The sequence below is a fragment of the Pelodiscus sinensis genome, chromosome 4 (genome assembly GCF_052426305.1).
Source record: "Pelodiscus sinensis isolate ZL-2025 chromosome 4, ASM5242630v1, whole genome shotgun sequence".
Taxonomy (NCBI): Eukaryota; Metazoa; Chordata; order Testudines; family Trionychidae; genus Pelodiscus; species Pelodiscus sinensis.
This window is the reverse complement of record NC_143055.1, coordinates 96,279,134-96,423,312: the sequence shown is the minus strand read 5'-3', so window position 1 is coordinate 96,423,312 and position 144,179 is coordinate 96,279,134. Positions and strand designations below refer to the sequence as shown.

The 144,179-nt window shown below is 40.9% G+C and overlaps 1 long non-coding RNA gene across 1 annotated transcript; it reads right to left on the bottom strand.

Annotated features, from left to right (window-relative positions):
• Positions 1–28,301: 28,301 nt before the first annotated feature.
• On the bottom strand, positions 28,302–140,382 carry LOC112547230 (uncharacterized). Its single transcript, XR_016349468.1, has 3 exons — positions 140,187–140,382; positions 30,190–30,686; positions 28,302–28,359 (listed from the first exon to the last, which is right to left on the bottom strand). It is a non-coding gene; the product is annotated as an uncharacterized LOC112547230 (long non-coding RNA).
• Positions 140,383–144,179: the final 3,797 nt, after the last annotated feature.

The window sequence follows — 144,179 nt, the reverse complement described above, 5'->3', positions numbered from 1 at the left end:
GTCAGCTGCTGCTGAAACTGATCAGCGGCTGATTCCAGGAAGCCCGGGGCAGGGGCTTCCTGTAGTCAGCCACTGGTCAGTTTCAGCAGCGGCTGACTTGAGGACGCCTGGGGCAGAGCAGGTGGGGTGCTGCTGGGTTGGTCCAGTAGCGCCGCCGCTCCTCGGCGCTACTGGACCAACCCAGCAGCACCCAAGCTGCTCTGCCCCAGGCATCCTGATTCAGCCGCTGCTGAATCTGACCAGCAGTGGCTGAATCAGGACGCCTGGGGCAGAACAGCTGGGTTCCTGCCCAGTTGGTCCCGTAGCGCCCAGAGCGGCGCTACGGGACCAACTGGCAGCGCCCCAGCTGCTGTACCACAGGTGGCTGGAGCAAAGCCACGGAGCACGGGGGCAGCGGGACAGCGCAGACGCACCGTGGCTGTCCGCTGCCCGCGTGCTCCGCGGCTTTGCTCTGCTTTGCCCCCCCCCCCTCCTGGTCTGCAGACCAGAGGGATGGGGGGGGCAAAGCAGAGCCAAGCAGAGCCAAGCCGCAGAGCGCGCGATCAGCTGACAGCCCAGACGCTCTGGGCTGTCAGCTGGCCGGGTGCTCCGCGGCTTGGCTCTGCTTTGCCCCCCCCTTCCCCCTGGTCTGCAGACCAGGGGGACGGGGGGGGGGGCAAAGCAGAGCCAAGCCTCGGAGCGCGTGGGCAGCGGACAGCCCTGTCCGCTGCCCACGTGTTCCGCCGCTTTGCTTCCTCTCCCTGGTCTGCTGGAGACCAGGGAGAGGAACCCCGTTCGTAACTGCGGATCCGACATAAGTCGGATCCGCGTAACTCGGGGACTGCCTGTATACCAAAGGATACAATTTTAAAAAATGAACACATATGAAAAGGAAAAATCAAATTTCAGAACAGAAGGGGGATGGGGGGGGGAGTAAATGTTTTCTTCCACTACTATTTTCTTCCACTACTTGATCTGAGGAAGTGGGTCTGGCCCACGAAAGCTCATCATCTAATAAACCATCTTGTTAGTCTTTAGAGTGCTACATAGTCCTGTATTTTGCTTCAGCTACACCAGACTAACAAGGCTATATTTCTATTACTTTTCTAGATGCAGTTATTTCGAAAGAAGGCTTTTCTTTCGAAATAGCCGCATATAGACAGTGTTTCTTTTTTCAAAATAGAGCTATTTCAAAATAGCACCATAACGCAAATATGCAAATGAAGCGCAGCAAATTCAAATCCGCACTTCATTTGCAATTTCTCTCAGCTGCATTTGCATCCCTCTCTCGAAAGAGGGTGCAAGTGCAGACATCCCCATACTGAGTGCTAAAAGGAGCTTGTTTGTTCCAACATGTTCATACATGGCAGTCTGTATTATTGTTGCCTTTCCCATCCTCCAGCAAAAGAAAACACTCAGTAACAAGGCAGATTGAACAAAGAAGCATATCCTAAAAACTTGAGAGGGATTTAGGCACTATAGTGAGCAGGCAGAGCTCACCCAGTCCAGTAAAGGCCAATGATGGACCACAGACATCTAGTTCCACTCTATAACTATGGCTATGTCTACACTATGGGATAAGGTCAAATAAAGATATGTAACTTCAGCTACATTAATTGCGTAGCTGAAGTCTAAGTAGCTTAATTCAACTTTTGGCACTGTCCACACTGCAGGAAGTAGAAGGGATAACACTCTCCCTTTGACTTCCCTTACTCCTCATGGAAGCAGGACTGCCGGAATTCCCCTCTTAGTTCACATTAGCTTTCTAGACCCACTAATTCAAACCCTGGAAGATCAACAGCGGCAGCTTCCATCATTATCTATAGTGTAGACATACCCAATGAGTCACCATCCCAGGAGGGGAAAGAGACTTCTAAAAAGGAGGCTTGAAAGAGATTGTCATCTAGAAACTGAGATGGTATTGTCACCCAGAAACCTCTAGGTATGTTTATGAAAATTGGATCCCCCCTCCCCCCCAAAAGTAGGAGTTATGCTTAGGTCCTGTTTAAAGTCAAAAGGTAACTTTTATTGAAAAAGGAATTTTACCTAGTCAGGAATCATAAATATGGATCTTTGTCTTCTGTATAACTTGTATATATTTGCTGTTTCTTACTATTTCATCTTTGAGTCTGTGTTTTTCTGTTGAGACTGTGTTTTTCTGTTTATTTTTACCCCAAACAGATCTCTGATGTCAGCTCACTTTGGGATACATGATTTGCACAATTGGGGGTTGGAGTCACTCTGAGGGGAGGAGCATGAATCAGAGATCAGTCAAGTGTCTGAGCTCTTCTGAAAAAATTCTTGCAAGAGCGTCCATACTGCAAAAGCGCATCAAAAAAGTGATGCACTTTTTCGAAAGATAGCATCCAAACTATCCCCGTCCACACACATCCTTTTGCAAAAGAGCTCTTAGAATAGAATGAGGATTACCAATACTGCAAAAAAGTCCTCTGTTCTTTCAATTTACTGTCAGAAGAAAATGTTTTCAGTGTGGACATAATTCAAGTTGTCAGAAAAACAACCGTTTTTCCAACAAAACTCTGTAGTTTAGTCATAGCCTAAGTGTCATATAAAAGTGTCAGTTAGGTGTCCTCTAAAAATTATAAAACCTATAAAAAAGTAAGGTAATTATAAAACCAGAGTCCATGGTCCTAACAAAACAAAAACTAGGTTTGTCTTGAGTTTGAGGAGTTAGTTATAGTTTTTAATTTACTTAACTCAGAAAAGTTTAGTCTTATTGAATTCAGGTTAATGCCTTTGGAATACATTGCATTAAAATGCAATATTGTGTATGCTATTGCACATATGTACCTCCTCTAGAAGTCTTACTAAAGCAGTCTCTGAAGAGCTCTGTGTAAGCTCAAAAGCTTCTCTCTCTCTTTCAGCAGCAGAAGGTTGCTCAATAATAAATATTACCTCACCCAGCTAGCTTGTCTAATGCAATAACTAGAAACTCTTAGGAACTTGAGAGGGCTTTTGGAACAATACCTCGGGGTGGATCCTAAGAAGTACCTGGGGAATGCAAGAATCCCATTTCAGACCTCCCTTTAAACCACACCCTCAAAAGTAAAGCCCATTTTCCACTAATTACCTGCTCCTGGAAACTCCAGATCAAAGACCCCTGAACAGTATGAACAGTGGGCTAAATATATAACGGATGTGCTTGTTCTGAGCTGAAGCTGTGATGATGAACCAGTAACCACAAGTAATTCCCTTGTTTGCTGAGAAACCTTGGCCGCAAGGAATCTCAACGGTCAGGTCCGTCCCCACACCCGCATCTATCATGGGGTTGTTGATAGCTTACTCTAAATATATGAAGACAGACCAGAATAGTAAACTAAAGGGATTTTATTAACAATGAGAATGGGATAAACAAGGTGGTTGTATCTAGACTGCATCCCTTTTCCGTAAAAGGGATGCAAATTAGACACATCGCAATTGCAAATGAAGCGGGGATTTAAATCCCCCCCGCTTCATTTGCATAAACATGGCTGCCGCTTTTTTCCAGCTCGGAGCTTTGCTGGACAAAAGCACCAGTCGAGACGGGGATCTTTCAGAAAATAAAGCCTTTTCTGAAAGATCCCTTATTCCTCTTAAAAAAAGTAATAAGGGATCTTTCAGAAAAGGCTTTATTTTCCAAAAGATCCTCGTCTAGACTGGCGCTTTTTTCCGGCAAAGCTCCGAGCCGGAAATAAGCAGCAGCCATGTTTATGCAAATGAAGCGGGGGGAATTTATATCCACGCTTCATTTGCAATTGCGATGTGTCTAATTTGCATTCCTTTTACAGAAGGAATTTGCATTCCTTTTTCCTTTGCATGTTCCCGGGTGGGCGCCATTTTTAAATGCCTGTAGTTCGAACTACCTGCCTGTGGCTACATGGGCATGGACTAGGTAGTTTGAATTAAAGCTCCTAATTCGAACTACCATTATTCCTCCTGCAAGGAGGTTTAATGGTAGTTCGAATTAGGAGCTTTAATTCGAACTACCTAGTCCATGACGCGTGTAGCCACGGGCAGGTAGTTAGAAGTATGGGCATTTAAAATGGTGCCCACCCGGGAACATGCAAATGAAGCTCGGGATATTTAAATCCCGGGCTTCATTTGCAAGTTCGAATGCCTACATTAGCCACCCTAGTTCGAACTAGGGTGGCAGTGTAGACATACCCTGAGAGACAGCAACAATACTTTGCCACTCAGGCAGGCAGCCCCAGGCTACACCAGAGGCAGCCCTATATAGCCTGCAGTTGTTGGGCAGACTTTGATGTATCCATGATTTCAGTCACTGAGCAGATTATGCCCACGTGATTGCCAAGGTTTCCCGTCACCATGTGGAAGGGCAGCAAAGGAGGAGGAAGAAGGAGCATCAATATGGATTCCAGTTGTTGTTTTGTAACCCTAAATGGCGACTATGGCTAAAATGGCAGCTGCTATCTTACACCCCGGAGTGATGATTTGAAGGGCTGTACCTTCCAGAATCCACAGTAGGTTATTTCTGGTAAGCCTATTAGAATTGTGTAGCTTATTTTATTGTTTTCAATAAGCTTTCCCTGGAAAGCTTAAGAATAAAGTAGGTTTGCTTAAGGTACTATGCCGCGTTGCCTCATAACTCTACCAATGACATGTGTTATCCATCTCTGAAGAGAAAGCAAGCAGAACCTGCTTGGGCAGCCTGTTTCTGCTGGGTTTAGCACAGTATGGGCAGGGAATTGTGCAGCCTGATTAATACCCCATCAGAAGAGAGAGGGGTGCATGTCTCTATTCTGGAAACTCAAAAGCTGGAGCGCTAGAATGGAAGCCAGATTTTGCTGTCCTTGCTGGAACACTGATGGGAAATATTAGGAGCAGTTGCCCTGGGCCATGACAGAAGAAGCAGAAGAGCAAAACACCATGCAGACAGCAGATAAAAATTGCATCTAAATGAAAAAGTCATATTTACAGGCCCTCAATAAGGAGGACCAAAGGGGCTCCCTGGGCCCAATCATTCAAAGGGGCCCAGGGCTCTCAGCTGCCTCCGCTATTAAATAAATGCTGGAGCATCGCACCACATGCTTGCATTGCTCTGAGGACTAGGGGGTCCAGTGCTGCAGTCCCAGCAGTACTGAGGATTGTCTGCTCCCACCCCTGCCCTTTCCACCTAAGGCCCTTCCCTTTGGGTGGACATGGAGCCAACACTTTGTCCGAGGGCCCACAGAAGCTGTCAGTACCCTTGCATGTTTATATTATGGATACAGTATGGGGCTAAACTCATATAGTGCCTCATCCAAAGCCCCTTTTCACTGGTGAACTCCCACTGAATTTGCTGACCTGTGAATTCGTTGGGGTTTGAATCAAGCCACAAAAAAAATCTGAGTTCTTGGGTCCAGTTTTGTCCTGATTAAGTTAGTGGTAAAATCTCATATTTACTCCACTGTGAGCAAAACTGAAGGCACATTTAAGGGAATTTTATGAAATAATTTTATCCATAATGGCCATCGTTACTTAGTGTTAATGATTGTTATTTCATTATTTGTAATATAGAAAATTAGCACTTCCTAAATGCTTGTTTTATTGTGACAAAAGTGCTGCATGAATAGCTGTACATATATAAAACTAGGTATTTAGCACTAGAACCTCTTAAAATTGTGCATGATATACAGACAAAGTGCTATTTAGTCACTATAAATTGAAAATCTACACAGATATATCCACTATCCGTTTTACAAACACAGCTTATGGGATCATGAGGAAAGTGTTCTTGGCATACCACAGTTCCTCAGTACTATTAAGACTAATGTCACTTTCTGATAGATTCTTTTTGCATATTTTTTTAAATCTGTTCATGGACTTGAAATAATAAAATACATTATTCAAAACTGATTCATGCACAGTTATTGAGGATATTTATTTCATTTCCTTGTGAGGGATACAGTGGGATCTCATTTGAGTATACTTGTGTTTGGCTAAATGAGATTTGCAGTCAGTCTGCTTAACCCTTGAGTCATAATCAGCACATATGTAAACTAAAAAAATTCAGAAACATACTCAGATACCTGATGGGTGTTAAAGAATACCTTTCTCCACAAGTAGCTCAGTTGGTGTCAGAGGCACTACTTGGAATATGTTATTCAGCACAGAGTCCAGGAATGTTTTCAGCACATTATTTTTCCTAGGAAAATGCTAATTTTCCAACCTGTGGAACATTAGCCAGAGGATGCTGTGACGGTCAAGACTATAACAGGGTTAAAAAAAAAAAGATATATTCATGGAGGATAGTCCATCAGTGGCTATTAGACAGGATGGTGTCCCTAGCTTCTGTTTGCTGAAAACTGGGAATGAGCTAGGAAGTAGGGAATGGGTCACTTGAGGATTATCAGTTCTGTTCATTCCCCCTGAGGCACCTGGCAATGGCCACTGATGAAACACAAGGTAATCTGATAAATGGATCTTTGGTCTAGCCCAGTATGGCTGTTCTTTTGTTCTTTAAAGCAAAACAGGAAGGTTTCTTGAATTAAGGATGGAATTTCTGGTCACAGAGTGACCCCTCCCTAGGCTTGATAATGAGGATGCTCATCTGGGCTGAGGGAGACACTGGTTCAACTTCCTACCCTGAATCAGTTATAGGCTGTGAGAGACCCAGGCTCAAGTCTTTCCTAAGTGAGTGTCCTAATCACTAAATTACTGGTTATTCTGGGAATGGGTCTACTTTCTCAGTTTTACCATGTGAAATGTTTAAAATTTTCATTTTCCAGAAATCATCCTGGCAGAGGTTTTCAATAGACCACCAAGTCAGGAGGAGGTGGAGCAGGAGGAGAACAACAACATTTCTTGAACCAATGCATATCTAAAACATAAAGCGTGGTAGTAAGAGGGGGAGGGAGACTTTAGCTACCCAGACCTTGATTGAGAAATAATATGGCAAACACAATCTGTCCCATAACTTCTTGTATCAGAAGCAGAGAAAATTGCTGGGAGGGGGCAACAATTTTAGATTTGATTCTGACTGAGAAGAATTAGCAGTGAATCTGAAGGAGGAAGGTAAGTAGGGTGAAAATAATCATAAAAGAATGAGTTCATGATTCTAAGGAAAGGACGGAGGGAGAGCAGAAAAATAAGGACAATGAAATTCAAAAGAGCAGACATTAAGAAACTGAGAGAACTGGTAGATAAGATCACATGGGAAGAAAATCTAAAGGTTTCTTAAAGAGACAATATGCAATGCACAATTGCAGACAACTCTAATGTGCAGGAAAGATAGGAAGAAAAGTAACAAGCCAACATAGATCTACCAGAAGCATTTACATTAGTTGGGAAAAAATTAAAAAGGAATCCTGTAAAGAATGGAAATATGGACTAATAGCTAAGGAATAATACAAAAGAAAGCCATGCATATGAGGACAAAATCTAGAAAAGATAAGACAGAATAATCATGGTGATTAACTTTAGCAGCTCATGGAGGATAGGTAAAAGCTCAGAGAACTAAAAAATAGTGAACATAATACCTAGCCTTAAAAGGGTGAACAAAAAGAATCCAGGGAATTGTTCACCAGTCAGCCAAACATGTTGTTTCATTACTTGGTTCCAGTACCTTTAGGGTACGTCTAGACTGCAAGCTTCTTTTGAAAGAAGCGTTTTCGAAAGAGCTCTTTCAAAAAAGCTTCTTTCGAAAGAGAGCATCCACACCTCAAAACCGGATCGAAAAAGCAATCTGCTTTTTCGAAAGAGAGCATCCAGACTGCAAGAATGCGCTCTCGAAAGAAAGCTCTGATTGCTATTCACAGAAAGGCCAGCAGGGCACCTGTGCTTTTTTCTATTGCCTCTCCTTTCAAAAAAATGTCCCTGTTCTGCATCTACACATGCTTTTTTTTGAAAGAGCTCTTTCGAAAAATGCATTCTTCCTTGTAATTTGAGGTTTACCAATGTCAAAAAACCCCTCTCCCTCTGTTCTTTCGATTTAATTTAGAAATAACACAATTGCAGTGTGGACGCAGGTGAAGTTTTTTCGAAGAAAGAGCAGGGTTTTTTTTTAAAAAAAAAATGTAGTTTAGACATACCCTTAGATGTATTGTGCAATTTATCAGCACCTATGGGGCAATAATAGCTATCATGGATGTGCCAAATAAATAATTCTAAAACAACTTAATTTCCATAGTTGACATGATAACTGTCCTAGTGGATTGGGGGAGGCAAACTTTTGGGATTCAATCTTAACAAGCAAATTGTGGCTGTCAGAGATAGCACATGGGCAGCCTGGCATGTTTAGCATCAGACACAGACCAGGTGTCTGAGGGACAGGAGCCAGTTACTAAGAATCAAACATGGTTTAAACACCAGGAAACTGAAATCAACACGTAACCATTCATCATCCTCACTTGGCCTGACTCCTGATTTCTGCTCTCTGGTTTAAGGATCAGGCAACATAACCAGAGGAGATGCACTTACCTAGAGTTAGGCTCTCTCAGGCTACCCAAGAAGGCAAATGGATCCCCTGATTGAATTCCAACACAGTTCTGGAACACAGACAAATCAGAGGCTACAATGTGAGACAATTGAAGTGGGTGTAGGAGTCCAATCTCTTCTTTTTTAACAAATTCCAAGAACCCCTTCCCTCATGCCATTTTCAAGGGCAGATGGGAGGTCTCTTTCTCATCCAGATGCAGCTTTCTGGTACATGATTATTTCTTTCCCTATCCCTATTATCCTCAATGAATACTACTCTATGTTTTCCCTAGGAAACAGGGTTTTCAGGGCAAATGGAATGACCTGTGTTAACTATCCTCTCGTACATATTTAAAATGTGCAAAATATGCCAGTTCAGGAAAAGAAAGGAGGCAGTTGTATAAAGATGTGAACCGTGTAAAAGGACAACTTAGAAAAAAAGGTAACCATTTAAAAACTCCAAATTAAACAAGATACAATAAACCTATGTGGTCTCATTACTTAATGTAATGTAATTGTCCTTTTTTCATTCAAACTTTTTGGCTTTATTTCACTCCCAGCTTCAATGAAAAGATAATATTTTTCTCTGTTTTATGCAGATAGTTGCTAAATTCTACAATGCAGTTATTAACTGATCTCTTTCCAGTGTCTCATTGTTTGCTGACAAATACTAACTTTTCTCAGTTTCATACAGATGAAGTGTTTAGCTCAAAACAGTTTTTTTTTTGTTTCATTTTGTTTAAATTGTCACATTTAACAGCTTATTTTCCCTGTTTTACCTTCAGATCTAGTGGCTGGTAGTTATCTTTTAATTTGTCTTTTGACTGATGTACCAGCTGAAAATTCCTATGATTTTTCATTCCAAACAATATAAAGTAGTTCCTGAATAGTGTAAAATGGCTCCATTAGTTTTTCATTCATTGAGTCCACCAATAGGAATCTGTCCTCAAATTCCACTTGAAAAGCCAAAGGACAACCAATTATTCTGAACACCTTCGCTTCATTTCCCTGGAACTTTTCTCTCTTTCTGCAGCTTCCATTCTGAGTGACATGATGCAGAGAGGATTTTTTGATGGGCAAAAATGTATGTGAAGAATAACATCAGGTGGGATGATAGTAAGATTGTCATTACAAGACGATGTGGTAATTTTCTCTTTCCTGAAGCATAAGTTTCTCTCTTCAAGGCAAAATTTTGCTTTCATCTTCCAAAGTGCAATGAGTGTGGGGTAACCAACTCCCATTCCCAATTTCTATGGGCTAATTTTCAGGCAGACTCTGAATTTGCATCCATAGTTGAGCATGTGCAAACCTACATATGCATATGCATCTGATTTATGCAAGCAAATACACAACTATTGATATCGCAGACATAATTTGGGAGACCAGATTTGAAAATGTTGTCCTATGAACTGCAAGCTTTATTTGTTCAATTTCGTCACAGAATGGATATGATAAATGCTTACTGAGTCAAATGTATCCTTGGTGACCCTCCCTTGAAAGCAAGGAAGAAACTACCCCATACAACTTGTAATGTGAGAGACAGTTCATGGGACTGTTCACTCTGTTTTAGTCAGTTGGATGTGTTTATTTAACAGGAGTATTTCTTTCTATAGTATTCCTAGTTTAAAAATCATTGCTAGCTTGTTGCAGAACTTAGTATGTAAGATTTATTTCTGCTGTTTTATTTAATTATTTTAGCATTTTATTAAAGTAAGCCCTTAAGCTCTGCATACTCTTATGGCCACTCATTTGCATGATGTATTGTCAGTGGAATGTTGTGGGCAATTCATTTTTAATTAAATGGTTTCTTTTTGTGCTGTAATTGGTGAGGTATTTTCCCATTGTCCTTTCAGTGTCTTCCATTGTACATTTTCCTCAGTGTTTCCCATTTCTTGTTCTTGCACAATGGCTTTTGTGAGCACAGGAGAGAACCATCATGAAATGCCAAGTTAAATGAGAGTGATAGGTTTGTTTATCTAGCTCAGTCTTGTTTTTCTTAATGTCTGAGTCACACAGATGTTGAATGGACTCCTGTTGGGTTATTATGGAAATATATCTCAGATATCAAGGTCATAACTTTCACTTTGGGTTTTGTGTATCACTTTTGGTCCAGATGCTGACTGGAGTAAATCTACATAGCCACATGGCAAAAAAACAGTGACTTTTATAAAGGACCTGTGCTAATTTACACCAGCTGAAAATCTGGACTCTTGAGAGTACATTAAGCATTTCTTTCCTTTAGTCTTCTCTTTCAGTTACCTATTCCTACATTCCAATGTATCCCTTTCATTGTCTTCTTCACATTCAGAACTACAGCAAAGATTATTATTTAGCCAGACTGTATTCAGCAGAGACCATGGTTTGTGTGGTCCAAGAATCTTCCTTCTTAGGAGTACATTTACACTAGTCTCTATAGGCTATCAACTTGTGGTTTTGTTTGCTGAAAAAGTAGCTTGGAATCTCAGAAATATTTTCACCAGTCTTCATAAGTTTCTGCAAATACTTCCACTATTTCCTGCCTCTGCTAATTTCCACTGGGCACTATGGGGTATTCAGAACTGAAAGAACAGACTGAAAAATCCTTCTCTATTTGTCCCTTTTTGTCTAGCCTAGTTTATTTTAGCCAAAATTTTTACTTTTTTGTTGCTTCATAAAACTCCTTGAACATACATTTTAGAGGAGAAAAACAGCCTTGTGGTTACATCATATATGTGCGAGTCAGAAGATTCATAGACTTTATGGCTAGAAGGGACCGTCATGATCATCTACTTTCACTACTATACAGACCATAGAAATTCACCCTGAAATTTCTGCATCAACCCCTTAGCTTCTGTTTTGGCTACTGCATATCTTTTGGAAAGACTTTTAATCTTCATTTAAAGACTTCAAATGAAGGAGAATTCACCACAACTCTGTGTAGCTTCTATTCAGAGATGTCTCTATTCTACTGTATAACTTTTGCAAGTTATAAAGCCATCTTCTTAAGTTCACCAGCTGTAAAATGGGGATAAGTATAATTTGTGGTTTCTCCCTAATAACAAAAGTTATTAAAATCCATTCTGATGTGCACTAAAATTAAAGCCTCACAGAGTAGGCTTTAATTATTATCTGATTCTGGTACCTCTGCATCCAGAGCAGACGAAAATCAACTGCAACTTCCATATTTAGTTTTAATCGCAGCATGTGGAATGAAGTATATTATATCTAGAAGAAGGAAAGGAAGAGAGTCTCCTTTCTCTTAATGGGAAACAATACCAAATACTGGTGATCATTAACAATCTCCAAAGATGATAAAATCACTGCAATACTGGTATAGAACTGTTGTGACATGTCATTCATTAATGAATGTAAAAGTGCTTGACAAGTTCAATTAGAAGGTGTTCCACAAGTGAAAAGTAGGAATCTGAATGTATTTTGCAAATTAATACATATCTTTCTTATTCACTGTGGGAGGGGGGAGGTAAGTCTGCTTAAATTCCTTCAAAACCAGTACTGCTTTTTTAAGCTGGAATATTTTCTGTTACTTTAGCCTTTGAATAATATATTATTTCTGTTTTCTCCAGAATGTTGTCTATTGCAGCCTCTCTTGTACAATACAGGAGGTTAAAATTATATCACTTATTATGAGATTGAAGCTGAACAAGGTGCTTTCTTATCAGACTTTTAAATACACACAAACTCACATCACATCTTCCCCACAACTGTCAACTGCCTTCACTCTCTACAGATACACATGGCTTGTACAAGCTGGTGTCTGCTTTCAGGATGCAACATGACTCTAATGTAATTCTCATCTTGGCTGCATCTAGACTGGCAATTTTTTCCACAAAAGCAGCTGCTTTTGCGGAAAAACTTGCCAGCTGTCTACACTGACCGCTTGAATTTCTGCAAGAACACTGATGATCTCATGTAAGATTGTGAGTGTTCTTGCGGAAATGCTATGCTGCTCCCATTTGGGCAAAAGCCCTCTTGCACAAATGCTTCTGCGCAAGAGGGCCAGTGTAGGCAACACGGTATTGTTTTGTGCAAAAAAGCCCCGATCGCGAAAATGGCAATCGGGGCTTTCTTGCGCAAAACCACGTCTAGATTGTCACGGACGCTTTTCTGCAAAAGCACGTCCGTGCCAATCTAGACGCTCTTTTCCGCAAATGCTTTAAACAGAAAAACTTTTCCGTTAAAAGCATTTGCGGAAAATCATGCCAGTCTAGACGTAGCCTCTGTGTTTTCTCTGCTGTTTTCAGACACTTCTAGACTAAGTAGAATGAGTATAGGCAGGATATCTGGGAATCTCTTCTATTTACTTTCTGAGTGTCCTTGAACAAGTCACATAATATTTCTATTACTCTTTCTTATCTAGTAAACAGCATTCTAATATTTACCTTCATCACCAGCATGCTGTAATTAATTACTGTTTGTAAAGCATTTAAAGACAAAGGGTTGCCTTAAGGTTAGGACACTAGACTAGAACGTAGAAGATTTGGTTTCAAGTTCTGGCTCTACCACAGACTTTCTGTGTGCTGCTGAGCAGGTTATTTATGGTCTGTGCCTCTTTCCCCATCTGTCAGGTGGAGTGAATGCTTTATATTCCCATTTTATAGATGTGGGAAACTGAGGCCCAGAGAGAATAACTGACTTGCCCAAAGCTAAAAGGGTGTCATAAGGAGGAAGGAGAAAATTTGTTCCTCTTGGTTTCTGAGGACAGGACAAGGAGTAATGGGCTTAAAGTGCAGCAGGGGAGGTTTAGATTGGACATTAGGAAAAAATTCCTAACTGTCAGGGTGGTCAAATATTGGAATAAATTGCCAAGGGAGGTGGTGGAATCTCCCTCTCTGGAGATATTTAAGAACAGGTTAGATAGACATCTGTCAGGGATGGTGTAGACGGAACTTGATCCTGCCTTGAGGGTGGGGGGCTGGACTCGATGACCTCTCAAGGTCCCTTCCAGTCCTATTATTCTATGATTCTATGATTTAAACACAGGTAACATTTTCCAGAGCTTGGATCAGAAGAGAAGCGTTCTTAGACTCCAGCCCCATGCTTAGTTCTCTGGTCTTCATAATGCATTACAACCCCCCCAAAACTAAAAATTACAAGCTATTTACAAGTGATGTATATATTTCTTGATGCTAAATTCTACCCACACCTCAGAGTTGGAGGCAAAGTGCAGACATACTGCCCCAGAGAGCTCTTGTTTAGCTAAGGCTCTATCCTTTCCATACAGAGAAAAGGTAGAAACTGTATTATTTTCCTTGCTTTTCAAAATAGAGCTCTGATAATCCTCATAGCATATGTGCAACATGCCTCAAGTGGGATTCAGGGACCAGGAATCATCACCAAATTAGCTCCAAAGATACAGGCATTTTGTCATAATTGACACATAAGACAGTAATTTCTGCTGTGAGTGTAATGGGTGTATTTCATATTATTTATGAAAATATGCTTATAAATAAGCCTATCTTGAATATACTTTATGTAAAATATTGCATGCATCCTATCATTGGAGAGCTTGTAATCCCCTGAATGTGTGTATTCTATTTGTGTCATTCCCGAAGTTAGAAATATGAAGCATAACCCTGTTTACTGGTCTAGACATACTAAGTGAGGACCAATAGCGGTATTTAAGGAACTTAATGGCCTGGTATTTGGGACCATGATCTGTGAATAATCTTACTTTTTCCTGTAAGTCTAACCTATGGTTGTCCTACAAAGACATGTGACCATGTCACCTTGTGCTGGAATCCTTCTTGAATTTTGTACTTTTCCACAAGGGTGTGGGGAATTGAACAAGTACTTCCTGCTCTAAGGAAATTCTGTATAAGGCAAGGGAAGTAAACAATTATTGCCTTAGCTGACTTTTCAGACTGCCTCCCCACCCTAAGAGAATACAAGAAAACATCTGGAAACAAAAGAACTTTAATGACCAGGGGGGCGGGGAGGAGAATTGCTGGACCCAGGTCAGAAAAGAATTGCTGGACCCAGACCAGAAAAGACATCTCTGGCCTGAGAGGGATTTTATCTGCAATAAGAACAAAGGTGAGAAAGTATTATTTGTAAAAACTGTGTTTAGTGAATTAGGCTTAGCTGGCATGTTTTATTTTATTTTGCTTAGTAATTTTCTTTGACCTGTCTGCTATAACTTGCAACTACTGATACCCTCCTTTTTATACTTAATAAAATAATTTTTGTTTGTTAACAATTATTTACCCTGGATTTATTATCTGGGAAGGAATGGCTGTGGATATCTATCTTTCATTGATTAAAGGGGCAAACAACCTCTGAGCTTACTCTGTATAAACCTTATGCATAGTGAGAGGGACTCTTCTAGGGTTTTGGTCCCACTGAGGCTGTGCACCTGAGTGTTGTGTCAGGTCTCTTTGATTGAGCTTTCTCAGAACTGAGTGGATCTCAGTGTCCATGTTGCTCTGCTGTGGGCTCTGACTCCCAACTCTGTGCCATTGCTGGGGGAGACCAGAGGTTCAGGCCCTGCAGGACAGGATGGTGGGATACCCAGAAGACAGGTAATGAAGCTCAGGGGTCATTCAATACATCAAGTGACAGTCTCAAGGGGATCTCTGTGACAAAATCCATCACAGTAAGTATAGAAGTACTTTCTGGATCAGTAACTTCAAGGCTACAGTAGAATTCAAATTCTGTCAAGTACAGGCCTTAGAAAAAAATATAATGCTATTGACTCCTTCCTTTAAGTTTCTACTTAAAGTGGTTCTGAATATTAGTAGGTCTTTTTTTTTTTTTTGCCATGCTGTTGCTGCTGCTGCTAAAGAAACTCATGAATATGTATCTTTCATTTTGACATATTTGTAGTTTCCCGGGTACAGGAACATTTGTTGCAGCTGCATTCTGAGAAGAGTCTAAACTGAGGCACATTCTCTGTTAATAATATGTCAGGTTAGAAAAAAAATCGCTTGTCATGGTCTAGATTTTCTCACAGCTGCTGATGGTCAAAGTCAGCTGTGTGAATTCTGAAAGTCAGTTTGAAGGTTTTATGTGCTGAAGTCTGACCAGTGCCTAAAGACTTATGTGCTTGAGCACTAAAGGCCTGGAGTGCAGCTGCTGCCACCTCCTGTTGACCCAGCTGTCTTTGGGGATCCCAGTTGACTGACAATAAACTCGGGAGTCAGTTAGTAGCCTTTGAAGTCTGGACTCAAGATCCTTAGGCCTTGAGCCCAGACTCTAAAGACTATTGGCCAGCTTCCCTGATTATCCAAACATCTGATTATCCTGGGGTTTCTCATGATTTTTCAATAATTGGGGTTCTACTGAATATTTTCCTTAATTTTGAATGGCACTTAAGACATTGCTCAAATATAGGGTCAAATTCTGCTCCCTTTACACCCATGTAACTAGATATTAAGTTCACTGAGCTCAGTAGCGTTATTCTGGATTTAATGATATTACTAAGAGCAGATCTACTTACTCCATCAAATTTCTTTTAAACAGCATGAAAATAGAGGTTAGATTGGAGATATTCACATAGGAATGTCAATAAAATGTCCATAGTTCTATGTCAACTTGGCAAGGTAGCAGCAGTAGCTTAGGTTCTCTGATTGCGTCAATGCAACTCAGAGAACATATCCTTGGCTTGAGTTTATTTGTGCACTTAACTCAATCCAATTGGTTAAAAGGGCTGGTTCCTATAGAGTCCTTGTCACATTACTGGATTTTAAAGGGAGCAGCCAAATCATTGCTGCACCCATGCTGGGGTGTTTGCCCCCAAAGACTGTACAAAGGGGACCATGTGAGGTGTCAAATGAAAGCTTATGTTGTACTGATTCTGTATATGCTATTCATGTACTTGATGATTTCTGTATGTGGAGTTATGAATATGGACTCTGTGCTGAAACTGGTTTGGACTGCCTGTTGTGAAGAATAATTGTTCAGTTTGGCTATGCTAATTAGTGAGGCTCCAGGGACAATGGCTCTGAGGGTGCCCAATACACACCTGAGGAATGTGTCTGGGAAACTGCAAATCAGACAGGGCATAATGGCTGCCAGCATGTGAAACAGCGATAGGTCACTCAACCATGTGACCTGCTGTGGCCAGGAGGACTTCAGGAGAGTTATATAAGGCCACGAGGCAGACTCCATCTTGCCTTAAATTCTGCTACTGATCCCAGCTGTAGCCTAGCAAGGGACAGAGAGCCGGGAAGAATCGTTGGCCCGTCCTGACATAGGATGTACACCAGAGACTTTTAAGATAGCAGTTTATAACATCTCTGCTGAGAGCCTGCATCTAGAACTTGGTGATTTGATGCATGTAATGTATTCTCCTCTACAACCTTACTCCCATGCTTTTCTTTCTTTTATTAATGAACCTTTAGATTTTAGATGCTAAAGGACTGGCCCAGCGTGATCTTGTGGGTAAGATCCAAAGTGTAAATTTACTGGGTATTTGTGGCTGGTTCTTTAGGACCTGAAAGACCCATTTGAGTTAGGTGAAATTGGGTTCTATAACCCCTCACCTGTGTGAAGACCCGGGCTGATTGTGGCACAGGGAGAGCTGGGGTGTCAGAGGGGTTTTGCTCGTGAGGCTTCCTGCTGGACAGATTGGCAGCCAAAGCACTCGGTGTGACTGGTTTGTGGCCTATTTGAGATCGGTCTCCAGTCAGGGGCTGTAAGGAGCCCTGAGTTTGAGCAATTTGCCCTGAGCGGATGCCCTCAGTGGTACCCAGTCATCAGTCACAGTCATCAAGTAATAATATATAACTTTCTGATTAAGGTGCTTTTGTGAAATAGGAATTTTTTATCTAGAGGGCAGTGGCTATATTAGTAGGCTCTCACTTCATCTCACTTAAGGTGCTTGATTGCACAAGGCTTCTCTTATTCCCTTGTCTGTAATGGAGATTCAATCTCTCCTCCCCATTATATATGTTAACTTAAAAAAAAAACCACACAAGCTGTATAGAATCTTCATTGTGGCCAAAGGAATAAGGTCAGAGGCTATGTGGCTTCAAACACTTGAAGGGCTACAAAACATTATTTAATATGTCTGTTGGAATAGTACCTTCAGGCCTTAATCATAAATAAGACCCCATTGTGGTAGGTACTGTTCAAACACAGATGCAGAAACAATCCATATCCCAAAGCATTTGTAATCTAAGAAAAATACTTGAAGGATTATGCAATAATTTGTCTGCATTTTAGAGGGTGAAAAAAGTATTTTTACTATAACAAAATGCCCTTTAGGATGCAGATTGTATCTTTAGGTGTATTAAAGAGGCTGCAATTTCTAATTTTAAACATGGTTTGTTATCATTTGCATTTGGAGCTGGGGATGAGATTCCCAGACAGAGTTGTGCTGATTCCGATCATGGTAGTGTTCTAAAAATAGTTGCCCTGATAGTACTGTTAGCTGCGAGCAGTGGCACAGGTTAGACTCCCCAAATATGAAAATGATTAGGCCTCATGGGTTCTGTTGAAATTAGGCCTCATGGGTGCAATTGCTCAGGGCAGCTGGCCTGTGCCAGCCTAGGAGAGAGTGTTTTTTAAAGGGCTGGCACAATAGGTGCTATCATGGGTAAATTTATTTAAGCCGGAAATCACATCCCCAGATCCAAGTGTTAGTGTAGCCTGAGTTATAAAACTGCAGCAGGAGAGGCAGTGGAGCTTTCCTAGAAGTTGTTGCTTCCCTTCCTAAGGAGGAAGAGGCTTTGAGATCTGCAATCTCCTAAAGATCTATGACTTGTTCTACTGTTCGTCTTTAAATGTATGAGGATGGCAGCCAGAGAGAGTGATGTGGCTCACAAGTTGTGCTGAATTACTTTTTCTATAAGTTCTGCTCACCTGAGGAAGGGGAAAGGGAGATATTTCAAGGTAAAATGGCAGCAAGTCCCCTATTTAAACACAGGTCATTCTCAGTAGGACACAGCAGATGACAGAGATGCCTCCATCATCCTCCACTTTACTCCATACATCAGCAGCATTTTGTAAATTCTCATTGCATGGTGAAATGCCTCATGAGAACACTACTACTTATTCTTAATGTACCACCATGTCGAGTAAATGGGCACCGAGGTCAATATAGACTTCTGCAATGGTTAGTAGGAGCAGTCTCAGAATGCCCTACAGGTGGCATTAGACTCTTCAATTCTTCTGTGTCAATGCTACTCCTGCACCCCAGGCTGAGTTTGGCTAATCATGTATCCATCCGGCATGACTCTCTTCCCTCTCCAACCCATCTTTGCCTTACCACAAACCTCACCATTCGCCCACATTACAGGCAGAGGGAAACTAGCTATAGAGTCAAAGTCATCATTCTTTAATGTGGTACAGCACCTTACATGAGTGCAGGGGATGGGCACTATTTGCCCCACTGGTAAAATCTCAGCAAATCCTGAAAGCTATTTACAACTTCTATAAGGGTATGTCTACACTAGCCCCCTAGATCAATCTAGAGAGGCTAATGAGGGTGACCGGAATTGCAAATCAAGCCTGGGATTTAAATATCCCGCGCTTGATTTGCATGTTCCCGGCTGGTCGCCATTTTAGAAATTGACTAGCCCGAAGTAACTGCCTGCGTCTACACGCAGCAGTGAAATGGGATTCCGATGTAAAGCCCTAACTCGAATTAGCTGGTATTCCTCCTGCAATGAGGTTTACCAGCTATTTTGAATTAGGGGCTTTAAATCGGAATCCCGTTTCACTTTTGCGCAAGAGAGCATCCACACTGCATGGACACTCTTACGAAAGAAAGCTCTGATGGCCATTCACAGAGCACCTGTGCTTTTCCGATAAGTGTTTCTTGCGCAAAAACCCCTCCAGAGCATCCACACCTGTTTTTTTGTGCCAAAGCCGTAGCACAGCTTGTGAGGAGAAGAATAACTCTGCCGGTAAAAGCCCTCTGTTCTGTCGATTTTCTTGCACAAAAATGCGCCTGAAGTGTGGACACTCCACCAGTTTTTGCCCCAAAACCTTGTAGTATAGATTAAGTTCTTCTCTGTAGTCACCGGGAGTTTCCTGTGACTCCTGAAAACTATGCTCCTGTAAGGATGATATCAGAAAGGCTGTGTCTCTTCTGGCCAAAGATCCTGAATGGAATGGCTTTCAGCCACACTTCCTTCTTCTCTATTACTTCTTAGAGTTCATAGACTGTTTCATTTCTGTGGGTTAGGCTGACTGTGTGACATTCCCAAACTACAGTCCAGATGTACTTCAGAAGTAATTTTAAAAATGGCTACGTCTATACAGAAAAAAAAAACATGTTAACTGAAAGAAACAGAATTGAAAAAAATCCAGTCTTAAACTCAATACAATCTAATCTAGGTACAATTTGTGCACGTGTCCTTCAGGTTACTAAGGCAGGTTCTAGTTGCACAGGTATGAACTCCCAACTGTACCCATTCTTCCAATTGCTTTCCCTTTGCCAACAAGCATCACTGCTTTCTTATCCAGGTTGAATCAAGCTGCTCACACTCACCTAGAAGACCGTTATCTTTGTTAGACACCAGAGACTAAATTCTGTCTTAGCATAGTATAAAGACAAAAAGCTAATCCCCGCAGAAAATGTCTGAAGCTCATTAGACCTGAGTCCTGGTGGACTCTCAAGGTCAGCAAATTCCTGAGATATGGGAGACCTTCAAATGTGAAAATTCTGCACTCTACCCTGGAGTACCCAATCAGAATTTGACCTTTATGTAGGAGAATCTGGCACTGATGAAGATGTAGACCTGACTGTCATCATGAAATTACTATTAGGGTGCATCTAGACTGGCAAGATTTTGCACAAAAGCAACCGTTTTTGCGCAAAAACTTTCCAGCTGTCTACACTGTCCGCCTGAATCTGCTCAAGAGCACTGACTTTGTAATGTACAAAATCATTGCTTCTTGTGCAAATACTTTCACACTCCCGCTCGGGAAAAAGCCCTCTTGCACAAGAATACTTGCTCAAGAGGACCAGTGTAGACAGGGAAGAACTGTTTTGGGCAAAAAAGCCCCGATGGCTAAAATGGCGATCGGGGCTTTCTTGTGCAAAATCGCATCCAGGCTGGCCACGGATGCTTTTGCACAAAAGCACTTTTTGTGCAAAAGCATCAGTGCCAATCTAGACGCGCTTTTGCGGAAATACTTTTAACGGAAAATCTTTTTTCCATTAAAAGTATTTCCGCAAAATCATGCCAGTCTAGATGCAGCCCCACAGTGTAAAGGCATGTCTGCTCTTCCACGTTCCATTCAGATCAGACTACAGGGTATGACCAATATTGTGCACCCAAGTGCTGCATTGCAACTCCCCCATGTGGATACTGCCGGTCTGAATGAAAAAGTTCCTATGTTCCCTTAATGTGAGGCTGTTTGAAGAGGACTATGTTCATATGAAAGTTTTCAGACTCATAGTCACCTGGGTATCTAGTTCAGAATATTTACACTTCCATTAATCACAGATTCCCAGCAGGACCACCATAGTCCTTCATACTATTAATCTAAATACATTGAGAATTATGCTGTTTATTCTGTCTTGTCTGTGGAAGAACTGTGAACTGTACAAAATACAACACCTTCCTCTATTTTCTTCAGAAAAATGCTGACTGACAACCTGCAGTAGGTTGATAGGTGTGACATACATTTAATAAAAGAGATCTATAAATAAATGATTATTTTTGTAAGCAACTAAAGTGCATTTAGCTATGAACTTATGCCCTATTTGCACCGTATTTTTACACATCAGAGAAATCTGCAGCAATCTTTTAAGAATCCCTCCGTATGCAAACATCTATTTTGACAAACCAAATTATTGCAACCTACTCATCAGAGACATTCATGCTGTTGTCTCAAATGGAGATGATACTTTGATTGTTTCTTCATGCTGTCTTCCAGTCTAAAGAGACTTCCCATTAAGGAAGTATATGGGTGCTCTTTCTGTATGGAAAACATAACAGCAACCAACTGATTGCAAAGTAATTAATTGGTAAGGAAATATCTGTGCTTTGTCTATTATAACAAATCTAAATTCAGGTAAATATACATGGCCAAGAAAACAAATAATTATGCATACGTTCTTCATAAACAAATGGAGACACAGACAAAAATGTAACTATTCAAACCACAGTATTCATGGGGGGAGGCCTAGAGCACTTTGATGGGGTTTCACCACATCAGTTCTCCCACAGAGCTATGATACAAATAAAAATCCATCCACAGCTTTCATGATTCTTTTCTGTGCCCTGTAATTGCAGCCTTGGGATCACAAGACTCATGGAAGAGGCAGCAGCAAATATGTTAGTTAATCAGAGAACACATAGACAGCAATGAAGTGTTCTGTGATATATTCTGTCTAAATATTTTCAGATAAAACCATTTTAAGCTAGTAACCAGTCACTGCTAGATGATGCAATTTCCAGTAAAAGTGGGCCCTTACTCTAGTCAAATCTATTAAAGAAAACCCTACAGTGGTTTCAATTTAAAGTCTTGAAAGACAAGCACTGGTCCGTGTTTACAATTGAGAACTGTTGACTTTTGCAATCCACACCAAGGAGCTAAGCACCAGGAGGAGTTTCCCTGTATGTTATGTTATTGCCATCTAGTGGATGCATTCTTCAGAGCTTGGCTGTAACACCACACAATGAGAGTACTTTTGTTTTATTTTATCAAGCTGATAAAGACATATTAATGTACAGAGATTTTTCTAACCTTGTAATTTGGGAGAAAAGGCATGATTAGTCATTGCACAGATTTTCCCCCAGTGATCATATATTTATTTTGAATAATTGTAATATCTAATTCTGCAATCATCTGGAGCACAAGGGAAAGTTTTCTGAGAGACCTTTTTCTGTAGAAAGTTCAAAGTTGTGTCTGTTATAAAATCAGACATTAGTAATAGTCAAACATTAGTAATAGTCAAATAATCATTATTTACCTGACACTGTTTCATCGAATAAGTTTCAATGGGTTATCCAGACACTTTTGTTGTGATTTCTTCCAGTTCCACTAACAATGGTAAGCTTTCTGGAGCAGAGGCTAGAAAATGTGAACATAAGAACACTAAGGGTGTGTCTACACAGCAGGGCTTAACTCTAAATAAGCGACAGAAATTGAGCTACATCAATTGCATAGCTTATTTCAAAATTGGGAGTGTCCACATAGCATTTAATTCGAAACGGAGCACTCTTCCTCTGACTTCCCTTACTCCTTGTGCAATGAGGGTCACAGGAATCAGAGTAAGAAGTCCTCCAGCTTGACAGTATTTCAACATTTTCTCAAAATAACTGCTTGCTGTGTAGACATGGACTACGTTATTTCAAAATAACACTAGTTATTTCAAACTAATGTTGCTATGTAGATGTATCCTAATTTAGGAAATTTAGGGTGCATCCACACAGCACCCTAAACTCAAAATAAGATATGCAATTTGTACTATGCAAATGTGTATCTTATTCCTATTCTATTTTGAAATGCCTTATTTTGAAATTTGGTGCATTTACATGGCACCAAATTTCAAAATAACACACTCTTTTGAGACATCCCTTAACCCTCATGGAACAAGGGTTACAGGGATGCCAACGTAGCGTACCCGTTATTTCAAAAAATATTTTGCATTAATGGGCGGCTTGTTAAGACACGAGTTAACTATTTTGGGATACTTCTGGTATCCCAAATAGCTGTGCAGTGTAGACATACCCTTAGAAAACAAGGCATGTCAGCAAAGCAACTGAACGAGCCAGGATTTGTGAAGTAGCAATTATATTTACAGGAGCAATATGCATGAAAGACAGAGACAAACAGGTGAAGGTGCCTGATAACATAAAGGAGCAAAGTAAAAGGAATAACTACAGCCTAATACAAAAGCACGTGTCTCCAACTTCGTTTCTTTTATGCTTTGGGTTTCTGGTATTTCATAGTCTAATGTATAGCTGAAGGTAATTTAAAAGCCTGTGTTGATGGCCAAAAATCAAGTAAATCTATATAAGACAGTGTTCCTACCACGGAACTTCATAAAGGTATATTGAAAAATGTCACTCAGAACACTGCAGGGCCCCTTCTTTGAGGCAGTCATAGGAATTAAATAGTGCATGGATACTGGGGAGTAACCTGCCTCACCGCAGTCATCCATTCAGCTGGTTAAACAATACTGAGTTAGCAAATGTCCTTGGGAAATACTGCTATCTCCTCCTCAGCTCAAATCTAACTCTATGGCTCGTAGGGAAGTCCTGCCTTCCCCTGTAAGAGCATTTCACGTGAAGTCATTCACATTTCCTCTGAATGTTAACTTGGTTCATTTTAATATTCGTTGCTTCCTTCCTTTTGCCTGTTGTTGCTGTCTTCAGTATGGCAGTGAAACAAGGGGATGTACGCACTGCACACTCAGAGATTGTTCTGATAATCTTGTTCAGGAAAAAGCAAGTGGACTTTACATAAATTAGTTCATATTGAAAAACAATATGTCTTCTACCTAATATTAATTTGATTCCCCTCCTTCAAATAGATGTTTTCTACTCAAACACAAAAACCTTCCCCACAAAATCAAGAGACTGGCAATTAGAATATTCACAGTAATCATAGCATCCCTACTTTCTTCAGATCATGCACTTTCAATGCAAGTCCACTTAACTCCTGGTAATGTTATTTTGCATATAAATATTAGAAAATAGGTGGCCTTATATACTGTAATATACACAAATTCAAATATTGTTCACCTTAACTCTTTGGAGTAGGCTTCTGAAAATCAAAAGGCTGTTACATACCATTGATCAGAAGCAGAAGTTTCTATTGATACCATTAAAATCTTTGTTTATCCACAGGACTTTTCTTCAAGATTCATCTTAGTAGCAGGAATTCAGAGAATTAATCCTGGGAAGAAACACCTACCTTTGTAGTTATCCATTTCAGATAACACACTGTTCAAATCTGGGTTAGTAAAATATCATTGAGAAATACATCTTGACTGTAGTTCCAGAAGTATAAGGAGAGATTTTTATTTAAAAATTGGTATCATACTAAGAACATAAGAACGGCCATGCTGGGTCAGAACAAAGGTCCATCTAACCCAGTAGCCTGTTTTCCAAAAGTGGCCAGTGCCAGATGCCCCAGAGGGGCAGAACATGCACAAGGTCATGTGCTCCATTACTGAGCTGAGGGAGGAGCACATGGCCTCATGCTGTCTCAACAGCTGGTCATAGGTTGCCTTCCACTGCGCCGTCAGTGGCCTACTCCTGGGGCTCATTGTCAAGCCTCTGGACAAGGAACTGGAGGCGGGCCATCTGCTTCCACAGCAGGTCCTCGCGTGTTCTCATTCTCTGGCAGATCCCACAGAGTTGGGAGGATGGTGTGGGAAGTGGTGGAAAAACAACACTCACAGTTGGCCCGGCTGTGATGAAAAAGTTACGTGGGCAGTCATCTCAGGAGACTCTGTGCATGAAGCCTAGCCCTAATCTCTGAGCTGACACAAAAGGTCTCAGTTCAGACAATGGCAATTTGCTTTGAGCAAGGCCGTCTGTTGCCTAGACAGTGGGCACTTTCCAGCTGGTCATAGTAGCAGCACATGTGCAGTGCCACCCTAGAGCATTCTCTCTACTCCCTGGCCTTATTGTAAGCCTTCCTGAATGCTTTAATTTTCATGCAGACCTAGTCAAGTGTCCATGTGTGTACCTTCTCAGTCACGTTGGTAACCATCCAACCACAGACATCGTCATTGTGCCTTCTGGTGCAGAGATCCAGGAGGTCTCCTTGCTGCAAATCTTGATGAAATTCAGGGTCTTCACACCAGTCCAGGATGGAACCAAGAGCAAAGTTTCAAGAGGGTGGGGGAGAGGGGGCAGAAGCCACGTCATCTTGGATGCAGTTTGATTTTATCGTGTTCCCCAGAGGGAGCTCACAAGCCATGTGTGAGAGGCATTCACGGCATGCAAGTACTTTTCCCTCAGTCCGTGATAATCCAGGGAACGGGATGAAAAGCAAGCCACATCCCAGAGCGCATGGCTGCTGCTCACACCTACCCCCCTGAAAACTCTGCCCTTGGCCAGTGCTCCTCTGTGTCCTTGGCCGGGGCATGCCAAGGGTGCTGCGGGAGTGCTGACAGCCATGTGGGTTTCAGAGGGAGCACTGAGGTCGGCCATGGCTCTTGTACTGATACAGTGTGGCACAGGGCCGGCAGAGGTCTGCATGTGTCACAAACTCTCTTCCTGCAGACTGTTGCTTTAAGGTGAGCAGTGAAGACGGCAGGTTGGCCAGAGTGTCTACAAGTACAGCTATGAGAGGCTTCTGAAGGCCAATTATTCTGAATTAGCAGCAGCTTAGCATCCACACTCATGCTATTTTGAAATAACAGTTTATAAATAAGTGTTGTTCCTCACAGAAAGCAGGAGTTATTACTTCAAAATAACCAGCCCATTATTTCAAAATAATGGGCTTGGTAGAGTGGACACTCCACTTGTTATTTCAAAATAAGGGGAATTACCGTATTTCAAAATAGGATCCTAGTGTAGACCAGGGCTAAGGTGCCACAAGACTACTCGTTCACAGAAAAAAATTCATTCAACTATATAATTCCTTTAAGCTAATTTTAGATTCATAATGTGGAGAAAGAGTCAGAGAGTATGTCTATACTACCCCACTAGTTCGAACTAGCGGGGTAATGTAGGCATACCGCAATTGTAAATGAAGCCCGGGATTTCAATTTCCCGGGCTTCATTTGCATAAGCGGGGCGCTGCCATTTTTAAATCCCCGCTTGTTCGAACCCCGTGCCGCGCGGCTACACGCGGCACGAACTAGGTAGTTCAAACTAGGCTTCCTCGAGGAGTAACGGTAGGAAGCCTTGTTCGAACTACCTAGTTCATGCTGCGTGTAGCCGCGTGGCACGGGGTTCGAACGAGCGGGGATTTAAAAATGGCGGAGCCCCGCTTATGCAAATGAAGCCCGGGAAATTCAAATCCTGGGCTTCATTTGCAATTGTGGTATGCCTACATTACCCCGCTAGTTCGAACTAGCGGGGTAGTGTAGACATACCCTTAGAGTGTATTTTGGTTTTAATTTTTTCCCAATCATTCTTTTTTGCTTTGTTTTGTGTACTTATTTGCACGCATGACTTTTGTGTTTCTATGATGTTCCCTTAAAGTGCAATGTTATACCTCATAATAATCAGTCTTACCTTTCTTCCCTCTGAATAGTGATCACTTTGAAAGTAGAGATTTATACTGCAGAGTCTTCATTTAAACCTTATGTAAAGAAATAAAACCTTTATGTCCACACATTTTTGATCTCCTACCTTCATACATTTATAATGTGTTACATTTCCCAGCTTTCCCATATTTAATGTTTTACAGCCTGCTCTCCAGATTCAGGCAGTAAAAGATTGGAAGGCAGAATAAAACCAGAAAGCAGGGGCTACAGCTCTAAGTTTTAATAAGAAGTGGACCAGGACAGAAATTGCCAACCTGTTTAACTACACAAGTGTACCACTAATACCTCCCCTCCTCCTCTGGAAAATGAGTAACGTGACCCATCACTTCCAGTAAAATGGATGGTTCAATGGCAACTAAACTTGAGGAACTTACCCTAAAAATGAATCTCTATGGGTTGGGCAAAGTATTATTCCATTAGTCTTTGGCAATAATGCCATAGCAAGAAGAGGAATAAAGAAATGGAACCATAAGCAGGGCACATAAAAGGAAAGAAATGAAAAAATAAAAGAAGTCCTGCATTTTATGTACACCACATTCTTACCATCCTAGTCCTGTTAAAGTCACGTGGCATGTTTCAGAGGTGATGGCCGAAACATATACACGTCTAACAGCTGCACAAATCTGACACTTGTGTTTCAGCTTGCAGCTAAAAGGAATTAGGAGAGTGGCTGTTCGCAAAAAAAAAAGGAGTTGTCAGATAGCTTATTTGAAACATTATGCCACTCATTATCACTTTACCAGGATGCAGGGGGTATGACAATGGTTGGAATAAGAGTTATACCTAATGGCTAGAGAAGTGCCATGCAGCAGAACCAGTGCTGTGGTCAGGAAACAAAAATCAGTGGTCCCAGCCACAAATGAGAATAGAATAGAACCAGAGTGGTAAGTGGGATGCAAGCCAGCAGTCAGAGCCAGAAGGTTCAGAGGGAGGTAGATACCTGGGCTGAATCTGGAAAAGGAGTGGGCTGGACTGAGAAATGGTACAAGAAGCAACTCTGGTGCTATGGTAGCAGACATTGAGCAGGTACTGTGCTGCTGTTGCTACTAGGCTTAATAGATTACCTTCTGGTTCTTCTGTCCAATCAGGAAGCATGGTAATGATGAGAGTTTATTGGACACAGCAAACCTCACTGAATTTCCATCTGACTGCACCAGGAGCCAAATGAGTTCCTGATTGGTTGTGTTGCTACTTCAAAACTCATGGGATATGTCTGTACTGTGGTAATGAAACCCATGGCACTAAGTCTCAGAGCCCAAACTTGGGCTTGTAGGACAAAGAAAAATGCAGTGTAGACATTTGAGCCTTGGCTGGAGCTCAGGCTCTGGGGCCATCCTCTTTTGTGGGGTCAGAGAGACTAGGCCCCAGCCTGAGCCTAAATGTTTATACTCTAGGGGTATGTCTAGACTACATGGCTCCTTGTGAAACGAGGCTTACAGGATCGGTCAGCAAAGGCTTCCCCAGCCGACAGATCCGCGTCTACACTGCCGCACTGTGCCGGATCAGCTGATCATCCATACAGTGCAGTGACTGTTTATTTTAACGAAGGGGGGATTATTTAAATTCCCACTTCTTTGTCTATGCCGGGTAAACTAGTTTACATGGCTCCGTCGACGGAGCTATGTAGTCTAGACATACCCTAAATGTATAATTCCACATGCCAGGAGCCACAAGACTGAGTTACCTGATCTAGGACACCCACAGCCATGCTGATGATCTTGTTTCGGTGTAGAGCTTATGCCTATCTCTCTGGTGTTCTGGCAAGTTTTCATGGTGTTGAGTTCCCTCACTGCATTGTCATTACTAGGAAGCCATGAGAGCAAGCAGGAAGGAGGAGACTGTGCCACCATGGGAGAAAAGATCAAAAATTACAATGACAAAGTTGCTTTTTGTAGCTTGTGAACTGAAATTAAATCTTAGTACAATGTGTTTAGAAAATAAGAACTAAAAGGCTAGCATAATACTTAGCATTTCTGTAGAATCTTTAAAATTTTCAAACATTAGACTTCAAGGATTTTACTGTGGGGAAAACTGAGTTATGCAGATATGTAAAGTAACTTCCCCAAAGTCAGACAACATGTCAATGCTAGAATCAGGCATCCAGAATAGATCACGGGGCTTTCGGTGTCATTGTTACATCACTAATGCTGTGTGAAGAATCAGTCAGAATACAACATCCAAAACACAGGTCTATTTTAGTTAATCCCACTTCCCCAAAACAACAAGAGAAAATAAAATAACGAATATAAGTATTGAAATAATTCATTGACCAACATGCAGAAAGCACTGATAGAGCTATTTGCTTATGACTGCATTGTGTTTTGCAGTGTAGTATATGTAGACACACAATACTCAGTATACAGCCAAAAATACCAACACAACATGACCAGCTCAGAAGACTCTGACATTTTTTAAATAAAAACCACTGTTACACATTTTACTTCAGTTTTCCCCCTTCCCTCCCTGACTGCAGTCTGCAAGATGTAGAAAGATGGAATAGAAGGGATTTTATTTGGCGCTATGAACACAATACTGCACGGGTATCTCACAGAGCCAGGATAAAGGGCTGCTAAAGTGAAATAGAGAAATTAAGTCAGTAGCTTGTATGAGAAGGATTATTCATTTGCAGAAGCTAAAAAACTTTATATGGGGCCTTGATCTTGCAAGTTACTCCCCGTGAGCAGGCCTACACAGAGCTCCATTCACTTCAGTGGGGCCCTGCTGCGCAGAATAATTTGTTGGGCTAGGACATAGTATGTATTTGTCAAATGGTAAGCCTAAGTCAAAAAGGAATTAAAGGATGTAAGTGATAAGTTGATTTACTGCTTTATTTTTTAGTTTTAGCACGTACAAGTGCTTCATGCTCCCTGACTGGTGCCAGACAGCTATTATAGCTAGGTGGTAGCTAAATACTGCTTTCATCTTCTCTCATGTTTTTGTTGCCCTAATTATTTCCCCAAAATGTTAAGGTCAATCTCCAACCCTGTTCTTTTGACAGAGGAGGCCACTTGGTATCTAACCTTTGAAAGATGGAACTGATCAGTCCTACATATTGACGACAAGTGCACAGAAGTTAAATAATTTATTTTAAAAATAAAATATACAGTGAAAAGGTGCCTTACTTGGCAATTCAAGCAGATTCTAAACTGATACATTGCCTACTTTCTTTTATATTACTTAGTGAAGGGTACAGCAAGACAGAAAAATGCTTCAAATATAAAGGGGCAGCAGGCAATTGAGCAGAGAACTTAACCCAACACCTCCAAAGATGATTTTTCCTTCCCTGCCACTGGCTCTTCACCAGAACATCTAGCCATCAGTGTGAAGACTAGCATCCAATTTCCAAGGACTTGTTTGAGGTAGCTTACAAGACAGATTTCACTCTCAGTTACACAGGTATAAATCTACAGTAACTCTACTGACTGGTCTTTCGTCTCTTGAACTTTTATAAAAGCTCTTCTGAGGCTCACTCACCATGTTAACTTCTTTCAGACCCACAAGCTGCACCTATCATGCTTGACTTTAAAAAAAGAGGGGGACCATGGAGGCACAGAATCATGTTTAGAGTATGTGGCATCCTGTTTTGCACACATTTTCCCCTTGTGCTGCATTGCAAGTGTAGAAAACAATAAAAAGTTTTAAAGCTGTTTCCAGGCATGGAGTATTACCTGGCTTGCAAAAGAAGACTGTCTGCACAACAGCTTGACCCAGCTCAAGTGTAGCTTGGAACAAACTGACAGAGTAAGCAGTAGAGGCCAGAACTGAAAGGTTTCCTGTTCCAGCGGTGAAGCTCCAAATTCACTGCTGTATAGAGCAGCCTTGCAAAGATACAGGAGTTGCTGCCTGTGAAGAGTAGTGACGAGATGAGTTTGGGCATTTTTCATTGCAAGCTGTTCAGTGAATTAATCATGCATTAGCATTCCTCTCTCCTGAATAGAACTGCAAAAGAATGGTTTGCCTCTTGTTGGAGATTAGAACAGGGAGAACTTCCTTTTTGGAAGCTCTGCTGCTTTGGGGAGTCTGATGGGAAAATTGTCTTTGACCAATCCCATAACAGTCCAAGGAGACTGGAGCTTAGTGGCCTGTCTGTCCGGATGATTCCTGAGTGGTGCAAAGCTCTTCCAGGGATATGCAGAGAGCCAGCTGTTTGTCCTTGGGCAGTGATCTGTAAACCACAGCAAGGGTTTGATTTTTATTGTGCACTATTTTCCCAAAATCAGTTTCCAACAGCATTTCAGACTTCAGTTAAAACAACCCAAGAGGATATAAACTCACACAACGTGTTGTGCTAGCCCACCTAATGAAATCTCTGTCTCTTGCCACTTGATAGGCTATTTAAGACATACCATTAGAAACAATAAGGGACTGGGAACCAATGAAGTGCTGTTTTAGTTTACAAATTTGGCCATGTTGCCCTTATTCATCAGTATTTTAATGTATTTTAATGTTAAATGTAAAAAATGTAACCAAATTCACCCCTCAAATTTGTACGTCTTACCTACAGTAGTCTCCTTAGTTACAAAATTAAATGTCAATTGCAAGTTCTGAATTAAGGATAAACATTTTTCAGACTATATCTACTAGCTGCAGATAAACAAACAAACAAACAAAAAACCTGCCAGATTCTCAATGTCATCAAACAAAATTGTGTTTCTAAGCAGTATGTACACAAACAGTGAAAAGTAAAAAAATGCCTTTTTTCATGAAAATGATCATACTCCTGAAAATGTGTACATCATCCAGAATGACACTGTTGTCTCAGAGCATCACTGTATGCACCATTGGTACCTCCTTGTTGCTGGCTATGGCAGGCAGCTTTTTCCTCATTAAACATCCCCTGCTAAAGACTACTCCCTCTCTCCAGCAGCCTGCCTCATCCTGAGACTTGTCTCTCTGGCCAGGTCAGTTTAAATCGCTCTCCTTCTGGGGAACTCCAGGACCAAAAGGCATTCCCGCAAATAAACTGAATTTATAGGAAATAGGGAATGACTTCCTTTCAGGGTGTGTCAGAATCTGGACTTTCCTTCCTTTACAGAGTGGCTTTCGGACAGCAGTCATCTGGGAAGATCTTTCCTTCAGTCAATACCTTCCTCAGAAGATGAAGGTCTGTTCTTTTCTTTGGTCTGCAAGTGAGCTGGTCTGCTCTCCTTTTAAACTCATCCTCCAGCCTATACAAGTGTGGCAAGTGTGGTAGGATGAGACTGACTGACACCAGAGCAGTTCTTTATCCCCTTATTCTTCAGTGTGGCATTTATATAACCCATCACAGTACACGCGCACACACACACACACCTCTACTGTAAGCTCTTGCTCTAAAAGCCAGAACAGGATATAGTATGTAATGTTTTAATCAGTTGTATGAATGATCAAGCAGTGTTGAGTGCAATAAATAGGAATGATATGTCCTGGTCATCAGTAGAGCTGATCAAATATGTGTCAAATCAAATTTGGACAAAAATCAGGAAAAAAATGTTCATCCCCCACTCCTTTGTTGTGTCACATAGCAAAAAAATTATCAGGTGTTCAAATACAATGGAGCTATACATTATAGAAATACCTAGATAGATCTGCCTTCATGTGGACACACAATGCATTGTTTATCACCCATTCTATGCTACAAAAAACGAATACCCAACCAGCCATAATCTAATGATATGGGCCAAAAACTGCTCCCATTATACTGGAGTCACTCCATGTTGCAGTTGCACTGATGTAGCTGAGATCAGCATTTTGTCCTCCTGACACAGATCTCACACAATGAATAGGTTATGTAGTCTTCGCTACAGGAAATATAAAAATCATTTACAGATAAATAACAACAAATAAGGTAATGGTTGAAGTCAGTGAAGTTTTGCCATTGACATCAATAGAGTCAAGATTTCGCTAAACGCGTATGTAAAGATCATTAGAATCTGATATTATTAAGACACTTATTAGGGATATAAAGTAATTCCTGTGAAAATCTACAGAATTATCACAACCAAACACTTGTCTCTGTTTTTAAAATCATCTTCTAGAATTCTAGGACAGGCAGACAAACCTTTATTCAATGTTATAGGATGTTCAAAAATCATGCAGAAAGGTTACAATCTTCTATTAAATAATACAGCACCTTTCCATAAAGGAATGTAAAGGAATAATAAACCTTTCTTTCTGTTAATGTCTTGGTTGAGGTCGAAGAACATGGTATACAGCCAAGTCTCTGTTATTTGCTTTGGATGGCCAGTTTTGCAGCTGAGCCCATACGATTTCTCCTTATAGTTTTTAGACATTTGAATTTTCAGTGGTGGATGGACAATTTCATTTGTCAAAACTTTCCTTACACATAATAACAAAACTGCATGGATGGCAAACTTGTTATATGACCCTTCAAATTAAATAGCCCTATATCATATCAGTTCTTTAGCTGAAATAACCTGCTGGGCAGTGCATATGCAAAGACCCTGTGGGGGGAGGAGGAGAAGAGAGATAGAGAGAGAGAGAGAGAGAGAGAGAGAGAGAGAGAAAACATATAACTATCGAGACTGTCCAGCATAGAAAATTTGCCTTGGTGCATGTTATAGGCTCAGAAAAGAAAATAATCATCAGCAGAAAAAACTCTGCTTTTTAAAAATAAACAGACATTGAAAACTTCCTCTATTATCTTTTTTTCTCATTTAACTTTTGTGTGTGATGATTTTTTAAATTAAATTCAGTTTACATGGTCAACAGCATGAAGTAACTGTCTCATTGCTGTCAGAAAATTTCATAGAAGCTCAGATAATATCATTCTGATTTTGACCATATTTTACATTTTCATTAACTTTTAACCTTCAGTGTTCTACTTTGTGTTTTTGTCCTGACATTTTCTACAACTTTCTCTTCTATTCCATGTACCACGGATACCAGAGAAAAATGTATTTCATATAGACAGAGAACAATAATGTTACAGCACGGACAAAATAAACACTCTGATGAACTCTAACCAAAGAAATTATGTCTCCATATTAGCACTCTTTCTTGCATTGGTAAAGCCTGTTTCTTTGTGCTGCATATAATAATTATCAATAGAATAGAGCTGTGAAGACAAATAGGATGCTTGTTCTCCCTATTTGCATGTCTATTTCCTCAAGGCTGTTCCAAAATATAACTGTTTATTAAAGTTACTTTAGTTCTGGGAACAAAAACATGGTTTATGTCTGCTGGTGTGCATCTTCTCTACACTGAGCTGTGGAAGAAGGAACTGACGATGGTTTTCCTTAACTTAAGCCTTTTGTTTCTTTCTAAACGCACAGTCATACCTCAACACCACCAATCACCACAGTCTTTTCTAAGGAGAAGCAGGAGAGTATTCCGAAGTCAATGAATTAGTCATATCAGGTGGCCAGTCTGACCCCATCATAAGTCTCCTTGCAATGAACAGGGACGATTATGGGAGGAGTATCAGAAAATGTGTGTTAAATGAGATGCAAATATGAGCAACTTTTTATGCACGAATAGTCTCCTACAGGTCAGTTGAAATACTCACATGCATAAAGTTACTCATATGTTAACAGGGTTGTGTCCTTTGTCTGTCATGTTCTTTCAGCAGCTGCCAGGCTTCATTTATATCTATTTGTCTCTACATGATTTTAATCAGCAGATTAAATTGAATTGTGCAGTTAAATTAGTTTACCTTATTTTCATAGGTTTAAACTATCAGGAAATTTAAGAGAGAAGAAGAGATATTTTTCTCAATGTTATTTTCTTGTGTGATTAGTAGAAAAAGGTTCCTTAATTATGCTTTCATTCTATATTTTTAAAGTAACCAGATATTCTAACTCTAAACCTATGCTAAGCAAACATATTCTATTATTTTTAGAAAAAGGTGACAGAGTCACATGAATGGAAATTGAAGTTATATAACTATCCACTGAACAGCTATGGTCCTAAAGTGCAATTGAAATCCTCCATATGTCTCCCACCCAATGCTCCTCAACTATGATTTGAAAGAACCATTCCTAAGGGTAAGTTCGGAATTCAGTCTCCACACTCTTATTTCTTGGCCTTTTTGTTGAAATTATCCACACTTGTAATGCAGTGGCCTGAAATCGGTGTAGCTCCATTGTTTTCTGTGGTTTCTTCTTATTTATACTCATGTATGTGAGATCAGGATTGCTAGTAGGTCAGCAACAGTATTGTAAAGGTCATCAAAAAGTTGACAAATGGTCAAATACTTTTGGCCATTACTAACCACAGCTGGATTTAAAGCAGTTGCCCAGAGATAAATGGCCCATGCCCAACTCTTCTGAAATAGTCAGTCTCTCAGACAATATAGTCATAGAAGTACTCTATTAATTTACATTAAAATTACACCAAAGAAATCCACCTTTTATAAAGAAATAAGCAAAGGTTGGCATTTTGCCAGTTTTAAGAATTGGTAATTCTGCAAGTATATGCCAAAAGCAAAAATTTGAAAGATTACATTGACATTTGCAATATGACTGCATATTTGATTTACCATTTAAAATAAATTTTGAAGGATGAAAGCAGCCCAGTGTCAAGGGAACTCCTAAAAACAGCTGCTGGGTCATATGCTAGATAGAGGTATTTTCCTATAGTTAGAGTGGAATTCTCGTACACACTGTTTCAGTAGTGCGTCTCACAAAAGCCAAGATTTATTCAAAATGGTAAATCATGTTTATATTTACAACTGATTTACTATGCTGAATAGGTATTTATAGATAAAAGATGTCTGGCCCTGTAGGAATAAGTGCTTGAAGCAACATCCTCTGAGCCATGTGGGATCGCTCATCTATTTAAGGGTATGTGCAAGTTTTGCATTTTTAGATGGAATCCAGACGTCCTGTAGATCTTATTCGTCATGAACTTGACCTTGCAAGGTGGTGAACAATGGGAGGAGAGGTTTAGAATTGCTGAGCACCATTGCTCAGCAACACACAGTGGAGGCTCAGAAGCTGCCCACGGTGTAATGGGGAGGGGAGGGCTATATTTGTGACAGGTCTACTCTACCTCACTTCTGCTCAGAAATAAGCATTTGCCTGGATACAGTTCAGGAAAGGCTAGTAGATCTGTACTTGTGTGTGATCCCATCCATTTAAATTAGGTGTTCAGCATTGCTCTATAAGATAACATATCTCACACCCTTAAGCACTTCTAGTTAGGATGTGGGGACAGGCAGGAATTCACTATTTTAAAACATAGCACAAAAGCCAGCTGAAAGAAAGCCTAGCCATAGTCCAAGACCAGCTGGTAGAGGAAGCCAATTATTATCTTTTAAAACACATACATATTGGCGGACAAGGTTGCCCATCACCATTTTAAGCTGTATACCTTGCACACTTGGCAGCGGGGTTGGGGGGGCAATGGACTTGCTGGGCCCCTGAGCAAAGGGGTGGGGCTCAGCTCCATAGTCACAGAAGGGGTTAGGCCTTGGGTGGAAAGGGCAGGGCCGAGGAAGTCATCCCTCAGCACTGCTCAGAATGCATTGCGCGCCCACCCCCTTTGGTAATCCCTAGTTCTTATATTATGGGAACAAGTAAATAACTTTTTTAATTCACTTTCTCCATATCTGTCATGAAATTATAGACCTCTATAATATCCCCCCTTAGTGTCCTTTTTTCTAAGATGGAAAATCCCTGTCTTTTTAATTTCTCTTCATATGGCACCTGTTCCAAACCCCTATACATTTTGTTGACCTTTTCTGAACTGTTTCCAATGTCAAAATATCTTTTTTGAGATGAGTTGACTACATTTGTATGCATTTTTCAAGATGTGGGCGTACCATGGATTTATACTGAGGCAATAAAATATCCTCTGTCTTATTCTCTATCCCGTTCTTAATGATTCCTAAAATTCTGTTTGCTTTTTTGAAAATGAGGCATGGTGATGAATATCGCAGTGCCTCATTTGCGTACTTAATGAGACGCCATTTTGTGCAATAGCCCCCTCTTGCGCAAGAGCCGTTCTGCCGCTTATTTCAGTCTACACTGCTGTTTCTTGCGCAAAAATGGTGGCTCATTAAGTATGCAAATGAGGCGTGGTGATATTCCTCGCCACACCTCATTTACATATCTTCTTGCACAATGTAGACATAGCCTCTAGGTTTTGCTAAGTCTTTCACCACAAGGAAACAATATTTTGGGAAGACTGCAAATATACTTCCCATAGAAGAAGCTCTGACTTTCTCTTTTTATAACTCTGATTTCAAATGAAACATCTCTTTGTGGAAAGTTGAGAAGGGCTGGTTCAGGGAACAGTTTTGTTCCATGCAAATCAGTTATTATACGTACAATGATAAATGCCAGTTAAGAACTATTTGTAACTTAGCCTTACTGCTAGAATTGGCATTTGGGCTTTGTTAGCACCCCATATTTTGCAGATGGAATTATCAGAATTATTGTGAACCCACAGTTTTATCTAGGGGAAATCGATTGAAATGTGTATTCACTACCTGCTTACAGGCAAGGAACATTGATTACCAAGTGGCTAGTTAGACCTTTGGGGTACTACTTCAATAAGGGGAGATTCTTCAAAAGCTTAGAGGGTAATTAACTCCTAGTTGTGGGTAGCCCAGTGGGCGGAAAAGCATGGAATGGACTAACGTCTAAGGTGTCTCTTTGAAAAGCTCCCCTTTAGTAATCATTAATTGCACTCAGAGATAACATCAGAACTGTTCCATTAATTACCTCCACAAAGTGGGGACCAGGCCCTCGATCATTAACTTGATATCATAGACATGGGGCCAATGTAATTATCACAATATGTAAATATGTGCTGACAGATTTTTCGAATACTTTGAACTCCCACCTTCCAATCCCTTACATTATGCATGCATGCTAAGTTGGCAAATTCCTTATAAAGCTAAATCGTTCAGAACTCCAGGACTGTGATCATGCATATGCAACCACCTCTTTCCTGAAGAAAATTACCATAGTTCTGTTCATGTTTTCCAAAAACAACTATTTGATACAGACTATGGAGTAGTCTGCAGAATTTCACCCTACAACAAATATGCTTTTTGTCTAAGATCTTATACAGTCCTCCAAGTTTTAACTTGAGTGAAATTTTTAGGCTGAAGAACCAGAAAGCTGGAAACCTTTCAGGTTAAGGGAGGGGAGGAGAGAAAAGGATTATAAATTAAATGGCTTGCACAATCTAAACTATAGTGTCATGATCAGAGATGCTATAATATTATTGCTGTGGGTTTATATGATCCTTTATACAATCTTTTTTTCTCCACAGCATACTGTTTTCAACAAACAAAATGGTTTAATTTGAATTGCAAATCCTGTCACATATATAGTTCTAGTCTTTTGGATCAGGATGAGTGACAGTGCTATATTAGAGTTAACAAACCTTATCCAGTTTTAAATACATTTCTGGTATTGAAAGCTAACAGAGCTGAAAACTGAATGGGTAAAGGCTCTGCTCTTGTATTCATTCCTTTATGGGAGTCCTGAAAGGACCGTATGGAGGGAACCTGATAGAAATTTCTTGCCGTTGCTAAATAGAACTCAATCCAAGGTAGAAAAATAAAAGGTTAGCTATGCTGTCTTTTATGTCATTTCATTAGTGGTGGCCAACTCTTTCAAAACTAGAGCCAGGAGCTGTGCAGACTGTTTGATTCAGCTGGGCACCCAGCTCAATGGAGCACAGGCCTCAAGAATCATTGAACCAAACCTTTGAAAGGTTCTGTGTTTCATGAGCACAGCTCCCTGACAGTGGGTGGCACCAACAGAAAGAAAATTAGCAGTTTTCATTAGGCAATACTGTCCTCCCTTACTCAAACACCTCCTCAATCAAGTTTGAAGCTGGTATGGAAGGTCACCATCATATGACCCACATGCAATGATTTGCTTTGTGTCAGTCTATATTTCCTTCCCACCTAAGTTTTCAAAAGCTTTATTTGTAGTTCTGATCACAGGTCATGTACCAGTGGGAAACTACTATCTTTCCTATTTCAGATGTTAAATCAGGATATGGCAGCCCAGTGGCTGGATTAAGTTGAGAAAAAAATGAGGAGGAGTTTAGCGTAGACAAGCAAGACAGATGTAAAGTTCTGACTAATTTAGCTGGTAGCATTGTTTTCAACTGACTATTCATGGGTGTCACCTGTTCCAGCTCGGGGGGCTGGTGTCGGGCTCCTGGGGCCGGGGTCGTACCTCCCCCCAGAAGTCCCTTCCTACCCCAAGTCCGAGCCCACCGGCTCTTGTCCTCCCACGTCCCACGGGGTAAGTCCTCCAGGCGGCCGTGCCTTGCCTCTGGCTTGCCGTCCACCCCGATCTCAGCGGCCACTGGCTCTGGCCTACATCCCGGTCACGGCTCGTCCGTCCCTGTCGGCCTCTCGCCCCGTTCCTGGCCTCCGGCCCCGCTCGGGTCGTCTCGTGGCCTCGGTGCCGCCAACTCCTGCAGGGGGAAGGGGAACTGCCCGCCGGCCGACCGCCCCGGCCCGTGCTCCCGGTCTCCTGTCCCCCCCCTTCTGGCCTCCATAGGCCGCCTTTTAAACTCCCCGCCCAGCGGGGATTGCCGGCTTCCGCCAGGCCTGCCTCACTCCCCCGGCTCCGGGGTCCTCCTGCCCGCCGGGTTGCCTGCTACCCTCCGCCACTTCCGCGCAGCGGCAGACGGCGTTTCCCAACCCCGGCTGTGGGAAGAGGTTTCCCGGCTCTTGTCTCCCCCTCCCGGGGGGCTGGCTGCCCTTCCCTGTGCCGGGGTCGAGTGCAGGGTCGGATTCCCCGTCACAATGGGAGAAAATAAAGGTTAGGGGGAAACCGACATTTGTTTGTTTGTGGTAAGGGGAAATGAAAATATACTCTAGAGTATACACATTCCTTAGAGAAGAATGTTACACGGCTTCAGGACATGGTTGAGGTGCATTAAGAGTTATCTGAGGGAACTCTGCACCAAATTTAGACTAAAACTAGTATTATACAGCCTACCATTCAATGCATTTCTCGAAGTTGAGAGATAGAATTAGAAGAAATATTGGCTTTAAACATCAGCTCTGAAACTGTAATCTCCACACATTCTCTGGATTGGCAGGACACTCGGAATGGGAAACTTCTGAATTTGTGCCAATTCTGGAGTTGATTCCCTGTGTACCTTTACTAAGTCACATAATTTTTCACTGCTTCAGTTTTCTAATTGTGAAGCAAAGTTAAAATCCCTGCCCCACAATTCAGAAAGTTCAGTTACTTAATATTTGTGCAGTCCTTTGTAAACAAAGCGCTGAGGACTGTAATTACTGATTAATTCTTATGTTACCTGTTAAAAAAGTTTGGCACCTACATTGAGGATCCCAAAATCTCCCTCATAAGCTCCCACAAACTGTGCTGTGACTGCCTTGCAGAATGCAGAGGGTACTACCAATAATTATTAATTATAATGATTAATTATTTAAATTTTTAACTACTCCATCAATTCTCAAAGAATTCATGATTAAACAAATCACAGAGCATTCCAGTTGGACATGAAAGGGATCTAATTGTACCTTTATAAAGGTGTTTAATGTGCCTTCAGAATTAACCTTTTTTTAAAAAAAGTACTTGTGATTTACTGAAAGTGCTCTAATGATGGATGCAGCATTGGGGATTGAGCAAAGCAAAAGGCCTTTTTAGAGCCACAAGATGCCCAATATGCCTATATCAATTTGAACTTCCTAAGTCATTCTGGGGTTTGAGATTCAGTGTTCAACAATTGTGAAATTTGTGGGGGAAAAAAGTAAAATTCCTATAATTGAGAAAATCTTACTTCTAAAGAAAAGTCACATGCAGTGACAATCACTAATTTAATTAAGGCAATCAGCCTCAACGTCACTAGATAGAGGTAAATCTGATCACTTTCAAGATCAGGAGTATCAGCTTCAGTGGGATCAAGAATTAGCCCTACACAAACAAAGTCTTAACAACCTCCCTCGTACTTACTGTTTCTGAAAGGCTGGTCACCTTTAACTTTCTTGCTCCTAACTCTTAATAAGGGTCAGCCCTGCAATAAGATATTGAACTAACACTCATCCCTGGCCTTGTTAGTACTCTCATCCACTCTAAAAACATACGCTAGGGATGGATTAGCAGAATATCAAATTGGGCAAAATAGCCCAAATATCAGCCATATAGTATTTAACAAGCCACATGTGACAATCAGACTGGCCATTATGTGCATCAATATGCATTTAGTTTGCCAGCCACCATACAAATCACTGCTCTGGAAATACATCTTCCAAAGAGGAGACCATGTCATTTCTACAATGCAATTAAAAACCCTAGACAGGCCAGTGCCAGCTGACTCAGGCTCACAGGGCCCTTTAATTGCAGTGTAGACATTCTTGCTTGGGCTGGAACGTGGGTCCTAGGGCCATGAGAGGAGGGAAGGTACCAGAGGTTGGGCTCCATCCTGCACACATACATCACAATTAAGCAACCAGAATAATAATAGAGAGATAGCCATGTTAGTTTGATCTTGGAAAAACAAAAGAAAAAATATGTAGCACTTTAAAAACTAACAAGATAGTTTATTAGGTGATGAGCTTTTGTGGGCCAGACCCATTTCTTCAGATCATATTCTGAAAAAGAATTGGCATTAAGCAACCTGTGAGCCCAAGACTACATCAGCTGGTACAGGCCAGCTACAGGTATCTAATTGCAGTGTAAACATCCCAAGAAACAAGCAGCTGCCTAACCTAATATTCTCTGCTTCACCAATGAGTTTCCAAGGCAAGACATCTGTTTTAGTCTCTGCCTTCAGGGCTACTTCCCAGGTAGATTTCTGTGCTTCCCAACTATGGGCTTTTGGGAGGGAAAGTGATCCCAACCAGAGGCAGGTGAAGTGACTTTCTTTACCCACACAGAGTTAGAACCAGGTGGAAAATCATTAATAGTGTTGTTTTGCTAATAAAATTCTGCAAGGAGAGTAGGCTTGCCCATATCACTTCTTTTATACATTGTCTCAATTTTGTAGTTTGCGGCTTTCTGGGAGATGAATGACATATGTAGCAAGCCATTTCAGCTGCCAAAATAAATGTTGGTCATTCTAGTCATTGTTCAATAGCCTTGACTAAGCAGATCCAGGATGTTTGTACAAGGTGAAATTCTGCCCTCATAATGTACTTATGGTTTGCAACATCTCTGTGAAGGAACACTCAGAGAAAACTGGATAGACTAAAAAATCTGTGCTTTTTAAGGAATGCAAAGGCCTATTTCAGTGAAATTTGTAGAAGAAAGTTGTCTTCATTGTATGCCACTCACATTTTTCTATTCTTCAACTCGCCTTTAATCCCTAGTTGCACCTTTAATAATGTCATCTCACCCCTTGGTGTTTAGAGTCTTCAGATAGCTGCAATCTTTTCTGTTCTATCCATTTCTCATTACAAACCCATTTATAAATACTTTGTTCTATATATAACACCATCTATTAATTAGGGGACTAATTGTGAGTTTTCCACAAGCCCTGCGCGGGAATTTTCTCTACTTTCTGGATACTCTCAGCTATGAATCCAAGAGGATTATGCTTCCTACTCCTGCATGTAACTACCACCCAACCCTCAGCATAACTAAGGAATATTCTCACAGTGGTCATGTAATTTTAATTGAGTAATCAAAATGTTCATACCTCTACACTGAATAGCAGAGAGCTCTTCTTTCTCTACTCTTCAATTTCTTTTTTTCATTCCTTCAGTTATGAAGTTGTATCTAAAATGGAATTTGAAAATCTTTGGGGGAAAAAGCCATAGGTTTAATAGTGCCATTAAAATATTAACAAAATGCCCATTAATTTCAATGAGACCAAGTTTTCCCTATGTCTATTTGTTGTGCTAAATACATAACACATTTTTCATGTTGTAAAAATAACAATAATTATATGTAAACATACTAAAGTGCTGGGTTCCCCTGCTACTGAGCTCTAGAACAGCTAGCTTTCCTTTTTTTTTAACAGTGATCTTTATTAGAACCCACTGTTTTTTAAAAAACTTATTTTTCTTCACCCAGAATCTATACCGAGAGTAATTGGCTTTAGTGACAACTTTCTTCTTACAAAGCTGCTGCTGCTATTTTCAGTAGAAAATGATCCACTTCAGAGGTAGGTTCAGATTTTTAAAATAACACTGCTCGCCCTCCCTTTAATATGGAATAATCCTCCATCATGTAGCTGACAGAAGTTAAAACTTATTCCAAGTTTTAAGTCTTTCTTATAATTAACATTTTACCTCTCCCATTTGACCTGTCTTACATGACAAATTAAAAATGGCTTCACTTGAATGAACATGTCCATATTATAACAGAAGTCTACAACCTATCTTTTTTTGATAAAGTGAAATAGTAACTAGCTTCCTCCATGGAAAAGCAAACTGAAATATAGAGAAGGGAAAATTTTAGTTCAGTGGAAGTGAAAAGAAATAAATCTTATGTGGGAAAAGAGAGGGTTTGTTTTTAAAGTAGTGTAGCATGAATGGGCAAGGCCACTGTTCTAAAAATGGAAAAACCCTTCATGAATTAGAGTGGCTCTTCGTGAATGTCTTCAGCTAAGGATCTCATAGAAGTCCCAGTGTGAAGCAGGATTTGGATCCAGAAAAAACAAACAATAGAAAGAGTAAGTGATGCACCTAGACAAGGAGGTAGAAATTCATCCCTGGGCTGGGAAAGAGTGGAAATGGATTGAAATAGAAACAAAAATGAGAACTATAGCAAGTCATTCTCCAGAGACTCAAAATAAATGAACCACTCACATGACCCATAACAAATCATTCATTTTATGTCACATGAAATTCAGTATTCTCTTTTCTGCACCTACTAGATTCCAGTTTTCTATACTATTCACACTAAAGGCCCCCATTCAGAGGCTTAACCATCTTTATTAAACTGACTGAAGTGTAATGTAATCAGTCAGCACAACATGTTGGACCAGGTCCTCAGCTCATGTAAACCTGCAAAGCTCTATCACTTTCAGTGGAACTACCTACAGCAATATACACCATCTGAGGAACTGGTTCATTGGATTAATTAACCCAAAATGCAGAGAGCTAAGGAGAATGTTAGAGACTCTGTAACCTACAGCCCTGTGTTAGGATACAGCTCTTCTCTCAGGGCCAGGCTCCCTGGGTTCTGCCACTTCCCTGTCTAATGCACAGAGGAGGGACTACAGACTTCCTCTTTGCAGCCATTTCTGTTGCAAGCTTCCTGTCTTTATTTTAGCCCAGCACACACCCAGCTTCAACCTACAATCAGGCTTCTCCAGCCTAAATTGCTCATAAGTGACCTCTTTCATTAGGATAGTGATAGAGATGTAGCCGTGTTAGTCTGGTGTAGCTGAAACAAAATACAGGACTATGTAGCACTTTAAAGACTAACAAGATGGTTTATTAAGCTCATCATCTAATAAACCATCTTGTTAGTCTTTAAAGTGCTACATAGTCCTGTATTTTGTCTCTTTCATTAGCTGGCCCTTTCTCAACTTTCAGAACGCTGACAGGGCTTCAATAAAAAAAAATCCCTTTGTAGTCATTGCAAATGTATTTTGTCTCATCTCTCCCATGAGGACCAGTAATGATTTCTATGTCAAGTGAAAGGATATTGGAAAACTTCTGCCTCATTTCTTTGCAGTCTCCCAAGGTGACTTGGACAGACAGACAAGCTCAGCAGAACTGTGAAGAATTTTCTAGACAAAACTTTTTTTGTTGCAGAATGCAGACTGGTAACACTGTCAACAACTGGAGAATTCAAATTGGTTTCGTCAAATTGCTTTAGAATGGAAAAAATCCCCAAATCTGAAAAACATTTAATTTTGCAATTTTCCAAGTGGAATGTTTTTTCTGTCTGAAACATCATTTTGTTACAAAATGCGTTTGTCTTTATTTTAAAAATTAAAAAATGTAAAACAAATCAAAATCAAAACAAAACTCTTCAGTCAACCAGGAACTATTTTTATTCAACTTTTCAAAGTTGTCTTTCATCTAAAATATCTACTATTTGATATAGTGAGCAGTGCAGTAAACACTAACTGCCACTAAAGCAGGAGGTGAGATTGCAGCTGGTTCTGTCTGGCAATTCATATCTGTTTTCTCAATCTGTGGCTTCAATTAAAAGCTATACAAATGTTAAACGCCAGAATATGATGAAAAAGAAGCTAGAGGATAAAACAAGAGCATTATCAGTTTCTTTGCAGAGTGTCTTAAATCTTCCTTGAGCCAAAAAGCATACTCCATAATGACTATTAAACAACATTTTCCATTATACTATCCCTAAATGAATAATGAATATATACTATTACAGTAACATTTTGGTGACGGTTATTGGTGAATGATTAATAATGCTGTGTGATAAAGCTTTGAAATGGACTGAAAACCAGTGCTGTGGGGATTCATCTTACATACTAGTGCATTTGCAAACAGTAAAAAGAGAAAAAGAAATGTTTCTAATAAAAAGAGTTAGTCCAAATTTATTTTCATGGTTATTGTTTATTTGTTATTTATGTAGTACTGAACGGGTATGTGGTCCTTTGCAGATGAACAGCACCACCCTTAGAACCTTCTGGTCTTAGGACCTGATCGTATGAGGCACTGACTATCTTTTATGATGTTGAGAGCTCTGAATATCTTTTATGATGTTGGAACTGACTGAGGATACTCAGTAACAGAGCTGTGAAAATAACAAATGTTTTGGTTTGCTGACTGTCCTGGAAAATTGAAAAAAAAAAAAAAAGCTTCAGGTTGAACCAAAAGCACTTCAAAATTATTGATTAATTGAAAAGTTAAAACAATTGGTTTTGGTCAAACTAAACATTTTGTTCAATCCAAAAATGAAACATTTCATTTCAACTTTGAGCACTTAAATAAGCTGTTTACAGAGAATAACACGATGGCCCTGACCCAAAAAGCTTACAATATACAGACCGTCACTTCTTTTCTTCACAGAATTGTACATTAAGGACTGGTAAAATATTTAGTGAATGGTTCAAACATAACTCTTAAAAGATCTTAAATGTAGCCATTGTGTGCAGTGTTGTGGATGAGATAATCCTAGAATATTAGAGAACAACAGAAATTGGTCCAGTAAAAAGATGTTATTTCACCCACCTTGTCTGTCTTAGCTGTCAAGTGAAACTCTTACTGAAGACCGTCCAGACCTAAGAATACTTTTATCCCATAGCTATATGTATAGCTATATGAATAAACCCTTCTTTTCAAAACTCCTGCAACAGAGGCATAATACTGTGCGCCGTTCACAAATATATTAGTAATCCATTATGGATGGCTGCCTGGATCAATTAAAATTCAGTCTCATTTTTCACTACTGCTCTCTAATCCAACTTTTGAAATCGAAGGGGTGCAGGCGGGTAAACTGCCTCTTGGCAGGTGACTGCAGAAGGCAAATCTATGTTTAGGACACTGGAAAAATTGTGAAAAAATTACATGTTTAAAACCACTAACCACAGGATATTACCATGTGCCAAGGGGATAATACAAATTTTTAAATAACTAGGGCATGAAAAAAATCATTTCTGCTTGCCAAATACTATCTCATTTTATTTAACATTCTGTAGCTTATGGAAAATAAATGCTGGTTTTGAGACCTTAATGCTATTCTATGCATTACATGGGTATATATATATGTATATATACATACATATATATATGTATGTATTCACACACACACATAGGCATGACACACCAAAATAATGACAATGATTAGCAAATATGCTTGCTTATGTTTGCTTTATATTTTCTAGTTTAGCAAAATGAAGGTTTTCAGTATTTCCATGCATATTACAGTGATGCTCTCCTCATATTATGGAGTAATACTGTAAACAGAAGACTCAAAAATCTCCTAGAAAAATATTTGTGAGGAATGAGATATAACCTCAGGAAGTGAGACTGACACCCATGGAATGCAGAGATCAAGGGTCTATTTTCACTATTTTTGTTATAAACTAAAGAGACCAATACAATTGCAGGGCCATGTCTAGACTGCAAGCCTCTTTCGAAAAAGAGCGTCTAGACTGCAAGCGGAACTTTCAAAAAGCAATCCGCTTTTTCGAAAGAAAGCGAGTGAGTCTGGATGCTCTCTTTCTAAAAAGCCCTGTTGGCATTCAAGAACGCCTTTTTTCGAAAGAGCACTTTCGAAAAAAGGCATTCTTCCTCATGAAATGAGGTTTACCTCCATCGAAAAGCCGCGTTCTTTCGATTTAATTTCGAAAGAATGCGGCTGTAGTCTAGACGCAGATGAAGTTTTTTCGAAAAAAGGCTACTTTTTTCGAAAAAACCCCTGAGTCTGGACACAGCCTAGAGGCTAAGAGAAGGGACAGGGACAGTCAGAGGGCTTTAAAAAAATCACAGATTACTTGATAGCTTTTAGTATAATCTCCTTGTACTATTCCCATCTCCCTGACAAATAAAATACCTCAGACTTCTCAACCAGGAACTAATCTTGTGTCTCAGAACATTGTAAACTGTGAAGAGTGGTAAAAAAATTCCTTACATGAAGTAAAATGAGTATTTCTAAACATTTCCTGAAAAAAAAGATCAGAAAAAAGATGAAATAATAAAACGATCTGGGTTCCATGCCAAAGCAAACCAACAGGGAACTGTTTCATCTTAAACATTTAGAGCCACATTCATATCCAGTATATGGAGATAAGACATTTACACCTCCACATGAGAGCTCATTCAAACTATTTCTTCTATACACCCCATATTGGGAGATCACAGCAGCCACTGAGACTATTTCACTTGATTTGATTCCTTCCCCATTCGCTATGGCTCATTTACCATGTCCGCACAAAGATATTAATGTCCCTAGGGGGAATATTTATACTCACAAAACTAATGCCAGATAACACAAAGTGCATCCATTACCGCCACAATAGGAATTCCTTCACAGCACTCCACAAATGATCTCATCAAGACTATCTTGTATGGCAAGGAGATGAAGCAATTTTCCATGCCACCTTTCCCATATCTCTAAACCTGACAAATGACATATGCTGGATAAGGACCACTATATAAACGATACAGACAAATAGTTGCTGAGACATGTATAAAAGTCAATGAGTTAATAGTTTTAGTACACATGACAGTTTATAACCTCAACTTTCTGGACACCATATTTGTGATTGTTTGATTTACAATATTAAAAAGTTTTTAAAAAATCAGTGTTTGTGGAAAAAAATTACATCTAGGAAATTACATTTAGGTGCGTCCCTCACTATGAATTGGGATTTATGATCTTTCCTGGGCACAATGTTACAATATATGAACAATCATGAAAAAGTAGTTTTGCTTTTCAGATATTGTGAACACATGGATAAAACACCAAAATAATGTCAATTTTTAGCAAAAATCATCACATTGGAGAGATATAAAAGTTGCTTCCTCAATCTTTGATTATAGTAAATGTTCTTAAGCCATATAATGGAGCACTCTTTTGCAAATAATTCGTAATTCAGAGGTGTCATATCAGTCTATTATTTAGCTAGTGTCCGAAACCGCAGTACCTGAGCACCTCACCTATATTAACTTGTAGATTACCACTGCAGTATTTAATTTGTAAATACAATAGTTTTACTTGTGCATGTATGGTGTGATCTGTACATGAGCCATCACATTTCACAGATAAAACACCAAGCTGAGACATAGGCTACGTCTAGACTACATGCCTCTGACAACAGAGGCATGTAGACGAGGCTACCAGGCATAGGAAAATGAAGCGGCGATTTAAATAATCGCCGCTTCATTTACATTTTCATGGCTGCTGCGCTGAGCTGACAAACAGCTGATCAGTTGTTTGTCGGCTCAGCGCTGTAGTCTGGACGCACGGGTGTCGACATCAAAGGCATTTGTCGACCACCTAGGTATGCCTCCTGGGATGAGCCATAGTATCTTTTATTAGACCATCTTCTGCTGGTGGAAGAGATAAGTTCTTGAGAACTTGATCTGTGTAACTCAAAGGCTTGTTTGTCTGACTATTCTGAGTGAAGGAGAGGTATTTGATATGTGTAATCAAGCCACAATTTAATTAGTAATATCTGGGACTACCCAACAGATAGCATGTACAGTGTAGGTAATCCTCCCGTGTTTTCTCCTGTAATTTACTGTGGGAGTGTAGTGCCTTGACTAGCTCCCATCTCACCCCCTTTTCCACACAAGTCCCTGCAGCACTGAGACAAACTCTTGAGCTTTCAAGAGCCCTATGTAGCTCAAAGGCTTGTTTCTTTCACCCTCTTCTCTCTCTTCCACCTTGTTGCTCTGATATAGAAGGGCCAACATGACTATAACAACACTGTAAACAAGTTAAGAAATGAATAGTTCATCCTTTGAAGAAGGCTATCTAATTAATTTAAATATTTACAGTGAACTCACTTTAGAAGTCCATTCCATCTCCTGTGACATTTCCTATATTTAAAACCGGGGATGTGGTTACTATCTAGAGAAAATGAATTTTTGTGCCCACTGTACAGAAAGCCAAGTATTTGAAAGAAGTAATATGAATAAAAACATCCATATTACAAAAAAGGCTCTACTTTTAAGCAGTCAATATATAATAGACACAGCCGTTATTTCGAATTAACTTTACTAGTGTCTACACAGCCAAACCGCTATTTCAAAATAAATTCGATATAGTGGAGCACTTATTTCGATTTGGTAAACTTCATTCTATAAGTAATCACGCCAAATTCGAAATAGCTAATTCGAAATAAGTGCTGTGTAGACACTTATTTCAAAATAGGGGGCCTCCAGCCTTCCCAAGGTGCCCTGGTGGCCACTCCAGCCTCAAACAACAACATTCCTCTCCCTCCCCTTCCTCTCTGGAGCCCTTAAAGGGGTTGACTCTGTCCACAGTGCCTGTGCCAGGTCCAAGTCTGCTGTTCCAGAGCCGGAAGTCACTGCCGCTGACCCAGTGGCCTCAAAACATGAGCCAGCAAGCAACTGGCAGCCAGCCAGCCATCCATAGCTCCCCAGGAGCAGTCTGCCAGCTCCCAGGAGCCTGCCAGAGCCTGGAGAAGGCAGGCACCTTCCTGGTCCAGGGCAGAGATCAGGGTGGACCTTACTCAGATTTGGGGGGGATGTCCCCAACATCCATGATCTCTGCACTAGATGGAGGAACACGGCCATCTATGGCAGGATAGCTGCCAGCCTGGCCACCAAAGGCCACATGCGAACCCAGGAGCAGGTTCACATGAAAATCAAGTTGGTCCGGAAAGACCTCCAACCCTGAGCCCTGAGCTTTCCCTCCCCCTTCTTCCCCTTGCTTCTCCCTTCCACCTGTCTCCTCCCAGGTTTCCCCCTCCCCTCTCCCACCCTCTTTCCACCCCTCTCCCACCTCCTTTCTCCAGTCTCACCTGTTTCATCCCCCCCCCCCAGTTTTGTTAAATTAAGAGAGTTTGTGTTCATGAAAATACGTGTATTTTATTTGACATCAGGAAGGGGGGCTGGTATGGTAAGTGGAATGATGTGGGGGAGGAATGAGGCCCAAGCCCCCAGTGGGGCAGACCAGGGAGGCTCTAAGTGCTCTTCCGGGTGGAAGCTCTCCCGCAGGGCCTCCTGAATACTGACAGCCCCCTGATGGACCTCCTGGATGGCAGCCTGAAGAAAGTGCAGCCAGGCTCACAGCAATGCATTCACGAGAAGCACCAGAGTGCCCAGGAGCCGCTCTGGCTCCATGTTGCAGAGTGCTGTGGTGTTCCGAGTGAGGGCAAACAGTGTATACAGAGACACAAATGCTTTGCTGTCCCTCAGCTATGTAGGCAAGCAAGCAGGGGAAGCTGAGAACCGGCTGCCAGGGTTGGGGGTCCCTTTAAGCACAAGCCTCAGATAGCCTCAGGCAGCAGCCACACAAATAAACTCCTGACCTGATGCCCTGCTGGTTCTGGTTACAGCCAGCCTTTAATGCAATTCAGTGTTCACTCAGGGTATGTCTACACTACAGCGCTAATTCGAACTAACTTAGTTCGAATTAGTTAATTCGAACTAAGCTAATTCGAACTAACGCAGCTAGACCTAAAAACTAGTTCGAATTAGCATTTTGCTAATTCGAACTAGCGCGTCCACATTGTTGGACGCAGGGGCGCATTTAAGGGCAGCTGAAACCGGTTCTGGCAGGGCATCAGGTCAGTAGTTGCTTTGTGTGGCTTCTGTCTGAGGCTATCTGTGGCTCGTGCTTAAAGGGACCCCCCTGGACAGCCGGTCCTCAGCTTTTCCTGCTTGCTTGCCAACCTCGCTGAGGGACAGCAAAGTGTTGGTCTCTGTGCCCGTCTGTGTCAGTGCTTCCCTTCGGGGATGCCGCCGCAGGTGGCAACATGGAGCCAGAGCTCGCCCTGCACCTTCTGGTGCACTTTCTGGACTTGCTGCTGCAAGCCTGCCAGGAATGGCTGGAGGCTGCCTGGCACCACCTGGTGCACGTCAGCTCCCTGCCTCTCCACCTGGCCGCCCTGGGGGCTGTGGAGGAGCTGTGGAGGCGCCCTGACGCCGGCGTGCCCCGCCGCATCTGGCGTCTGGACACCAGCAGTGACTGATGTCACCGCATCGTCCTGGAGCGCTGGGAAGACTGACAGTGGACCCAGAATTTCAGGATGAGGAGGGACACCTTCCTGGAGCTCTGCGAGTGGCTCGCCCCTGCCCTGCGCAGAAGGGTCACTCGCATGAGGCCTGCCATCCCCCTACAGAAGCGGGTGGCCATCGCCCTCTGGAAGCTTTCCACACCGGACAGCTACCGATCCGTCAGAAACCAGTTCGGCATGGGGAGATCCACCGTCGGAGCAGTGCTCATGCAGGTACGGCACTCATCGGCCACTGGACCGGGGAGGGAGGGGGGCTGCAAGGAGGGGATGGGCTGCCCCAGGGGAAAAGGGGGGGTGGGAGGAGGCGAAAGTGCCCCGCATCGGTCTCTCCCAGCTATACTACACGCCACCCGCGAGGGGTTGCTTCCGGGAGTGGGGCACGGGGCACTGCCAGGGCACGAACACTGCCAGCCACCCGGGCGCCCCACTGATTCGCGCTTTGCTGTGTCTCTCCGCAGGTGGTCAAGGCCATCAACTGGGTGCTGGGTGGTCCGCCTCGCCAACCCGGACGCCGTCATCCGGGGCTTCGGCGCCCTGGGCTTCCCCAACTGCGGGGGGGCCATCGACGGGACTCATCCCCATCCGTGCCCCGGAACACCAGGCCTCCCGGTACGTCAACCGCAAGGGGTACTTCTCCGTGATCCTGCAGGCCGTGTGTGACCACCGGGGACAGTTCATGGACATTAATGTGGGCTGGTCTGGCAAGGCACACGACGCACGGGTGTACCGCAACTCCTCCGTGTGCCAGACTCTGGTCTGCAGGCCGGGACCTTCTTCCCCAACCGCCACATCAGGGTCGGGGACGTGGACATGCCCGTCTGCCTGGTGGGGGATGCCGCCTACTCCCTACAGCCGTGGCTGATGAAGCCCTACACGGGGCACCTCAATCCCTCCCACCAGGCCTTCAATGCCAGGCTCACCAGGGCCTGCATCGTGGTGGAGGGGGCCGAAAGCCCGCGTTCAATACCTCCTCACCCATCTGGACCTCGCCGAGCACAATATACCTCCTGTAGTAGCAGCATGTTCTGTGCTGCACAATTTGTGTGAGAGAAAGGGGAAGGCTTTCCTGCCAGCCTGGATGGCTGAGGCTGACCGCATGGCTGGCCACTACGCTCAGTCCCGCACCGCCGCTGTCCAGGAAGCCCACTGGGGGGCTGTCCGGATCCGGGAAGCCCTGCGGGAGAGCTTCCTGGTGGAGGAGGATGAGGACTGAACTCTCCCTGCATGCCCCACTGGGGCCTTCTTCCACCCTCCCCACCTTCCCCTTTCCCCTTCCTAACCCCCCTTCCTAATGTCAAATAAAGACACCTGTTTTGCCAACAAAAATCTCTTTTTATTTAACATAAGTGGGGTGGGAGGACAGAGGAGTGAGGGTGGGAGAGGGGAGGGGGAAACCTGGGAGGAGGGAGCTGGAAGGGGGTGGAAGGGAGGAAGGGAATGGAAAGCTCAGGGGTGGAGGTCCGGCTGCCTCTCCCGTCTTGCAGCACTGCGGGTGCGGGGTCCTCGGGGGGGGAATGGGTGTGGAGGTTGGGGCAGAAGGGATGGGGGCTGCGGAGGAAGCAGGAGCAGGGGGAGCAGGGGGAGCAGGAGCAGGAGGAAGCGGGAACCGGTCAAGGAGGCTCTGGAGGTGGCCTCTGAGGGCACGGCCCTGCTCCTCCAGTGCCTCCAAGCTCCGCTGGCGCAGCCGAAGGTCTTCCTGGACCCAGTGGTCCTGGGTGTGAAGCTGGTGATCCAGGAAGCGGAGGTGCCGCCGCTAGTACTCCTCCTGGTTCCTGGCTCTCCTGCTGGCCCGGGTGCGGGTGGCTGCTGCAGGCGGGATGGTGTGCCCTGCAGGCCCAGGTGCTGCGGCTGTGGTGAAACAAGAGCAGTGGTCAATTCTCCCTGGGGCCCAGGTGGATGAAACCCAGCCCCCCTCTGCAAGGCCAGGGCCCCTGCATGACACCCAGCTGCTGCTCCGTGGTGGGCAAGGCCCAGGCGCACGGTCCCTGGGCTCCCTCTCCCCCCAGCCCTCCGTACACATAAGGGGAGCATGATGGTACTCACATGTGGACGCCTCCCCGGCCTCGGATGACACAGGCGAGTGGCTCTGTGGGGTGCCTCGGGAGTTCTGGGTCCTGGGCAGGCTACCGCCAGGCTCCTGGCTCTCGGTGTCCCACCCAGACGCGCAGTGGTCCCGCCACCGTGTCCTCCGGGGCGAGAAAAGCTGCTCCGGGTGTCCCTGGTCTGCTGGGGGGGGGCTGCCCCAGCAGACCAGGGACACCCCCAGCAAAGCCGCAGAGGCGGTGGGGTCCCGCGCCTCCAAGGCTTTGCTCCGGAGCAAAGCCTTGGAGGCGCGGGACCCCGCCGCCTCTGCAGCTTTGCTCGGGGTGTCCCATGTCTGCTGGGGACCCCCCCAGCGGACCAGGGACACCCGGAGCAAAACCTTGGAGGCGCGGGACCCCGCTGCCTCTGCGGCTTTGCTCCGGGTCTCCCTGGTTTGCTGGGGGGGGGGGCGCAGCTAGTGCGCCTCCCCCCAGCAGAGCAGGCTTTTGTTGTGGACGCCTGGGGTAGAGCAGCTGGGGTGCTGCCAGGTTGGTCCTGGGGGGACCTACCCGGCAGCGCCCCAGCTGTTCTGTCCCAGGCTCCAGATTCAGCCGCTGTTGAAACTGATCAGTGGCTGATTCCAGGAAGCTGGGGGCAGAGCAACTCTGCCTCGGACTTCCTGTAGTCAGCCCCTGTTCAGTTTCAGCAGCAGCGGCTGAATCTGGAGCCAGTTCCGAGTTACGTACAAATTCAAATTAAGAACAAACCTATAGTTCCTATCTTGTACGTAACCCGGGGACTGCCTGTACTCTTTTTTTGGAAGAGGCTTTTCTGAAATTTGGCCCATCTACACTGAGCCAAATTTCAGAAAAGCCTCCTCTTTTGGAAGAGCCCTTCTTCCTCATGAAATGAGGAAGACAGGGCTTCCAAAAGAGCACATCTGTTCTTCCGCAAAAAATGTTGGAAGAGCAGACATGTTCTCTGGACGTGGCAGAGTTTTTCCGGGAGACCTACCTCTGGAGCAAGAGGTGCAGGGTTCCAGCCTCGGCCCCCAGAGACAGCCACCACCAGCTTTGTGATGGATGGACCTGGCACCCTAGGAACAAAGGACACGAAAGGTGCCCAGAATGTAGAGGGCTCCTTCAGTGGTGCAGTTGATAAAGTATTCTGGAAAACACCCATAGTGTAGACCTAACCTGGGTGACCAGGCAACAAAATGGCAGATAAAATTCAGTGTTGATAAACACAAAATAATGCACATTAGAAAACATAATATGAATTATACATACAAAAGGAGGGGGTTTAAATTAAAAATTAACACTCTAATGAGATTGGTCATTGTAGATATGTCTCTGAAAACATCCCCTTAATGTACAGCAACTGTCAAAAAAGCTAGCAGAATGTTGGGAATCATTAGGAAAGAGAGAATGAGACAGAAAATTTATTTCTTCCACAAAAATTCACGGTAAATCTCATCTTGCATGCATATGTGGTCACCCCATGTAGAAAAGTATAGTACTGAAAAAGGTACAAAAAAGAACAACAAAAATGGTTAGGGAGTACGAAACATCTTCCATATGAAGATGGATTGGGACTTTTCATTTTGGAAAAGAGATGACTAAGGGTTGGGGGACATGTATAAAATCATGACTGGTGTGGAGTAAGTAAATAAAAAACTGTTATTATTCCATCCCCTAGCAAAAGGACTAGCGGTCACCAAATGAAATTAATTGGCAGCATGTTTAAAACAAACAAAAGAAAGTATTTCTTCACACAATGCATAGTCAACCTGTGGAACTCTGCCGAGAATGTTGTGAAGGCCAAGACTGTAACAGGGTTGGAAAAAAAGAAGTAGGCAAAGTCTACACTGGTGCTTTGCTTCACTATGGCTCAAGGGTGTGAAAACACCCCTCCCCTCCTCCAAGTGCAGCAAGATACAGTGATGTAAAGCACGAGTGTAAAACTAGGCTCCAAATGCTGAAAGCTGTTAGCAACTCTGCTTGTGGAGGTGGTTTATATAGAGTCATCTGGCTCCATGTAAACTCCCAATGCTTCTGCCAAGGCCACACTTTAACTTTAGCGCTGCTGAGGCTGTACTTTAATTTTACAATTGTAGACAAAGCACTAGATAAGTTAAGATAGGATAGGTCCATCAAGGGCAGTTAGCCAGGATGGGCAGGGATGGTCTGACCTGGTATGGACAACCTCACCATGGTGGTGTAGACCATATCATATTGGTGTTTTAAAGGAATCTAAAACATTCAATGACATCATAAAGAGAAAATTATTATTAATTATTATTATTATTATTATTATTATTATATGGATGCTCTATACTCCTTATGAATAATACAGTAAAATACATAATTATGATTAGGACTGTGAACTGTGAGATTAAAGTAATCCAGTTTAGTTAGTGGAAATGTACTTTGTTAGTGGAAATGTACTTTATTCTTGAGGAAAAAATGGTGAAGAAAGGAGTTTTCCACTGTGTTCTTTAGGCTATCTTTGACCATGAATGCTTTTATATAAAAAACACTAAATATTTCATTTTTTTAAACCATCTATTTTTAAAATTAAAATATCTCACAAAAATCTAGTGGACAATCAAGTGTTCACTTTAAAGAGCAAGAACATCAGCTTCAATTTCTTGTTATTTTAGAGTTTATTTTCTAAATACTTTGTTTTTTTCACTCATGGTATTAGTATTTTCTTCGGTTGGTCTTTGCACTGTATCACAATAACTATGGAACAAAACATGGACTTTTCATTATTCATATAGCCTGTAGCTGTCCCTTCAGCTTACCCTTTAACTATTCTTAGAACTGAAACGGATGCTTCAAAACCATTCTCTCTCACACCTTACTTTTATAGTAACTAATTTGTCAGTTCCATGCCAATATAAATGGATCTTCAAAGAAAAATCTAATACATGTTTGAAATGTCATTTTTAGCTACAGGTCTGTAATAAAGGACTCAAGAATTTACATTGTGGCTCATTGTTCCAATCTCTTGTGCAGGTCAGAATGTGCTATCAACATTATATATTTTTCCATAGAGAAGAGAAAAAAAGAGTCTAAAATGAGAACAGTCAAATGTTACTAATTAATTTCAACAGTAATTTACCATCTTAAGTCTGAGACTCTCAACATATTTAACAACCATTAATTTGTCTTTGAATCCAAACTTCCCAGTGCATTAAATAACTGTTGTATTCGTTTACAGATGCACATCTGGATTATCAGATAAATTAAAAGGCCTTCCCTCTGTACAAATGTGCTTACCTAGGAATGGAAACCAAAAGTCCTTTACTCTACGGTTATGCCTACACACTATAAGGTTTTTGGCATAAATGGCTGTTTTTGCTAAAAAACCTGCAGAGCATCCATATCTCTAGCGCGTTTTTGCATAAGAAAATCTACAGTCAACTGACAGAACAGAGGGCTTTTTGCGGTGTAGGTGTACCTCCTTCTATGAGGGTTAACTCCTTTTTGTGCTACATCTCTTGAGCAAAAAAGCATGTGTGGATGCTCCACAGGGGTTTCTTGCACAAAAAGAGCCTATCCGAAAAAGCACAGGTGCTCTGATGGCCATTGTGATTGCTTTCTTGTGCAAGAGCATCCATGCAGTGTGGATGCTCTCTTGCACAAAAGCACATCACAAAGGCGATGTGCTTTGAGGTGTGGATGTGCTTTTGCGCAAGACGTTTTTGCGCAAGAACTCTTCTGCAAAAGACTTCTTGAGCAAAAACCCTGGGCTACGTCTAGACTGGCATGATTTTCCGGAAATGCTTTTAACGGAAAAGTTTTCCATTAAAAGCATTTTCAGAACAGAGCATCTAGATTGGCACGGACGCTTTTCCACAAAAGCACTTTTTGTGGAAAAGCGTCCATGCCAATCTAGATGTACTTTTCCACAAAAAAGCCTCGATCGCCATTTTCGCGATCGGGGCTTTTTTGAGGAAAACAAATCTCTGCTGTCTACACTGGCCCTTTTGTGCAAAACTTTTGCGCAAAAGGACTTTTGCCCCAATGGGAACAGCATAGTATTTCTGCAAGAATACTGACAATCTTACATGAGATCGTCAGTGCTTTTGCGGAAATTCAAGCGGCCAATGTAGACAGCTGGCAAGTTTTTCCGAAAAAGTGGCCAGTCTAGACTCGGCCCTGCAGTGTAGATGTAGCCTCACTCCTAGATATCACTTCCACTACCACATAAGTCACACTGAAATGCAACCTAAACCATGTGTAATGTCCATGTTCTTTATTTTATGTAACTTAGAAATTTTGGCACATACGCACAAAATACTTGGTTGAATTTTACTGAGGAAACACCTAAATATAAACTCTCTGTACTTAACCCAAAACCAGAACAAAGTATAGCTCAAAGAATGACTTTGGGGTGGGGGAGGCAGGGTTGTGTGTGCATTGCTATTTTTATTTTAGATTTTTTAATTTGCACATGAATGTTTCACTACTCAAATGGGATTCAGGAAAAGATAAAGATTCATTAAATTGAATTCATCTTAAAAAATCTTCCAGATGGATGATTATTCCTCAAGCTTGCACAAATTCTTCTGTTTGGGATTAATTTTAAAAAATTGATCAGATTACTGATGTGAGAAAGATTAAAAAGAAAGTATGCTGCATAGAAAGTCAACATTTAAATTTAAGCTTTCATTTCAAATTGTGTTTATGAAACTGATACTAGGCTGATAAATTGGAATGTTAGAGTGGGAGTGCATTAATATGGAGATAGCCTGAGGGCTACATTTGGTGTTTGCTATATTATTTTAAGTAGCATGACTGATAAAGAAGTTGCCTGGTGATTGTCGGGCTTTGAAATACCATATGAGCATAGCTTCTACCATTTCCTATGAGTAGCAAAGTGCCAAAGATTGAATGAAATAATAATAATATATGGAGATATATTATAATGATAATAATATATGGAGATATCTCATAGAATTCTAAGGGACCGTGAGAGGTCATCGAGTCCAGTCCCCTGCCCTCATGGCAAAACCAATAAAGGAAAATTACAATTCCAAGGGAGTCTAGAAAGGAACAGTGCACACTAAGGAGGCTGGTTTGTTTTCCAGCAGCCATTTTTGTACGTTCTCGACAGAAGGGTTACTAGATTCTTCTGTCTCCATTTTGAAAAGTGCATGCCAGAGTATAGTTAGCTATATCTCCAACATTGCTATGACCATTCTGCTCCCTCCTCCCCCAATTATTTTCATTTTTGTAATTGGAGAATTCTAAAAGCAGTGTTGTAGGTAGTAGAATTTTAAAAACAATGGATTTATTTACACAGAAGGGCTACTGAGTTATTTCTTTAACCGAACTAGCTAAGACTTTCTGAAACAAAAGACAGAACTATGTAGTGCTTTAAAGACTAACAAGATGGTCTTGTTATGTACAAGCCTCCAGCTTCCATCCAGGACACACCATACGATCCATCGTCTATAGCCAAGCCCTTAGATACAATCGCATCTGCTCTAATCCCACTGTCAGAGACCAGAAACTTCAGGATCTCTACCAAGCATTTATAAACCTCAATTACCTACCCGGAGAAATAAAAAAAAATTGAAAGAGCCATACGAATACCCAGAAACCATCTACTTCAAGACAGACCCAAGAAAACCAACAATAGAACACCACTTGTCATCACCGATAGCCCCCAACTTAAACCCGTCCAACGCATTATCAATAAACTACAACCTATACAGTAACAGGATATTACCCTCCGAGAAGCTCTGGGAGACAGACCCATAGTCTCCTATAGACAACCATCTAACCTCAGGATGATTCTTGCCAACAACTACAGGACATACCACACTAATACCAACCCTGGAACTTTCCCTTGCAATAAACCCTGGTTCCAGCTTTGTCCACATATTTACTCTGCTGACACCATTATTGGACCTAACTATGCCAGTTACAAGATCAAGAACACATATTCCTGTTCATCCAGAAATATAATTTATGCCATCATGTGCCTAAAGTGTCTGTCTGCTATGTACATTGGACAAACTTCTCAGACACTTCACCAAAGAATCAATGCACACAAAACAGACATAAGACTCTCTCACAGAGAGAAAGCTGTTGCTAGCCATTTCAGCCAGACTGACCATTCCCTCAATGACCTTAAAACATGCATATTACTTCACAGAGATTTTATCTCCAGACTTCAAAGAGAAGCTTCAGAATTGTCATTCATGCTTAAATTTGACACTTTATGTATGGGTCTCAACAAAGACTCTAATTATCTCACCCATTACAAAGATAGCTTCCCCAATTATCACCTCTAATGTCATTACCTCACAGAAACTTCCCCTATTATCACCCCAATGTCATTACCTCACAGACACTAACCTTCCCTCCTCACCCCCACTCTGTTCTAAAATGTGATTTGTCAATTTCATATGTGTTCATTTTTTTGATTGTATCACTTTGGTATACATGGTTGTGCCAATTTTCTTCCACATATTGATCTGAGGAAGTGGGTCTGGCCCACGAAAGCTCATCACCTAATAAACCATCTTGTTAGTCTTTAAAGTGCTACATAGTTCTGTCTTTTGTTTCAGCTAGACCAGACTAACACGGCTGCATCTCTATCACTAGCTAAGACTATATTATGTTTCCTCCTTTGTAGCTATACTGTAGCAAAAGCATAGGGAACCTTTCTCCACAGATACACACATTCAAGAGCCTTGAATTTGGGAGAGATTTTTGAACACACATATGGGAATTGGGTGTTCCACTCCCATTAAAAGTCAATGTTAGGTGCCTACCTCCTACCTGTGCCTTAAAAGTCTCCTTTATAACATGGATATAAGTAGTGGCCAGTGCCAGGTAAGCTGCTAGTAATATGTTTCTGGGTTGAATGAAGAAAGGCCAAAGTGCCACCCCCTTTTGCACTGGGATGAGTGCTGGGTCTTGCTTCTGAAGATAATTAAGCCTGCAAAGGCATAATAGCTCCAAGAACCACTGTCATCTATCTGCCAGTTTCTCACTACAAAGAAGTTTAAGATTAATTGCACCCTTTTCCTTTCTGATAAGCCTAGTCTATACTACTTGGGAAGGTCAAAGTAAGATACATATCTCCAGCAATGTAAATTACACTACATGGGAACATCTACATGGCGGAGCTAAAGTCGAATTAAGCTAGCTTAAGTCAAAATAGTTTAATTCAGCTTTTGGCACTGTCTACACAGCAGGACGTCAAAGGAAGAACATTCTTCCTTTGACTTCCCTTACTCCTTGTGAAATGAGGGTTACCATGAGTTGGAGTAAGAAGTCCTCCAGCTCGACATTATTTCAAAATAAAGGTGTGTAGTGGAGACAAGCCACTGTTATTATTTCCCTTCAGGACCAATGTGTTTGATGTGCACTCAAAGGACAGCAGAACTAATAATAAATGTTAAAATTTTAACTGCAATTTCTTTAGACACTTAAAACTATATTGAAAGTATTTAGAAGTGTATTACTTAACATTGATGTACTGTATATCGCTTAACCCTGAAAAAGATAACAAGGCAAACATTTTCCAACGTGGCACCTCAATGAAAGTTACTTCATTTTCAGGGGTATGCACTGTCCCATTGATATCTAGATTCCCAATTTTTTTACATTTAGCACAGTATTGGTAGTATGGTTAAAAATGTGGAAGTGCCACATGCCCTAATTATGGGTAAGTTTCTGTAATATTTAACACGTATTAAGGTGCCAGGCTGGTTGGAGAGAAAGTATGGTGTTTTATTAATAGTACAATCATTCCACTTAATCAGATTCTTGTCAGGCCATCCTCAGAGGCTTACCACAAGCACAGTACTACAATGGCATTTCTATAGCAAGCACTAGGTCCTGGAACTAGCATACTCAGTCAATCATACTTTGATACCTAACCTTTTATCCCCGTTATTAACTACTTTAACTTTTCTAAGTCAATAGGATCTGGTTTTTCATTTGACTTTCTGAATTTATTAATCTGATGTATGAATATCACACTTGGTCAGAATGTAATTAGGCAGCTAAAATAGCTTATGTTGGTTATTCCAACTAGCTACTAGTGTAATATGTATGTAAAAGCATATGTGTGTCTGACTGTGGAAGATATCACACTCCAGAGACATACATATTCTATTATGCTTTCCCCCTGCCAACCTCTTTGACAACATGAGCATCTGAATTATTGAAATGGTTGACTAAAGCCTCCCCTATTCTATGAAGGATGGATGTTACATTTAAGTCACTGCACTGGGACACAACTGATTTCAGGTTAAACCCTGGCTGTAAACAACTTCAGTGATTCCCCTCCCATTCTCAAGTCTAGAAATATTTAAGATTATCACAGACTTTCATGAAAGTCAAGCAAAATTCAATCTTTAATGAAAGCAATACATAAATTAACTGAAAAACTGAATAGTACTTCTTGAAATATATCCAACTATGCATATTAGCCAAACAATTACTTCTCCACAAGAGGTTTGAAATAAAATCTAAAAAGCCCACCAAAACACATTCCAACCATGTATTCCTCCAGAATAAATTCCTCTGAATTCAGATTAAATCTCATGATTATCATTATTTTTCTACTATTTCAAATTGAAAATTAAATCATGAGCCTGTATCATACAATCTCCTTTACTTTTATTCTGAAATGCACTTGGATTGACTTAAAAGAGAACTACAACATATGGTCTATTGGATTAAATGGGGAGAAAGTGAAGAATAAATTACTACTGAAAATAATGTATTTCCCTTTGTATTGGCTGTACTGTACATTAGTTGAGTAATAAATAAACAGCATTGCAGGGTTTAATTGCTAATTATACTTTAATATTAAAGGACAAAGTGGAACGAAGTGTGAAGAAGGGATTGTTAGGATAAACAGGGAATGAAAATGTGAGCAAAAATTGAGGGGGAGAGAGTGCTAGGAAGTTCTTGAAATGTATTTGAAATATAGAACTGATGCTATTAGCTAAATTGTTTGTTACCAGAGGAATTATATTTCAAAGACAAATTAGGATTTCAGATTCTGACTATTCTTATAACCAGCATTAATACAAAGTATAGGTGTGGCATTTTCGAAATGGTTGATACAAATCAAGATCAATTTGGTCTTTGGTTAGGTAGAATAGATTTTTTTTAGTCAAGATAAGAAGAATAGAATTTAGCTAATGATCATTTGCTATATTTTATTTCTAGGTGTGAAAAGAAAAGAAAAGAAAAGAAAAGAAAAGAAAAGAAAAGAAAAGAAAAGAAAAGAAAAGAAAAGAAAAGAAAAGAAAAGAAAAGAAAAGAAAAGAAAAGAACCACAGATATACTTGTACCCCTTCAAAAATTTCCCTGAAAGGTGTTGATTTCTAGAGGAAACAAAGATACGTTTCAGAGAAACAAAACAGTTTAACAATGTGTTTACTGTGACAGAGCTGATGTACCAAAAAGGACTGGAAATTCAAATGGAAAATGAGAACATCCAGTTACATTTGATAGATTTTTAGAAATGGGAAGGGCAATAAACCCGCCTGCCACAAGGCATAAACTAAACTCTGACTAAAGGAGATAAAGAAATAACTCTCTATGGCACGTTATTCCATTATGGGGTTTTTCTGTACTTTTTTTCCCTTGAAGCATCTCTCCAGGTGGAGAAAGGACATTGGATTAGACCGTCCTCATGCCAATTCCTATGTTCTGAGATGTCTGAAAAAAATAATCTTAAATAATTACCGTGGTAAATAAAATAACAATATAAAATTGTGGAGGGAAAAGGTTTATTTTCTAAATAGAAATGAAACTTCGGGAAGTGCCTTTGCCAGTCCAAGTAAGTCTTTGACAGTAATATGTAACCCCTGTCCTTGACTCAATACGTCTAAACTGTGCTTTAATTGGTCTGTCTACAGAGCTATGAAAAATCTCTTATTGTGTACTGTAAAATCAAATGTATATATTTCATACAGCTGGGAAACAGAATATCTGCTATTCAGGGCCGCTGGCAGCACAACAGAGCATTTGTCTTGTTAAACCCCATGAAGCCATCCTTTTTTTTTCTTTTCTTTTCCAGTGCTGTATTTAGGTGCACTAAAGAAGCCAAATATATCAAAGTAAACAAGAGGGGAACGTAATCACTGGAAAACTAGATAGACATAAATCATTCTCAGCAGAAGTGTAATGTGAAATAATGCTAAACTGTCAGGTTTGGATTTTTTTTTTTAACCAAAAACTGACCAATCTGACTGAACTAAGATTTAGAAATAAATCCCCCCTTTTCCTCCCTTGGCTTGCAGATTAAATGGACTTTCTCAATTGATTTGTAATTACAACTTTACTACCATTACAAAGCCCTATTCATATGCTAATATAGTTATATTATCAAAGGGTATGTCTACACTACCCCGCTAGTTCGAACTAGTGGGGTAATGTAGGCATACCGCACTTGCAAATGAAGCCCGGGATTTGAATTTCCCGGGCTTCATTTGCATAAACCGGGCGCCGCCATTTTTAAATCCCGGCTAGTTCGAACCCCGTGCCGTGCGGCTACACGCGGCATGGAGTAGCTAGTTCGGATTAGGCTTCCTAATCCGAACTAGCTGTACTCCTCATTCCATGATCATGAGGAAGCCTAATCCGAACTAGCTACTCCGTGCCGCGTGTAGCCGCGCGGCACGGGGTTCGAACTAGCCGGGATTTAAAAATGGCGGTGCCCGGAAATTCAAATCCCGGGCTTCATTTGCAAGTGCGGTATGCCTACATTACCCCACTAGTTCGAACTAGCGGGGTAGTGTAGACATACCCAAATATATACTCAAACATCAAGGAAATTATATGGGAAAATATCCTAAATGATTAATCCTCAATTCATACCACTTCCCCACTCAATGTGACAGTCAATGCATTTCCATGAATGGAACAAGAAAAATTTTCACCTATGAAATGTTGCTAATATTCTTTAGATGTGAAACTGCTTTTTTCCTACTTATAATTCAAAGTTGCTTGACAGTAGAAAGCAGAATAATAAAGAGTCTCAGAGAACACTGTTATCTCAGATGTTCAAGCTGGAAGTAGGAATGTTGGAGGTGTTCCCATACCCCCTGACTTGAAGTAGCAATAACAAACAGTAACCACGGAAACCATGTATTTGGTATCATCAACACCCCCACTACAAAAATCGATCCAGTGTGCTGATCTGAGGACTCTCCCAAAGCAAACTGAGGGAATTTTTGACACAAGCCTGATTACCACATTTAAGTTACTACACAGAACTCAAGTAGCAATGGGGGTGATAAAAATATGAGGCTTACCATGCTCTTTCTCATACAGAACTCAGCACTACGTGGGAATACCATAGAATTATAGTGAGAATGGGACAGGCGATAATGTAAACCATCCAAGTAATTTTATCTGGAACTCATTTCTCACTGTCAAATATGCAGGTGTAATCCACTGATATTAATGCACTGTGAAATGAAACATTTTGGTCCAAGTTGATATACCTGTATTATATTAATTAGTTACATGATTCAGAAAAAAATGATCTTGAAAACTAATTTGAAAACTTGAAGTACAAACTACATTTGCTTTGGAGCATCAAATACAAAGCCAGATGTTATTGCCAGATGTCAATGGATTATTTTTCATAAGCCTTGATTTACAGTTATGTACTCTCCTTTTATCACCTCAGATGGAACGCTTAATTTGACAGCTTTGGTTAACAGCCAGTTCCAATATTAGTAACTGGTTTTTTTTAAAATTTGATGTACAATTATATGCTAGAACTGCCTCTATTGAAAATAGTTTACACTTTTACATCTCAGCATTTACAAACAATGTTTTATGTCTGTATGTAAGTTTCATATATTTTGTAACACAAATTTAAATATATCTGTATATATGTATGTGTATACATAAAATTTGTCTCTCAATAGATAGCCTACATATAGTTTCTTGTATTGCAAAACACTGATCTTACAGCTGCTGAATATATGAGGCCTGAACCTGAATTCTTGTACACCTTTAAATATTTTCAGTAAATATTTTTAATGCAGGAGCAATGCAGGGTCAGGCTGAGCTATTATTACTGTGTGTCTCATATAAACCAATTATTTCAAACCCAGAACTCACATTTTTTAGTAAGTTCTAAATACAACCGAACAAGTTCTCTCATCCTGAGCAGTGGTTCTGAGAGTCTTTGAGACAAACTGTAAACCTTGTGCATGATAGAAATTACGACAAACTAGCATTCTTATTTCCAGTACCTATAAACTTCAGTACAGGCAGTCCCCGAGTTACGCAGATCAGACTTACGTCGGATCCGCACTTACGAACGGGGCTTTCTCGCCCCGGAGCTCGCAGGCGGCGGGACAGCCCAGAGCGCAGCGGTCCCGCCACCTCGACCTCCGGGGTGAGAAAAGCTGCTCCGGGTGCCCCTGGTCTGCTGGGAACCGTCTCCAGCAGACCAGGGACACCTGGAGCAAAGCCGGGGAGACGGAGGGGTCCCATGCCTCTGAGGCTTTGCTCTGGCAAAGCCTCAGAGGCGCGGGACTCCGCCGCTGCTGCGGCTTTGCTCCCGTTGTCCCTGGTCTGCTGGAGACGGTCCCCAGCAGACCAGAGGCACCGGGAGCAAAGCCGCAGCGGCGGCGGGGTCCTGCGCCTCCCTGGCTTTGCCACAGCAAAGCCTCAGAGGCGCGGGACCCCTCCACCTCCCCGGCTTTGCTCCCCATGTCCCTGGTCTGCTGGGGACCGTCTCCAGCAGACCAGGGACACCCAGAGCAAAGCCGGGAAGGCGCGGGACCCCGCTGCCTCTGCGGCTTTGCTCCCCGTGTCCCTGGTCTGCTGGGGGAGGGGGCGTGCAGCTAGTGCATCCCCCCCATCCCCAGCAGACCAGGCTTTTGTTGTGGACCCTGGGGTAGAGCAACTGGGGTGCTGCCGGGTTGGTCCTGCAGGGACCTACCTGGTAGCCCAGCTGTTCTGTCCCAGGCTCTAGATTCAGCCGCTGTTGAAACTGATCAGTGGCTGATTCCAGGAAGCTGGGGGCAGAGCAATTCTGCCTCCATCTTCCTGTAGTCAGCCCCTGTTCAGTTTCAGCAGCAGCGGCTGAATCTGGAGCCAGTTCCGACTTACATACAAATTCAACTTAAGAACAAACCTATAGTCCCTATCTTGTATGTAACCCGGGGACTGCCTGTACATCAGTTTCCTTTTGAGTTAAAGAAAAAAATCTAGATCTTCAGCTGGTGTAAACTGGCACATATCCATTGACTTCAAAACTCATTAAAAACTAATAGTTCTGGAGTAGTGGATGTTATTCAGTCCTGAGTTGAGCCACAAACTTCTAATTATTCCAGTGCAAGATTTTCTTTGAGCAGTAATCAATAATCATGTCACACAATGTGACAAAAGTGTGTAATAAAACCAATTTCCTTTTGAAAGTGATACATAAGCCAAAATTTGATCCAACAGATAGCATAGGAACAGCAAGTACAGTATTTCTACTATCACGTTTCAGGTTTGAATTATCTTATCCAGACTGCAAAACATATTTTTGGCTAGATATCACACAACTCCAGATCCAGAGGTTAATTTTAGAACACAGTAGACAGAAAAGAAAGAAGTTAGTACAGCATATTATTCTACCACAAATATATGCTTGCACCTAGAATACTATAATGTCTGTACTTGTAAAAACTTGATTTTTAACAATTTCTCATTGCAAGATGAAAGAACTGTATAGCAACTTAGTATGAAAAGAGAATGAAAAGACCAAGGATAATTATCTATTGTTCACCTGCTACATCAAGGGACAGGAAAAGGTGAACTCTATATACGGCTGCACACAGCTTTCCTCTCCCGGAAATGGAGCAACTCTGTATGCTTTCTCAGCTTTCCACCAATGTGTCTCACTCTCAGATCATTTCTGGTTGACGACACTATCTCTGCCACTCATTTGCCCACAGACTTAAGCAAATAACGTGCCAGAAGTAGAGCTTTTGGGAATTTTCTATCTAATTCAGTGTTTCTCAAAATGAGCCACAGACTAGCTTTGGGAAAGCTTCTAGCAGGCATATGCCACTTTGTTTACCTAAAGGCTCCCATTGGCTCCAGTTTGCTGTCTCCCGCAGCTCCCCTTGGCTGGTAATGGCAAACTGGAGTCAATGGGGACTAGGAGGCTCCGTGGCCATGGACCCCTTAGGTAAACAAAGCAGCACAGGCCTACTTGTGGCTTTCCCAAAGCAGGTCTGCGGTCCACTTTGAGAAACACTGGTCTAATTGGGCTTTGTTGGAACATGTGGATCTGTAAAATCAAAATATTGCCTGGGAAAATTTAGATTTTTGCCAAAATATTTTATTTTTCCTGATGGATAATTGAAATATTTTATGTCAGATCAGGTAGTGCATAATCAAAATTTTGAGTCAGTTTAACATTAATCTTTGCCTCTTTGACTTCCAAACTGTAGTTCAGACATATTATGTCCCCTCCTCTCATACATGCATGTTCCCTAACAAGACTCTATCAACCCATGATGCATAGTTATCTGCCCTTTAGATGAAACTCCATGATATACCATGGTAGTCCCATGTCTTTGGGTGAATCATAAAAGAGATAGTCCAGCTGGGGATCCCAGCCTGAATAGGCGAGTGGAAGCATAAGTTAACAAAACTACAACTCCTATGAGACACTCTGAACAATAGTTCAATGTCAAACTGCGCCACAAGTAAATGCTTTGATTTGAGAACAATTGAACTGTCAAAAAATTTTGTTCCAAGAAAAATGTCAATATTTTGACTTCTGATTACAGTTCAGGACAAAAAAAAATGTTGAAATAGCAGAATATCCCACGGGATGAAAATTCTCATTTTCAACCGTGTCTAGCCACAACTTAGTAGACTGCTTTTTTGGCAAATGCCAGATCTCTATTAAATTGAAAGAGGTTTTCTGTCATTCATTAGCATATCGACACACACTGAAAAGAGATCACACTGCAGTATTACATTTTTGTGGATATGCTCTGAATAGCGTTCCGACATCATGTTGCCCAAAGGATGAAGCCTTTTTACATTAAATAGAATTTTTGGCTTCAGTTGTTCTGGTCTGGGGAAAGTGCTCTTATATCTGGCGAGACTATTGGAGCAACATATCCAGCTTTAATTACCATTCTAACAAATACATGCAGAGCAAATGAGGTAACCAAGAGTAATTGCCCCTCTTTTCATAAATATTTCTTGGGTTCAACAGCCTGGCTGTGTCTACACTGGCATCGCTTCCGGAAAAGGGATGCTAATGTAGCACTTTGGAATAGGCAAATCCATGGGGGATTTAAATATCCCCCGCGGTATTTGCATTAACATGGCTGCCGCTTTTTTCCAGCTTGCAGATAAGCCGGAGAAAAGCGCCAGTCTAGACGTGATTCTCCGGAAAATAAAGCCTTTTCCGGAGGATCTCTTATTCCTACTTGAAAATAAAGCCTTTTCCGGAGGATCTCTTATTCCTACTTGAAAATAAAGCCTTTTCCAGAAGATCTCTTATTCCTACTCTCAAGAGAGAGAGATATTAAATTACAAAGTTATGGGTAGTTGGAATGGATTAAACAGCCATTCTGAGCCATCATAATTTTGGAGTTAAACTGTAAAACTACATTTACAGGCCACTGATACACAGAATCTGACCAATGAGATGAGCTGATACTGGTGCAAATCTAATGGCCTCTGCTGTTTGCTTTACAGATTATATGTGAAAGAAAGATACATTTTCTCTGCCTCAAGTTAAAGAATAGCCAGATAAAGAGTACGATCAGTTTACAGTGACCTGCACAACAGCTTAATAAGAATACCTATTTATATAGTGCTTTAGATGTTGAAAACACTGCAAAGCTATTACCCATTTATCCTCACAACACTCCTGTCAGGTAGATGAGTAAGGGTTGTTTACTTTTGGGGAAACTGTAAAAATGACTCTGATGGTTTCTCCTCAATATTCAAAGAGAAAAAGGAAAAATCACCTGTGGAAGGCTTCATAGGAATGGTTTTAACTCTAAACCCTTCTCTGTAACGTGAAGACTTTAAATCAAAGTTTGAAGACTTCAGTAACTCAGCCAGAGGTTATGGGTCTATTGCAGGAGTTGGTGAGTGAGATTCTGCAGCTTGCAATGTGCAGACTTGCAATGTGATCATGATGATCCCTTCTGACACTAGAGCAGGCTAACACAACACTCAGTCCGTGAAACACATGCACCCCACAGCCCATTTCTTTGCAGCCTATGGTGCCATATGGGTTTACGTGGGGCTCAACATGTGGCCAGCAGATGGGATCTTTTGAACATGGCCTGCATTGGGAATACGCTCCACAACCGCAAAGCATCTCCCAGACAGGATGAGCATTGAAAGTTGCAAGCGGATGGGCTGTCTGAAATAGACAGGTACGGGGTGTCGGCATTTCTAACCCCTAGGGAGGAGGTGCCAGGAGCACCAGGGCATTGTGGGAAGTGCTGGCTGCTTAGCCTTGTGGGCTGTGCCTCAGAGGTGCTGACTGACTCACTCACAGTGGCCGGCTGCGTCTAGACTGGGATGATTTTGCGGAAATACTTTTACCGGAAAAGTTTTTCCGGTAAAAGTATTTCTGCAAAAGCACATCTAGATTGGCACGGATGCTTTTGCGCAAAAAGTGCTTTTGCACAAAAGCATCCGTGACCAGTCTAGACGTGATTTTGTGCAAGAAAGCACCAATCGCCATTTTAGCCATCGGGGCTTTTTTGCACAAAACAGTTCTTCCCTGTCTACACTATACAAGTATTCTTGCGCAAAAGGGCTTTTTCCTGAGCGGGAGCTTGAAAGTATTTGTGCAAGAAGCACTGATTTTGTACATTACAAAGTCAGTGCTCTTGCACAAATTCAAGCGGCCAGTGTAGACAGCTGGCAAGTTTTTGTGCAAAAGTGGCTGCTTTTGTGCAAAATCTTGCCAATCTAGATGCACCCGTCATGTTTGGGTCCAGCACCATGGCCAGGCAGCCCTGCTTCCATCCTGCATGGAGCAACGGACTCCTGCATGGGGACATCAGCCCTGTGGAAAGCCAGGATGGGGCTCCTAGGCACCTGTCCTTTTTTGCCTCTCGTGTCTGGCCTGACTTGCCCAGCTCCCCACTCACCGCAGGTTGGAGCATTCTGACTTGGAAACTTTTCTTTTTACATTAAAATCACTCCACGAAATGAACAACCCAAAGCTTCAAGCTAACCACCCAAAACACTGATATACAATTTTATTTTTAATAAGAAGCATTAAAAATGGCAACAAAGAAGAGACACTTGTTAGATGAACACAGAGTTTTCAACCCTGTTTGGGAGATGGAATTCATTTTTGCAGAGATAAATGGAAATGGAGATAAGTTTGAAAGATATTATTTGCACATATTTGTGTGTATATTTACATGTATTTGCAACCACACTTAAGTTGCAGCCCTCAGCATATGTTGTGAGTATCATTGTAGACTCCAGGATTTCCAAAGTTGAGTAGCCCTGCACTAGAGTCTAGGAGTCCATGCATAGCTTTTCCATTATGTGTCAAACTGGAGAAGTTTGAATTGGCAACTAAATCTACAAAAATGAGGGTAGCTGGAGGAAAGTTTCAAGCTCTACTCTTAGACTGGCAACTTTGTGTTGGCAGCACACATGCCAACAGAAGTTTGCCTTGTTGACTCATAACCCACACACTTCTCTATAAAACTGGTATTATTAATATCTAGGGTGCCTTTATTGTATCAAACACCAGAAGATTTTAGGGGGGGCAAAATAATTTTGAAAAGCTAATGTAAGTTTAACATGAATATCTTTTCCAACCTGATTAATAGGAACAATAAGTACATATTTCTGGGATTAACGCTGAACAGTTTTTTTCTGTTTGCAATTCACCTTTCATGGATCCAAAATGATAAACACATTTTTTCCCATAAGTCATGCATGCATGTCTTAAAAGTGCATGTTCTTAGAACTTACAATAAAAATGATATATTAGATATAGCAATTAATCAAAAGATAAAATATAGATAAGCAATGAAGCTTATCTGAAGTGTAAATACAAACGTGGGAAATCATGCTTTTAGTTTGTTTATATGCCTAGCTTGCATTGCACAAGGAAACTTGTTGTATTCACCAGTCCTTAATTCAAGGATATGAAAAAGATATTATTGTTTCACTAATGATGGACACATGTTATCAACAGCTATTTGTGGAGTTATGTTATTTAATGAAATGGAATGAGTATTATTTATAGTTCCCTTTCATAAAAGAACTATAGATTGTATTGATTAAAACTGTTTTGATAGTGAAAGACACGTGTTACCCTCAGTGTTTAGCAGAATTTTGAGTGATAGAAATTGTTCACTTTTGTTTATGTGTATCTTTCATGAAAGGGTACCCATCAAATCCTGTTGGAGAAAAAATCATTGTGACACTTCAGCAATGAAAGTGAAGATAAAAGTGGGAATAGTGAAGGGCTTAAATTCTGTATAATCCTTCTCCCCTCATTACATTTCATCACAGATTATTCCCCAAACTGCACTGATAAGAAATGATCCTTTATACCCTTTTTATTACACTGCAGAAAATCCAGAAATGTCACCTTTTCAGGCATAACACATAAAACTGTATTGTACAGTTCCAGGTTAGCAACAAAAGATGTTAGTCCATTATTAACTATTTCTCAGAAGGAAGTTGGGAATATTAACACACAGAGGGCATGCCTACACTACATTGAAGATCAAAGTTGCTGCAGTAAAGCTTCCAGGGTTCGATTTAGCGGGTGTAGCATAGACCTGCTAGATTGAACTCAAAGGGCACCCCCATCAGCACCGATTCTCCTACTCCTCATGAGGTGTAAGGGAAGCCAACAAGATGGTTTGAACCCATTGATCTCCTGCTGTGTGGAAAGGGATTTAAGATACATCAACTCCAGCTACATAATTTACATACCTGTAGCTGGATTTGCGTATCTTACTTTGACTTTCTTATGTAGTATAGAACAAGCAATAGAAAAGGAATGGGATATGCTGACCCAAAATCAATCTTTTCCATATCTAGAGATAAAAAAGCAGTGAGATTATTGGAAGTGAGCCAGCCTCTCTATGTTGAAAATAGACTAGATCCTGAAAGATAAAGGTAGGGATTCCAGTTTTTGTGGTCACTGATCAAATAAAATGATAATGGATAAATAAGTTAGTCTCAGTTTTTAATTTTCTCAGGACATTGTTCTAGGGCAAAGTGAAGTTGGTTTAGGTACCTTGCTGAAGAAGTCACAGTGAAGTCTGCTTTACCTGGGTTTTTAATATTTGTTTGGATTATTTTATTTTAAACTTTAAAGTTCTTGTAAAATAGCATGTCCTATAGCTGTCACCAGCCCTAACATCAGCTTAATAGTATTTATGTGTGTGGAGGGTTGTACTGGGTAAATTATAAGTCTCAGAGGGAGATAATTATTAGCCATGTTAGTGTCTAAGGTGATGCAGAACTATTCATTGTTTTTAAAGTTTTTTTCAGTTACAGACTAACAAAAATGTAGATGGTATCATGAGCTTTTATAAGCACAAAAGCTCATGATACCATCTACATTTTTTGTTAGTCTCTAAAGTGCTGCAACTATTTGTTGATTTTGGGGTAAATTGTACAGCAGTAAGAACTTTCACATTCAATGTTGCTATGAAACTAGTAAAGTTTTGCTTTCCATTAGTTCCTTAAAAAGAAAAAAAATCCTTTCAGTCCCCAATCCAACAACATTCTTAAGTGTACATATAACTTAAAGCATAGGAATAATTAGTTACATTGAAACGAACTGCTTACATGCCTTTAAGCATTTTTAACTGCTTTGGTGGTTCAGGGCTCTAACAAACATTTAAGAGTAGACACATGCACAACTAGGTTGACGCAAGGTTCTTATGTCAATCTCATTTTGTAGTGAAGACCAGGTCACAGGACCTCAAGACTTTACTGATGGCAATCTAGGTAGCAGCTGAGTGGTGGCTTTGTTAATGCCCGGGGTGCCTAAATGCTGAATGCCCCCAAGTTCCCTTGGGACTACAGACTTTACAAACACAAAAGATGTAGTTCTAATGTATTCAATCATCCTCCCCTAAAATATCTCTTTCTTTCTTGGCCTTTCCAAAACATAAAATTTTCAGGATGCTTGAACAGCTGCCAAAGAAAACAGAGGGAAAATCTCAATCCTCATAGGAACTATATAACAATTAGCACTGACTGAAAATGTTTTTGAAAGTCACCAAAAAGATAAAGGCTACTTTTTAATAGTCATTTGATTTTGTAAATAAACCTGTGTTAAGTAGGACTGTACTAGACATCAGATATTTTATGAAATATTTGCTCAAGCTGCATGGTACATTTAATAAAAATGTCTAATGATTATAATACTTTTACAGTAGGTCATGGTAAATCTATGTCTAAACAGTGCTGTAAGTAACTAACAAATGAGTATCGAAAGATCATCAGAAGCTGAATCATTCAAAATGCTTGGAGTTTATTTCACAATGTTTTCAGGCAAAAATGAAAACCTTTTTTAAAAATATCATAACTCCAAAAATGTTCCAAGTTTTGGCAATAATTTGTATCAATTAGCCACATTTTTGTTTTTGTGAAATGAAATAGTTTTTTGTTGTTGGTTGAATGGTTGAGAGTTTTGTTGTTATTGTTGATGATGATGATGATGATGATTTTTAATACAGACAGCTTTTACTTGAGGGTATTGAGCCACATTTATCTTTAGTTTAAGCTAACTGAGAAGAGGGCAGAGCTACCAGATCCCTACCTCTTCCACAAACATGACCACTCTAACACTTTCTCACTTGTGAACACGTTAGTTATAGCATCTCAATCCCTCCACAAATATGATACAATAATTGATTATTTTTAGTATTTATTTGATGATTTAATTCATTTGATTATTTCATTCTAATGTAATGTTGAAACTAACATAATGATTTGACCTTTATGTGATATCAATTTGATAGCTGTAATGGTTTCATCTTATTATTAACAGCTTAGTTTGGTGCTCTTTTCTTAGTTTTATTTGTATTTTAATTAGTTAATACAATTTATAAAAGGGATATTGGGTTCTATTTCTTTCAACACACAATGTGAGGTCAGGAACTTTAAGGATTTGGGTGGATATAAAAGTCTGACCAGCTGCATCAAAGTAGCCTTTGGTTCTCAGAAGGTGCAAAACATGCAGAGGAAAAATGTGCCCATAAAATGCAGACAAACTTTTCAGGTATAAGATGGAAAATGAAGCCCTTAGAATTCTTGGAAACTTTTAAAGCTACATAAATAGGGCAAGGCTCAAAGGAGTTGGTAATCAGATACATTCTGTAAAACCTTTTATCTCTAGCCCACAAAGTCAAATCTAGTCAAATCTATTTGCATTTAGTTCATGATGCAAATAGTTACCATCTAATGTCTACTTAATTAATTATGTGGCTTCAGTCCAGTTCCTACTGGAAAAATGTCCACCAAAAATTGCCCTCTTCCCCCGATTAGCTCCCTTTCTGGCAATCTCATCAGAAAAGCCAAAAGAGTGATCTATTCTCACAAATTCCATAGGGGTCCTTCTAAGTTCAGAATTCAGACATGACAATGAACTACCACAACTAGTTTGTACTCTTTTTGCTCAATGGACCTTTTTAGTGGTTAAGCAGAGGATTCAAGTCTCCACAGTCATCAATCCAGCAATTTTCATAAATATTCAAATCACATAAGTGTTTTATGTACCTGTGTCTTTAAAACGACATACTTTGCTACATTGCCAGCTATAAGAAATTGAAACAGGCCCTCCTTCCGCACTTTAATGACACTGTACTTTCAGTACACTCTCCTGACCTTTTCCTGACTCTCCTGCAACCCTTTATGAACCCCACTGTCTATGAGACCTCTCCACATTGGATGAGAGCTGTACCATTTTTAAAAGCCTCAGTAGCTATATCTAAAACGGGGTTGGGCAAAAGCCTCTTAGCGGGCCAAATCTGACCCTCCTTGGGCTTTAATCCAGCTCACGAGGCAAATATTGGCTCTGCCCCATAACCGGCATGTGCCACTGGGGAAGGAGCTCAGCCCTCCCCTTCCACCTCCTTGCAGCCTCTGGAGAGAAGGCAGCACTGGGTCTGAGGCTCCTCAACAGGGTCAGCCCTGGAGGGGCTGCTACCATGCCCAGGCAGCCCAGGGCTGGCCCCAGAGGCCTGCTATGACAGCCATGTGGTCTGGGGCCAGCCCAGGAGGCTGGATGCACTGCTACCACGGCACCTCTGCGACCGGTCCCAGGCCACGTGGGCACAGAAGCGGCACCTTCGGGGCTGGCCCCAGGCCACCTGGCCACAGTACTGGTGCCTCTGCGGACAGCTCCAGGCCATAGTAGCAGCTATAATTTCACCTGCAGTTGATCAAGCCAAATGGTTACATCAATAGGTACAGATTTTATTGCAATAATGCCTCCTTCATTTTTATAAATTGGGCACTAGGTAGTGATATGTTCAATAGTATGTTATTGGGAACCACACTGGCAAACCAAGAAGTCCTGATTTTCCATGTATGAATTAGATATCCACAACTACCCTAGTTGGTTAGTATTCAGTTCAGAGTTGACAATAATGTCTGTGGAAGGTCAAACCCAGGACTGTTCTACATGCAATCTGGATCAAGGTTCTTTTTTTTTTTTTTTTTAAGTCTTGTTTAGTTTAGGAGAATTTGCTTTCCAAGCCTTCTTCTGTTCATAACCTGATTCCATGAGGATGAACAAACATTCTCAAAAAGGCCTGCAGGACAAAAGACATTGTGGAAGGAGATGGACCTGTCAAGATTTTGGTGAACAAGAAGACATCTGTTTTCCTGGATTCATTGAGCTTTGAAGAATGTTGCAGCAATTTGGTGTCTCAGGGAGGGAGCGATGCTAAACAGGACAAGTAGACATGATGTTGGAGTCAACTTGAGAATTTCTGTGTGCACAGCTTATCACTAGATTCAGCTGGGTATCCACAAGTTGTGTTTGCCTGCATCTGCATTTTGGTATTCCTATTACCAAGCCAAAATGATTTAAATATTGTTTTTCCAGGGTTTCATATTTTGTTGGTCCTCACCTCAATTAATGCTTTCTCACTGTCATGGAGGGGTTGATACTTGAATTATCATGGCAAGATAATCTGCATATCCATGCTGTGGAATGGCAAAGATGGCAGCCTGTATGGGGCCAACTATGTTAAGTGACAATTAATTCACAACAAATGCCATTAACTTGGTGATCAAACATCACTCAGTCCTAAGAACAGCAAGCTCAATAAATCCTTTTTGCATTAACACTTATGATAGTGTGGTAACTAATGATTCGGCCAAGAATGACCTTGAGCAGGTTACTGCAGATTACATAGAGTTGGAAAGAAGGATCAAAGTATTCGGAGCACAAGTGGTATTCTTGTCCATCCTGCCTGTTGAAGGGAATGGACTGGGTAGGGATCGTCAAATTGAGGAAGTAAATGCGTGCTTGTGCAGGGTGGTATTGCAGAGAGGGCTTTGGTTTCTTCGACCATGGGACTCTGTTCCAGGCACAAGGATTGTTAGGAAGAGATGGGATCCACCTAACAAAGAGAGGAAGGAGCATCTTCGCGGGCAGGCTTTCAAACCTAGTGAGGAGAGCTTTAAACTAGGTTCGTTAGGGGACGGTGACCAAAACCCAGAGAAGGGGGGAGGTAGGATACCAGGAAGAAATGCAAAGAGGAACCAGCAACAAAGGTGGACACCTGATTCAAATGCAGAAGGTAGGGTGATCAACTGATTATCTAAGGTGTTTGTACACCAATGCGAGAAACCTGGGTAACAAACAGGAAGAATTGGAGTCTCTGGCCCAGTCCAAGAACTACAATTTGATTGGCATAACGGAGACTTGGTGGGATGACTCGCATGACTGAAGCACTGTCATGGAAGAGTATAAACTGTTCGGGAAGAACAGGTCGGGGAGAAAAGGAGGAGGAGTTGCACTGTAAGTAAGAGAGCACTATGATTGCTCAGAACGCAGGTATATAGAGGGAGAAAAGTCTATGGGTCAACTTAGAGGTGTAAGCAACAGCAGTGATGTTGTGGTTGGTGTCTGTTACAGGCTGCCGAATCAGGTGGATGAGGTAGATGAGGCTTACTTCAGACAACTGAGAGAAGTTTCCAGATTACAGGCCCTGGTTCTCATGGGGGACTTTAATCACCCTGACATCTGTTAGGAGACCAATACGGCAGCACACAGACAATCCAGGACATTTTTGGAGAATGTTGGGGATAACTTCTTGGTACAAGTGCTGCAGGATCCGACCAGAGGCTGTGCGCAGCTTGACCTGCTCCTCACAAACAGGGAGGAGCTAATAGAGGTAGTGGAGGTGGGTGACAACCTGAGAAGCAATGATCATGAGATGGTAGATTTCAGTATCCTGACCAAAGGAAGAAAAGCGAGTAGTAAAATACATACTTTGGACTTCAGCAAAGCAGATTTTGACTCCCTCAGGCTGTGTCCAGACTCAGGGTTTTTTTCGAAAAAAGTAGCCTTTTTTCGAAAAAACTTCACCTGCATCTAGACTGCAGCCGCATTCTTTCGAAATTAAATCGAAAGAATGCGGCTTTTCTTTCGACGGCGGTAAACCTCATTTCACGAGGAAGAACACCTTTTTTTGAAAGTGCTCTTTCGAAAAAAGGTGTTCTTGAATGCCAACAGGGCTTTTTAGAAAGAGAGCATCCACTCACTCGCTGCTTTCTTTCAAAAAAACGGCTTGCTTTTTCGAAAGTACTGCTTGCGGTCTAGACGCTCTTTTTCAAAAGAGGCTTGCAGTCTAGACATAGCCTCAGATACCTGATGGGCAGAATCCCCTGGTATGCTAACATGAAGAGGAAAGGAGCCCAGGAGAGCTGGCAGTATTTTAAAGAAGCCTTATTGAAGGCACAGAAAGAAACCATTCCAATGCGTAGCAAGAGAAGCAAATACGATAGGAGACCGGATTGGCTTACCAGGGAAATCCTTGGTGAACTTAAACACAAAAAGGGAGCTTACAAAAAGTGGAAACTTGGACAGATGACTAGGGAGGGGTATAAATGTATAGCTCGAGAATGCAGAGGAGTTACCAGGAAGGTGAAAGCGCAATTGGAATTGCGACTTGCAAGGGATGTGAAGGATAACAAGAAAGCTTTCTACAGGCATGTTAGCAAGAAGAAGGTGATCAGAGGGGGTGTAGGGCCCCTACTGGATGAGAGCGGTAACCTAGTGACAGATGATGTGGGGAAAGCTGAAGTACTCAATGCTTTCTTTGACTCTGTCTTCACAGACAAGGTCAGCTCCCAGACTAATGCGCTAAGTGATGCAATTTGGGATGAAGGTAGAAAGCCCTTGGGGGAAAGAACAGATTAAGAACTATTTAGAAAACCTAAAAGTACATAAATCCATGGGTCCGGACTTAATGCAGCTGAGGGTACTGAGGGAGTTGGCAAATGTCATTGAGGAGCCTTTGGCCATTATCTTTAAAAAGTTGTGGAGATCAGGAGAGATCCCGGGTGATTGGAAAAAGGCAAATGTAGTGCCCATCTTTAAGAAATTGAAGAATGACGATCCTGGGAACTACAGGTCGATCAGTCTTACCTCAGTCCCTGGAAAAATCATGGAGGGGATCCTCAAGGAATCCATTTTAAAGCTCTTGGAAGAGGGGAAGGTGATCAAGAATAGTCAGCATGGATTCATGAAGGGCAAGTCGTGCCTGGTCAATCTGATTAGCTTCTATGATGAGGTAACTGGCTCTGTGAATATGGGGAAGTCAGTGGATGTGATATACCTTGACTTTATCAAGGCTTTTGATATGGTCTCCCACAATATTCTCACCAGCAAGTTAAGGGAATGTGGATTGGATAAATGGACGGTAAGATGGATAGAAAGCTGGCTGAAAGGTTGGGCCTAGAGGGTAGTGATCAATGGCTCGATGTCAGGATGGTGGTCAGTTTCTAGCGGAGCGCCCCAAGATTCAGTTCTAGGACCTGTTTTGTTCAGCATCTTTATTAATGACCTGAATGAAGGGATGGATTGCACCCTCAGCAAGTTTGTGGATGACACTAAGCTAGGGGGAGAGGTAGATATGCTGGAGGGAAACGTGAATCCAGAGTAACTTAGACAAATTGGAGGATTGGGCCACAAGAAATCTGATGAGGTTCAACAAAGACAATTGTAGAGTCCTGCACTTGGGACAGAAGAATCCCAAGCATTGTTACAGGCTGGGGACCAACTGGCTAAGTAGCAGTTCTGTAGAAAAGGACCGGGGATTACAGTGGATGAGAAGCTAGATATGAGTCAACAGTGTGCCCTTGTAGCCAAGAAGGCTAATGGTATATTAGATTGCATTAAGAGGAGCATTGCCAGTCAATCCATGGGGCTACGTCTACACTGGCCCCTCTTCCGTAAGGGGCATGTAAATTTCAAGAGTCGTCGTAGGGAAATCCGCGGGGGATTTAAATATCCCCCGCGGCATTTAAATAAAAATGGCCGCCGCTTTTTTCCGGCTTTTAAAAAAGCCGGAAAAGAGCGTCTAGACTGGCCCCGATCCTCCGGAAAAAGCGCCCTTTTCCGGAGGGTCTTATTCTTACTTTGAAGTAAGAATAAGACCCTCCGGAAAAGGGTGCTTTTTCCGGAGGATCGGGGCCAGTCTAGACGCTCTTTTCCGGCTTTTTTAAAAGCCGGAAAAAAGCGGCGGCCATTTTTATTTAAATGCCGCGGGGGATATTTAAATCCCCCGCGGATTTCCCTACGACGACTCTTGAAATTTACATGCCCCTTACGGAAGAGGGGCCAGTGTAGACGTAGCCTGGCTGTGTCTACATTCCGGAAAAGGGATGCTAATGAGACACTTCGGAATTGCAAATCCGCAGGGGATTTAAATATCCCCCGTGGCATTTGCATTTACATGGCTGCTACATCTAGACGCGATTCTCTGGAAAATAAGCTCTTTTCCAGAGGATTTCTTATTCCTACTTGAAATCCTCCAGGAAAGGGCTTATTTTCCGGAGAATCGCATCTAGACTGGTGCTTTTCTCCGGCTTATCCCCAAGCCGGAAAAAAACGGCAGCCATGTAAATGCAAATGCCACGGGGGATATTTAAATCCCCCACGGATTTGCAATTCCGAAGTGTCTAATCTGCATCCCTTTTCCGGAAAGGGGTGCAGTGTAGACACAGCCCATTTGTACCTAGAAGAATAAATTACATTTTTCCTGCCTGCATAAATTTTAGTGCACTGACTTCATCTTTGAAGAGCACATAATAGCTACAGTTCAGTAAATGTGGTCAACATGTCCTCTTTTATTTTATTTAAGGTAAACTAACTTTCCTGTTCCAGTTTAGTCTAAATTGTAATAGCTATGTAATACCTATATTAGAGCTTAACATTAGTGATCAACCTATTTCCTGCACTTACTGATTTTCCTAAATGATAAACTTAACAGCCTTTAGTGACAGCGTTTAGTGACAGCAGCTGAGGAGTTTAGGGTAAGGAGGTTCATATCAAGCAGCAGCCTAAAACATTATAGCAGTTTAATAACATCAATAAGAGGCAGATCTACTGTAAGTTTCCTGTGGTGGCAATTATTCTACTTTGTTTACTTTGGCTACAAATACCATGGAGGAGAATCTATTACGCTTACTAAGCACTGCCTCTTCTTTTCCGGTCATTCATATCCCATGTCTGGCAAGGGAGAGGAATAATTCGCAAAAAAAAAAAAAAAGTAAAACACACAGGACAGATACTACGGTACCTGGCACAGACCATATTTCTTTAGAGTATAGACATTCATTCTGCTTTTGCGGCAGGATGCATTAGTATTAGTATTTGATGAGCTGCATGTAAAAAAATAACATCTGAAAAGACATTACCTCACAAGAAAAATTTTTGCACTATATTAATTTTTCAAGATTGGATTAAGCCTGTTTGGGTTAAATGTGAATATCAGCACTTTTGAAACCCAAATCTGGTGCATATGGCACTCTTTATTGTCGTAGAGATTCAATCAGTGGATACTTAAAATCTTTCTTCTGGCAGTAAAAATCACTGATGAGGTTTACATGTAATTTATCAAGGGGTGCCTGGTTCCAAAAGCCATTCCTTCTCATACTCTCGGGATGTGTGGCTGCTAGAGCAACTTTGCAGTTATTCTACCTGCTAAAATGTCCTGAAAAAAATCAAGGAAATATTTAAATTAGAGAGGACATTTTGGTTACTTTTTATGTGCTTAAAGTTCAAACAGCCTCATGTTTATTCAGTTGATAACTGTCTCTGTGTTTCATGCTATTCTTTAAAAAACTGTGTGAAAAAAAGCAAAGATTTCTTTTAACCAAAACTATTCAATAAGTGGCTGTCCTCACCCTTCTGTGTTTTCTCATTCCCAGCTCTTAGCCCTGTGAAAAATAAGCACGGCTCTCATTGCACTGAGCCAAGTAAGGCCAAAGTTGGAGCTGTGTGAGGTACTATATTGTTGAGATGAGTGAAGTTACTGAACATCCATGGAACTGAAAATATTAGGCAGCTGGTTTGATCCATATCCAGGCATCCTGTGGTCTCCTGCCTTGGGCCTTTAAAGAAATAAAGCCTGCGTTTGTAGAGAAAGACCAGAGCTCCTTGTCCTGATACCATTGTGTTTCTTTACCAGGCAAGCTCAACTAACTTTGCCAGGATTATTTTCCCTTTCTGTGCCAAATGCAAACATACCCAGAGTGTCCATACTTTTTCTCTGATAAGTTGTTCTGTATATTGTACATGTGTGTGGCATTATTTTGACTTTCAATAAGCACCTATTTATGGACAGGTAAAACATTTGGGATGGAAAAGGAACTCACACAAACATGGCAATTTTTCAACTGCTGGATCAAATTCTGCATTCATAAAGGTTCCTCCCAGCAGCTAATATATTCTGACCTTGGTAATAAAAATCAGTAGCTTCCCACCATAGACGCTATATATTTTGGTTAGTTAAAGTTAAGCCCTAGCTGCCCAAGAAATCATTATCCAGATATCAGAGCCTTGCTGTCCTCTAGTATTTACATGTGACTGAGGTCATATATATTGAATCCTTATTATCCACCTGTCCTTCTGTCTTCTGAAATCGCACTTGAGCTTGATTTTGCCTCTCAGGATTTTCTTGCTTGTTTACTATATATTACACATTATAGAATTACTAATTAAAATATACTAATCACCAGAGCTCGCTGAACCGCGACGAGCCCTGCTCGCCAGCCATGCTGTCCAGTAATCTGCGCATGCGCAGATTGTTCTGCGCATGCGCAGATCGCCTGAACCCAGCTCTTCCAGGTTACAATCTACTCGCCACAGGTGAGTAGATTGTATAATTTGTCAAGCTCTGCCAATCACCATATGCACATATTGAGCAACTAAAACTTATTATTAACTATTTATTGAGAAATAAATGAGAGATTAAGTTACCAAAGAACAGAAGTGTTAGCAGCTATGGAACCTACAAGAGAAGTATTTATAGATTACATATTGTGCATGTGATGTGTGTGTACCCATCTTGCTCCTTATCATAAATTAAAATGGCCAGAATAGTTTCATTGACTTTTGTGTTCAAAAGTAGCTTGTGTTTTATATTAGACATTCATAGCTTTTGTATCTTGTTTCTTCTGGAAGACTAGAAATGATTGGAGAGTTAAGTGTAATGGAGTTTGGAAGATATCTATTATTATTATATTTCTTATTAATATTATGTGTGACTTGGTTTTCATATTCAATTTTGAATTGCTACCTAATTGAAGTCAAAGGGATTAAATCAGACAGTACTTGAGAACTGGCCTAAGCAGGAAACAAAAGAAGGACTAAGAGATCAAATATTTTGAGGGGTACACACCTTCAAAGCAGCTAAGAAAAGAAAGAGAGTATGAATGGGAGATGCTACTTTCAGACTCCAACAAAATTAATAGTTTTGTACATTAGGCTCATAAACTCTAAAAGACCAAAAGACTTACACCAGTTAGGAAAGTGTCTCTGGAAGAAAGACTGAGGCTCGGAAGCCCTGGCATGCAAGTGAAAAAATTGACAGACTGAAAAAACGCACTCAGGGTACATCTATATTGCAGCTGGGAGCATGCTTTCCATCTTTCCTGCTTGTAGTACATGAAAAATAGCAGTGTGGGTAGGGGTAGCATGGCTGGCAGCTTAGGCCTCCTGGCCTTCTAGGGATAAACTCAAGCAGCTAGACTGTGATGCCTGCCATACATCTACAACTACATTGCTATTTTTAAGAAGCTCCTCCATGCAAATCTAGTGCACGTCTGCTTACACAGTCTGGAAGGCACACACCTCACTCCAGTATGAACATACCCTTAGAGACTAAGGCTACGTCTACACTGTGGCGCTATTTCGGGATACTGGAAGTAAAAAGATTTCAAAATAACGGGCAGCTTTTTCTGACATCCTGGTAACTCTCATTCCACAAGGGTTAAGGGGAATTTTGGAATTGCGAGTTATTTTGAAATTTGGCACTGTATAGACAGCTCCAAATGACAAAATAAGCTATTTCAAAATAGCATTGAAATAAGCTATGCAATTTGTGTAGCGTAACTTGCATAGCTTATTTCAATTTAAGGGTGCTGTGTAGATGCACCCTAAAGGTATTTCTACACTGCACAGTTATTTCGGAATAAGCTATTCTGGAATAGTTATTCTGAAATAGTTTATTTCGAAATAGCATGTCTACACTGCAGGGAAGCCTCAAAATTAGTCAGAGGCAGGCTTCCCTAATGTAAGCATCCTATCTCGATTTAGCGCCCCAGGAGGAATGACTTAGAATGGCCATGATGATGGGTTATTTCGAAGTAGCAGAAGTGGAGCATCTACACAAGCCTTATTTTGAAATAGCTATTTCATAATAGGTGTTATTCTTCATAGAATGGGGTTTACAGAAGTTGGAATAAGCCATCCGTTGTTTCGAAATTATTTCGAAGTAATGGAATTGCTGTGTAGACGCTTTCATAGTTCTCATATATATAGTAGCCCAATGTCTGTGAGTCTGTAATGCTGAAATGCTGGCTGTTCCGTCCGGGCGGCGCTGTTGCCTGAAATGATGGCTGTTCTCTCTGGGCGGCGCTGTTGCTGAAATACTGGCTGTTCCCTCTGGACGGCCCATGCTGCATGGAGAGTGCAGGGCCCAAACGGCTGCTTGCGCTGCTTGCTCCCCTGCGGCGGCCCGGCTGAGCAGCGCAGAAGTCAGCCAAGCACCATGGCAGGAGGCGAAGGGGGGCGGGGCGGTGACGTGCAGTGTGACAGCAGCTCCAGGCCCCACCCCCTGGCCGTGAACGTCACCACCCCACCCCCCTTCGCCTCCATCCATGGCACTTGGCATTTGGGCTCTGCGGTCCCCCAAGTGAAAGGCAGGAGGAGGAGGAGAGAGAGCGAGAGATGGAGTGAGAGACGGAGCGAGAGACGGAGCGAGAGACCAGAAGCTCAGGAGAGAAGATCGACGTGGAGGAGAGACCTGAAAATGTCGTCTTATGAAGGGCTAATTGGCTAGTTTCAGAATAACAGCCATTAGTCTGAAATAACTTTTCTGTATCGACACACGATAAGAGAGCAATGAGTCAACTCAGAAGTGGGAAATAAACCAAATGTTCTTGAGTCAGAGGTAGAAAGGTTAAGTTCAGGGGAGGACATATGTGTATTGAGCTCTCTGTTATTTTGCATTTTGGGTCAAATTCATCCTGATTTGGTTTGAAGATGCTATTTCTGTATCACAGAAAATAGATGCTAGTACAGGCTCCTCAAGGTGCCATATCCTTTGGGTCTGCTAAATAACATGGTTCGCAACCAGGAGGATGCAGCCCACCAACCCAGTCACAGAGTGGTTGAATTGCAATATCTTAGCCTAAAAGAAATGAAATATGGGCCTGCCACTTGAAATGGTTGCACATGACAGACAGGTTTCTGCTAGAAAGGGCTACCTTGAGACTGTGAGGTTATGTCTAAACTAACGAGTTTTTCCAGGTTAAAAACTCTGCTGTGTCCAGGAAACATGTCTACTCTTCCAATATTTTTTGCGGAATAGCACACACGCTCTTTGGCCTAGTGTAAATGGGCTAAATTTTGGAAAAGCCTCTTCTGAAAAAACAATTGGAAAAAGGTACGCAAATTGCAGGGCGCAATTTGCATACCTTTTTCCAACAAAAAGCAGCAGTCTAGACATAGCCTCAGAGTAGCAAGTAAATTAAACCTGATCAATTGAGAGGTGAAGAAGTTAGACTGCTTAAATTGTTTGGGCCAGATCCTGTGCTATACCAGAGCAGTGCTAGACTCAACTGAGGAGTAGCAGGGGTTAGAAGGTGATTTTTAGGTACCTTTGTGGCTCAGCATTCTCAGGGACATTCTGTGCTGGCTGAAATGATCACAGTAAAACAGAGCAGTCCTATGGCTATTCTATATTACTTCTTCTGTCATATGTCTACAGGAACCAGTCTGCAAGGCAGATATTCCACATGGGCAGAGATATTCCAATCTCATGCTCTTTAATCCGATTCCTGGCCACCACAGTGGCACCTGCTAGAATAGTTCCACATGGAGAGTATGTTCAAGGCAGGTTTAATTTTGCTTCTGAGGTTAAAGGAGCAAAAAGCAGACCAGCCCTTTGTCTCCTGTGTACCATGGCAACAGTACAGGGGTATGGCTAAGCACCACTGAGCTCTGGACATTCTTTTCGTGTAGGCCCTCACCTAAAAGAGAAGTCTTGTCAGCTCCTGGCCTGCCTCAAAATACAGGAGGACACAAAGGTGCCATACATCTATCTTTCCACTCCAACTCAATTGAGTTCATACAGAACTAAAAAAACGGATCCCACCTCTCTCAGTGGGAGGAAAATGTGGGTGGTTGAAAAAGGAAGATTTGAAATTGCTTTCCAAGCCAGTGCCAAAATTGCTGCAGCCAGCTGGGTGCAGTATGTCTGTATGTAGACATGTTAGATAAAATAGTCCTTCAGGACAGGAATGTGAGTGATAGCTGCAGGCAAATTCAAAGTGATTGAGCACTGATTGTGCTGTTTGGGTTCATCTGTTATAAATGAGCAAAAGAACCAGCAGCAGCTGAAACGTTGTAGCAGAAGAGAATTGGATATGGAGGGGGCACATATTCTACTTTTTCTGAAAACAAATGGCTATTTTCTTTTTTGAAGTCTCAGGCTCTTTGGGCCTAATTAAATTTGAACATGGAAATGAGGAGTAAGCAAAATTCTTGGACAAAAGGCTATGTTTTTCATCCCTACTGGGAACATAAGCAATGCATGAAAGGCAGTGTCAGGTGTTAAAGCAAAACAGTGGATGTTTTAGTAACAGTGAAAATTTTGAGCAACAGGATGCAAATATTTCCGGAATGTAATTTTTATGAAAAACATACTGTTTATGTGCTTCTGCTAATTCTGTTCAATGTTGCTTTGTGGTTCACTGTGGTGGGCAACTGCCCCACACAGGTGACACTGGGTTAAAACAGCTTTTTGAGAGGCTCTGCAGGACCCTAGCCAATGCAAAGAATGCTTTTAGAGCCAGCCAATGGGAAGTAGACTTGCTGAAACAACCCTATAAAAAGAGATGCTGGATAAGGGGCCATTTCAGATTATTGGAGGAGGCAGATTTTTGTAGATTCCATCCCAGAAGCTACTTAGACACCAGAAAACTCCTGGATATTTTTTTCAGGTGAAAAGTACCAATTAAAGGCATATTTTAAGTGTTTGTAAATTTAGAACAATGAACATCAAGACACTTCCAATCACAAATTTTGAGATGTCAGTTTTGGACCCTTAACACAAGTTTGGTACTTTGTACACTATCTTTAGTAGAGATAAATCTGCTTAGCTTTGCAATTGCTCTTTTTAAATGTCTTATGGTACACATTGTGAAGAGGAAAATGAGATGAAACATTCTTGGAAGAAATTAACAAAAAGTAAATAAATTACTGAAAAACAAACTCTCCAAAGTGGAAGGAGGTTCCTAGTGTGTTCCTGTAAGAACTTGAGAGTGTAAACATCACCCCCATGACCTTCCCTACAATTACTCAAGCTTGAGAGATTTTGCCACCCTCAAAAATATTAAAGAATAAGTAAAAGGAGCTAAGATGACTTATCAGTTGGAAGAGAAGGAAATTCAGAACAGCAGACACATGGCTATAAAATGGCTGGCTGCTTAGGGCAACATTTGTTTGTATCTGCACCTGTAAGAAAACTAGCATCTCCTTCAAACGTGTTCTGGGGAAAAGTCCTAGAATTAAAAAAATGCAATTACAACACTGATTGAGGAATCAACATTTGTGTGTAACAGTCCGTAAGGACCCAACCAGGTAACCCAACCCAAAGCCCATTGTAATCAAAGGAAAGACTCTCACAGCCAAGAAAGACTAACTGGAAGAATACATGGCCATCTGGGGGTATTGCCATTCCTCTAAGTGACAGCATCAGCCCCACACTGGCCCTTTAAGGGTTAAAACCCAGCCCTGGGAGAGGGCTGCAGTGGTGGAGCGAGCAGCTGAGGCAGAGATGACAATTAGGGTCCATCAGGGGCTGTATAAATAAAGGCTCCTGGAGCGGTGGAGACAAGATCATTCTTGCTCTAGCCGTGGAGCAGGAGGGACCTAGCTGCCAGGGAAGCTAGGGACCAGGCCGGGCCGGGCCGGGCAGGGCAAGGAAGTTCCCAGGCTGCAGGGCCTGATACAAGGTTTGAGAGTGCTAGGGCTGCAGGGAAGGTAGCCAGAACAGCAGAAGGCAGCAGGTCCATATCCCCTTGCCAATGATAAGTGGCTATTTCAGACTGCAGTTTGCCCCTGTAGCAGGTGCTAGATGATGACTGGTAGTAGGGTCACTGAGGAAAGGTGGGCATAGGGAGTTGGGGGTTCTCTGAGGGGGAGAACCCCGGAGTGTGGGGCACTGTGGTAGGCAGTGCTCAGGGAAGGACACCGTGGTCTGGGAGGGATGTGGCTCTTAACACGAAGTGGTGAAGAATAACAGTTAATGCCAGGTGTGACACTGAGCAGACGAGGGTAGTCCAGCACTAAAGAGCTAATTCCTGAGAAACCAGCAGGAGGCACTGGGGCAGTGAGTTGCACTGTTACACCCCAGAATTAGAGAGTTGGAAAAAATGGGAACATTTAAGTATAATTTAAGCAATGTTTGTGGCATGAAAGCTCCCAGGTGGTCATTCTTTGGCTCTACTGCTCTTGCAGTGAAGCACAAAAACATCCAAAGGTTGGCTAACTTGAATGTGCAGAGGCAGCAACCCCACTCCCCTGTTTGAACATCCCCATGCCTGGTGGAGCCTGGAGGGGCTTATATTGGCTGGGAGAAACATAGTAACCTATGAGGAGGAGGGCAGATCATGATGAAATCTGCAACAATTATCTTCTGAGCTGCCTTCCCTAACCTCCACTCCCTGAGCCTGCTTGTTTCAATTAATTTCAAAAAAGGGCTGTAGACGCTCCCAGCCCTGTTATTGGATCTGCCACATATACCTCTACAGTCCTGTTGGTAGAGCAAAGAATAGCCAGAGGCGTGAAACTAGCTTTTCAATCAGCTGAGGGGGTGTGTGGAAGGGGGAACAGCAGCTGCACTTCTGTTCTTGCCAAGAATGGAACCCGTAGCTCTGATTCTCAGCCAGCTGATTTCAACCAGGAGCCATGCAGCAGTTTGCATGGGCTGGGCCTTTTGTTGTGCTTGATCACTCTGTATTGGTGAGGGAAGGAGAGGAGTAAACAAAGAAAATGCATCACTCTCACTCCTGTCTAGAAGGGAGGCAGGAGAAAGTGTCCTGCTATGGTATGAAATTTGGAGGGAGGGGGCTGCACCCTCCTGGTTCCACTAAATGGTGCCCTTGCTGGTGGAGGGCAATGGAAGAGGGCTGGCTGCTTAGGGCACTGCTGGGCAGAGTCGGAGGAGCAAGAGGAGCTCCAGCTTCCTAATTGCCATGCTGGGGTCCTGATGCTAGGGCAGAGAGTATGCTGGGACTATGAGGAAGTAGCCCAGGGAAACAGATGGCAGAAGGTTCAGGGAGTTGTAGTATGTAGCTGACACCTACAGGGTCCCTGAGTCGGGACCTGAAGTAGCTCTCCCCCCTCCCTCCCACATCTCCTTTTTGTCCCATTTGCCACTGAGGGCAGTGGCCAGTATAAGAACTGCAGCCTGCCACTGAAGAGAGTGGCTAGGCTAGAAACTGCTGTTTTCTGCCAACACATGTGCATGAACTAGGATTGCTGGTCCCCCAGAAGGCAGCAAAGAACTGAACGGGGAACAGCCAGAAGGTTATGCCCTAAAGAGGATGCTGCGAACTGGAAAGCATGGTGGGTTCCAGAGGTGGAGTGCAAGTGACGGCCTGTGAGACCACACAAGAGAAAGGTGCACTGTTTGAAAAGATAACTCTCAGGCTGTGTCCAGACTCAGGGTTTTTTTCGAAAAAAGTAGCCTTTTTTCGAAAAAACCTCACCTGCGTCCAGACTCAAGCCGCGTTCTTTCAAAATTAAATCGAAAGAACGCGGATTTTCTTTCGATGGCGGTAAACCTCATTTCACGAGGAAGAACGCCTTCTTTCGAAAGTTCCTCTTTCGAAAGAAGGCGTTCTTCAATGTAAATAGGGCTTCTTCGAAAGAGAGCATCCAGACTCACTGGATGCTTTCTTTTGAAAAAGCAAGCCGCTTTTTCGAAAGTTCAACATGCAGTCTAGACGCTCTCTTTCGAAAGAGGCTCTTTCGAAAGTATCTTTCGAAAGAGCCTCTTTCGAAAGAGGCTTGCAGTCTAGACATAGCCTCAGGGTGACCAGCAGGAAGTGCTGCAGTAGTGAGTCACACCTTTACATTCATGCCTTGTCAGTCTTGCAAAAGAGATGATATATAATTTCCACTGAGATTCTTAATATTTGGTTCATACTATGTCCTAGTATTCTTAATGGTTATACAAATAAGGGCAAAATCATAGCTTCTATTACAGTGCCCAGGCAAAGGATTAAGGAGATGAACCCTTACTATCTTCTGTGAATTGCATCTAAACACTGGTCATAGAACACAGGAGGAGAGGAATATATGTCCCCCTCAAAGCATGGGGCAGGCATAAATGGGGTGTTTGAGGGCAATCACATGGTCCATGATAGAAACAAATCACTTTGTTCCTGGAGCAAGGAGGAAACCAAAGACTGAATTCTGATTCTCTGTGTCACAATTTGTCCCCTGGCATGCTACAAGGGCAGTGTAAACACATACCACCCCTATGTGGGGCTGACGGTAAACCAACAAGCTAGCTCTAAATTATGGCACACCATCTGATCCCACAAATTAATATTCTATTAGATATAAACTTGCTAGAGAATTATGCTATGTGTTTTACAGGTTTCACATTAGTTTTGAACAGATGAAAGATAATTTAGCTAACGCCGTTAGCATGCTTTTGGCAAGGGCTAATGCAGAAACATTCAAGGCTTTTTGTAAGTGCTCTCCAGAACCTGTCAGCCATTAGTTGTACCTCTCTGTCCAGTCATCCCAAGCCCACCATCAGGGTAAGAGAGTCTAGTGTGGACTTCATTACATTTGTACTAAGAACAACAATGGAGAGGTGCCAAGCTTGGTTTTTCTGTGGATGCTTGAAATGGGTTCCAGCTATGTCACTCCAAACACAAACTGACAAATTATACTCTCAGTTACACTGCTCCTGAGCGGAGAATTTAGACCAGGATGAACAGTTTGTAGCAGCTGAAATGGAATTTGGAAAATGAGGAGGAAAGGCTGTGACAGCTTGAATCACTGATTAAACTTTATAATCCCACTTCTACAAAGCTGAGAGAAAGAAATGGGCTTTATGGCTAAACCTCCTGATACTGCAATTTGAAGTCATTCTCATCTCTTGAGGAACCCATTGCTATGTTCCATCTACCAGAAAGATCAGTCCCTAGCTTTCAAATATCTGAATAGTTCCTAACTGTCAGGGTAGTCAAACACTGGAATAAATTGCCCAGGGAGGTTGTGGAATCTCCATCTCTGGAGATATTTAAGAGTAAGTTAGATAAATGTCTATCAGGGATGGTCTAGACAGTACTGGGTCCTGCCTTGAAGGCAGGAGACTGGACTCAATGACCTCTCGAGGTCCCTTCCAGTCCTAGTATTCTATGATTCTATGAATCTTGCCACAGACAGCACCAATCCTCCTGGGAAACACAACAGATGTGGAAGATCCTGGTTGTCAAGTGGGAGGCAGGTGCTCCTAGATAACTCAGACCCAAAAACATTGAGACTTTGAAGATTATTATCAGGAATGCAAACATCATGAGGTATTGAAAGAGAGCCACCACGGACATCAAAGTAACCGAGTCTTCTGCTGTGCTGCCACTGGCTGAATCAGAGTATTTTCAGGACTTGCTTATTTGTTCTCAGTGATATTGCACAAATCAAACCTAATAGTACAAGATCCTTGTATATGTAGAGTAAGGTATCTGGAAGCCATTTCAAGCATTTGCTGAAAAAAAAGTCAGCCTGGCACCTTTCTGTTGTTCTTGATAAAAAGTTAATGAAGTCTGAACAAGGCAGACTTATCCTAAAGATGAGTTTTGGATGAATGGACAGAGAGTGTAGCAATAAAGGTAGGTAGGTTCTAGAGGATGCTTACAAAACTCATTGAACGTTTCTGCATTAGACCTTGCCAAAAGCATGCTCAAGTTATAGCTCAATCTTTTTCTCTCATCTGTTTAAAATGAATGTAAAACCTACAAAACATATACAAGTATCAGTGACCCACTCCCACCAGCATGACATCACATGTATAATGCGAGGTCACACTGTTCTGGGTGCATCATTTCGTTTCTGCATAAGTGCTGGAATGTATTCTGGCCCCACGACATTAGTGCATATATTGGCATAGCACTAGAGCTGTCGAACAATTAAAAACATAATGGTGATTAATCGTGTGATTAAAAAAGTGTTGAATCATGCAGTTGTTAATAGAATGCCAATATCATCTGCTATGGACTTAATTTAAGACTTGAATTTCAGTCTTAATAGTCTTCAGTAACTATTTTATCTGTTCCCATGTTTGTAACCAATACACATTTTAGCTATAATTTAATGTATGGAAGAAAAATACATATTTTTTCTCTCACTCTCACACATATATACTTTAGACTTGTTTTTGCACCTGTAGAGCTAGCTAAACTCTGTGTTTATGCCCTCTCTCAATAACCCCCCCCCACACACACACACACACACACACACACTCAGAGTTTATCTAGCTCTACAGGTGCAAAAACAAATCTAAAGTACATGTATCTGGTTTAAAACAAAGTCCTTTACTGAAAAGATTTTTAATTTGTAGGAAACAGTATATTAAAACATATCTGATGGTAGAAAAGGAGTGTGGCATTATTCACTATAACTAAAAATGCACTACTGGTCCTTTAATGACATGTATATTTTTAGTACAGGGTGCCTAGTGTCAATATATTTCAATAGCTAAACTTTTAAAATAACTTATCATTCATATGAAGAAAGTTATTCTCATCTGAAACTTGACATCTAAATGAATAAAATATGTTTTTATTTATAAAAATACAGAGGTTTTAAAACTCAAGGTAACAACTTATAAGGGCAAGTTGCTAGTTGGCTGTGAGACCCTTTGTTTACCTGCGCCTCTGCAGGTATGGGTGATTGCAACTCCCGTTGGCTGCAAATCGTTATTCCTGGCCGATGGGAGCTGCAGGAAGTGGTGTGGACCAGACATCACTTCCTGCAGTTCCCACTGGCTGGGAATGGTGATCCGCAGTCAACAGGAGCTGCGATGACCTTTACCAGAAGAGGCACAGGTAAACAGAGTCTCTCAGCCAGCTAGCAGCTTGCCCTTACATGCTGCAACCCAGAGTTTGAAAACCCCTGCTCTGAGGTATAAACTCTGGGCTCCATAGAAAAAAAATTAAAAGCCAACAAGGCCTCAAAAATTAAAAAAGCAAAATTAGCATAAAAAACTGAACACAAATACAGAGAGAGAGAGAGATCCCTAGCCCTCCAAAATGAAAACTAAAAAAAGAAATAGCTTCAGCCATCAGCTTGACTATTTTTAACTAGCAAAGATGTAAAAGCTAACTTTTACTGTTCAAGTTTTATAAAGGCTGTATTTAAAACTATCCCCTTCTTCAGACACTAATGCCACCCTCTGCTTAGCAGATGCAGAAATTTTTGGCCTAGTAGGTCAGTTTCCCAGGGGACAAAAATCAGTGAAAAAGAATCTAGGTGTAATTCGCTTTATTTGCACACATAATCCACTCCTGGAGCAGAGGCATTGACAAACATCATAGAGGCAAGCCCTTATTCCATAAATCACAGCCCATACACCAGTCATGGTTCCTAAGATGCTATAGAGCTGGAGATATGCTTCCAAATGTTGCAACTAAGCAGCAAGCAAACTCTCTGACTGCATCTAGACTGGCATGATTTTGCGCAAAAGCGGCTGCTTTTTCACAAAACCTTGCCGCCTGTCTACACTGGCCACGAGTATTTGTGCAAGAACACTGACTTTGTAATGTACAAAAACAGTGGTTCTTGCGCAAATATTCCGACGCTCCTGCTCAGGGATAATCCCTCTTGCACAAGTATTCTTGCACAAGAGGACCAGTGTAGACAGCAATGTTAATTTCTTGCACAAGAAAGCCCGATGGCTAAAATGGCCTTCGGAGTTTTCTTGCACAAGAGAGCATCTACACTGGCACGGATGCTTTTGCACAAAAGCAAATCTTTTGCGCACAGGCACATGCTAGTATAGACGCTCTCTTGCGCAAATACTTTTAACAGAAAAACTTTTCCGTTAAAATATTTGCGCAAAATCATGGAAGTCTAGACGCAGCCTCTATCTCTCAAAAGACGACGTCTAACAAATTAATAATACAGTAATTCTTCATAAACTAAAAATTTGATTTCATATTAAAGAAAACAGCTTGCAAGATTATGTGTAATAGCACCATCTAGTGCTACTGTCATAACAGTATTATTGTGTCAGTGCTGACAGCTGATATCATGTTACTAAAGTACCTATGTATTTAGCCTAAGATCTTTCAGGAAAGTGAACTATTTCAGCCTCCAAATGAGAGGCAGAAAGACCACTTCCTTCACCTATTTCTTGGATCTTCTAGTCCTAACTGTCTAAAGAGGTCTTAATTTTTAGTAGTTACAAACGCAATTAAAAGTCAACCAAATGAATGTAGAAAATGGATCAACTGACACCTTAGGAACTATACTAATAGACTTTAATATAATAGAAAGGATTAGTCTGTCCTCCATAAAAAGGTTTTCAAACAAACTAGAAAACTTGGATTTTGTTTAGGGACCCATATTCAGAAGTAGACATAGTTTTTCCCAGTTCTAAGTAGTTTACTTATGACAAATCAGATTCTGTGGTGAAAAAAAACGTAGAATACAGTTCTAAAATGAAAATGTATCCCTTCCCAGAAAAGAATAATCCTGATTATATAATAATATTCTGATGAATTTCATGCCATACCATTGCTAATCAAAATAAGATTTTATTATCATAAGTCCATCATGATTACCTTAGCTTATAAAATTCAATATGTTTTCTATTTCCATACATCATCACAGACAACAGCCAGATAATGGAAAACGTTTCAAATCCCCAATGATTGTTTTGCATGTGAGCCGTAGGAAAATATCAAAGAGAAAGACAACTAAAGTTTCTAAATGTAGAGAAATATGCAGGGTAACAAGGAAAATGTATATTGTTTTGACTAGATGAGGTTTTTTTCTAAAGCAAGTTTCATTTTACTGGAGTTTGAGAGATGCATGGTTTCTAATCATCTTTACAAGAATAATCCTGGGCTTTATTCTTAATGAGGGAGATTCTGTTTTCTATAATTGTGTGCATGTGATTCTCATTAACATTAATAAGCTTTAGGGAGACACACATAGCTTTAATGTAACCAAATAACTTTGGAAGGTTACACCAGGACTGAATATAGCCCATGATTTCTGATTAAAGAGAATTCTGAGCATGCAAGGAATTCAAATTTGTTCCCTAGTGGTGCATCAAGGCCAGAACTAATTCCTAATGGGGGCAAATCCAAAGAAAACTGCAATCACTCAAACATTCTCAAAATACAGTGCAATTATGATAATGGCTCTTGCTCTAATTTCTGTAAAGTCCAGTCCTATAATCAGAGTGAGAAAACACTTATTGAAATCTACTGAAGTGTTAGGAGTAAAGATTCAGATGTATAGAATTTGTTATCTTAAACACTGCACAGTCAATCAAGTCAGGAAGTTTTTTAAACAAATTTGATGATTAAAAAGCCAGTTATTCAGGATATTTCTGCTATTTGTATTTTCATCAATTTTCGTTTTATTTTATGGCAATGATTTTAAACAACCGTGATGTGCAGCAAAATCCCAGTGTACTGAATATTTGCAAGATAATTCATTATTTTTTAAAATGATTTATTGCTGGAAATTTCCAAACCACTGAAGAGCTGCATTTCATTTAAAATAGAGAGGTTTCAGTTAAATATATGCTGAAGCCTAATTATTCACCCTGACATGGCAAGCTCAAAGTGACAGATATGTTCTTGTACATCACCAATGGGCCTGAGCAGTAAAATTCAGAATGGGATTTTGAACAATATTAATCTTAAAGGTATGGGAATCTGGGATTTTGGTTTGACCCATTATAGTGAACAAAGCTAGATATAAAATTTAGCTCCAGATCCAGTTTCAAACTTCAAATCTTCTTAGAGTTCATGAGTTTTTAGGGCTTTAGTTCAGCCAAACATTGTTTAACTTCAATAAGTCTGTAACAAAAAGGCTATTTTGTGTTAAAAGAATATTTTTTCCTAAGATCATGGGAGTTTTCCATTATTTTTTTGTTATATTTTATTGTTTAAATCATATGTATCTATTATTCTTTGTGGGTTTGTTTTCTCACTTTCTATCTTTCCTCTATGGTCCCTCCCCCCGCATAACTTTTCTGGTGGATTTTTGTTAAATGATTTCACCATACAGATCAATCAATGGAGTATAAAAGTTGTACTTGTGTAGATTTCAAGTTCAGAAGGGACCGCTGTGATCATCTAGTTTGAGTTCCTGTATTACACAGCTGATAAATATTCCCCAAAATTGTTCCCATAGCATTTTTTTGTTGGAAAAAAATCAAAAATAAAAACTATATAAAAATAGGTGGAAATAGAGAATCAGCCATCAGTGCCACCACCAAACTGTCCCAGTGGTTAATTACCATCACACTGAAAAAGGAATGCCTTATCTTCAGGCTGAATATATCTAGATTTCCACTTCCAGCCATTGGGTTATGTTATACCTGTCTATGACACACTGAATAGCCCAAATATTCATTCCCTAGGTAGGTACTTAAAAACTATAATCAAGTCATACCTTAACCCCTTCTTTGTTAAGCTAAATCAATTGAGCTCTTGGTATCTTTATGTGTATGTCTACACTACAATTAGACACTTTGGCTGGCCTGTGCCACTGAGCTTGGGCTCATGGGACTCAAGTTAAGGGCTTGTTTAATTATGCTGTAGATACTCGGGTTTAGGCTGCAGCCAGAATTCTGGGACACTCCCACCTCTCAGGGTCTGAAGAGTCTGGGCTTCAGCCCAAACCCAAATGTTTAAACATAGTTAAACAGCCATTTTGTTCAAGCCCCGCCACCTGTAGTCAGCTGACACAGGCCAGCTGCAGGTTTTCAAACTGCAGTATAGACTAAAGAGTGTTCTCTAATCATTTAATTATTCTCTGAATGTCCTCCAATTTATCAAGAGCCTTCTTGAATTGTACACACAAGAACTGCATATGCTATTCCAGCTGTGAGCTCACCAGTGCAAAATACAGGGATAAATTCACCTCTCTGCTCCTACCTGAGATTCCCTGGGTTATATATCTCAGGTTCACCAATAGCTATTTTGGCCACAGCATCACAGTGGGAGCTCTTGTTCAGCTGATTATCCACCTCCAAATCTTTTCTTCAGCATCACTGCTTCCCAGCATGGAACCCTCCACCCCCCTTCTGGAAGTCTGGCCTATATCCTTTGTTCCTAGAGGGATACATTTAACTTTAGCCATATTAAACCACATAGTGTTTGCTTGCACCTAGCTTAGCTTACCAAGCAATCCAGATTGCTCTGCATCAGTGACGGAACCACCTCATTATTGACCACCTTCCCCAATTTGTATGTCATCTGCAAACTTTGTCAGTGATGATTTCATGTTTTCTTCCAGATCATTGATAAAAATGTTAAACAGAATATTGCCAAGAACAGATCTCTGCGGGACCCCACAGTTTTCTAACTTCCATGTGAATTTTAATAGTGTAATAGTTTCCATTTTTAGAAAGCCATTTTCTGAACCATTATTAAGATTTGAATCATCTGTAGATAAATATGCTTTTAGCTTGGCATCAGTTATTTTCTCTGTATCACCCGACTTTGTTCTTACCCTAATAGCTTCTCAGTCGTAATTTTTCCCAGATTCTGATCATACTAAATTTGGATTACAACAGATTGTTTTTATTATATTCACTAGCATCTTTTCACCACAGCTGCTACCTTATTTTAGCCCATACGACATAGCAATGGAGCTAGCTTGGATAGGATGGTTTGTGTCTAGAGGACTGATAGCTTTTTTTTTAAGTGGGTATGATTGGATGGTTATCAAAACTGAACTTTAACCTTCAGAGCTTTCTCCATCTGAATACCTCCATTTGTGCATAAGGCCACATGAACAGCATCTGGATTTTGGTTTGTGTTCTTTTATATGTGTAATGTTATTGCAAGACCGATGTTGGCTTCTCTCTACACAGTTTTTTGTGCACCAGCCAATTCACACACCTTACTTCCTTATCAGCAGTAACCTCGATGATTCCATCAGTTATAGTATCGCAGTTCTTAAAATCAGGTTTATTTTATGCTTACAAGTTCCTCTGATGACTCACTGTCTGTAGAGCACACTAGCAAAAATATTGTAAGATTGAGCATATTTAACAATCCCATTGATTTTTTAAAATATTTTGGTAACATATTGATAAGATTTTTAAAATGTTAAACAATTATAAAGATCATTTTACACCTAAAATATTTGATGGTGCTGCTTTAAGTAAAAATTTACCTCACAGAAGATATTGCAATTTTTATATTACATAGAGATTTTTCCATTATTCACCATTCCCTTGCGGTGTGTCTAGACTACAGGGTTTGTTTTTTTTAAATTGCCTTTTTTTTAAAACTTTCCCTGGATTTACATTGCCACCGCATTCTTTTGAAATTAAATGGAAAGAACGCAGAGGTTTTTTCGACCTCGGTAAACCTCATTTTATGAGAAAGAATGCCTTTTTTCGAAAGTGCTCTTTCGAAAAAAGGCATTCTTGAATGCAAACTGGGCTTCTTTGAAAGAGAGCATCCAGACTGCCTGGGTGCTCTCTTTTGAAAAAGCGGCTCACTTTCTCAAAAGACGTAGTTGCAGTCTAGACGCTCTTTTTCGAAAGAGGCTTTTTCGAAAGATTCTTTTGAAAAAAGCCTCTTTTGAAAGAGGCTTCCAGTCTAGACATAGCCTTGGAAATCTTCCAGGCCTCCAGTCTTCTCATATATTTTCACTCTGGGAGTAAAATATTTAAAGGAAAATAGTGAATAGCATATTAAATTATTTGTATCTCTAAAACATGCAGTTTTATTCTTGTGAATGATAAACCCTACCTTACTGGATAAAGTGCATAACATGGGTGTTTCTTTACAAATAATGAGCAGTGAATGTCACAGACTGCATTACTTATCTCTAGTCTGGTGCCTCCTCCTGGTCCTTTGGGGATGAGCTCTCAAATACAATACCCCCAACACCATCACACCATGTATGCAATTCCTCTTGTCCCATGAACAGCAATGTCTTTTTCATGATAGGAACCTTCAGCTAGGTCACTATTTGTGTTTGCCCCTTCTGGGATATATCAAAGTCTTTCTTTCAGAGTCCTAGGCAGTGTTTCCATGCAGTACCTCTAGGGCCACTTCTTCAGTGGCTAGTAGGAGAACCTGGGCCCAACCTCTACTCCAAGTGCCAGTTCACAATCCTTTAATTCAGCAGTTCTGGGCTTTTTCCTCGCAGTCCTCACCAATCCTTCCCTGGATTGCTTCCTATTACTCTGGCTCTTCTCCTCTCTATGTGTACCAGATCCCAACTCCCATCCCTCTTCTCAAGGAAATACTGCTGTTTCCTAACAGTGGCAGTTGTCTGTTGCCAGCTTCTTGGCTTTATAGGCCTCACCTTTATAGGCCTCATCTTCTTGGCTTTATAGGCCTCACCTTCCCAGCAGAACCTGCTTGGTGTCAATTTCTGCTTCTTGGAGTGCCTTCCAGATGCACCCTGTGTAGTTAAATGTAGAGCCCTGCGCAGATACCAATGTCTACCCGCAGATGCACGTATCCACAGATAGACACTGGTATCTGTTGACCCACAGGGCTCTAATCCCAAGAATTCTGCAGCCAATGGAAAGGAGTATGGTCTTATCACTCTCGGCAGCTAGCACTCCACAGGTAGAGCTCCTCAAAGCAGTGCAAATGTACCATCCCCCTTAGCACTATTTCTACCTGAGATCATACAGCACTGCTGGCGGCGGGGCTGGGTGGGTACAGCCACACTTCTAGAAGGAGCTGTCCACATGGGGCATTGGATCTTGGGAGCAATGGGACTATGCTCCTCTCTATTGGCTCCAGCATCTCTTGGTAGTAGAGCCCTGAGGATCAGTAGATACGGATGTCCCTATGTGGATATCTGCTCCCATGGGTAGATATTTGTTTCCATGCAGGACTCTGGATAAAAGGCCTACTTGGTCATTTTACCCCTTCCAGTCCTACATGGGGTGGAGACTGCATTACAATGGAAATATTCAGTGATGTTGACCTTTTTAAAATTGAACTTCTTTGAAGCACTAATCATGACAATGCCTCAGAGAGATTTAGTCATGAGAGCTCATCTTTTTTAGTGAAATTGGCTACTTATAAATGTTTTTTCCTATCGTGATATGATAATAATCAGATTGGTGCCTACACGCTACATTGAGAGATTAGTTTCCCAGGATTTATGTTGGACATACCTTTAGGATATATAGTTACTCTTTGAATCTGATCACCAACTGATGTCATGTTTGGTGTTCCATAACAGTAGTTCTCTGTCAATGCTCAATGATAACAGCACTCAGTCATATAATCCATTCCAATAAGCTATGCTGTCCGGTAAAACATTTGATGTTTCTTTTCTCTTGACTATGTACATGACATAATCAGCCTAGTGACTGTAGGCTCCCTCTGTTTCTGCATAGTAAGTAAATGTTTTATTCCAATAATTCTCAACCCATGGAAAGCTAAATGAAAGAGTACAAACCCAGTTGCTTGATAGACACTATAAATCTTGCTTTTTCTTTTCTTTTGCCAATATTCTCATCAGCATGGTTTTGATCAGCCCTAACTCGTGACACTTTTATGATTTTTCCTGAGCTGGTTTATTTCCACCATAATTAATCTTTCTTCCTCTTTGAGGTTCTCAACTCCCACCATTCAGTAAAATTGATGGCATCCACACTTCTTGCAAACTGATATCGATCTCAAAGATTCTCATTTACTTTCCAGATGTTTTTCACCAAATTACTACCTAATCAGGTAATGTTTTTATAGCCAACCAAACATTTTCTTTCAAGGGGAGTCATTTCAACAAGAAACATTGGCAGATACTTCACAATTTCTATTTTTGTATGTAGTCTGTAGTGTGCTAGTCAAAATAATAAAACAATGACTCCCTTATAGCAGTAGTTTTTCAGCTTTTGACCTTGAGGTGTCTACAGAGGTAAAAGCTTAGAAGCATTATCCTAGAGTTTTATTTCTTGGCTTCTGCTAGGCTTTACAAAAACTCTTGAACCTGGTGTCTATGATATTTCAGAGTGTTCAGCTAGTTGCAGGAGGTGCATAGATTTTGCTCCCCTCCTGCCCCCCAGGATCTGCACATGGGGTGGTCTCCTATAGAGACCTCTCCTCAAAGTACAAGCATCTGTGCAAAATGCAAGAATGGTGACTGTGAAGGCAAGGACATCCTGATGGGGATTTCTTCCCCTGAGCTTCATCCCAAGAAGGGTTTTATTACAGGAAAGGATGATCTGGACCTGGATCATATCCTTAGGAATGACCAGTCCTTTGTAAGAAAGGGTTTACACGGCCTGTATGGAACACACACACACGCGCGCACACACACGCGCGCGCACACACACACACACACACACACACAAAAGCTGTTTCACAAAGGGAGCAGACGTGTGCATTCTTGATTTATGAGTATAAGTCTTCTCTCTTCTTCAGAGAAGTGATAAGATTCATATTAACCACCATAGATATCTTCATGTAACTTTTTAACAAATAACTTAATATTCATCCTGCTCAGGCCTAAGGCCGTCATCATTTTTTAACACCCCAGGAAATTCTGCCTTTCAGAGTTATGAACACAAATAAGTTTTTCTTTGCTTATGGAAGCATTCCACACACATGCACGTACTTCCGTGGGTACACCAATGCAATGATTTGAGTTTTCGGTCTCAAGCATTCTATACAGATAAACCCAAGTAAAATACCAAGGTTAACAAGATCTAATAGTATTAATATGATTGTAGATCTAAAAACTCTCCATGATTCATTTAGCGACAAAAATTCTCTAGTTACTTGCATCAGGTCAAGATCTCGGAATCTAAACTAATATCTACAGAATCCTGCAATCTCAAATGATAGGAAAGTTTGAAATTGAGCGTTATTGAGCATCAGCAGAGTGCCACTCCCTTTACATACAGATGCCTTTCTGGAGATGAAGTCGATCCTCATAGCTAAACTATTCCACAATACAAAGAATTAACCTCCTGCATGGCCCATAATATAAATAATTGGGGATTCAGCCACCGAGACAATTTCTGCCATAATTTATACTCCCACATCACCAAAGTGCAAAAATAGATTAGAGGAACCAGTTTTTCCCTCTTTACCCCACTTACACCAAGAGGTCCTTACCAGCCATCTCATGGCTGTAAGTTCTATAAAGCTCTTGCTGCTCATACTTTTTCTTTTTAAAGATGGACGGGGGGAAGGCTGAGGTATGCTTTTGTTGTTCTTAACCTGAGTACTTTGGCCCCACTAGAGCACTGAGGTCAAAGGTATTCTGCCCACAGAAGTTAACAGTCATCTGTTGATATAAATCTGGCTCTCTAAGGGTATGTCTAGACTGCAGGCTTCTTTTGAAAGAAGCTTTTTTGGAAGAGATCTTCCAAAAAAAACTTCTTTCAAAAGAGAGCATCCACACAGCAAAAGCGGATTGAAAAAGTGATCTTCTTTTTTGAAAGAGAGCATCCACTCTGAATGGACATTATCTCACATTTAAGCTGTGATTACTACAGACCAAGTGGCCACTAGGGCACCGGTGCTATTTCCTGGAGGCCTCTTTCAAAAAAATTCCTTCTTCCACGTCCACACATGCCTCTTTTTGAAAGTGCTCTTTTGAAAGCGTTCTGCCTCGTAGAATGTTGGAAAAACCCCGGCTTTCTTTCGATTTTCTTTCGAAAGAATGCAATAGCAGCGTAGATATAAGTGAAGGTTTTTTTGGAAAAACTACTGTTTTTCTGCAAAAAACTTTGTAGTCTAGACTCACCCTAAATGTTAAACTTAAAAGAGTTGATTTAAAGCCCAAAAGGGATCAGAAGTCTTTCTAAGTCAGTGAGCTTTGGATCAGGCCCTATTGAACATTCTGTCTCAACCCAAACAATTAACTTCTGAAAGGTAACATACAAAATAGGGATGGGGTGGGAAAAGGCTATGTTCTAAGCATGCTTTATTTACTTCCAATCGCTACTTACAGGTTGGAAGATGGAAGCTGGTCGGACAAATGAAACACTAAATCTACATTTGGTTCTGGCTTATCCTCTGGTAGTTAACTCAGATTGGAGGCAGCTAAAATGACTGCTGCCTTTGTAATCTGTAAGAAGTTTGGTTCAGAGTAATTGGAGGGATTTTTATTCCTGTTCCATAAAACGTCACATTAGACATTCTGAAAACTGTGCTTTAAAAGATTTTATTTAATTGTGCTTCTGCCATCTTAAAAATGGCATGCTATTTTATGAGCAGGCATCATGCCATTGTAGCAGATTGCTTAACAACTTGTAGTCATATCAGAAAGTTTATTCTTCCACTTTTGTTATTAAAAGTTATTCCCTTCTAAAGATACAATTTTCTACAACCACATTAAAGTGGTTATGACTCTATAAATTCAGCTCTGTGTTGAGCTGTATTTTAGAACTAATAATAATAAAGACAAAGCTCTCACAAAACATACCATATCTTCTGGAATGCAGCAAATCAGGAATTATAGTTGTAAGGGAAGAAGAGATGTATTTTAAATGAATATTCTACTCTCAAGCTACTGTGCAATGAAAGACACCTACCTAGTTCTCCTAGGGCCCTGCTGACTTTTCTTCTGAATAACCAGCAGGGCTCATGGTATGATGCAAGACCCCATACATCTTTTCCTTAGGTACTAAGTGTGATACTAAAAAGAAATCTTAAACATACATTATCAAGAACTGTATTAGAGTGTATCTGAAAAATTATCGGTCTATAGCAAATAATGCTATTTCAATGTACTGCTGGTCATCTGAAAATGTCATATTTTTGAATACCATTTCAGTAACCATAATCATTAACTCCCTGATTTATGCTATGTGTACAGAGAACATCTAACAGATTATATACCAGTTTTCCCTGTAAACTGGGCACTTGTGCAGCCACTCAGGGGAGATTCAAATGCCTCCCACATGATAAGCAGAGCACCCACAGGTAGGTTTTTGTTTCTACTAGTAGTGCACATGCACATGCCTTGGCACACATACAAATTATTCCACACACAAATGGAAAAAAATCCACACACAGCTGGAAAAGATGAGAGGGGAAATTATATATTATATTATTTCTGGGAACTTAGAAGGGTGCTAAAGCGAGTCAAAGTTAGGGTGGGCAAATTCCAGCCCACAGACTGGATCTGGTCTACAGAGTTAGTCACTGGCAGGTCCCCACTTCTTTATTTACCTGTGCCTCCACAGGTATCAAGCGATCACAGCTCTCATTGGCCATGGATCACCATTCGTGGCCAATGGGAGCAGCAGGAAACAGTGTCCTGGTCCACACTGTTTCTCGCCACTCCAATTGGCCATGAAGGCCAATCCGCAGCCAACGAGAGCTGCAATTGCCTGATACCTCTGAAGTCACAGGAAAATATAGCAATGGCAGCCCGCCAGACACTAACACTGGCTGGCTGATGTTTTTTTATTGTCCACAACAGGTCTAAGTGATCTTCTCAGAGATTCTTCCTGCCCCAAAAGTAAAGGAAGATAGAAAGTAGAAAACTGTTAAAGTGAACAACTGACTAGGATAATATAAAGAGCTTTGGTTTTATGAAACATTGGACATTTTCTAGGGGGCAAGAGGTCTGCATAGTTTGGATGGCCTCCATTTCAGCAAAAGGAGAACTAATCTTTTCAGAGACAGGCTGGCTAGAGCAGTCAGGAAGGCACCAAATTAATAACAGAATGGGAGGGTGAAAAGAGAGAACAAATGAGCATTCACTTAGCACAAACTTGAAATACCTAAAAAGAAAAGGTATGAAACTAAAGGACGTGAAAAGAAGAAATTATTGATTTGCCCATACACAAATGTTAATAGCTAAAGTAACGAAGAAATTGAACTGTTCATTTATGAGCATAAATTCAATATATTTCATATTCTGGAAACCTGGAGGGATGACTTCTATGACTGGACTGATCAAAGACCTAAAAATTAGTGGGAATTTAGGCACAAGTGATTGCAACTTTATCACATTTGTTACATGTAAATAGAATCAAGTCCAAAGTAGTAATCCTTGGTGCTTTAAAAAGCTCAATTTCACAAAGCTGAAAACAATTATGACTCAAATTGGTTGGCAGAAAGAATTTAAACAGAAAAACATGAAATATATTATTGGAAATTGTTTAAGAACATTTTACTAGATGACCAAATAGTCACAACCCCATATTCAAGAAAGAAATTTGTACTGGTTTAAAAACAAACAAACCAACCAAGGCTTAGAGGCAAGTGCTGCTATAATATAATAGAACAAGTGGAAGAAAGGAGACATCTATAGTAATGAATGTAATCAGAAGCTATGAATAATAGAAAATTTACAATGAAAATAACAGATCACCTGAAGAAATCTATGCAGTTAATGAAAATAACATTTTTACATATATTAGAAACAAAAGCAAGGGCCACTAAAAAGAGTGGATTTGTCCATAATAATGTAGAAAATGTAGTAGTTCAATAAATATTTTTGTTCTGGAAAAGCCATATATGATGATGAAACACTATTCTTTCTTATACTAATTTAGGAAAATGTGAAATAGCAACTACTAATGGTAGACATTTTAAAATCAGCAGGTCCAGATAATTTGCATCGAAGAGTTTGAAAAGAGATGGGCCAAACGACTCACTTGATTGCTGATGTTGATTTTCAATAAATCTTTGAATACTGGGTAAATTTCAGAGGACTGTAAAAATGCTAATCTTCTGAGGCTGACTTAGGTTAGTATAGTTATGTTAGCCTGACATCATTCTGGGACAAGATAATTGAGCAGCTCATCTGGGACATGATTAATAAAAAATTAGATCTTGTCCAACCAACTTCATATATTTTCTATGAGATAACTAGTTTGGCTGATGAAAGTACTAGTGCTAATCTAATATACCTAGATTTCTGTAAGGCATTTGACTTGCTGCCACACAACATTTTCATGAAAGTAGAACAATATAAAATTAACATGACACCCATTATATTGGTTAAAAGCTGGCTTACTGACAGGTCTCAGAATAAATGGGGAATCATTACTGTTTCTAGTGAGGTCATTCAGAGATCAGTTCTTCATCCTATGGCACTTAATATTTTTATCAGTGTTAACAAAATCATCACTGATAAAGATTACAGATGACACAATGATGGGGGAATGTTAGAGTGATCTGGACAAATTCATAAACTGGGCACAACCAAACAAATATGTTATTTTAATGCAGATGAATGCAAAGTTATATTTGTAGGAACAAAGAACGAAGGCCATACTTTATCTCGGGAAGCAGTGACTTGAAAAAAGTTAGGGGGTCATAGTAGATTAAACCCAAATACATTGTGTGTAGCAGCCACAGGAACATTCAAATATTTACTATTTTGGGGTCTTTCTGGCATAATGTCAATATGGCTGCAGCGTTTGCATTAGGAAGAAGAGAGTTAAGCTGAGAAACAAGCTCTAGTGTAGTTGTGAGCAGCCTGGAATTTTCTCTTTTGTGCAAATAAAAACTATAGGGTCTAGGAAATTCTGGAAGTTCTAGTTTACTGAATTGCCTCCTAATTATCATAATGGCTGGATGGCGGGAGGTGGCAGGGGAATAGAACATGATTTGCTCCTTACATGGAATGGGGAATGACTTTGCTAAAACTTTATCAGTAACTTGGAAACCTGTTCTAATCAGAAATCCATCTTGACCCAAGAAACACCATAAAGCATAGATGTTCCTTGACTCTACACAACACCAGCCAGGGTCTCAGTGTACCTACTATGGAGAATTGCAGTGAGGGGGCCTCAGTGCTTTCTTGATGGCCACTGCTCTCCCCCAACTGCTTTTTTCAGGTGTTTCCTGCATGTTTTGCTTCCCTACACACATAGGAACATCTGCTTAAGGGATTCAGGGAGGATATAAAAAAGTATGGAGAGGATCAGAAAGGGGGAGAGAGAAAAATTCAGGTTCCAAATATATAGCATTTGTTGAGATGAACAGTAAATCTAGAACAAAATTAATTATAATAGACCAGCCTAGACGTTAAAAAGCAAGGATTATATAACTTCAAATATAAAAAAACATAAAAACTGAACTCTGAGAAATATAATTGAGAAGAAAAATATTTTGACTAACGCGGGCTATGACTTCCACATCTCTAGCAGATAATGCAGGTTGTATTGCCTCTACAGATTTAATTTGCCCCTGAAAGGGTAAATGATTTTTAAACTTTGGTGTTTGATTGAGTCTTCAATTTCCTGATGGAAATTTAGACCTGTAATTCACCGCTGGCACAGCCACATCATTGACAGCTGGCACAGAACCCTGCCCCAGGATTAGATGACTTGGCACCTAAACCTTATTTATACAACAGCTTTCCCCATTGCTACCGCCAATGGCATTACACTAGTGGCAAATTACAGGTCCATTTTTGCCAGCATAGACATCGCTTTACGTGGCACAGTAGTGAGAAAACTGTGGAGAACTGTGAAATATTTGTTTATTTTTCTAAATATTCTATGCCCCGTACCATATCTGTATTATTACCACCACTTAAATACCTAGGTAGATGAGAGGATGTTTTTAAAGAAACCTGGCAGGAAAAGTTTCTTTAAAAACATGAGGGCTACGTCTAGGCTGGCATGATTTTCCGCAAATGCTTTTAACGGAAAAGTTTTTCCGTTAAAAGCATTTGCGGAAAAGAGCATCTAGATTGGCAGGGACACTTTTGCGCAAAAGCACTTTTTTCAGAAAAGCGTCCGTGCCAATCTAGACGCGGTTTTGCGCAAGAAAGCCCCGATCGCCATTTTCGCCATCGGGGATTTTTTGCGCAAAACAGGTTTTAGCTGTCTACACTGGCCCTCTTGCGCAAATATATTTGCCCAAGAGGGCTTTTTCCTGAACGGGAGCATAGTATTTGCAGAAGAACACTGACAATCTTACAGCTGGCAAGTTTTTCCACAAAAGCGGCAGCTCCTTAGCCAGCCAAGTTTATAGACAGCAGTGTTTGACTAGGCAGAGACTATGGAGATGATAAGACACTAATCTATTAAAGGCTCTGCCCTACAGAGTGGGAAGGGGAAACTGTAAACAGCTGCAGATTGATACAGAGATTAACTGGGAGTGAGAGGTATGCTGCAGGCAAGTGATAATTTGGTGCCTTGAGTGAAAGGAGAGGCATTGGGGGGCTCAGTCAAGTCTACCAAAAGTCTTGAAGAAGGCATATCTTGAATGAAGATATACTTGCAATGCTTGCTGCTATTTGAAATCCACTTCTCTAAGTGCTATATATCTTTGGGTAAAACAAACCATACTCTGTCTGGAAGGAGCTGCATACTGTTAGGGTTTGTCTAGACTACATGGCTCCGTCGACAGAGCCATGTAGATGAGTTTACTAGACATAGCAAAATGAAGCGGCGATTTAAATAATCGCCACTTCATTTACATCCAAATGGCCGCCGCGCTGTGCCAATCAGCTGATTGTTGGCACAGCACGGTAGTCTAGACAGGGATCAGCTGACCCCAGAACCCTTTGTCGTCAGATCTTGTAAGTCTTGTTTCACGAGGCATAAAGGATCTGATGACAAAGGGCTCTGAGGTCAGCTGATCCCCATCTAGACTACTGCGCTGTGCCGACAATCAGCTGATCGGCACAGCTTGGTGGCCATTTCGATGTAAATGAAGCGGCGATTATTTAAATCGCCGCTTCATTTTGCTATGTCCAGTAAACTCATCTACATGGCTCCATCGACGGAGCCATGTAGTCTAGACACACCCTTACTGTTCACTGGTTCCAGGAGGAAAGCTCTTGCAGGTGCCACCCGCAATGAGCCTACTAAGTAACGTGGCTGACAACCAGGAGAGTTAAACCCAAAGAGAACTGTGTTCACAGGCCAGCCACTTGGAAGAGAAGCACTTGGGAAACTGGGAAAAGATCTCAACGGAGGCAGCTATCAAGGGAGCATTAGTATGCATTAGTCCCTTTTAGTAAATTAAGCTGGCCTCTTCTCTTTTTGGCTTCAGGAGATACTGCCATCAGTCAGTGGCTTTCACTTTGTGGCCATATTTCTGTTATTTCATTCAATATCTTTTTTCAGATTAGTTCTTATACAGTCATGCTGTATGCAAACCACCTTGTTTCCTTTTTATCTCAGTATATCAATTCTTATGTCCCCATTTAAGTAAAAATCATTTAGGGAGGGTCTGAATGCAGAATCATTTTTTTCCTCTGATTTCAAACAGTGTAATTAAGGGGTAAAGCATAAACAGTCTTGAAGGTATTTTTATAGGGAGAAGATTAATAAAACACAACATTAAAGGATGGAAATAGAATATTCCTAAGCTTTGGATCTCACGGGTATTTTTCAATTAAGAATTAGTTTGCATGTGTTATTTAAAAACAGCAAAGCCCTCAAGTTAGAAGAGAGTTCTACTAGAACCATGCCCAGGGCCGGATTAAGACATTTAGAGGTCCTAAGCACTGAAAAGATTATGGTACCTTCCCAGATGTAATTCAAAATAAAAACAATACTATATCGTAAAGTCTTTCTTTTTTTTTTTTGTGCCCTTGCTTTGCTGGTGCCCTAAGCACATGCTTAGTCTGTCTTTTGGGTACTCCAGCCCTGACCATGCCCAAAGAAAGAAAACAACTGAATGCTAGTCACAAAATATAGTCTTACTTAAAAATCATTAATAAGAAATCTTGTGAAAAGGGGATCTCTCTACAGAATGCCTAGAAACAGAGCATTTTCATAAAGTACTATTTTTTTCACATAAGTAAACAAACTGAAATGGGAAAAATATTCATAAGCTAAAGCAGCTGCAGTCAAAATTAGCAAAAATAACTTAATTGTACCTCCCATAAATTTGTATTTATGTTAATAGTCTTCACCTACAATGTAAAATGATCCCCTAAAGAAAAACAACCCCACAGTCTGGTACATGAAGTGCCTGTTGAAACATGCATGTAATAACATTATGAAATTACATTATCTGACAAATTTCAAAAGCTTATTGAGGTAAGTCCTCAGAATCTTCAGGGAAATGAAGACAGGAGGACTTTTAAGTCAGGCTGACAGAACATTTCACTAGTGAAATTCCATAGCAGTTTACTGGGCACTGAAAGAAATGTCAGCAGTAAAACAAGTGTCAACAAACTTCATGTTGCGGTGGAGAAAACTGCAGTTACATCAATAAGGTAACATCAGCTTATTACAAATAAGCCATGCGATAGTCTCAAAAGGAGTTTATTGTATCAATATGTGCACTCTAAATAGCTAAGGCACCTTTTTTTGCAGTCCAGAAATGATAAAACAAGGTTTTTACCACATGCTGTGTGAAATATGCCTGTCAGATACAACTGCCAATATACACACTTTGAAGGAAACCACCAAAATCTTCCATATATGATGGAACAAGCAGACAACAAAAATGTCTAAGTGCCAGAGCTTTTTGTAGAAGAAATTAATATTCATCAACACATCTTAATTCAGTCATCAACTCAGGCACTGGAATGAAGCATGTCATTCAGTCTTGAAGAACTCTAGTCCAAATAAAACAAACTAGGAGGGAATGTCTGGTTACAGCACGAGCTCTTGTTAGAAAGCCTAACAAATTATTTCAATGTCCGAAAAACACTTTTTTATGTGATTAAGACCCAATTCTTGTGCAAATCAATTCAAATCAGATAACACAATGTGAGTGAATTTAATAGCAAGAAGCAATCGAAGTGGAATGAGGACTTTGTACCCATGCTGCAGCAGATATGGATCAAAAACTGATGTGATGCTTGAGTTAATGGCAGTCACATTAACAAATAAAATAATGCCTTTCAAAATGCACCATATCACTCCCTTTTTCATACTGTAGCATCAGATTTCCTACTCTTAATTGCTTAATACCAGCCCAAACATGCTATCATTTCACTCCGAAAAGTACTAATGAATACAACAGAAGTTTTAGGTCACAAGGAACTTCTGATCATACACTAAATGCTAAATGTTTTAAAATTGGGATGAGGTTGGAAAAACACAACTAAAGTAATGGTAAGCACAATTTCTTCCTAATATTTCTGAAGTATTCTTCCATGTTGCCTCAAATGTATTGGGTGTCCCTCCTACAACTGGGTAGAACATTTTATATTAAATAATAATTTGCTGAAATATGCTGTTTTATCAAAATTGAGATGCTTTGCAGAGATGTAGATGTTTTGGTTACATTTATGTGAGGAGAGTTTTGAGAGAGAGACTCTCACTCTTCTCTGCATAGGGCCCTGGATAGGGAGATGAGAAATGCAGGATCAAGTCTGTTCACTGCCTGATTAAATAAGTGTGGATTGTTTTAGTGTGTGTATATATATATATACACACACAGTCTGAATTAAACAGACAAGGGACTTGAGCTTAGGTTTGTCATGCCCAGATGATGGCCCTAACCACTAGGTTACATCTATGCACATATGGGGACAACCTTCCCAACTGAAAAACTGCGGTTTCCATTTGAAACAATTCCATTTATGTGGAAAGACTGAAAAGGTTATTGTTCGTTGCTACAAAATTTAAAACACAAATTTCAAAATTTGAAAGTTGCTGTTTAGCAAAATTGCCCTCTCCTGGCCAACTCAAATAAATAAATAAGAAGATGAAATTTTCAAAAAATTATTTCCAATATGCCAGTTGTTTTTGTAACTGTAGTTGGAAGGGCATATGTTAACAATCACAAAACAAGAATAAGTCAATTTATGTAAGTGTAACAAATTAGGATTCTGAAGCAAAAGTAATTATATTTTGCTTAGCCCATTCCTTTCCTCAGGCTTTGTCTACACTGTGGGGTTTTTCTGGGAAGTATCCTGGAAAAACTCTACTGCATCCAGGGAACATGTCTGCTCTTCTGCTTCTTTGTGTGTGTGTGTGTGTGTGTGTGTGTCATGGCAGACATGGTCTTTTGGAAGCCCTTTCTTCCTCCTTCCATGAGGAAGGAGGGCTCTTCTGAAAGAGGAGGCTTTTTCGAAATTTGGCCCAGTGTAGATGGGCAAATTTCGGAAAAGCCTTTTCAGAAAAAAACGCAATTTCTGTACCTTTTTCCAATATATCAGTGTAGTCTAGACATAGCCTCAGTAGCCTCCAAGCCCCATATCTTGGCTAAGAACCAAAACAGTATTTGATTATTTCACTATGAGGGTGGTGAAGCACTGGAATGGGTTACATAGGGAGGTGATGGAAATTCCATCCCTAGAGGTACTTAAGCCCCATCATGACAAAGCCCTGGCTGGGATGTTTTAGTTGGGATTCATCCTGATTTGAACAGGGGGTTGGACTACATGATCTCCCAGGGTCTCTTCTAACCCTAAACTTCTATGATTTTCCAATCAGTAATAAGATCTGCCAAATGAAAGATAATGGTGTACAAATGCCATATCTGCCACTGCCTCTTGCACTTTTCCCTTCAAAATCATTGTAGCTAGTTAAATTACCTTGCTGTTAGACAGTGGTCATTCTCTACTTGCTGCCATTCTTCTGTTCCACGTGCTTCTGTTTTTGTTTTTTTGTTTGTTCATTTTTGATTTCCATCTCTTTGAACATTCCTTCTTTCAGACAAACACAAAAGTACAATCCAACCAACAAGCTGTACCACAATAAACAGGCATTTTCACTCTTTTTAAAAAGGATATTTATTTCGGAACAAATGGAAGAAATGTGCATTTACTAAAAAGCAAAGAACAAACTCTGTAGCGGACCTTTTTAGATTTTGTTACCTGTATGTCGAACAGAATAAGGAAATGTCAAGGGTGTTTAAGGACATTTCCCAGAGAGATAATTTAATATCCCGACCAATCTGCTTGGGGATGGTATTTGAGGATGGGACCCTCTTTCCCGTATCTAATCACCCGTTAGTGTGTTTGTGGCGTGTTGAAATGACAGCTTGAGTCTGGATTTTAAACTGATAACCACAAGACTATATTATACAAAGTTAAATTTACAAGCAATACCTCCATTTAACATCGGGGGCAGTCCCCATTTACACTACAAATAGACCAGAAGGGGCAGTCCCTTAAGGTCCCTATACCTACATCGTCTTTCGATGATGGACGGTTGGAGCTGGCGACCTACTAGCCTCTGGCTGGTTTAGAACCTCGGGCGAGGAACAGCCAGGCGATCCCTCGTCGGCTGGTCCGGTGCTGGCGACCTGCTAGCCTCTGGCTGGTTTAGAGCCTCGGGCGAGGAACAGCCAGGCGATCCCTCGACGCTGGAGTTGGGTTTGGCGACCGACGATTCGCCTTGCGCTGAATCTCTTCTCGCCGGCTTCCCTTCTCGCGCTTCGGTAGCGACCGGAACAGACGATGGACAACTCTGTGCCCTACCTATTCTTAACCCTATCCTAAAAATAAAACCCTACACTAATCCCGACGCACCCGACGAACATACTCGACGACGGCCGACATGCGTGGACCGACGCGACCTGCCGCACAGACACGATGACGAGATCTAACTATCTAATACTACCTAACTAACTAAAAACCCTAAGTAGGAGAACTGACCTTCCGTCAGACTCCTTGAAGGAAAAGGTAACTAGAGTACCATTACAAACTATACATGACCTCTTCCGCTCTCTTTCGCTCCAATCTAAGCCTATTCCTAAGACCCGACGGACAAGCGATGCCCTGATCCCGGGTTAAGCCCGACGACCAGAACAAACCATCGTTCGATCAGAACATTTATAGCCTGATCTCATGCATATTCATCACCTTGATATGTTTAAACTGATTGGATATTACAAGGATGCACTTTACACAAGGTTCAAAGTAATTGGCTGGTAGGAATGCTACTGAATATTCATGGATTATGCAAATTGCAACTGGCAGGTGAATGATGTTTTAAATCTCAACAGTCACCTGTGGACGTGACAGAACCTATGGCTGATATGGATGGTATCAGAAGCTTCTAAATCCAAGATGGAGTTTCAGACTCCATCTTGAAATATGGCAAATCTTGGCATATTCTAAACATACAGACATTTATGATAAAATTCACATTGACAAATATATTATACAGTCCTTTTGCACTGTTCACATATTTTACATGGTAATAAACATTTACATTCAAATAAATCTACATTTTGACATTTCTGCCTTACAATTTCTAAGAGAGCATCACAGACATAGTCAGTAAAATATCAGACTGAAGGACAGATATCAGTTGCCCCACAAGAAGTGGATAGAAGGGGTGGTGGAACAATTTGTATAGTCTGGTTACTGAGAGTCACTGAACCAAACTGTCAACCCTGTATATGATAGAAATCACGTCAAGCCAGCACTCTTACTGGCAACAGCCCTAGTTCTGGTACCTATGGAGGATAGATGGGATGGAACAAGTCAACTTTGCCCATTCTGCTGTGCACAGAGAGAAAACACATTATAGCTTCTGTGTTCCCAGAGTTCAAGAGTTAAAGTGCTTCCAGCAGACTCAGGTAACACAGCAATATCACAGCCTATGACTCTGCTCTCTTCTTCACCAGCCAACGGAAGGGGAGAGTGCATGCTAAAAGAGGAGATCAGTGGCCACTGGCTACTCTGGTACCTGCTATTGCATCAGAGCCCCTGCATGTCATCAAAAGCCAAAATCAGGCTCAAACTGGAGAACAGTAGCTGAAGCTGCTTTAATGTTGGAATAAACAAATCAAATATGAAGCCTCACTACCCAATAATAGTTTGCAATTGTTTTTGAAGGTCACTATTTCCATACAATAAAATGAAACACCCTATGGTATGTTCTGCACTGGAGCTGCAGGTGTAAATTCCTTTGGAGTTGGAGATACCTGGGCTAGCTTTGATTGAGCTAGCATGCAAAAAAATGGCAATGAAACTTCAGTGGTGCAGGTGATGGGAAGGACTTCCAGATAGGATTAGTAGCAACTGGCATTTCAGACAGGCTTGTCCTTGCTCCTGTCATTTGTAACATGCAAGCTCAATCAGAAGCAATGCACGTGCATCTACCCAAGCTAGAAATCAAACTTCAAGCTCAAGGGTAGACATACCCTATGACAGAAATGCACAAATTTCAGTCTCAATAACAGTCCGCTTCCAAACTTGCTCCTGCAGAAGCAGGTAGAAGTCACACTGAGGTGAGACCACTAAAATCTTTCCTTAGCACCATCATATTTCCTTTACTGGGATCCAGTGAAATTAATGTGAGAGAAGAACCAGAATAAGAGAATAAGTAAGGATATTGAAAAAAAGAACATTTTGGACTCTGTGGAATGAGGGTGAAAAGAATTTGCCTTTGGACACAAATATTGCCAATTAAACAGCAACATTTGATTGTTCTGTAGCTATTAGTAAATAAATGCCTAAATAAATAAATATCAGTCAATAAATACATAACTAAGCCTGGAATATTTTGTTTATCATGTTTTCCATATTCAAATATGAGATATTTATTAGAATATACCTGAAATGATGTGTGCCAACTGCGGAAACCTCTGTATGGAAAAAGGCTTTCATTTTGTGGCAATATGCCATATGGCATCGACACCAGAAAGAAAAAGTACCATCCTGCATCACCTTTTCCTTGGCATTCATTTTTATTTTCCTATAAAAGTGATGACAAAAAGGCTAAATATGAACTATTATGCAATTCAGCAAGAACAGTAGGAACTTTGGAAAAAAGAAACATGTAACATGCCAAGTAACTCCCATTTATTTTTAAACACTCTCCCCAAGTGCACCAACTTTGGATAAGCTTAATTGTATTCATGGAGAAATTAAAGGAAAGGAGAAAACTTTGAGATCAAGAACTGAGACTGTAATTTAATATTATTATAAGATGAATGATCAAAATATATACACAGTGATTAAAGATTTTAAAAATATTGTGAACAACAATTTATAGTGCAGTGTCTGCTGCTGAAATTAGCCAACACTAATCTTCTGTTATTTAGAAGACCAGGAATCTGTAATTTAGGGATTTAGTTGATACATCACGATCATAACACCTGAACAGCTACCTTGATTGTAAGTACAGGTAGTTAATCTGACAGAAGAGAAGCAGGAGAAGGTCCACAGAGCTAGAAGTTTCAAATTGACACCACATCCTTAACGTGAAAGCTATGGAATATACCTCTCAGGATTCAGCAGGTAAAAGGGAACAGAGGACACACATCTTGATGGTAACTTAGACCAACCTGTCAGAAAAATCAAGCTTATTCATAAAGCATTCTTTAACCATGCAAGTAAGATGATCCTTGATGGAGATTCAATACACAGAAATCAACACAACATGCTGCAAGTGACAGGTGTACAACAGGACAATATGCTGCCTTCACAGAACCAATACATGAGAAATCAATCTAAAATTGGAATAAGCTTCTGAAGTCTTTGGGCAAGGATTCACTGGTCATGGCTTGTTTTTGGCACTAATGACATTCCTTTGCAGGATATCTTGCAGGTAGTAAGGATCTCACAAGTGTGCTGAAGAAGAAGAATGTCCAAGAAATTGCTCTGTCCAACAAGCAAATGAAGATAGAAGGCAGAGGATTCCAAAAGTGAACTGCTGGCTAGGTCAGTAGTAGAAGATGCAGGGCTTCAATTGTGTAGCACACTGGTCCACCTGCTATGTAGTGAGGAGGCTGAACATTTTAGCTGGCCTTCATCTCAGTCGAAGGTGGACCTATCTCTTTGAGACAGACTGGCTAGAGTAGTCAGGGGGGGATTCAACTAATAGCAAAAAGGAAAAGGAAAAAGAGGAAATGTTGGTGTTACTGAAATATGGGATGAGTCATACTACTGCAATGTTGAAATCAATGGTGATAACCTGTTTAGTCAGGATCAAGTGGGGAAAAGGGGAGAGCAAATGGCACTCTGCTGAAAATTTCAATACCTGTCACTGATAAAGAAAAAATATCTTGAATGCTTACAAATCCAGGTCCTAACAGATAAAACACAAGATGCAGCACTAGTTAATATCTGCTACAGGCACCCAATGACACCAGGAAACAGAATCACTGTATCTTTAAGCACCTATAATATGTAGAGGGGGAAGTCTACGTCCTTATAGGGCACTTCAGTTTGAGTAGCATATGCTGGAGATCTCATACAGCCAGTACTAAAACATACTAAGAATTTCTAAATTGTGTAGAATAGTGATAGAAATGTAGCCGTGTTAGTCTGGGGTAGCTGAAGCAAAATGCAGGACAATGTAGCACTTTAATATTTGTTCATTTTTTTTAATTGTATCCTTTGGTATATATGGTTGTGACTACTTTCTTCCACTATTTGATCTGAGGAAGTGGGTCTGGCCCACGAAAGCTCATCATCTAATAAACCATCTTGTTAGTCTTTAAAGTCCTGCATTTTGCTAAATTGTGTAGATGACAGTTTTCTAACTCAAATAGTGTTGCTGCCAACAAGGGAATTCTGTGTTGGACCATGTCCTAATAAATAAACAGCAACTAAGCACAGAACTAAAAGTTAATGGCAGCATAGTTACAAGTGATCCTAACTAGATCTGATAATTAATGTGCAAGCAGACTAAAGTCCAGACCAGTGATATATATCTATTTCTATCTATATATATAGCTTTATATATAGCTTTATTAAGGCCAATAAAAGGAAGTTAAAATTATTATAAGCTTAATCATCCAGGAGGAGAATTTAATAAAAAAATGGAATGATAATTGGAAATCATTTAAGAACATTTTACTGAATGCCCTAAGAGCCACAGTTGAGGAAGAAAGCTGTGCTTGTTAGAAAACCCACCTAGTTTGGAGGGGAAGTGAATGCTGCAAAAAAAGTCAAAATATCAACAATATATTACAAATGGATAAAAGAAGAAGTTGCTAATCAGTAAGGAACTTTGTTTTTAATTACATTAGGAACAAAAAGAATCCCGATAATGGGACTAGTCTATTATTAGATAAAACTGGTAGAATTATCACTGATAATTCTGAAAATATTTTTGTTCTATATTGTAGAAAAGACAGATTAGTCTCAACAAATGGTGATAAGCTGTCCTTTCCAAAAATATATCTTGGGGACGTTAAACAAAAGGTGGTAAAGTTAGACATCAGGTCAAGATAACTTGCATTAAAGAGCTTTAAAAGAGCTGGCTAAGAAGTTAACGGAACCATTAATTCTGATTGTCAATAGGGCTTGGAACAAAGGGAAAGTTCCAAAACACTGGAAAAAAAGGAAATGTGCCAGTTTTTTAAAAAGTTAAACAATATGACCCTGATAATTATAAGCCTGTCAGCCAGACACCAATCTGAGGCATGATAAATGGAATGACTCATACAGGACTCAGTTAATAAAGAATTAAATTCAGCCGGGTTTATGGAAAATATATCCTATCAACTTAACTTGCTATCTGTTTTATAAGATTACAAGTCTGATTCATAAAGATAATAGTGATGATATAATACACTTGGACTTCTATAAGGTATTTGATTTTGTACTGCATGACATTTTGATTAAGAAAACTTAACAGTAGTAAATCATAACAAATATTAACTACATTAAAAACTGGCTAATTCATGGATCTCAAAATGTCTAATGATACAATAAATGGTCATTGAGCTAGCCTGTTACCACTGAGGTCTGGCTGGAAATTAGTTCTTGGCCCTAGACTATTTACTATTTTTATCAATGGCCTGGAAGAAAACATATAATAAATCGCAGATAAAGTTTGCCGATGAAACAAAAATTGGGGAAGTGATAAATAAAGAGGACAGGACACTGATTCAGGGCGATCTAGATTGCTTGGTAAACTGACACAAGCAAACACTATGTGTTCTAATAGACTAATTGTAAAGGTATACATCTCAGAACAAAGAAGGCAGAGGATAGGGGACTCTATCCTGGAAAGCAGTGACTCTGAAAAATATCTATGAGGTTGTGCTGGATATTCAGCTGAACAAGAACTCCTAGTGTGGTGATGTGCTCAAAAATACTAATTTGATACAGGGATATATAAATGGGAATATCAATTAGGAATAGAGCACCTGTTTTATCTCTATAGTTGGCACTGTTGTGACAACTGCTGGAGTAGTATGTCCAGTTCTAATGCCTACAATCCCAGAGGAATGTAATAGAAGAGGGTTTAGAGAAGAGCCACATGACTTAGAGGCTGTGTCCAGACTCAGGGGTTTTTTCGGGAAAAGTAGCCTTTTTCCGAAAAAACTTCACCTGCGTCTAGACTGCAGCCGCGTTCTTTCGAAATTAAATCGAAAGAACGCAGCTTTTCTTTCGACGGCGGTAAACCTCATTTCACGAGGAAGAACGCCTTCTTTCGAAAGTGCTTCTTTCGAAAGAAGGCGTTCTTGAATGTAAATAGGGCTTCTTCGAAAGAGAGCATCCAGACTCACTGGGTGCTTTCTTTCGAAAAAGCGGCTTGCTCTTTCGAAAGTTCCGCGTGCAGTCTAGACGCTCTCTTTCGAAAGAGGCTCTTTCGAAAGTATCTTTCGAAAGAGCCTCTTTCGAAAGAGGCTTGCAGTCTAGACATAGCCATAGTGATGAACTCAAGGACTCAACTGAGTTGAACAAAGAGAAGGTTAAGAGGTGACTTGATTCCATTCTGTAAGTACCTACATGTTGAACAAAAGTTTAATAATGGGGTCTTCAATTGAGTAGAGAAAGGCAAAACTGAATCCAGTGGCTGGAAGCTGAAGCCGGACACATTCAGACAGGAAATAAGGCATACATTTTTAATGGTGAAAGTTATTGGCAATTAAAAATATTACTAGAGGCTGTAGATTCTCCATCACTGTCCATTTTTAAACCAAAATTGGATGTTTTATCTAAAAGATATGCTATACTAGGAATTATTTTGGGGAAGTTCTACTGCCTGCATTATACAGGAGGCCAGATCATGTGATCACAATGAGCCTTAGAATCTATGACTCTATAAAAAGGTTAGGGCCTAATCCTAATCAAATCCAATAGGATAATATTAGGACTTAAAATTAAAATTATACACCTATATTCTTTTAAGTTAGTTCTCAATTAAATTTAACAGGACAGCCAGAAATGTCAATGACTGTTATAATATAAATATCACAGTTTAGTCTACACCCACTTCTCCACCTACATGAGCATCCCTGATCAAAAAAAAGCAAGGAGTATTCTAAAATTTTCCAGTCCTGCTTTCTATTATGGAACCAAGTTATGGGAAATCTGCAGACTGTGTAAAGCAAATGGAAGAGTTGCTAGATTCTGCAGCATTGGAACATGCCATAGTCTTTTTAGGAAAATGTGCATTTTTCCCATTTTGTTTCTCCAAAATGCTCCCATAATCCAATTAATTTTAAAGATAGTTGCCAATTTTTCTCCCCAGTGCTCTATATTTCTAGTTTTCAAGTACTTTCAGGTGTCCACTGTTTCTTTCAGCTATAATTTTAAGATGAAACATTAGGCAATGATCCTATAATCTCCATTCAATATTACATTATCAGGTATATCTACATTGCAGCTCAGAGCAAGCCTCTAACAGCCTGGGGAACAGATCCACATTAGCAGTGTTTAAACTTGAATGCTAAAAACAGCCGTGTGGAGATTGCAGCTCAGGTTGGAGCTTAGTCTTTCAAGCCCAGCCAACTCTGCAAATGGGATTGGAGTGCAAGCACTCAAGCCTACAATGTCTATACTCCAGTCACTCCACAGATACAGTCTAGACACATCCAAGAAGACTGATTTGCTTTAAGAGTCTGCCCATACAGAGAAGCTTATAGAATTTAAACCTTCATGTGCTAAGAGAAAGTACCAGTTTTCACCCGGACAGTCTGGTAATTGAGTTTTCTGTCCAGTAAAAAACCCCCGAAAATACTGGACATGCAAAATGTTCAGTATTTTCTGTTTTACTCAGACGGAAGGTCGGCGGGAACATTTTTCCCCTGCCGCATCTGGCAGAAGAGGGAGCAAGGTGTCCCTGGGGCCACTTTAAATGCTTCCCCCAGGCCGCACTGCAAGATGCTTGTGGTTTCTCTCCTGCACCTGGGTTGCACAGGAGATCTGGCTGGAGGGAGAAGCTCCATGTGCTGAAGCCCTGCTGCATTTCAGCCAGGCGGCAGTGAAGGAGGCTGCAGCAAAACTCCTTTTGCTGTGAGCAGGATGAGAGGAGAGGGGAGGGAGGGGATCCACTCCAGAGTGGGAGGGAAGGAAATCCCTTGAGCCCCTTCCCTGTATGGGGCACCTTTTGGAACTAAGGGGAAGCCACAGCAGGGCCAGCTTCTCTCCTTCACCCCCCCACCCTCACCTTCCCTGAATAGGTTGGCTAGCCTCAGGCAGACTGGAGCCTTAACAGTTAAGGAGGCATTCAGGACTTGAGGGAAGGTGGGAGGGGAGATACCTTGCAGGTGTGAGAAGGAAGAGGATCATCCCCAGTCCCTTCCCCGGGATGGGGTGCATTTAGGGAGGAAAGGGAGACCACATCTGGGCAAGCCCCAGAACTCCTTCCCTGCTATAGTGATAGAGATGTAGCCGTGTTAGTCTGGGGTAGCTGAAGCAAAATGCAGGACAATGTAGCACTTTAAAGACTAACAAGATGGTTTATTAGATGATGAGCTTTCGTGGGCCAGACCCACTTCCTCAGATCAAAGGAAGTGGGTCTGGCCCATGAAAGCTCATCATCTAATAAACCATCTTGTTAGTCTTTAAAGTGCTACATTGTCCTGCATTTTGCTTTCCCTGCTATAGGCTGGCTGCAGCAAGGAGCAGTGTCTTCTAGCCCTAGCTAGCCCTATGCTGGCCACAGTGCCTCTTTAGCAGTTAAGGAGGCATGTGGAACCTGAGGGAAAGGCTGCGGGGCAGAGGGGGGGAAAGGAAGCCCTCCCACGCCTTCCCTGCACTGGGTTAAGGTTGCCAAGTGTGTGGTTTTCGCCTGGACAGTCCGGCAATTGTGTCTTCTATCTGTTTAAAAAAAAACCCAGAAAATACCGGTATTTTCTGTTTTTCTCGGATGGAAGGCCGATGGGGACAATTTTTTCCCTGGTGTTTCTGGAGGGGTTTTTTGGTTTTGTTTTTTTTCTTTTTTGCTCAACCAATTTTTTTCCTGCCATGCTCGGTATTTTTCTGGCAACCCTAAGAGAAAGATATACATCAACAGGGCCTACCTTCACAGTCTTTGAAATATATCTTTCTACCACCAGTGGTTCCTAATAACATTTCTCACTCAAACATTTATCAGAATAATACTGCAGTCTTTCAAATTCCAATGTTGCTATGTAAAGGAAATTTTCAGTGTTTTTCTATTTTATTTCCAGGCATAAAAAACCATGTTATTATTCCAAATTGACTGAGAACCCAAAACAAACTTAGAGTGGTAGTAAGCTTTTTTCCCCAGTAATATCTTTAACCAAACTTTCCATTTCCTTTGTTTACAAGTTCCCTCTAATTTACTGTTGCCAGTTTTTGAGAGCACCAGTCATAAAGAAAATTAGCCTTAAATGCCATTGATCACTGTTCTCTATGCTTTCTCCCATAACTATTATGTAGATATCTAAACAAGTGACAGTGACAAAATAAATGAGAAATTTGGTTCACTTTTTTTTTGTATTCTGCACTAAAGTCTGAATTTTCCCCTTCTTTACAAATGCTTTCTGTAAGAAAAACTGATTTATAAATTGCAATTAAAATTATAAATTAAAATTAAACAATAAAATTACAAATATTTCCTTTAAAAATCAATATAAATTGTTTGTGAACAAGGCTAGAATGGCAGAAATAGAAAATAAAGTGATATGTTTATCCACTGACGTCATTTGTTAGCTGTCAAATGGTAGACCCTGTTAGACCCTCTCAGGCAGACTTCTTTATGGAACACTCTACTGAGACAGCATTTGTTGCTTTGAAGGATATCCTTGTGACCATAGGCAGGAGAAGCAAATCTATATTCATCTTGCTGGACTTCATACCTGATACAATCAACCACCAAATATTCCTGATTCACCTCAAAGGAAGGTCAGGGATGAACAGAATATGGTCCTGAAATGGCTCGTGGCCTCCCTCTCAGAATGGCTGAGCAGGCCCAAATGTGAGCTTCACCCTTTTAAGAGGTGCATAAACTTAATTTTCCCCTGGAAAAGGAAGGCAAAATGTGAGGGTATGTCTACACTACCCCCCTAGTTCGAACTAGGGGCGGTAGTGTAGTCATACGGAGTTGCAAATGAAGCCCGGGATTTGAATTTCCCAGGCTTCATTTGCATAAAGCCGGCCAGCGCCATTTTTAAATGCCGGCTAGTTGTGACCCCGTGCCGCGTGTAGCCGCGCGGCATGGGGTCCGAACTAGCCGGCATTTAAAAATGGCGCCGGCTGGCTTTATGCAAATGAAGCCCGGGAAATTCAAATCCCGGGCTTCATTTGCAACTCCGTATGACTACATTACCCCCCTAGTTCGAACTGGGGGGTAGTGTAGACATACCCTGAGGGATTATGCTGCAAAGCAATATCTTGATGATACAATCCTCCAGGTGCCTCTGAATTCCCCTGTTGATGCACAGTACTTTCCCTGCTGTCATCCTGTACCAGAGCAGATGCTAAAGACCTATGCTAATGCTAAGTGGGGACAGAAGAAACATAGGTATAAATAGTACTTGTGAATGCCAGTCGTTTTCCTGAATTGAACAGCTTCACTTGAAATGGAGAGAGACTATAAAATGTATATACATAAAGTTAAGGAAGCCATGAAGCTACCACAAATTCTTCAAAGCAAAGGCTGTCTTATTACCATAGCCGCCCTTCACTTATATATATCCTCACTAGTTCCTTCAAATTATACCCTGTTGAGCATCTTTTTTACCAAACCAATAAATAATTATATGTAACCAAAAGAAATATCAAAAGCTGATTTTTTTTTTTTACTGATGATATGACAAAATATAAGAGGGGACATGATTATAGCCTATAAATATCCAATCTGAATCTTGCTAATCTTGGCAATTAGTTCTCAGTCTATCTTATCTAAAGGTGTTTTTTTCTGTCACTTTTGATTTTCCCATGTTTTAATTTAATATCCCTTCGCTCTGCTATTCTGATGCAGGGAAAATAGAAGTTCCTGTCCTACCTTCCTGATAAATTTTATTTTATATGCTTTAAAGTATATTTGTAGTTATAATTAATTATAAATGGGGTATTAACCACCATGCTTCAGGATTTAAACCAATCTCTAATTATGAGTGACCAGGATGAGACCTAAAGTTAGGGACAGATTATCTCAACCTGCCATCCAGGGTTTGGCTTTTGTGGGTTTTTCCACTTTCCTCTGAAGTAGGTGATACTGGCCATTGTCAGAAATGGGATACAGGGTTGCAATGACCTTGGTCTGATCCACTGTGGTAACGTCTATGTTTCCATGTTCCTAAAAGGAAATATCTTTTCTTTCAGTAGACCCTAAGCACTACTTTGGAGTATTTCCAATATGGCTCTTTCTTTCCCTACAGATAAGAATAAAATTGTAGCAGTTTCTAAATAAGGGCTAAAATTTGAAGGAAATGCCTTTGCCAAAAATATAATAGCTACCTTTGAACCGCGCCTTTAAATTTAATCTCTGGCTTCGTTTTAATCAAAACAATATTTTCCCTCCATTAAAAGCCATTTTGGCTTAAATCTGCAGTGAACACAAAGCAAAAGGCCCAAACTAGGGTTGTTACTGAGAAAAATTGCCATTTCATGAACACAGACGCTATACTGTCACCACAGTATGGCATTCGTCACATTAAATTTCATTAATCTGTGAGGTAATAAAATCCTATATGCTGCCTATTCCTCAGGAATTAGAGGTATTCATGCCAAACCATAAAGCTTTTTCCTACTTAATTTTTTCTCTCAAAAGTAGTATTCCAGCACCATGATTATCTCCTTGCTATAAGCATCAAAACTAAAATGACTTATGGCTCTAATTACAACCAGTTTTCAAAATTTTTCTCTGAAGGCATGGATGCTTTATAGAAGAGTTAGCCAGTGATGCTTTATGGTGGGATTAACCAGTATAATCTTTTCATTTACCAAAGACAGGCTCTGAGTGTTGCTTTAATTCCTTCCACCGATGCAACAGTTTGCACCCAGTTTGCATAATATTTTGTTGGTAACACAATCTGTTCATTCCCATTCCGTAAGTGGTGATTTTTTTCCTGTGGATTTGGAATAAGGGAAGGGGGAGTACTATATTTATACACTGTTTGTGGATAGGTATTTGGGGACCTTAACATCTTGCCAACTTCTAGAGCCTGAGATTTTATTAGGATTGCTTGTTCTTCCTTAAAAGGTTTTAGGGCTTCATGTCAACTGAGCTAAATAAAAAGACTTCAGACTCTCCAATTAGTGTTCAGGGGGGGAAAAAAACCAAACAACTACTGGAGCACATTTTACCTGCAGTGTAATATCTGGTTTCCATTGCTGAATAACCACATTTTGCCTTTGATTATTGTGTGTTAGAGGTTTATGATAAACAATGTTGTTTAATTTCAGGAGAGTTTCACAGGAGTAAATTTGGCCCTCTTTAGGGAAGCAATTTAGGAGCCACAATTTACACCCTGCAGACAGAGTGATGTAGTTACTTCATTGAAGTGCCTTGCAAGTGCAGTAGTACCTCCACACATTGCACATTACAGGACAAAAAACTTAGAATTTATATATTAATTATGTCAAGTTGTAATATATGTAATTACAATGGACTTTTATAGCCAGGGGACATTGTATTTGGTTACACTGTTATTTTTAAAGACAAAATTCTCAGTCATCTTGATGTTCTTTTGCAACCCTCTTTTCATATGGTTATACTCTTTCTCTATCACAGGAAAGATTGGTTTTGGACTAATTTAGCAAAGTAAATAAGTTCTGTAACCAAGTGAAGTAGCCCTTTCCTGGCAGCAACTAGCACCTATTTTTTTCTGCCAGAAACCTTTTTATGGTGATTTGGAATAAAGTCATTTCATTTTCAATTAGAAACTTGCAAACACTAAACAGGTTAAATGGGGGGAGGGACAATATCTAATGACTGCATTTTAATGTCTTATTAATTAATGGAATTTTTACTTAAAACTGAAAAAGTCACAGATTTTCCTGCCTAATGATGTAAGAATCCCCCAATTCAGTGCAGTATGAAGCATTTAGTATCACTATGGGTGAGTCTCCTCAAATACATGAATATTGGATAAATTAGCCAGTTTCAAAATATCAGACAAGAAAAGGGGAAATGAAAGCGAGGAGGACCAGGTGAGTGAGTTGGCTAACTTTGAAGGATTCAGTATTCCCTAGGAACTAGTTCCAAAGAGCAAAGGGCTAGAGAGATAAGCTAGGCAGTCTTGAAGGTCCCATCACTCCTGGGACATGAAGCAGTAGAGTTTAAAGATGCCCATTCCTTGATGAATTTGAGGGAAAAAAGAAGTGACGAGATAGAGAAATAAGAAAGGAAAAGAGCCCAAAGCATAAATGCTCAGAGAAAGACATGGAAGAGAACAACAAGAGTTCAGAGAAAGTGTATACATGGTGGCCAGAAAGCAGTTGATAAGAAAATTAAAGAACAGTACAGGCCAAAAAGAAGAATAGAGATAATATAAAGACTAAATGGAAATAATTGAAGGGCAGAGAAGTGAGGAGAGACAGACAAATATGAGAGAGACCCAGGGAGATATGAAAGATTATATTAGTGTAGAAATTATGCACCATTTACTACAAAAGCCAAACATTAGTCTGTGTTTCAAAAAAATGTCAGCTGCAAAAGTTCATCTACTAGAGCTCTGCCTTGGCCTTGTATATTTTAGCAGTTTTAATTAAAATGTCACACAATCCTAATTCTAAATAATTTTGCAATGTTTCTGTTCCAATTTCAAGCACTTAGAGAATGTGGAATCCATCTACTTCTGACTCATACTTCTGAAACAATCAGAAAGCTCAATATAGTGAGTACTGTCAAAAGGCCAAAGCCATAAACCTCACGAGTCCTTTAAGCAGTCTGAACAAAGCACCAGAAATTACACTGCAGGGAACAATCCTGCACTGGCAGGAAGATGGACTGGATGACCTAATAAGTCTTTTCCATTAATTTCTATGAGACTATTAAAACAGACCTTTCTAGTAAACTCTGTATTTGCAGCTGCATGGATAGTCTGAAGAGCATTCAATTGCTTTTTCGTTACTTTCTATTTTCACAACAGTAATAGGAGGGGGTTGTATTTGGCAGTCTGTCCCAGACCCTTGTTGTAGTCTTCCTCCTACCCTTTCGATATTTCTCACAAGATCCAGGGATAAATTTGCCTCTTGGATTCAGGGAGCATAGGAACTGATCCCCCTTGGGGGTCACTTTGTCCCAAAGAGGACAGGAAAGGACTATGATAAGGCCATGCCACCCCTCTCGCTTCACACTGTCTTGTTGAGTTTATTGATTCGAGAAAGTGAAGCATGATATCCAAAGGACTGTTCCCTTCATGTGCAGGTGCAGAGCCTAATTTCCAGGTTGCATAAACAGAGAATAGCCTGTAGGGACAGAAGGTGCTGTGAACCACCCACCAAATGTTCAGTGAATACTCTTCCACCACATGAGTTATTGCTTGCAACTTTGCCCCACAACCATAGCATGGAGAGAAAACCAAGCCAAGCCAGTGCATAGCTGCAGGAACTCTGGACAAGCCAAAGGACAGCCTATTGATCTCAGATGAGACACTACTTTCAGCTCAACAAAGAGGCTAATACACTGAATTTTCTGGGTGTGTTAGACTCTTTCCAACCAATGCCTCCACTCTATAAGCACATAGTTTCCAGCTGCTTGGAGGAACTGGTTATCCACAAATGGTAAAGGGACAGTAGCATTCTTGTCCAGGAGTACATGAGCAGCCATACGAAAGGCCTGTCACAAGATCAGCTGTGGTATTTTATCCCATTCCATGGGAGTGCGATTTCTACTCTGAATAGAAAGAAACCTCAAATGGCCTTGACAAATTCAAGAACTGGTCTGAAATCAACAAGAACAAACAGATTGTATTACCAACAAGATTAAATTCGGTAACGGTAAGTGCGAAGTACTGTACTACACTTAGGAAGGAAAATCAACTACAAAATGGGGAATAACTGGGTAGGTGGTAGTAATACTGAAAGGACATCATAGTGGAACAAAAAATGAATGTGAATTAACTATGTGAAGCAATTCTAAAAAAAGGGCTAATATTCTGCTGGGATATATATATACTAATTTTTCCACTCTCCTCTGCATGGGTGACGTCTCAAAAAGAGTACTATATCTAATTCTGTGCATCACTCTTTAGGAAAGATGAGGACAAACTTGAGAAAGTCCAGACAAATGCAAAAAAAAAAAAAAAGTTAGGAACTTAGGTATGAGGTAAAGTTGAAAAAGACCTATGAGGTAAAGTTGAAAAAAAAAAACCTGGGCATGTTTAGTCTTGAGAAAAGACTAGGGAAGACCTGAGGACTGTAAGATAAGAAATAATAGGCTTCATCTGCAGCAAAGGAAATTTGGGTTGGTAGATCAGGTTGGACAAACACATGTCAGGGCTGATCTAGGTTTACTACTTCAGTGTAGCAGGCTGGACTTGGTGACCTCTCAAGGTCCCTTCTAGCCCTATGTTTCTGTGATTCTAAGATTTCCCTTTTCTGAACCTCCACATACATATTAGATAAGTTGAAGTGGGTGAATAATTTAGAAAAGCAAATTCATGTCAAGAGTATTTGCTATTTGCTAAAACTAGTTTGAAAACTTTTTTCTTCCCCCATCACAATATTTGTGAAAAGCAAAAGGTTTCTGAATATTCATGGAAATATGTTCAGAGGAAAATTCTAAACAAAAGGACTAACATTGCTCTCTTGACTTTTCATTGATTTTCTGCCTTGTCCTGTCTTCAGCACAGGAATCATAGCATGTGCTATAGCTGAACAGTTGAAGACACAGAGACTAACTCTCCAGATACTTATTTGTATTTATTTAACTTGAGAGAATTTGGAGCATGACCAATAATTCCCCAATAGCCCATAGGCAAAAATAAATTAACATAAAGTGTTATTCAAATTGGTTTAACAAACAAACAAACCAATAAGCTAAAATTAAGTTGATTCACAAATAATTTCCAAACAGAAAAAAACAATTTCAAGGCCATTATGACCTACATTTATTTCACCGAGCACTATTATTACTGACATATTTGTTCTGTTTATAATTCTCTCCTGCCAATAAGATGAACTTTTCTTTAATAGCCACTCTCATGGAATTGTTTTGCCCTCACACCCCATGACTCCACTCCCCCACATCCTGAAAGGAAAACAGCTTCCTCACTCCAAACCCTTTTTACTGATCCAGAAAAACTACTGTATGTAAGACCAGAGTTTTTTGTTGTTGTTTGATTTGGAGACCTAGAGAAGTTTATAGAATAAACCACCTTCAGCTTGAGCCTCTTGAGATACAATTTTGATTCCTTGTAACCACAGAGAGTTATAAAATATCTTACATGAGCAGTTCTTGGTAGATCAGCTATCGGGCCAAATGAGCAGAACGGAGATTGAATTAAACATTAGAACTCAAAATATGAAATTTCCTCAGTTACCCCACGATTACTTCCTCAATGCTTCCAAGTGAAGGCAGAAAGATAATTCCTCTGCAGACTGCTATATGAGGTCTGGGTATGCAGCTGGCAGGAATTCAAGGCTATATTTAAAGTAAGGAGCTGGGCTGCTGGGGATGAAGGGCTGTTTGATGTTGCAGAGAGACTTTGTAATCCAGAAAAAAAACGTTTTCTGAGGAGAAAAGGGGAAAGGCTTTACAGAGCACTCTTTCCAAGCAGTAGAACCTTAAAATATGTGAAATCTGACACATGCAAAGAAAGAAAATAAATCTTTTAAAATCCTACTGGCATTATGGTGGTCTCTCCCTCCATTGTGTAAGGCAAGCTCTGCATTGGTACTACTAATATAAGCACTTCTTGACAAGGAATAAAAAGGATGTCTTGAAACAAGGATGTGATTATTTGGTAGGCATTTGTGTGTGTGTGTGTGGCCAGTGCTGATTTACTGAGATCTGCAAGTGTTTTGACACAAATTATTTGTTTAGATTCATCTACGGGACATAAAAGTGTGCCCATCACAATCTTTGGGCACCCCTTGAGCAACACTTAAAACATTCAATACTAAGTGTGAGATTGAAAATGCAAAATGAAACAAGGGTACCAGTGCCTCTAGTGCATTGCCCTGATAGGAATTTTCATTCTATCTACAAACTCAGTGAAGGTCTCTCCTGTTGGTACAGTATATGACTATATCATATGGATGCAAATTGTACAAATAGTAGACTACAGTGAATCTATGAGCTACTCAGACATCCAGCCCCCCTTTTCATTTATTAGACCTTATTTACTGAGCTTTGCTTAAAATGCATGTAAGTTACTCACAGTGTGGCTCAGTATATGTCTTTTGTAACTGTTGTCCTGTGAGATTCCCCATGTGAATTCTGGAAGGAGTGTTAAAGTTAATGTAATGAACTATCTGTGCTATTGCAAGATGCAAGGCATAGGAATTACGTGATCCTTTTATAGTACAGGAGATTCTTTAAATGGTCTCAATAGAGCTGGGACAACTTCCAGAAAACCCTTTGAGTGAATAAGGTTGTCTTTAATGAAAAGTTTTTAAAGCTTTGCCAAATTACTCATGAGCCTATTCATACTTGTTTAAAACCAACTGAGAATTTAAGTGAGAGAAAAATGAATTTTGGGAGCACTTGTGCACAATAACTTTTGAACATTAGAAGAGGAAGGGGGATTGTCTAGTGATTTGAATGCAGGTGGGGGAATCAGATACCATGAGTTTTAACCCAAACTCTGATACCTACTGTCTGAGCCTGAACAACTCACTTAACCTTTCTGCCTCTGATTTCCTGTCTGTAAAAGACATCATTATACTAACTTACCTACTTGACAGGAGTGTAATGAGGATAAATTAATGTCTGGAAGGGATTTTGAAGATGAAAAGAACTATATATACAAAGTGCTAACTATCATTTCAGACCTTGAAAGTAGCCCAGGAGAAACCAGAAAGGATTGTTTACCACACATTGAAGAGGTGGACTAGTAACACAATATGGAAGTACACGTGAGAATTTCAAAAAAGAAAAGCAGCAGGACGTACAGGAGAGAGATCCTGAGAAAACTCAGTCCCTTATTTACAGAGATCCCACACATAAGCTTGTGTTCTCAATTGTGATGAAGGAATAAGAAATCCCACAAATATACATCAGACCAGAGAGTGATAGGAGGGTGGTTCTATAGATTTTGAGAAGCAGTCACCCTATAGGGAGGATTCACTGAGCCCAGGAAACCTATTGATTACTTGGGACAAATAGAAAGGAAAAAAGGGCAAGCATTCCACGAGGAGTACAGCTAGTTCGGATTAGAAGTCTAATCCGAACTAGCTACTCCATGCCGCGTGTAGCCACGCGGCACGGGGTTCGAACGAGCGGGGATTTAAAAATGGCGGCTCCCCGCTTATGCAAATGAAGCCCAGGAAATTCAAATCCCGGGCTTCATTTGCAAGTGCGGTATGCCTACATTACCCCGCTAGTTCGAATGAGCAGGGTAGTGTAGACATACCTGCAGTCTTTTACTCTTAAAAAATACAGGCCTGGTCCATGCTACATGGGGAGTTCAAAGTAAGATACACAACTACAGCTACTGTAAATTTCATAGTGGGAGTCGACATACCTTACATTAAATTTCTGCACTCTCCACACAGTGGGAGGTCAACAGGAGCAAATGCTCCCTTCAGCTTCCCTTACTACTTGTGAGGAGCAGGAGTACCAGCAGCAAGGGGGTCACCCTTTAAGTTCAATCTAGCATAGACGTGCCCATAAAGCGTAGCTGAGGTGTATGATTTCCCTCTGGGTAGTGATGCCAGGGAGATGCTATGATGTCACTCTGTTGCCAACTCCCAAAATATTATTTCATGTCTTGGGTATTTGATGGTTTTCTTAATGCTTCAACTCCAGGCAGCTCTCAGGGCTGGCAGGGGAAAGGGAGAGGCCTGCACGACCACCTACCCACCTTGCCCAGGTGCCTGGCAAGTCTATTGGCCCTCAGGGGAGCGAAAAAAGTGGTAAGTCAACTTCTTCTCAACATTCTACTGGAACCTGAGACTAATACAATTCAGCACAAAATAGATTCACCTGTGCCTCCATTCATCGTAAAGGCTAGGGACTGATGAGTTTCCCAGATAACTCAGACACCTGTTAGTTCTCACAAGAGAATGAGACTATATCTAGTTCATAAAAAGTGAGAATTTATGAAATGATAGAATAAAAGACATAGGTTGACACCTAGCAGTGCGGGATCCCAAGGCTCTAAGATACAGAACTGGTCCAGAATTTTTCCAACAAAATATTTTTTATCAAAAAATGTGAATTCTTCTGAACTGAAACTGTTTGCAGTTATGTTTCAATGAAACTCCTACTTCAAACAATGATTAAATATAATTACAAAATGAAAAAATCTAGTTTTCTGAATCAAGACTTTTCATTTTGATATTTAAGTATTACGCTAAAAAAATTAAAAACGGTTGACATTCAAAAATCAATTTGAAATTATTGAACCCACATTTTAATTGACCTGATTGTTTTCAATTTCCCATTCATGGAAACTTTTAAGATTTTGAGTTTTTCCATTTAATTTTAGACGGGAATTTTTCCCCCTATCTCTGAGGGTATGTCTACACTACAGTGCTCTTTCGAATTGACTTATTTCGAATTAGTTAAATCGAAATAAGCTAATTTGAAATAACACATCTAGACCCAAAAACAAATTTGAAATAGTGTTTTGCTATTTTGAAATAGCACGTCCACACTGCTATTTGGACACTGGATTGCATTTAAGGGCAGCTGAAACCGGTTCCAGCAGGGCATAAAGTCTATGATGACCAGGAGGGCACAGACTGTCCAGGGCCTCATAGTAGGGGCAGGCCTCCGGGTCAGCCCCTGGTTGGGAGGCCCTGGCATAGGCCTGCTGCAGTTCTTTAATTTTTGTCCGCACCTGCTCCTGGCTGTGGTCTCTGGTGGCCAGGCTGGCAGCCATGCGGCTGTAGACGGCCGCATTCCTGTACCTAGTGTGGAGATCATGGGCATTGAAGGCCTCCCTCTAAATCTCAGTGAGGCTCACAATCTCCGTACTTGACCAGGAAGGCACTCACCTTTTGAGTTCCCTGGCAGGCTCCTGGGAGCCACCAGCCTAGTCCTGGGGAGTGGTGGAGAGCTGGGTGGCAGCGGCTGGCTGGCTCATGGTGTGCCAGGTACACGGTCTCCTGGCTATGTGCTGGCAGGCTGGCAACTGGCACAGGCACTGGGGCCAGAGTCTGCCCCTTTAAGGGCTCCAGGGCTAGGAGAGGAGAAGAAAGTTTTCCTGGTTTGGCCCAGAGTGGCCACCAGGGGGAACTGGGAAGGGCTGGAGGACCCTTAATTTGAAATAAGTGTCTACACAGCACTTATTTCGAATTAGCTATTTCGAATTAGGTGTTATTCCTCGTAGAATGAGGTTTACCTAATTTGAAATAAGGGCTCCACTATTTCGAATTTATTTCAAAATAGTGATTTGTATGTGTAAACAGCTATTAAAGTTAATTCGAAATAACGACTATTATTTCAAATTAACTCTGTAGTGTAGACATACCCTGAGATATTTTTGAGACTCCAAACCTTTACCTCTCCTCACTCATGCTCATATAGCATTCTCATCTAGTCATTAACAAGTACACTGAAATGCTTCAGAACAGTGGAGGAAAAGAAGATGGGAAATGATTTCATGAAAACTATTATCTATGCATTTACATTTTACCATAAACCAGGTCAACAGTCGTGTGTGCAGAGAAATGAGCAATCAGTAAAAAGTCTGGGAAATCTTGCCCTGGGAATAATTGTGGTTTGCAGTGATTCACTATGGTTGAATTCTTTGTTTTTGTTTTTTGTTTGTTCTGGCTTTTTTGTTTTTTTAAATGGGCATATTTTGCAAAAATATAAAAGCAGTTGATTGTTATGGGCATACGCTGGGATTTCTAAGATGGAAACAGTAAATATAAGCTATATTTTGGAAGAAAATGTTTTTAAAAAGTTTGAAAGGAGATCCCCTTCACATATTCTCCCCATGTAGGTATGTATTTGGTATATTAAAGTTACTGCATAGACCTCTCTTTATTAAAATAGATTGGAATATCAATCTCTCACTGTGCATCAGGTATTGCAGATTTCAAATCATTATTTCCCCTCTTCTCTGAACCTTTCCAGTTTGTCAACGTCCTTTTAAAAGTTAAAAGTATAAGACTTGCCCAAGTGACAGTCATACAAAGTGAACGTTGGTGGCATAACTTACCAACCACGAGGAGAAAAATCTGGAAATCAGTAAAAATAATACCTAACAAATATTTTACCACAGAAATTGCTAACATCAACTATTTGACTATAAAATAGCTTAGATTCCGGCCACAGCCGTTCTCAATTTATGGACAGCAATATCAATGTAATATATCTAAAATAGTCAAATGTATCCCATATTAAATACCAGCAACATGATTGTTTCCTTTAGCTTATTCCATCTGGCATCTGGATAGCCTGCTTGGTAATTTGCTGGCTGACTACCAGCATTCTGATGGGTTGTACAAGCTGCCTCACTTCTGACTGACCGGTGGCCAGCTGGCAGAAATGACAGCCCACTTTTCATTTCCCTCTTTTCTGATTTCCCTTCGATTTTTAGGAAATTATTTTGAAGCCTTTCCCTCAAAACCAGAAACAATCAAATAAATATATAAACCTGCTACTGGGCCATGGCATTTATAAAAAATTATGGAAAAAGAACTGAGAAATCCATCTTTAAAAGAATAATCAGAAACCAAACAATGATCAAAATCCACTAGGCACTAAATACCTATTCAAGTTTTTGGACAAGTGCATCCCATTTTCACAGAGTAATGCACCAGGACCAGTGATTTCATTTAAAAAAAATCTATATTATTAACATGCGGTACTCTCACAATAAATAAAAATAGGTACTATCTGGGCGGCATTGAGGGCTAGCTGCAGAAGGAACAGCATGGTGTCTGGGGGGTGCTGACGGCTGGCTGCCACTAGCCCTACACCTTCTTCCCCAGATCCTGCCCCTTCTGGAGGCCCAAAGTCATGCCCCTCCCGCACTGCCCAAGGCCCAGTGATGTCTATCGACAGGCCCTGGGCACATGTCAGCCAACTCAGGCTTGCGGGGCTCAAAATAAGGGTCTGTTTAATTGCAGAGTAAACATTTGGGCTGGGGATGGAGCCCAGACTCTAGGGTTGTGCAAGTAGGAGGGCTGTAGAGATCAGGCTGCAGCCAGAGCTAGAATATCACACCACCCTTAAACAGTTCCTGAAGACTGAGTCATCTGTCAAGGGCTAGCCACAGGTGTCAAGTTACAGTGTAGACAATCCTTAGAGCTTGAGGGGTAGTTAAAATGACCATTCTCCAGAGGAACCAGTGCCCGTCACTGGTGCACCAATGAACTTTTAATATGATCTATCAAAGTATGAAGTGCTAGCATACAGTATGCACTATAATTCAGTATATACTGCAGCTTTACATCCTGGATTAAAATGATCAATTCTGCTACATTAACCTCTATACTTCAGCACAGAAAACCCCCCCACATTTTTAATAAAACATTTTGCCACATAGCAGCTAGATAAAAGAAATTATTCTAGTCAAGCATACTCAGGCCGTGAAACAAACTTGAAAGTTAATACTAAACTTCTGCAAATATTTGCATACCAACTGACAATGACCACTTCTCAAAATCTAACTCCCTATTCGTTAATTAAGCAGAACCCGCAAACTTCATCTGTATGCCACCTGGTAACTCCTGAGTCCGAATAATACTACAGAAAAGATCTTTGACAACCTACCATTTTTCAAGTATTCAGTTAAGTGGTTGTTCCTATGTCTCTGTCTACTTTTTAGTCTTGTTAGCTCATCCAGTTATTCTAAAATGGCTGAAATGATGCATGTAGGCTAGCACATCTGAACATGTGTTTGATAGCCTACACTCTACTTTACATTAATTGGGCAGATGTAATCCAGTCAACAAAGTTCAAGACACAAAGACCGTCAGGAAGATGAATTGCTCTGAAATTCTCAACAATGTATGTCATGGGTTGTGGCTGAGCATAATGACATACTGGACTGTCTCAAAACACCTGAGAAATTCTGCTGCAGCACAAATTCCATGTCCAGTCTGAAATTGGTTGTGATGGCTCCATTGTTTCAAGGCCAATCAAACCTAGGTTATCTTTTTTCATCATTATGAATAACTAGATCATTCATTCTACAGAAAGTTAATTTTCAATTTCCTTACATGATGTGCACCACTGTTAACAGTATTCCCTATTAGCCTCAGAGTGCACAATTTCCATATTCTTTCTAATGGAGATGCTCTATAGGTAAAAATTGTGTTGCCACAAAAGATTGTGGCTTTGCTATCAACGTTGTGACTAAATTAATGTCACGCACTGAACAATCATTCTTAGTCATTCATTCTGTTCAGTATAAAGCCTGACAGTGTCTCCTTGTGAAAAATTGTCTGATTGGCTAATGCTAACTGTTCAATCACAGAATTCACAGAGGTGAATAGGAATGAGATAAACAGGTTGAACTCATCCAGCACTCTCTAGTCTGACATCCCTGGTCCAGCATGATTTTAGTTAGACGGATGTCCACTTATCATGGGTGCAGTACCAGAGAATTTGCAGAACCCTAGAAGGTCAGTATTGTCTCTTAGCATAACCATCACTTCCATGGCTTACTGGGCTCTTAGAAGACATTTGGGGTAAATTAGAGCTAAATAATAGCACAGAATATTGAGAGCCAGGACTGGTGGCTGTAAACAAACTGTAAGGGACCACAGAAAAGTTGGCCACCCTCATGATAAGTGGACATGTGTAACTAAAATCATTCCAGACCATGGATGTTGCCTGACCAGAGAGTGCCAGACTAGAGGTTCAACTTGTATTCTTCCTTCAAAATTGATTCCTACCCATCCCCAATTCTGTTCCTTCCTGTTTGTTCTCTGTTTAGCCTATTCTTTCTGCTGTATTGCTCTCCCTTCTTTTTGTCTTCCTCCTTCTTCTGTCTTTATTTTTCTGTCATTTTGATTCTTCCTTCCCGTATCCTCTGGTTTTTTTCTCCTTCCACCACACTGATTGCTGGCAACATGGGAACACCTCACATCACTTGGCCTGCTTCTTTCTATCAATCCCTCTTACTATAATCACTCCCTGACCTCCCTGAAACACATGACCAGAGTGGGGAGCCAAACTCTGAGCAGAACAGCTCTCTCCTATAGTAAAACAGAGTGAGGTGAGTTTCTCTGGTCAACATTCAGCTCTCACCTGGGCCTGTGTTCTAGGAGAGCAGATAGGACTGATGATCAAAGGACTGAGGAAAAAAACCATCTGGGATTGTGCAATTTTTGTGTATGGGATCATGAGGAGATGCTTGGGCACTGTTCTAGTCAACAGATAATGAATATCAAGTGTTGGTTTTGCCTTGAGTTAATTTTTCTTTCACAAGAGTGTTAGGTGGAGGTCCCTGGCTGCTGCCCCACTCCTTGCTTGTCCAAGTTTCACAATAAATTCAAGGGGATATTTGGATCAGGCAGGAATGGTCCATCCATTTTCACATTAGGTGAGTGGAGTCCTAGCGTTGTCCCTAACCATGTTGATGAGATGTCCCTAGAAGTTTCTCTTTTTAATCAAGGGCAGTTTATAAGTGCAGATTGCAAAGTGATCATTTGGCCAAATTATGTTTTCTCACTCATAAAGTCAATGAGCAATGGGTATAAAGATTGTATTTGTTCCTCTACATAACAAAGAGAAGGATTATCATGTAGCTAAGGCACAAGACTGGGACTCAGTAGACCACAGATCTATTCTGAGACTTCCTAAGTAGTGTTGGGCAAATTATTTAAGGCACAGACTGGGATGCCTAAATTTGGGCACCAAAATCTATAGTGTGGGCCTGATTCAAAGTCCTGTGAAACCAACAGTGAATGATTTTGATGGATGATAAGCACCCTTCTCTCCCACTGGAAAGCAGCTCATACCCTCTAACTAGCACTCACATTTGAAATGTTTTAGTTAAAATTTAAAGTTCAGCTAGCAGTACATAGGAGGAGAAAGCTTCCAAAACCTCAGAAACTTTGCTGTAGTTCTAACTACCAAAGACTGAGAAAAGCAAAATGCTTTTAAATTTAAAAGCTTTAAATTTATTGTTTTCATATCACATGCCAAACATCTATCATGAAGTCATGGAAGTATAAAATAATGGTTTGCAGTTGCACCTTCTCAGATGATGAGGCAAGGACATGGCAAAAGACAGCAAGCAAGTTTTACTGAAAACATAGACCCTACCTAATTGGCCAAGGATGAGCAAAGACTTCCCAATGGAATGTTGCAAACAAAATCTGCGAGCTTTTTAAAAACAGCACAACATAATCACTTTTTCCATCACAAGCTTTCCTATCAGAAGACTTGATTGGAGTGTTCCACCAAAAATTGATTGCACTGTTCCACCAAACAAGAGAGCCAAAATTGCTTGGATCTTCCATACCCAAAATTAACTGCAGGTTAAGCAGAGCTGAAGTCCAGTTGTCCAGGATTTTTTTATTCTTAAAACACACTGAAACTATTGTTTAATTCTCCTGCTTTCTGAAAGGCTGGCTAAGGGGATGGAAATCCCCAGTCAATGTTTATCTATTTCTGGATTCATCTTATGAGCCTGTAAATGCAGACCAGCATTATCACATTTTAAACACCTAGGCAACCTATCAAAGCTCAAGGAAAGTAACGCACATACTGTAGTCAAGTGTGAAAAAAATGTTCTTAATAGAAAAGACATGAGTGCTTTTTTTATTATTCCAGTCTATTCCTTTTAAATGAAGAATCTTATGGAAAAGGCATTTTTGGAATATCAATTTGAAAGAAAATCAAGTCATTTGGTTTCTACATAGATGAAGAGAGAAATGCAGTCACCAGTGCACAGTCAAAAAGAAACAAGCATATGTTTCGCAGTTAGTTTTGTTTAGAGGGCGAGTACAAGGAGAGATGAGTTTGGAAAGAGTGTCAATTCAGGGACCAAAAGCAACAACTTAGAATAACTAGGGAAATGAAGTTACAATAGTCTAGGGAAAATTTCTCTTAGTGAAAAAGGGACAATTTTTCATGACACTTGAATCATGGCCAAGCAGAGTAAGAGCTACAAAACATAAAGTTATTTGTCCCGTTCCAGGAAAGCACTTAAACACATGCTTAATTTTAATCAGGTGTTTAGTCCTATTAGAATAATCGCATGGTTAAATGCTTTGCTAGATTAAAATAAGAGTTGTCAGAGTATTACATTCCGAAAAGCACATGTCATCTCCAACAGGCAAGAGTAGATACAATTGTATTTAGAATTGAGCAAAACTTTTCATTTCAAAATCAAAACCAATGTTTATAAAAGATTTGGCCTGTTCACTAAAAGCAAAAATTCAAAGAGAAAAACTATAAATTTGTTTTCCCACCATTTCTCCTGCTTTCCCCTTTTTCACTGTTAAATGAATAACAAAGAAGAGATTTTGAAGGAAAGGGAGAGTCCAACTTTTCTTATTCCTTCTTACTCTCTAGTTTTTTTATTTTTAATAAGTTACAAAAAAGACAATGGAAAAAAAAGAAGATGGGGAATGGGAACCCACCAACCTGGACATTATTCATTTTACTGCATGTGATGTTAAATGGGTAAAAATCCTCATAATTAAAATTTCAAATGTGAAATAATGTGGAAAATCATTGCATTTCAAGCTCTATAAAATAGGAAGAACTTCATTTTTGTGTGTGTGTGATTTTTTTCTTTACCATTTTTGACCAGCTGTAGTTGAAATCATGATCAGGGATTCTCAGTCCCTTCCTATCATTCATCAATCAGTTGATGAGCTCCCCTATGTCCTACCAGTCTGTGTATACATACCTGCAACATAAAAGGGATAGAAACTGCATCCTAAAAGTCAATATGCAGATACTTCAGTATCTGCACATGCAGCCAATAGGTGCATCATTGGTCATCTTCTGCAGATATTACAGGTGAGTTTCATTTTATGTACATGAATTATTCATAAAATAGAAAGGAAAATCATAGGATAAGCGACACTGTAGACCAATAATTTAATTGTTTACCTGAGTGGAAGTACAAGAAGAGAAGAGAAGTCTGCCACCCCCTTCTCACTCCAAAATATCTGGTTTCTGCTTCTAAATGTTCAGCAGTCTTCCAGTTCCTTTCCTCTATATAATCTCCGTGGTTTGCATTATCCGATGTTTAACAAGTATGACATATTATTTATTTCAGTCTACAGCTCTGAGACTTTTGCATAGTTTTCCCCCTTGCTAGCAGAATCACAAATAAATCATTGCTATAATCTATGAAATAAGTGGACCTATGGAGCATGTACATAGTGTTTTAAATTAATCTTTTAGGGAAGAATGTCACCGTAACCACATTATTTACCCAGTCACAATATATTCTAACTTGAAATGCTTAGTGCAAGACAGCGTGTGACATTACAATCCAGATGTGGAATTTAACTAGCACAGCAACTATTTCTGTAAGAACAATATCAACATCTTTACAAATTCCAAAGTCATATCCAAGACACTGATTGTTTCTGGCATTTGATATGGAAATCACAGAAGCCATTCATGGTTAGGGGTCTTTTCCCCCCCATAGTTCTGTCACTGTCTATGTCATTTTGAAATATTTAGGAAGTCTATGATTAGACTTTCAAATCTTTGGACTTCGGTGGTAAAAAAGGGGAAGGAACCTTGGATTCTGTCTTTGAAACAATTCATTTTGCAAAGAGACATATGGATACAGAGCACAATGAGCAGCCATGTTTTAATGAAAAAAACATGAAACAGCAGGACATTATTTTAATGCAAACAATCGTGATTGGCCTAAGCTGTAGTTACATATAATTTTTAGTGTGATGTTGGATAATTTAGCTTCATGTGAATTCAATCTTCTAGGGTATTTGAATCAGTTTTGATCTACATTTGGTTTTCTGACATATTTAGGCAAAAATGCTGCACAAACTTTCTCTAAAGGAAAAAAAAACTTTTTGCAAGCTCTTCCAGCAATCACTTCTTTCTTGGTGTATTTATTTTCCTATAACCTTCATTTTTGTGAAGTACTTGAAATAGTGTTATTTACACATAAAAGCTACACTAAAACATTCAACATTTAGCCCAGGCTAGAACCTGCAGGGCTAGAATTCAGAGCCATAGGCATTGTGGACCACTAATGCCACTACGTCACCACAGGAGGCTTAGGCTAAGTCTAGACTGCAGGCTTCTTTTGGAAGACGTTTTTCCAGAAGAGATCTTCTGAAAATACTTCTTCCAAAAGACAGCACCCACATTGCCAAAGCGCATTGAAAAAGCGATCTTCTTTTTTGAAAGATAGCGTCCACACTGAATGGATGCTATCTCACATTTAAGCTTTCATTACTATGGACAGAGAGGCCACCAGGGCACCTGTGCTTTTTCCTCTTTCCACTTCTTTCGAAAGAACTCCCTCTTCCCTGTCCACACATGGCTTTTTCCAAAAGAGCTCTTTCGGAAAAAGGCTTCTTCCTCATAGAAAGAGGTTTACCAATGTCAGGAAAAACCCCTCTGTTCTTTCGATTTTTTCTAAAGAACGCGATTACAGAGTGGACCTAAGTGAAGTTGTTTTGGAAAAACTCTGCAGTGTAAACATACCCTTAGGCTAGACTCTTGTAGCAAACCCTGTGTGTCTGGGCTCAGCAGGAAGTACCATTCAGCAAGATGAACTATCTAGCAGAAACTGAGTGGCATTTCCTCACATCCCACTAATTGGCTGGGACTAGTTCTTAAGGCAGGAAGACATCCCAAAGAGCTATGTGAGCAACAGTACATACTCCCAACCTTTCTTGCTTCAGACCCTGTGTCAGAGAGATCGCAGACTCCAGCTTCCGGCCCCATGTGCCTCCTGACACTTGCTTTCGGAGGAGGTCTGAAGTAGGCTGAAGGACAATCTGATACTGTGTGCCTAATTCATCTGACTCCTCATTTGTACTCTGTCTTGTCTTGGACTCTGACCTTCTGGTACCCAATTCAACCCAACTGCTGCTCTGGCCAGTACGTCTGACCAACCCTCCCCCATCTCAACCTAATTATCAGCATATTGCATTTTCAGATTGGGTGGCCATTCTCTGCTAATGAGTGCTTTGAGTAGGCAGACCAGACTTTTGACATATGTGAGATTGCGTTTGAGATCTGCAGAAAACTATATCTTGTATGTATTTTGAACACTTCAGTATTCAAACAGAAACCCCTGGGATTTCATCTGTTGTGCTACCTTAATGCCTTTTAAATACTAATATTTATTCATTAAATTATAATGTTGCCAACTCCCATAATTTTATCACAAGTCTCACAACATTTGGTGTTTCCTTAGAGGTCCACTCTGGGAGTCAACTGATTATGTGAGAAACCAAACGTTCATTAATATTTTCTTTCAATCCTGATAATTGATTGAAAAACCTGAAAGTATTACTTGAATATACCTGTGGGGATTCGGGTGCCACCCCCCCCCCCCCCCAGTACTTTGGAGCCCGTTATAAGTCTTTGACAAATTCCCGCTATCTCAGTCCCGTTACCAGACACACGAGACACCTGATACACTGGCCTGTGGAGCTGGGGGGTCCGGGCCCACCCTCACTCCTGGATCCCAGCCCAGGGTCCTAAGGACAGGTTCGCGGGGACCTGTCCAACCGGTGGGACAAGCGCCCGAAACTCACCGGTTCACCGGCTCCATGCCCTGCCCTGGGCTACTTCCTACCCCACTTCCGCCCTCGATCTCCTCTCTCCGCTGCCTCTCTCCGCCTCCCAGGCTCTGCTGCCTCTCTCCCCTTCCCAGGCTTTGCTGCCTCTCTCCCCTCTCTCCACTGCCCCAGTCCTGGAATTAAATGGCCCACGCCAGCATCCCGCACGCTTGACGTCAGCCGCCGTGCACGTCATGCATCCCGCGGCCCCCCCCGACTCTGAGGCGCCAGATGACGTCCTGCTCCAGCCCCGCCCCTCCACTCAGCTGGGTGGCAGCGGCAGTACAAGGTCCGCACGCCGCTCGTTCCTCCCGGGCTGCCCCCATGAGCGTGAGTGTGACCGCATGCGCAGTGAGGGGCAGGTCCGCTTCCGAGGGGTGGAAGCGGCTTGCCCCATTACAATACCCTATAAGATCAACCATAAAACAGAAGAAAAAATTCTTAAAAAGCATTTGAATCCTATTTTAAGTCCTTCTCATGATTTCAGGATGTTTAGGGTTGACAATATTGTGTCGTAACAAAATGAAAAATACGAATCACCTCTCTTGTATTCACTGGTGTTCTGTAATGGGTGTGCATGGGGCCATGTGCTCTCCCCAACACCATGGGAGGGGCAAAGGGCAAGAGCCTCTGGGTGGCCCGGGGAAGTAGTGGGGAGGCTAGCATCCATGACAGGGGTCAGTCTCCCCTTCCCCACACTCACTGGCAATAGTGGGGAGAAACGGAGCAAAGCAGCTCCACTACCCCAGCTACCAGCTGCATTGCTTGGGAGTAGGGGCAGGACTGTATTTGCACTCACCAGCAGGAAGTGGAGTGATGCAGCCAGCAGCTGTGGGAGAGGAGCTGTGTTGCTCCACTTCCTGCCACTGCTATTGCCAGTGAGTGTGAGCACCAGCACCTCCCCAATAGTCCTCCAGCCATATCACTCTGCACAGAGGGCTGAAGGGAAGAGGTGTGGCAAGATAGGTCCTGGGGCAAAGTGGAGACTGTCCCACCCCTAACCAGGTGGCATAGGGAGGAATCCTGTTGTAGAGGGTAGTCACGTGGCTGATTCCTCCCTCTCCCCCCAAATCCTTTCTAACCAGTTGCTCCTGCTTGTATCACAGTTCTTTTACAATCAGTCATTATTTCCATTGGCATATGTCAAAAAGTACCAAGCAATGAATCTACAGAGTGGGTTTGGGAGTTTCTAATTTAATGCATTCCAGCTATGGAGCCTGATTGGTTCATGTGTAACTTATTTGATTTGTTCCACAATTCACTTATCCAGAAATTCTTTCACACAAGCCCTCTTGCTGAATAGTCACAATTCCATGTTTGTGAAAACTGT